General features: G+C 40.9%; 5 protein-coding genes across 21 annotated transcripts in view; 2 read left to right on the top strand and 3 right to left on the bottom strand.

The window, feature by feature from the left end:
- The window catches only part of uckl1b (uridine-cytidine kinase 1-like 1b), a 16,663-nt gene extending 1,788 nt beyond the window's left edge, over positions 1 to 14,875 (bottom strand). Inside the window, exons 1-14 of one of the 6 annotated variants that reach the window (XM_026332029.1) lie at positions 14,736 to 14,875; positions 8,505 to 8,698; positions 7,789 to 7,895; positions 6,067 to 6,237; positions 5,732 to 5,803; positions 4,794 to 4,983; positions 4,476 to 4,537; positions 3,537 to 3,553; positions 1,597 to 1,695; positions 1,392 to 1,485; positions 863 to 925; positions 617 to 739; positions 147 to 254; positions 1 to 53 (exon numbers count right to left, since the gene is read on the bottom strand). The exon at positions 1 to 53 is cut by the window's left edge and continues 104 nt beyond it. In XM_026332029.1, the coding sequence (XP_026187814.1) occupies positions 1 to 53; positions 147 to 254; positions 617 to 739; positions 863 to 925; positions 1,392 to 1,485; positions 1,597 to 1,695; positions 3,537 to 3,553; positions 4,476 to 4,537; positions 4,794 to 4,983; positions 5,732 to 5,803; positions 6,067 to 6,237; positions 7,789 to 7,895; positions 8,505 to 8,698; positions 14,736 to 14,809 (1,427 nt within the window). In that variant the 5' untranslated portion in view covers positions 14,810 to 14,875. The other 5 variants (XM_026332028.1, XM_026332033.2, XM_026332030.2 and 2 more) reach the window with 5 other exon arrangements.
- Positions 14,876 to 18,279: 3,404 nt separating this feature from the next.
- Positions 18,280 to 38,507, bottom strand: znf512b (zinc finger protein 512B). Of its 11 annotated transcripts, none has more exons than XM_026331514.2 (18): positions 37,758 to 38,507; positions 37,570 to 37,655; positions 35,959 to 36,093; positions 28,333 to 28,412; positions 28,042 to 28,170; positions 27,544 to 27,719; positions 27,149 to 27,432; positions 26,972 to 27,043; positions 26,088 to 26,216; positions 25,741 to 25,868; positions 24,573 to 24,665; positions 22,658 to 22,756; positions 21,834 to 22,085; positions 21,348 to 21,689; positions 20,934 to 21,035; positions 20,691 to 20,753; positions 20,285 to 20,383; positions 18,280 to 19,872 (listed from the first exon to the last, which is right to left on the bottom strand). In XM_026331514.2, the coding sequence occupies exons 3-18, from the start codon at positions 36,089 to 36,091 to the stop codon at positions 19,528 to 19,530; spliced, it is 2,526 nt and encodes an 841-aa protein (XP_026187299.1). In that variant the 5' UTR covers positions 36,092 to 36,093; positions 37,570 to 37,655; positions 37,758 to 38,507; the 3' UTR covers positions 18,280 to 19,527. The 11 variants fall into 11 exon arrangements, with proteins under 11 accessions (XP_026187299.1, XP_026187300.1, XP_026187297.1 ...); XM_026331515.2 differs by having other exon boundaries at positions 38,161 to 38,507; XM_026331512.2 differs by having other exon boundaries at positions 37,429 to 37,655; positions 37,758 to 38,505.
- A 3,429-nt stretch (positions 38,508 to 41,936) lies between these two features.
- On the bottom strand, positions 41,937 to 81,323 carry LOC113145894 (sterile alpha motif domain-containing protein 10-like). The gene is made up of 5 exons (XM_026333038.1): positions 81,242 to 81,323; positions 63,831 to 64,015; positions 56,016 to 56,184; positions 50,288 to 50,428; positions 41,937 to 43,432 (listed from the first exon to the last, which is right to left on the bottom strand). The coding sequence occupies exons 1-5, from the start codon at positions 81,252 to 81,254 to the stop codon at positions 43,410 to 43,412; spliced, it is 531 nt and encodes a 176-aa protein (XP_026188823.1). The 5' UTR covers positions 81,255 to 81,323; the 3' UTR covers positions 41,937 to 43,409.
- An 8,365-nt stretch (positions 81,324 to 89,688) lies between these two features.
- prpf6 (PRP6 pre-mRNA processing factor 6 homolog (S. cerevisiae)) lies at positions 89,689 to 101,240 on the top strand. Of its 2 annotated transcripts, XM_026332853.1 has the most exons (22): positions 89,689 to 89,903; positions 90,724 to 90,886; positions 91,063 to 91,181; positions 91,337 to 91,415; positions 91,679 to 91,855; positions 92,255 to 92,272; positions 92,383 to 92,511; positions 92,629 to 92,723; positions 92,826 to 92,982; positions 93,176 to 93,338; positions 94,190 to 94,308; positions 94,425 to 94,643; positions 96,656 to 96,778; positions 96,898 to 97,019; positions 97,217 to 97,355; positions 97,467 to 97,586; positions 98,496 to 98,672; positions 98,830 to 98,963; positions 99,152 to 99,243; positions 99,424 to 99,538; positions 99,714 to 99,840; positions 100,143 to 101,240. In XM_026332853.1, exons 1-22 carry the CDS (start codon positions 89,716 to 89,718, stop codon positions 100,293 to 100,295), a joined length of 2,928 nt encoding a protein of 975 aa, XP_026188638.1. In that variant the 5' UTR covers positions 89,689 to 89,715; the 3' UTR covers positions 100,296 to 101,240. The 2 variants fall into 2 exon arrangements, with proteins under 2 accessions (XP_026188638.1, XP_026188639.1); XM_026332854.1 differs by lacking the exon at positions 92,255 to 92,272 and having other exon boundaries at positions 89,716 to 89,903; positions 100,143 to 100,295.
- A 3,034-nt stretch (positions 101,241 to 104,274) lies between these two features.
- Positions 104,275 to 107,523, top strand: aar2 (AAR2 splicing factor). Its single transcript, XM_026331406.2, has 3 exons — positions 104,275 to 105,404; positions 106,150 to 106,379; positions 106,692 to 107,523. The coding sequence occupies exons 1-3, from the start codon at positions 104,642 to 104,644 to the stop codon at positions 106,857 to 106,859; spliced, it is 1,161 nt and encodes a 386-aa protein (XP_026187191.1). The 5' UTR covers positions 104,275 to 104,641; the 3' UTR covers positions 106,860 to 107,523.
- The last annotated feature ends 31,546 nt before the right edge of the window (positions 107,524 to 139,069 follow it).

The following is a 139,069-nucleotide window of genomic DNA, read 5'->3' as shown; positions in this document are numbered from 1 at the left end:
TCAGCCATCAGCAAAGACACCAGCAGGATCTTGTCCTCCTGAACATCGTGGTCCTGAAAATAAAAACATGTCCATGAAAGCATGGTATATCAGGAATATAAGACACAGCAGGTGTAATGAAAAAGTGAACCATCAGGCACACCCACCAACAGGACTCGTACTGCCATCATGGCAGCAGCTCCAGTGGACACAGTACAGTCCATTAGAATCACATGATCTTCACTGATGTCTTTCGGTAGGCGCAGGTAATGAAGCTGACAATGTTTAGAGAAAAAATGTGATTAATACCAAAATATAATATACATGACCAGTACCTATATTCTGGTATTACATCATAGGTGACATCATGCAGAAGTAACCTAATTGTCAAATGTCCTTGAAAGGACATGTAAATGAGCAAGTATGATGAAAAAAGAAGACCATACTAAACCACAAAAAAAAAAAAAAAAAAAAAATCACATTTAGGAATGCATTAATATGTCAGTAAGCAAAAACTGGTTGGAAACTTTGGGACACTGGTGTTATGTACATTGTAATGACAGCAAAATCCTTGATACAGTTCCACTGAAGAACTGCTACAGTTCTCTAACCTATCAGCCACAATTAAAATCAGCACCTCAGGTTCTCCTGTATCCTGGTTGGTCTGGATAAGGATTTTGCCAATGCGCACATCTTTGCAGACAGCCCTCAGCGCTGGCTCCATGGTCTCCCCAGCTCGCAGGATGGACACGCCTGTTATCTAAAGAGAAAGAAAAGACAAGAACTGGAGAGGTTAATTGCATCAACAAAACTTTTTTCTGATTGGTCTTTAAAAATCAAAAAGAGTTGAGAAGACCGCAGGAAGCAAATGGAGTTCACTCACCCTCTTCCCGTGGAAAGTCCTGCCTTCATAATCCTCTCCTTGGGGGGTCTGGACTACGTGGATCTGAGATAATATTAAAAAAATCATAGCAGTGTGAGCAAAGTGCTGATCACAGCACTATACTGCACTACAGAAGCCAGGAAAATATTTTGTGACCAGACGCAGCAAATTACAAATTGTCAGCTGTGCCTGTATAATATAAAGCATTTTATGGTTAAGGTAGAGAAACTTTCCATTGTGGTAAACTTGATAAGTTTCCTTGCTCATGCCACAGGCTGCTACGTGTTTGGCTGATTTTCTTTTCAGCAAATACAAGCACTTAGTCTTTTTCCATTAATATTTTCCCCATACTGTGCTGAATCTCACTCTACCTGTCAGCATCTGTCAATCCATCAGCTGTGTCACACTTTCCTTTTCCTACACATCTGCATCATCTACACTCATGTAACAGTTCAAAGTGCTACTTAATATAAAGAACTACAGAACCTCTAGGCAGTGCTATGCATGAACGCATCTCAGTGTTAGGCACCTGTGATGGGAGGAAGGAGAGGGCTCGCTCGATTAACAGACGCATCAACCTCTTGGAGTAGAAGATGAACTCATCACGGCTTGTTTCCTTGTTTCTAAATGTGGTAATTAGGAAAAGAAAGGTACAAAATTTATACAAGGGGCAGGTGCTCCACACTGCAGTTTGCTCCAAGATGGAAACAGATTATGTCCAGATCAGCTTTTACCTGATGATTGTGTGCATGCCCCTGACCTGGGGCGTGCTCTCGAGAACGCTGAGGGTCTGGGGGAGGGGTTGAGCCTGGTGTGCAGAAGCCAGGGCTGCCCTGTAACCACAGCAACAAACAGCAGAGCGGGGGTGGTGCACGGTGAGAAGAGTGGAAAGAGGGAAGGAGGACAGATACATAAATACAAGACACACAAATACTTGGCAAACAACACTTCTGCAAGTTCACACACAAACGTGCACATAAGAACTGTATGCACATTCAGAAAACACACACACGATACATGCTCAAATCATTTTTCAGTAGAAATTAGAGCAAAGTTGATAATGATAGGGTGCAACCACTTCAACAGGGTTGGTTGAAAAAATGGAAATGCACAAAACTGCAAAACACACAGTGCCAGTGTTAAATATTTAAAAAAAAAAAAACAAGAGCACAGAGACTATGATAATGGAAAAGAACATCAAAAACAAAACTAATATATTTAAAATTAACATAAAACATAAAGATTAAGGAAGAAAAGTACTGCGACATTAATAAAATGCATGAATGTGATTTTCCATGACATGTCTCCATGTACTTGTATTAACACAGCAATATTCCACACACAGTGTAAACATTAGGTTTCAATATCTAGTTAAGCATAGCTCTACCCTGGGCTCTAGAAGAACACACTGCTAAAAATACTCAGTGATACAGTTATGGTGATACTACAGTATTTATAATGTCACTGAGTTAAATTTGCCAGATGCAATGAAAAGAGAAATCATAGCAAATCTGCTCACATATCCCAGCGAAGTTTCCTCTAAGGGGAGAGTTTTTTGACGAAACACAACAAACACAACAGAGGAGACACAGAAAGACAACAACAGATAAGAGGAGGAAAAAAATGAGAAGAGACGCAACATCAGGTGGATGAAAGGATGAAGGGATCACACAGTGAAAAGGGTGACAGCAGAGCTGAAAATGTCAAATGTCACAGAAATGTACTTAAACACTTAAGGGTCATTTTAAGTCAAATAATAATTCCTGGTCATGATAATGAGAAAAACATATGCTGAGCACCATGCTTTTAAATCCTTTACAGATGTTAGGGTTGAAGCGCGAAGAAGCAAGTTTTGGATCAGATTTTCATTATCTATACACGTGCATCCATTGTGTGTACGCGTGGGAGGTGCACAAGTTATCGTGCGCTGCTGTCACTCTTTCACTGTGTAGAACAGTAGAGGTTGGTATTTCAGCTCATAGGCCCCAGCACATCCTGTGTCTAAAGACAGACACCAAGCTCACTTCCTCTCGCTCTTTGTCTCAGATACTGTGGCCGACATTCAATGGAAAAACTCAGCGCTTTGTAGTAGGGTATTGGAAACTTTCTCTGTGGCTGAGGTATGTGATAGTCAACAATAGCTGTAGCAAGAGCTTCCTCTCGCTCGCTTTCTGTTATAGTCACTCTCTCTTATTCCTGTTGCCGCTCAAAGGAGGGGTCAGTGACTTGACTCACTGGTATATTTTTAGACACAGAAGGCAGGAAGAAAGTAAGTTGTCATTTCTGTAAAAGGCCGAAAGAGGGAAAACCAACATCTTTACATTAAATGCTGGCTGCACCACATCACTTCCAAACTTTTCATCTAAGCTCTACTTTCAAATTACTGACAGCTGTTTTCATGTGTTTTATACATTTATTTCATACTGATCTGGGTTAAGTCTTTAAAATATTTTGGCACGGCGTTCTACTCTTAAGACTAACCGCGAATTACCTATATTTGGTTCACAGACACAGTACTAGAGTGCCGCCTGGTGATGTGCCATGGCAGCCAGCAGAACAGTGGAAGGTTGGTTTTGCTGTCCTCTTTTTCTTTCCCTCAGTAAGAAGCTGGAGCGGAGAGAAAACTGGGCAGATGGTGAGAAGAGAATGACAGACAGGATAAAGGCCACTCTACCTGACGCTGAGCTCGCGCTGTGAGCCATGGAGCGATTTGGGGGAGGAGGGGGAGAGAGTGTGAGACTCGTCCATGACCAACATGTATGTATGTTTGTTTGTGTTTGTGTGTGTGTGTGTGTGTGTGTGTGTGTGTGTGTATGTGTGTAGTGGTAAGGAAATATAACATGCTATGAATCGACATTCACCACTGACTCCTTTCTTTCTGTCTTCTTAGGCTATCTTAATTAGACCAATAAAAGCTACAAATGTTAAGTTTTTTCAAATCATTACAACAGTTCTATGATTCATCTCATTATTTATTATTCAATTATTTGATTTTCTTCTAACAAAGAAACTTTTGTGAGACCTTAGAAAATCAGTAAATTGTTATTGAAGAAAAAAAACCAAAACAAAACATTTCCAACCATTAGGAACCTGAAAACTTTAGAATATGTGTATAAGATTGTGTGTCTCGCTGTACTTGTACACAGCAGTAACTAATCTGTGGTATTTTGACTTAAAAAACAGAAAATATAAAAATATGTGTTTCGCTAAAAATGCAATAGTGCACAGTATTTAATTTAAAGAACAGGAAACGTGCACACACACACATACTGAAAAAGCCTCCCAAAAAAAGACTGTGTGTATTTATCAAGTAATAGTTTACCTGATAACTCATTCGTTTCATGTGTACTGAATGAGCCAGGAGCAAACATCCACATTCATCCGTCTTCAAAATCAAAGTCTGTGCAGTGAATTTTCTATCCACTAGATGGAGCTTGCAATTACTTACACACCAATGAAGGGTTGCTTACAACTACACAGTGCAGATGCCAGATGATGCGTCAGAAACCAAATTAAATTAAATTACAAAAAAAGAGGAAGAATGAAGGGCCATAATAATAAAAACACAAGTGTTGTGGTGTGTGTGTTGGTTTGTAAGTGTGACCTGTCTCACCTTCTCCAGCTGACTGTGGACATGCTGCACAATCAAATCAATGGCCACCATGTTGCCGCCACCTGAAAGGATGACAAAGTCACATGATTATAATGTGGAATCATGGGAGTTTGAAAACATACAGTGACTTATTTAGCTTAATGTTGTAAAGTGCAAGAAAGTTTCACTGAACTCCAAACACAACATACCTGTGTACAGTAAATGTTGCACTGTATAGTGAAATTAAATATTTCAATCCTGTTTCATGTCACTAGCATCACAGTAGTAGTTATGTTAAACTGAATCTATATAAATATGTGTGCATGTAGATTTACACACCACGTGGCACCACAATATCAGCCAGGCGCATGGTGGGTTCAATGTACTGCTCAAACGCCGGCTTGACAAACTTGTTGTACTGTTTGATGACTCCCACAATGTCTCGGCCCCTTTCTGAAATGTCTCTCCTAAGCCGACGCACGAGCCGGATGTCAGAGTCTGTGTCCACAAAAATCTTCATGTCCAGCAACTAACAGGGGACATGTAACAGAAACAATATGGTCAGCTGAACATAAAGCTTTACAACACTGATTCACACGAAGAAGATATGAGGAAAATGGCAGCTAAATATCCAGTGCTGCTTCAGTTTTTGGCTTGTGCTTAGTTCAAACTGCACCATCAAATCTCTGCTCATATCTGTGCCATATTCTTTGAAGAGCTTGTGGTTTACTGTCATTGAAATTGATACTTTCTTTTGCATGACAACCACCGAGAAATGCTCAGGAAAGAAATGTGTCCATAAAGGATGATAAGGATGAATGGATGGATGGAAAAAAAAAAAATCAAACCCTGAAATGGGTTTTCTTTTAAAACTATGTAAAATGTAATAGAGATACATAGAAATGAGTGAAAGTTATACATGAGGATAAGGATAAATTAAATCAATTAAATTAGTGAATTTTGTTTTACAAACTATTTGATGCACCAACAGTTTATAGGTGTATTTTTTCACATTTGTGTTTCTGGGCACCTACCAGCTGACGTATACACAGATTTCAATATATTTGTGATATTGGCTGATATGTTAAGTCCAATCCTGAGTTTTGAATATGTCTACTTTTAAATTTGTTGACAACCAGGGATCATTCATTTAAAAGGCCTTTGTACTTGCAGAAAAAAAAAAAAAAAAACAAACAAAAAAAAAAACACAAGCATAAGTGACAAAAAATCTGACACCAACCAGCTGAAAATGATTGATGTCAATAGTCCTCCCCTACCTTTAAGAGTTCCTTGTCCACGAAAGACATGATTCCCTCAAAGATGATAACACTGGCTCCATATACGGTTTTCTGTGGTGGACATGTGAATGTAGCATTGCAGTGAAAAGTGTCTGGACATATGTCTAACTGTAGTTAATAGACATTAAAATATAAATAGTAGAAGACAAAAATTACAAGAGCATTTGTTCTCGGCCATCTGGAGTAACAGATTTGATATAAGACTAAAATATCTAGCAAAGATTAAAAAGCTCCTGGGTAATTGAGAAACTGAGATTACATACTACTCATTAACTTAGATATTGCATTATCACAGGGTGTACAATCAACCTTACCCACTCTTTCTGTCTCCCATGAGTTGTAAAGTCATACACAGGGATTTTCACACTCTTGCCCTGTTTGAGTTTGCGCAAGATGTGTGTCAGCAAATCAAAGTCAAAGGCATCAGGGTGGTCAAAGTTATAGTCGTTGCTGGCAGCCAGAGTCTGCTGTTCTGGAGACAACACCTGAGGACAACCATCACAATAATGTTGGAGTGACTTTAAAGAAACCTTGCTACAACAACAAGGCTTTGCAAGTTCAATTCAATATTACTCCTGAGTTCAATACTTCCTCTGTCTCAGTCTCTGGCTTCTGCTTAGACACAAGTATTGATATATAAACATATCAGGAATAAAATAGTAATAAAACACTACTAAAATGTGTCGCAGCAAAAAATATTCATGCTTAAATAATGGTTTGGTGCTGAATTTGCACAAACTTACACTAGAGAAGAGAGGGAGTTGAAGTCAAGGGACCTAAATTTAGGAGAACATCATGTGCCGCTATGACGTCCATACCAGCTGGTGTGTGTGTGTGTGTGTGTGCCCTTAGGGTGGTTGAGCATTATAACCCCAGACCTGGTATTTGGCAGTTTCAGAACAGCAACACCCCCTTCTCAAGTGAACAGCTTTTACAGTTAATATGATAAACCAAGTTTCTCACGAAGCAACCCTTCTGCTTTCCAAAGCAAAAAGAGGACGCAGAATTTCAAAAAAAAAAACAAAAAACAAAAAAACAAACAAAAAAAAAAAACCACACTGATTTCAGAATACATGCTTTTGACACCAAGCTCTGGAAATGCAATGTGCACACTGGCACTTGCTGGGGGTTATAGTACCACTGGTTACTGGTAAATCCCTCCTACAGTCTGAAATGCTGCTGTCAGGTTGTGACAGGATTGCATAACTAGAGAGTGGGTGGAGGCACAGTATAGAGTGGCATGAATGACCCTTGCGTGAATACTCTCCAGCACTCTTTTTCTCCTCAGTGCACTTGCCACTGTGCTTCTCTTTTTGACTCACCCACGTTCCAATATTTTATCCTTTTGACACTCAACATATTTACATTTAATAACAGGTTTGCAACAGCTTAAAGTCACACCACCACATTCAGAAACAAGGGCATTCAAATGGACATGTTCAGTATTTTCCAGACTACAAGTTTTTTTTTTTACTCCTGTGGCTTGTCATGTGACTTATACAGGAAAAGTGACTTATATGTGTTAATTTACTGTCACTATGTCAAGTAGTCACTAGTGTTAGATGGCACTCTTGACTCAACTGGTGGTAATACTGTACCACCGGAAAACATAAAAACACTTATGTTCACCCTAAACTATTACTGAGTGTAACGCAAGTGAAAATGCTGTCCAAAAGAAAGAGTTGACTGCAGACTTTAAACTGCGGTGATTAAGTATGCAGCGAAAAGTTTTGTAGAAACAGAGTTTGGAGTGAGTGTCGGCATTTAGGGAACCTGAGAGAGAAGGTGGACACGCCGCTTCACCTTCTCCCTGACGTTGGCAGAGTTGTTAAACTTGGATGAATGATTCCATAATACACTTCTGCTTGTTGTTGTGCCTAGCCTATGCCTCTTCATAGGCTAATTTAGACTATAATTAGTATAATTAAAAATGTGACTTGTACACCGAACAGCTTAGATTTTTCCTGTTCAACTAAGCGACTAATATTCCAGAATATGGTACACACATAAAACACACACTGCACACATACACACACCTTGTAAAAAGAGTCCATAGAGAGCAATACAACCCATGGAACATCTAGAGCTTCAATGATCTTCCTGGCTACGGTTGTTTTTCCTGAAGCGCTCCCACCACACAGACCTGTGACAAAATATTTACATACAGACTTCAAACAATATTTGCAAAATGTTGATCTGTATAACTTTAAAACGCTTGGGAGGAAAAAAAAAAAATCTACAGCTCGGCAGGACACCAAGTTACAATACATGCATACTGAGGTTCTTTGGGGTTTCTTTTTGCATATAGGGAGGCAGGTAGAAACACCCTGAGGCACCACGGGCTAACAGGTGAAGGCATTTTCAGAAATTCCTTTCACTAAACACACTTTAACCGATACGTCTCGTAGCAAAACAGAACCACCTCAATTAAAATGTCAATAATGACACGGAATGAGTATGTCAATACCCATTAGCAGTAAACATGGTAAGTGCTTATTTCTGCGAGAGACACTTGTTATCAGCTTATTCCTGTGTGCTAAAGACTGACAAGACTCAAACGTGTAATAGAAAAATACATTTCAGATTTGGTGCTTGATTTAGTCTGGAGCTGCTTCTTTCTCCTTTGGAGTTTAGAGAAATCGCTCTGAAAAAAGGTATTGGTGCTATTTTTTTGTATTAAGGTACTCTTAAAAAAAACAAACAAAAAACAACAAAAAGAAAACTACAAGAAAAGAAAAAGCTAGCGTCCTACCAATAACAAAGGCCTCTTTGGACTGCGTGCCGTGCTCGTTGTACCAGGGGGGGCGTCCAGCCGTGTAGATGGTTCGTTTGGAGGTGCGTAGGAGAGGAGGTTCAGACTTACACTGGCTGGTGGTCCTTTTTCTAGGTGACAGACCTGTGCTTACAGAGGGGAGAAGCCTGTCCAATGATCCCTCACCACATCCACTGTAATGCAACAAACACAATATAGCACATCATTAGTATTTAGTGTTATTGAATGCATTTTTTTGGCTTTTATTTGTGCATATTTTATAAAACTGGAAAAAATGCTGGTCTTGCATACAACTTGGTACACCTTTAAAATGTTTTTTGTTCAACCTAAACTATTATTATAAACAATTCCATCCCATCATGTAGTATATAATAAAATGATTGTTTACAGTATGACAGGGGTTTTTAATTTTACTAGAGCAGCACAACACCATGGAACAAGAACTGCTCATTATTAGTGAGTTCTATTTTAACAATTGTGTTAACAGCGTTGCAAAAACAAGACAGTAATGATGGCACTACAAAATGTGGTCAACAAGATCGTCTTAGAGATAGGACAGGTCCTTCCTGTTAAAGCTTCCTGTTAGAGTGCATCACTAGAATAGAAGCACAGATGGACATTGAAGAAAGTTGACCCAGTTAACAGGAAATACATCTAAGTTAGTTTTGTGTTACCCTGTCATGGGTTAATGTTTAGTTGTTACATCTCCAACAGGTTAGCTTTGTCCAGGCTTGCAGAGTATGACTGCTGCAGGCATACCACCTTCAGTGCATAGCTCAGACTGTAAAGGCTGTTGCGACTACATGCATTTAGTCCTGTGGTCAGTTTTGCAGCTGAACCATGTGTGTGAGCCATACAGTGAGAGTGCCACCAATGATCCTCAAACAAATTACAACAAGCTCATTCAAAACAGGTATGAGGCTCTTAAAGGAGCCAGGCACAGAATTTGCATAGTCTGTTTCAACAAAACACAATAGTCACTAACACATGGTTCATGGCACAGTAATAATAATAACAGGATTTCCACTTTTTTATCTAATACCTAGTGCAATTGTCTTGCATTTCAAAAAACCTGCAGACTTCTGTGATTGATTTTCCACTTTTGTAACATTATATGAGAATATAGTTAAAAACCTGACCCAGAGAATAAGAGTTTGGCTTATTAACATTGCAAGTGAAGTGAAAAATGGGCATTACCATTCACTTAACGCATGGGGCTAATTAGGATTCAGAGCAGCGAACAACGGCTCAAAGCACGGGCCTGTCACAGTGCTGAGCAAAACATCTAAAACTCAACTTCCCATGGGAAACTTTCTTCACCTCTCTTGCAAAAGTCTAGTCAGACAAAGGCCAAATTATCTCTGCAGCACTGACAACACAAAGTATTGTAGTGAAAAACAGCAACTACACAATCACGAGCTTTCTTTCAATTCACTGATGTCAAATATTTAGCAGCTCTGGGACAATCGCAAAGATATTACGAAAAACAAATGCTGCCTTAGTTGTTTTACAAACATTTTGTTGAGTAACCAAGTGTAACTAGGTACTGGTTGCTAGCAACACTTACTGCAATATCCGAGACATCCACACTTCACCCAGTGAGGACTGTAAAAAGCCACATGCCATAACTAGAGTAAGCTGTGTAAGAGAGCAGTCCTAGGAGTGCCTCTATTTCTCTGTTATCCAGTCAACTCTTGACTTCCACACCTTTATATAGGTCGTACACCTCCGCAGGTGGCATGTCAAGAGGTCTCAGGTGAAGCAAACAAGATCTTATCATACCAGGGTTTCTTGAGCCTGGATGATCCCAAGGAACGGGCTGAGACTGAGAGAAAACACAGAGCATGAATGCGGCACAGTTCAGCTGGGTTATCTGTTAAAACCAAACCAGGGTGCCATAAAAGATTAGCCTAGTTCATTATGCTGAATCATACCCTTGTTCAGTGGTTACAGCCACAGTACTCAGTGCTCCTGAACATAACATATACTGATCTGAGGCCTGGGCTATCTAGGCCATGTAGTCAGCCGTGGTCCAGGCACAGGGTAATACAGTATCTGTTTCAACCATAGAAAACTTTAAAACTCCATGGTTTTGAGGAGCGTGACACAAATACAGCTCACACAAACTGTACTTTCACTGGACCCCACCCAATCCTAAATCTACAGGGCATGAAGCGCAACTTTGAAGTTCAGTTTGCGTTACGGCTGGTCAATACAGTTCACATTAAATAATTAAACTACTTTACAATATCAGTATTGGTATGCACTCAGTTGTCAGTTTAGTGATTACACCTGGATAAAACGAACAGTCTAATGCAACAGTCTTACAGTAAGGCCTTGGTCTAAAGGGGACAATGATCAGTTTTTCTTTAAATTGTAGATTTGTGTTGAGTGGACTCTATCATTATTTTAGAGGCAGAGCTATACCGCATTACACACAGATGTTTCTGTCATACAGCCTACCCTTGTTGAGGTGGGCAAAATAATAGGAACACGTGTTAATATAACCAGGTACAATTCAACAGCACCACAAACTACAGCCTCCAAAATAAATGTGTGTCTCTGAATCCATACCTACCTGAGTCTGAACAAAAACTGAACATTATCACTGCTGCATTAGACTAAGTTTCATCTAGGTGTTCCTAATAAACTGACAACTCATAGTATGTGACAGCATGGCATACTGTAAAAACATTCAATATAACATAACCGTCTGACCAAACTCCTCAAATACCTAAGACAAAACAACCTTTTCCAAAGTTTCATTTCCCTTCGTGCTGTATGAAGAACCTGTTACAGAATTGTGTAAAATAATAACAAAACAATAATCACTGTATGATTGCACTTAAACCTTCTAAAGTCAGCACAAAAACACTATCAAAGTAAGTTGCACAAATTGGTGTCACTAAGCCAACTTTGCTTAAACATGTCAACGAAATGCCACAGGCCACATTACAAAAGGAGCTGTCATTCCTGTTGATCCAGATATGAAGAGAAGAAAAGAAAAATAAAAGTGACCCAAAATTTTGTAGTGTACATGATACACATGGTACTAGAATTAGAGGAAATAAATCGAAATAAATAAATAAATAAAAGGCACTTACCTGCCATCATCTCTCAGAGTCCAACAGCCAGATATTCTAGCTCCTGAGTAAGCCGGGAGTGAGTTCATAGCTGGAGACAATATAATTATGGCTTCCACTTTGTGTACTCCACAAGTTCAGTCTTAATTTTATATTTCTGCCTCAGTATATACATACAGTCAAGCACAATACAGCACTTAACCACATTGTGCTCTGGAACAACACATCCACAATGAGACAGACGGAGGGTAGGCAATACAGAGGGTAATCAGCATGGACGAGAAACGAAACTTTAAACAGCTGTTTAGCTTTCAGTTTCTTCCATTCAGTGCAGCTACAGAGAGAGAGAGAAGGCACTGCAGCTTGGAAGAGGGAACTCGACTGAGTCAAACTACAGCACAGCTTTTCCCTCCTCTTTCACTCAGTCTCCACTCCTCCCCTGATTCGTCCAACCAACAAATGTAAGAGGATAACCTACCCTCCAGATTATGTTCATTAGGTGGTATTAATAGCATCAGGTTAGAGCCAGACCTTCCCACTCCTGGCACACACACACACATAGAGAAACACAGACACACACACACACACACACACACAAACAAACACATACAAATTCCAAGCCTGGGTCATCTGTCCCTGACGGTCAGTGTTGCAATATGTGGCTGGAGGTGAAAGAGGAACCAGAAAGGAGCGACAGAGACACCAAGAAACAAACCAGGGAAAAAGTGGGAACAGGCAAACAGGCAGCTATTATTCCCCTCTGATGTTGACGCAGCTGACTGAATTCACAAGAGAGATGGCTCAGGCTGCGCTGGGGAAGTGAAAAGAGGGAGCAATGGAGAGAAGCGAGATGGAGAAAACATGACGGAGGGAAGGCGATGTGCTTTGCCCTGCAGGGACTCGCGATGTCTCGGTGTGCCTTACAGCAGACTCTGGAGACGTTGGCACGGCAGCAAACGCGACCATGCACACGCATACATAAAGGGCTGTTCCCTCCCTAACTTCCCTCACACGGAATAAACAGCATGATGAAACCCAACACTACCTCTACTGCTCTCTCAGCTGACAGTCTGAAGAACAGCCCTGGGTACCCATGCCCACACTGACACTCCTCCCTGTTCACAACTTGTACAGACAATCTGTTGTACTCACAGATCAGATCAAAGACTGTTTTTTGCCATTGCAGGAAAAACCCAAACTGCCACTTCTTAAAACCGCAGCGCTTAGTGAAGTTACTACTAGATACGATTTGAAACATTTAAAGTGTCTGAAAATATTTGGGGTAAGGACTCGAGCAACTCATTTCTGTTTATTTCTTTGTTAAAACCACAGGTGAGGCACAAGGAAAGTCTGTGTTTTTCCTCTAAACCTCACTGTAGTTTTGAGACAGTGGCTGTTGTTTTACACTACAGTCAGAAGACAGCTGTAAAGTAAAAAAGCTACGTCAAAATAAAGACGCCTGAACTGGTTGTTACACCAACAGTGAGCCATCTCTCTATGGCTAGAAGGGAGTACAACGGGGTTGTAGGTAGTACAAGTAAAATTTCAATAAAACAAATATTTTAAGTACAGTAAGAGAAGAGTTACACTATTTAGTAAACTGAATGTGCTAAATGGAAAACAGAAGTCACATTTTACAAAGGTCAGAAAGGTGTAATATATTTCAGCATGACTCAACGTCTAAATGCATCACCTTGTCTATTTCTAAAGGCAGAGCAGATTCATGAAACCACATTTATATGCAAAGATTAGACAAACAATAAAACTTGGCAGGCGGGTTTTGTAGCTGTGGAACCTGTGTGACACTGGCCATTGTGTCAGCCAAGCTGCCTTTCTACCAGACCTCACAGGATGTTACCAAACGAGGGCGTAATTAACTTTTAGAAGAATGAAAAGAAGAATGTTGTAGGAGAAGACAGCAGGCATTAAATTCTTATTTGCCACAGCCCTATATGTTGAATTAATTAGAAACAAAATGTAAATAAATGCAAATAGCCTCAGGCTACTTTGCAACTGTAACATTAATGACAGGGAGCCTTCAACCAGCCATATCTTACAGGTAAGAAAAGCTACCAAAACCCAGTGAATGAAAATCAGGCCTGACATATTGCCAAAACAAACAAACAAAAACATCTGCATAGCTGTATTGGCCATCGGCTGCCCTAGTTTGTAAAGATCAGTATCATCATCTACCATATGAAGAACCACATCAGTCGACCTCTAGTTTGTGGTGCTTTTTGCTTTGGATTACACTGTATTGTGTTCATATATTCCTTCCAATTTACCAACATGTGCTCAGCAAAATCACCCAATACTCTCTTCTTCCACTCTTACATTAGACTGCCTACATGACTATATATACTTATGTTGACCATCAACCATGTTAAAGTATGACATGAACACTGGTGATAGGGATTCAGGGAGTCTACTAACAGCATCGAACCCTCGGTGGACTGATCAGGTCAGCACCACCCTCTTGTGGCAAAGGAAAGTATTGCACCAAGTTGCATGCTGGATTTTGCTGTAGGGGTACAGAGCTGACTGATCGGGGTCAAAGTGACCGTGTGTGTAATTCATGTACGTTCGATATTAGTCACATAAACCAGATGTAACGTTAATCGGGAATTTCCCTAAAGAAAAGGAAAGAATGACTTCCCACCATGTGCCAACTCCCTCTGCTAGCTAAATAAAACGGTCTCTTACTCCACGCCGTTTGATTCAGGCCATTACTTTCTCTGTAGCTAAAGTGACGCCGTGTTAACATATTTCAGGAAACCATGTGTCCTAAAATATTCCTGTCGTGTTTCTCTTTGAGGAGATGACAGTGAAGTCGCGTTAGCAGGCGCCGCGTGTAAAACACGGGACGAGTCTCAGCGTGAAGCGGACAAAAGCCACTGTCCTCTTCCTTTGACACCTACAGTGAGCCAATATTACTATGGCAGCACATTACTGTTATATGAGGTAACGCTACACTGACTGACTCTGTCTGTACAGTGTGACAGGACGTGTTTCCGTAAAGATGCTTAGCTAACCCAGTAAAATTACTGCCCGTATGTTTTTTAGAAAGTTGCCCAAATGTTGTCGTGTGGCTCCACCGGTTAAAAGCCAACACCTCGAACAGATTTACCTGTTTGAAACACACGAGCTTTTCTCTTCGTTCTCCATCTTTGCGAGCCTTTCCTCCCTGCTAGCGGCAGACATTGCTAGTCTGTTGACAATCAGGTGTTGAGAGGACAGTTAGCGTTGATGCATCATGGGACTTGTAGGCCTATCCCATCTGACTGGGTGAAGGCCTCTCCGGCAGCGTGGTCTGTGAGGGACTTCAAACCCGACATGCACGGTACCGTTTGGCCGTGCCAGCCCGCAGCATGCTCGGTGTCACGATCACACCGGGCCTTTCCCAAAGCGGACTGTGGGTGAGGCTCAGCACGTGGGAGCCCTGAACCCTCAACGTTTATTATTTTGTCATTTCATCGCAAGCAGACACAGCTTATTTAGATTTTTGCTGTGATTTTATTGCATGTAAAACATTTTCTCTGAATTGCAACAAGTAAATATTTCAATGATAGTAGCCTGAAGTAAAATGTAAAATACTTAATTTTTTACTGTACTAGGGAAGACTTTAGTTTTATAAGCTAAACTAAATAGAAAAAATGTATTTTTAAAAATAATTTTATTTTACAAACATGGAGTGACAGTGTTTACAAGTGCAACAAACACAAGACCAGAGTGACCAAATGACATAACAGTTAAATAATGTAGCAAATGATTAGGTTGAATTAATTGTGGGTGTGTGATGCCTGAGGGTGTGATTGATGTGTGTGTCTGTCAGAGTGGATGGGTATGGATGTAGAGAGAAGAAATATACACCAACAACAACAAAAATAATAGTAATAATAATTATAATAATTATAATGCATTATTATTTATAGTAGCATAGATAATGGAAATATCCAGTACATGGTAAATATATGATATGCAAAATAAACAATGATAAAATGCATAAAAATAATAACATGAGTAAGCCTAATAATAATATTGATGATAAGGTCGGCCCCTGCCTAAGGCACATCACAACGGTGAAGGACACAAGGGCCCACGTTTATAAAATGTGATTTTAATAATATGTTCTTTTCATATCCAACATTTTGACATGACATTTCACAGCAGGAAGATCACAGATTTAAGAATTTGATGGTGATTGCATTTTGTTTACTATGAAAAATGCTTTGGCTCCTTAGGTTCGTCATCACACAGCACCATCAGGGAGTCAACTGAGCAGCATTAAATTATTAGTGACCCCAAACGTACAACCAGAGTCATAAAGATCAACTTACAGCAATAAAAGTAAAAAAATAAATAAATACGATGGATAATAAATGTCAACAAAAGTGACTCAAGTTTAGTCAACAAACTTTTATTAATTAGTTGAGGGATACTAATGCACAGGTAATACAACAAGTTCAGGAGAAAAATTGTAACAGTTCAGACTCAAAGGAGGTGCTGATGCCTCTTATGTTAGGTTCTATACAGCTTAATTTCACATATGGAAATCTTTAATACATCATTAGTCTCATTTCACCTGTTACCTATGTATCATAACCAGTTATCAGCTACGATATCATCTCTTAAAATTCAATGTCACAATGGCCCCGACAAGAGGCAGATGCCATCTCCTGCTTTTAATGTAGGTAGCATACAAAATGAACCACTGTTGTCCAAATAATAGGGTAAAATCCTCAGGCTGTCAAAGGGGATTTGTAAGGATTAACCTTGGTTTTGTAAATAACATTGCTGACAAAGGGAAGACGCTTGAGCTTGCTGTTTCCCCAGGTACAAAAGTCACACCACACAGTCCAGGTAACTAGAAAGCTCCAACAACACTCCTATTTCAAGCCTATTTCATGGTATAGTAAGTGCACTAAATACAGAAACAAACACACACACATATGCCTTTTGTCCCATATTGAATAGATAATAATAAATGACTCTCTCAATGTGTTTGTCATTGGGTACTGAAAAAAGCTCAATTTATGTGCATCATCAAAATGGATAAAATAACAGTGTATGCCGACACACAGGCCTACAATGCTCTTTGTGGTCTACAAATTTTTTTTTTTTCGATTTAATAGTAGGTAAAAAGCATAACAATTTTCAAAGCAAACAAACAGTAGGGGAGTGAAAAAAGCCATACAAGTTCGAGAAGACACATCAATATCAAAATATCAGCAAGCCAACAAAACCAGCTAAATATGGTGTATTGCTGTACTCTCTAAACATGTTGCAGTTAGCTCACACTGCGGGATAGATATGTGTTTTCCACATTATAGGAAGACAGATAGTAAAGGGTGTGATAAAATAGAAAATACCCACTGTTAAAAGCAGTGCTAAACTATCATATTGCAACACCAAAACTTGTCAGGTAAACACAGTCAATGTGACGTTAATGAAACAAGTAACAAGCAGCTGATGAACTGATTCTGTGCCACAGCATGACATCCAACAAAAAGTGTTACCATTTCTGACATCCAGTCATTACAAAGGTGCTAACTGTTTAACCCACACACACACACACCCACACCCACACCCACACCCACACCCACACCCACACACACACACACACGCTCTGGACAACTCATATTGAAAAGGTCCAAGGACCAATCAGTGCTTGTCTTACTTATCCTCTAAGTCAGTTGAACCTGGATAGAAGATAAAGGTCCATCTCACTAACAGAGACAGACACTGGCACAATCATCCCCACCTGAATAAACTCCATCAGCTGATTAATAATGGAGGAATTCAGTTCAGATCTTTGCTTTACAATATAAAAGGTAACAGCATAGGGACGGCACCACCTGGGACACAGAAAAATTTCTAATTCAATATTTTTTAAAAGTGTTCTGCTGACATCAGTGATTTGTTTAGATGGTGACATTGAAATCTGTTGGTGCAAAATTTAGAGGACTTGCCAGTAAGGAGGAAATGTGAGGATGGAGCAGTGGATTTATTTTGAGTTGTATCAGGGCGTTAAGGTAGAGTGGCTAGAAAAGCACCCTTATTATCTCACCAGGATAAACTCACATTACAACTTTATCCAAAGCTATAAGATTGCTATCTAAGTAACACACACAATATAAAATAGATTTATGATCTGTCTTTTTAAAGTAAGCAAGTCATTATGTTTATAGACATAGCCTGCAAATATAAATGAAATATTTATGGAGTTTTAATCTGCTCAAATTGTAAATAAAACTGTGAATTCAAGTATTTACTTTAATTGTGTTAAAGTGAAAATATTCTCTGATTGCACACATTTTAGATTTGAAAAGTAATTTATAATATTGGATTTTTAAATCTGAAGCTTAACTAGCAGTAAGTGGTAGAGCAGCCTTAAAATTCAACAGGCCAGTTATGGCTTTGTGTGGTGAGTCATAATTAAACGGCCATGTTGGGTTACAGATACTATCTATAAAGAGTTAACCATGTTGCTCATTACCCAAAACAAATTTCTTTTTTCTCTAGTTTAATTTTTCACCAGAGTAAAATATTCTCCTGCAGCTGACAGCCACTTAGGTTGGTTGAATACTCCTGGAGTGCAAAAATACAAGAGGGGAGCAAGAAGGTTTACGGGTTAAAGTGCAAGGCAATAACTTTGAATGTCCAGGAATTAATTCATATACATTATTATATGTGAAGCTTTATTTGCAAATTTTCTGTTTAATAAAACATTTTTTCCTCAACCTCTATATAAAAGATAGTTTTTTTTCTCCTCTGCGCTTTGATTTAAGCTAAAGCGGTAGCCAAAATATGGCCCCCTCAAAATGGTGTCACATCATTTGATTGTGCCGCAATGGTGCAACATGCTTCACTGAAAAGTCGTCCTTCTGTCCAACATTTAGCTGTGGCAGTCCTATTTTAGATAGAATACTTCAAGTTTCTGTTTAAAATCAATTAAACAATGCCATATTAAGTATTATTATAACTAACTCATACTTTATACATGGAAAACACAAACAATTACTTTTGAGGGTATTCTGCTTATTAACTTTGGTGGAAAATAACTGTGGAAATCCTCTGACACCTAAATGTCTAAGCAGATATCTTTCATTATCATGTGATATCATGTGAATGTAAAAATAAATGTCACTGAATTGACAGCCACATAGCTGTAGGCAAAAGTGTGGAACATGATTAACAACTGATCAACATTTTAGCTTATATGACAGTTGCTTACTTGAAACATGAAAAGTAAAAACATTAAGAGTTAAGCTATAAAGAAATAAAAAAGTCAAGTTCAAAACAACATTGCACTATAGCACACACTGCTGAAATTCGGATTGCTCATGATCCAATTGGACGTGTCAGGCTTGGAAATGACAGATGGCATCATTGCTTTGAGTATATAGATATATAGATATAGATATTGTATATGTACACAGTACAGTATATCTGTGAAAAAATGTGAAAACACTAGCTATCATTAAATGACTTCACCATGCTAATAGAATATCCTTTTTAAAACCTCTCAAACACAACATGAATCTCATAGAGAGAATTACTTTGTTTGGAATACTACCTCTCTTTACAAAATGCTAGAAGTCAGAGCTGTATATTTGATTCCTACTGACACCTGTGCTGTGACTACAGAAACTGAAATGTGTGCCTTAAAAATGAGACAAAAGTGGAATGGACAAATAAAACATTACTGTTACATTAGAATTGGTTATAACAGTAGACACATTAACTATGGGGTTTCAAAGCCAAGATTTGAAGTCTGTACTAAATGTTTTACTTCTTAATGGTTGATTTAACTTTCTTCTCAGTGCCAAGTCCTCGTGGAGTTAGAAAGGTCTTTTAGGTTCTTGGCGTAGCATGTACAGTAAGCATCCTCTCTGGCTCCTGGGTTGACCAAAGCAGAGCTACTCTGAGAATGACAACCTCTTGGGTTTGCTTCGTCTGGCAGCGGAGGGGATAAGCTGTCTATTTTGGCCAGACTTAGCACTGTCCGTTGGTTCAGGGATCAGTGTGGGAAATTGTGTTGGGCCCAAAGATGGAGTCACAGCGGTTGTTGAGTTTTGAGTTGCGACAGGCGCTTCAGTTTTTGTTTGAAAAGGCGCGACCACAGGGGGGCGCTCTTTAGGCTTACGGCCCCTTTTTTTACCCGTGGTGGCACCATTTTTCACAACAGCTTTGAGCCCATTGTTCTCTGGTGCTTTACCTTTGCTATTGGAGACCACTTGACTTGCTGCAGCACGAAACCAGTTCTAAGGCAACAAAAGACAGATTTAGTGATTGCTTCAAACTCTGATGAAGGAACAGGAGCATGCAGCTTTAAAACCAACCTATTGTAAATATTAGGACAATTAATGTTTGAATACTCTGGAGACCACAACGTCACACAAGATGGTAATTGTTGAGGATGTTAACCTTGTGGAAAAGTTTATGGAAACAAATCTTTACATTTAACAAGGTACTGTGTAAACATGCTGTTTTTGACAGAAAGGATTATTAAAAAATATTAGTATAAATTTGTTCCAAGAGGCTAATGGAAGACATCTGTAAATATACCATCTCCTGTGGCTCAGCAGGTTGTTACTACACATTAAAGTGTAGTGATAATAAAGAACGAAGGAATTTGTTTAATGGTTTGTGAAATTTACATTGAGACCGACCCACCTGTGAGTGTGTCTTGCTGATGTGGTACTTGACACCGCTCTCTGAGCTGAACTCCTTCTGACAGATCAGACAGGTGTACTTCCCCAGTTCTCCACCACCCTGAAACAAACACAGACACACACAAATGCAATACATTTCTATTCAGTTCAGCTCTAAATAATTTCTGCATGTACATTTCAGCTTTTTCCTGTTTCAGTGGAATGTTGTGTTGTATTGTATTGAGTTGTTTTCTGTTGTCATGATACATGCTGGTTGCAGAGGCAAAACACCTCAGACAGAAAGCCTAATTACAAAAATAGTTGTTATGATGAAGGCGTAAACAGTTCTGACCTGGCTGTGAACTGCAGCATGAAACTGTGCTTTAAAATTCTGTGGAAATTTCATGTGTTTTCTTGTTTGTTTGTACCTGGCTGCAGTTGGCAAGATGAGCTTTTAGTCCTGAAACACTGGAATAGACAGCTTCACAGTTCTGGGACAAAAACAGAAATAAACACCGAGTGAACAAACTCTACCAATCCATGTTCCAGTGAAATCGATAGCTTTAGTGTTATAAATATGTATTGCTTGTTTTTATGAACCAAGTGCACATCTCTCTAAATCCATGTTTAATTCCCTACAAATTACACATCAAGCCAGTCAATATTATTACTTCATTGGTGCAGCAGATGAAGCCCTTTTCCTTGACTTGGTTCTTCCAAGTTTCAAGTAGCTCTGGGCTGAAGTTGGGGAGGCCAGGACGGGTGTAGTTTAACTATACCAAAGAGAACATTTATATCAGTATTCATGTTAACTTCATTGTTGTGGTGTGTGACCAGAAAACAGCAGGCTGGGAGACATATTTGTTTGTTAGTTTCAGTGGTGCCTTTTCAAAGAAACGTTGGCTTTATTGCATATCAGTGTGTAGTCCTGTTTGAGTGTGTGTTAATACTTTTTTAATTGAGATGTCTCGCAGTGTTGATGTAAGTCTGTACTTGTGCCTGTATGTGAGCTGAATATGCATGTGTCTGTGTGTGTGTCTACTGTGTATCATGTGTGTATAATGCATCCAATGCTTTGTCCTCACCCTCTTGCTGTCAGGCACTAGGTCATCCTTGATGCGGCGCTTGGTGCCCCAGTCTTTTGCCAGCTCATCCTCTGCTATTTCCTGTAGGTGGAACACTGCCACCTGAGCTGAGCGGCGCCTCACTCTGCCACTGGGGGTCCGTTCAAAGTCCTCCCCCAAGCTCTCATTTTGTGCTACTTTGTCTTTGTCTCGCTCCCTCTCCTTTTGTCTTTCTATGTCTTTCTCCCTGGCTTCCCTTTCCTTCTCCTTAGGCTGGCTGATGGGCACTTTCTCCTGCCAGTCCTTCTTCTCAGACTGGCTTTGCTCCTTCTTGCCTACCAATGGAGACTCCTCAGGAACGATCTGGAAAAGCAGTCAGACATGTATTTGACTGGAAAATATGAAGAAACCTGGGCTACTAAATGAAAGTAATTTATGGTTCTAAACAGCAGAAAACAGCTGTCTCATATAATAACTACTCTTTCCACACCCCTACTGTTTTCTTACCCTCTCTTTGCCAGTGTTGTTGTTGGTGTCAGTGATATTGTCCTTGTTGTTGGGGGTGGTGGCTGCCATGGTGGTGGTGATAATAGGGGAGTGTTCAGTACGCACGTGGTAGTCTTTGCCAGCCTTGGAGCGGTAGGATTTTCCACAGTGCTGGCATAGAAACACAGGCTTCTCATCATCAGAAAACTCCCCTCCACAACGCTTCTGGTGATACTGGTAGCCCATCAGACTGGAAAAGTGGGCTGAACAGCCCTGAACATGTGTGTGGGTTTGCACATGTAATGTTTATGTGATTGTGCGAGGCCAGTGACAGAAATGAAACAGAATTAAAACACACATTAAGCAGGAGACTGGGTAAGTGGAGCAATGGTTTAATGGAACAATATTTCTGCCTTTGGTTAAGATTTTAAAATTGGTATTATAAAGACAGAGAACACAGGAAGAAAATGCAAATTTTTCAGTGTGAAGAAATGTCACTTTAGAGAGTCTATTTTTTGCAGCACTTTCTCTTCCTCTCTGCCTTTTGCACTCTAGTGTGAGTAATGGGAAGCAGAGTGTTGATGTGGTTTTGGGCAACATGTCAAGAACAAGGCATACAGTAAAGGAAAAAGGAGGGAAAGAGGTAAAAGGAAGCAGACACAAAAAGAGGAGCCTGAGGAAAATGGAAAAACACAATCGAAACTGGAAGATGAGGAGAGAGGAAAATGTGATATGAAAGACAGATAAGTTGTAGGAATGGAAATGAAAGACAAAGGAAAACAAGAGTAGTAAAGAATGAGAGAAAGCAAAAGAGAAAGGGACAGCAAGAAAGAAGGAGTGCATACCTCACTAGGACACTTGATTCGTCCCATCTGTTTCAGCACTCGGCGCAGCCTTTCTCTATCCTCATGCTCGTCACCCGTCTGGCCTTCACTTCCCGAGGGCTTAGAGGGAACAAACACAATGTCAAATAAGCATGTCCCACCACATCACCTCCCCATCCCTCCTGACTTTAAAAAAGTGGTGATGAAAATGTGCGTTCCATCTTGTGTTCACACTGCACCAGGATCATTAAATGGTTTCATGGTGAGGCTGTTACTCAAGGCATGTTTATGACAACTGTCAAACTGGTGTTTTCATTCAAGTGTTGGCTGGTGCCAAACTCCAGCCAAGACCAGAACAACAGATGGCAGGGCTGCCAGAGAGGAGTAAAGACTGGAGAGAGCCTGGACTGAGGAATCCCAGTGGTGTGAAATTCATGTGTTTTCTCATGTGTTAACACACACAGCTGAGATGGCTGAGAATCAACTCTAGTTTTCTGTAAAGGTAAGGAGTAGATAAGATACCGCTACAATACTTCACTAATTCAAATGAATCGTATTCAAGCATGCAAGCAAGAGAGCAGACACCAGTTCAGCCTTTAATTTACACTGGCAGGGGAAAAACATGAAACCACATCAGCCTGTATTCTTAACAGCTTTATCAGAAACAAAGAGCAAACGAGCAAGCACCCGAGTGACAGAATAGGTGTCAGTATCAGAGTAGCAACACCAGCATCAAAGTCAAATTCAGCGCGGTGACCTCTGTACTTCTGTCAGTACACGATGCACAGGGGCTGGGCAATGTGACTGCATTATAACACTGGTCCCAGGATCAGTGCAAATGCCAAAATCATGTGAAACTCAAACTTCATAGTACTGCATATACAAAAGGGAAATACAAACTGTTTGATTGAAAACACGTTCACACAAACGGTAACAAATTAATACAATTAACACAATGGTGGCTTTCAACTTGCGACAGGTTTTTGTTACCTAATACATCTGAACATATGAGCATGTTATTGTAAACACTGAGCGGTGTCTTTTGCTCGGCTGGACAGGACTGTCACCATCAGGGTCAGGCCATAGCAGGTCCAGACTCGACAAATGATGGTATCAAACAATTTTAAGATTGGTCTGGTCATCTATCATCACTATCGAAATGCCAAGTACTACCCACCTAAAACGCCTCATATACACGCTGTATACATCCATGTGAACATACAGACTGCACACGTACTGTACAGCATGCCAGGTTTGCTGCAGGTACAGTCATTAGTTTTTTATGACTTTACTTTATGAAACAGGCAGTGCTGAATTATTCAGCCAACTTCATAGCAGCAACATTGCTCTAATGCAGGGGTGTCAAGATAACATCTTAATGAAGCTCTCTGCTGTCAGGCATAAGACAGCTGCAGCAAGAAATGTGAGCACTCCAAGGACAAGAATACGATCAGCAGTTCAAATGTATCATCGTTTAAAAGAGTCAAGATTTTTTTTTAAAGGCCATAGCAGCTGACAATGAATATGGAACAGAAAAAATGTGGTATAACTTATCAGAAAGAAATGATTTTCTTTGACTGGATGTGTGTCTACATGCAGTACACCCCTCACCAACACCCAATGAAATTTGACACTAGCATGAGCATATGGTGGCATTTCCATACATAAAGTCACAAGTGAAAGTCTGCCTACCTCCTGAATGGGGGTAGTGCTTTGGTGTGGTGTCTAATAACTAACTATCCTGTTCAGTGGGTCAACGTAACAGTGGTGATACATTAGCTCTGTGAACAAATAAAGCGTCCCCATATGACTACTCAGCGATGGATTCAGGGGCAAAGATCAATCAAAAAGAAGCTGCACAGTCAAGGGGTGACATTACTTCTTTGAAAAGTTAAGGCAAACCTTAGGAACTACAATATCTGCATACAGTACGTACCTTGGTGGTATGTTCAGCCATGGTGTGGTAGTTGAGGCCGGCTTTGGACCTGAACTGTTTTTGGCACTGCTGGCACTTCAGGGCATCCTGGAGCTGCAGGGGTTAAAGGCCAAACAGAGGATAAAGTAACATTTCTAGGAAAGGAACCGTACAAGTATCTCACTCTTGCTGACTTTATTAGAACCATCAATATAGCAATATTTCATCTATAACTTCATAGAATTTGTTATTAGTGAACAGTTCTGGTCAAAATACAGGCTGAAGAACATATCAAGAAACTTTGGGAACTGGAAAAAGCCAATTTAACGCACACTGTTCCCTTTCATAGTCGTTTCCTATCGTTGCAGTATTGATTTGGAGACAGAGGTGCTTTGATGGCGAGTGACCCAGTAGTAATGTAGTGATTCTGTCATTGCTTAATGGCAGACTGTCACTTTAATAGAGTCGCACGGGCCACTGGGCCAAAGAGCCATTGGAATGGCTGTGGGAACACACGTCTCAGAGGGCAACTCAAGCTGGCTTGTCCTCAGAAAAATGTTCACTATAATTCAGATGGATTAACTGTTTCTGTGCTTCACCTCACTTTTTTTTATTACCACTATTAACCACAATTAAGAGCAATGCAAATTAACCACAGAAGTGTATGGTGTCCTTCCTTTATCCATTACAACTAATAATAACTTTCATATCTGAGCAAACGGTCAAAGGATATTACAAGAAAACTGGTTGAAATTACTGTACTAAGATACTGCCTGATATTATTTCTACAGCCTTCCAATCAATATCTTTACTGTAAAGACTCCCTAGACTCTGCACAATTGGGTCCTCAGGGAGAGGTATCTAATGACATTGCAGTGAAAGTTATAATCCAAAGTGGGAATTACAGCTCTGGGTTGAACGATCTTTATTTCATTCTCAGATCTCAGATCTCAGACAGCAAAAAGTTTAATAACAGTTGTGGTTCAGAAAAGTTTGGTCAATACGTAAACTGTTTTTGTTGATATGATGTATGTATTACACTAAGGCTTTGTGCTGTCAAATTGACCGCCAGTGCTCTCAAGTCTGATTAATACCCCATTTTATCAGCTTTAAATCAAGCTCTACCAGAGGTTGAGAGAGCACAACCACTCCCTTTCCATTCTGCCGAATGGCTGTATTGCCCACTGACCTTCTGGCAAATCTCCATGTGTTTCTTGAGGCCATGGATTGTTTTCCTGGTGACAATGGAGCAGGTGGGACACACGACCTCACCTCGCTCTGAGATTGCTCGTTGCCATTGGGTGTCAGTGATAGCGCCTTGGAAATATGAGCATACAACATTAGGGCATTACCTGGTCATATATTACTGATATAATGTACTCATTGGCATCCCATTTCCCTTCATATAATGAGCATTCCTGTTTCTTGTTTGCAGTATAAAGACAATTAGGCCTGCCTGTCTTAGAGAGTCAGCCTTTTAACAATAAACTCAAACTGCGTAATTAATAATTAACATTTTCAGAGTGAATTGTTCACCAGAGCTGGTTGTGGCTGGGTCCTTCTTGGAGGACTGACTTGGAGCAGGTCTTCTCTGGGGCTCCTCTCCACTTCCCTCTGGTCTCTTCGCACGGCCTGCTTTCAGCTTCTCCTCCACCTTAGTCATACCTGCAAAACACGAGCAAGCACACACACACACACACACACACACACACAGACACACACACACACACGGCAGTAATTAATACTCCCATTTAGCTCCTCATTTACCTCTTCAAGGTAAAGTGACAGACACATGCAGAGTGTGGCAGATGGAGGACAGTGCTGAACGAGAGAAATGCTAAAACAGGGAAAGCTGACACTGAACATAAAAAGGAAAAAACAATCTAAAATGAGCTAAGGTAAGCTATGATCCCTGCATATTCTGGATGAACTGTCTGATAAGTGAAAAATAGTTTACAACCCTGTGACTCAGAGAAGACTTTCAGCATATGAATGAGACAGAACGCAGACGAGAGACTAGAAAAGCTGTGCGTATGTGATGTATGCTTGGTGCATGAGTCACTGATTCCTTTAGCTGTATAACACCTCTACAGATGCCACATTAGTACTGTTAAAACACCAGCACCATTGATCAGTAGCAGTAGGGAGCATTCACAGTTACTTAAATAGCCACTCATAGAATACAGCAAAGTTCTTCTGAATAGCCTACAATCCCTGTCCCTTCTTTTCCAGCAGTGGTATTTTATCAAGCCTGTCAGCAATCAATGATTAATCAGTCAGCATGTGTTCACAAACTCTTCTTCCCAAATTCTTTTCTTCACTTATTAATCTTTTAGCCACATGAGATTACAAGTTGTCTGATATTAAAACATGGCTTATGCTCATCACTAGAGTGAAGTGTGAGAAACTTCAGCATCTACCTTTCAATCCAAATGTTCCAGATATAGACGGCTGCTCGCCAGTGAATTTCTTAGGTGTTTTCTGCTTCCGTCCTGGCTCGAGAAAAACATAGCATGGAAGAGTCAAACACATGCAGGTCAAGAATATAATGTAATCATAATATAGAGTCCATTACAAAAGATATGCTGAAATCTTACTGTGCTTCATTCGCTCTGGGTCTTCGTCAGGGAAAGAAGGGGGAAGGCTACCACCCTCGCTTTCACTGCCCCCCGCATCAGATGACGTGCTCTGGGACTGCGACTGCTGGGACTGACGCTGCGCTAGCTGGGATTGGTGAATCTGTTGTGAAGGCTGGCTGTGGCTGTGCTGTTTCCTCTCACTCTTCTGGTGGGCCAGCTCCCCGTTCTGAGAGGGTGTGGACACCTCATGGGTCTTTTTCACTTTGAAGAAGACCGGAGAGGGTGGACTGTTCTCCATGGGCCTGAATTTACAGGCCGAGGGAGGACAGTTTTGGGCAATCAGCATTATAATGTTACTAAAACCAATACATGGGTCAGTGTGGATGGGAATCTAAGCTCTAAATTCCAGTCACCTTTTCTTGGTGTTGGACTTGACAGGAGACTTCTGAAGTTTAGACTGCTGAACCTTTGGCTCCATATTAACTCTGTCTGGGTGGTTCCATAACTTGTGCTTCTGCAAGCGCACCTTCGTGGCAAACACTGCCTCACAGTAGGGACAGCCATGACTCAATTTCTCAGATACGGTGGCCTGGAAGACACATAGACAAATAGAGGGGATGTAGACTGAGCTTCCTCCCTATGCAAAATCAGTAGACAGTTGGTAGAGGTTACTGGAAGACCTCAGTTGACTAATGACAGCTTCTTTCTAAAGCCAGACTAACTGTTAAAGTATGGAGATTAATTGCTAAATATTTGGTGCAAAAATTCTGATTTGAACTAATTTCACCATTTGTCACTGACTGTTATGGCCTTTTATTTGAGCATTTCTCTAATACTTTACTGTGATCCACTGTTAAAGGATAAGGTAGAGATAGCCGCATAGCAGGAAAGAGCAGAGGTTAGTGACTCACCCCCTGGCAGCGCTGATAGTGGTACTTGACGCCATAGATGCTGGGAAACTCTAACCAGCAGCCTGAACACGGACATTTAACTCTGGAACGGCGTTTAAACTCTTCCTTCCATTGTACTATCATATGGGCCTGCTCGGGGGTGAGGAAGAGATAGTAGAATACATGCAAGGATTATTAATCTACTGTACTATACATTGTCCTGTAGTCCATAGTCATGGGGAGCTGCCTACTCGGTGCAGTAAAAATGAAGCCCACTTCAAACACCCACTCAGTTCAAAGAGAGAAACTCACAGGGATGCTTCTCAGTTCTTGCACTTCTGCCTTAGGACGACCTTTCTTCTTCCCCTCTGCTGGCTCATCACACACTGGACCTGGCAAAATGAGACAGAAAGCCATTTCATACAGAGTATGTCCAGTGCTTGATATAGAAACATAGGTTATGAGTGGAATATTTGTTTCTCGATATTTGACTGAGCTTCACACATACCCAACTTCAATAACATAGATTTTCAAGGCTTTAAAAATGTCAAAATCCGGTGACTTATTCAGACTAAATGCATGTGAACACATAGAGAGCATATGTGAATGAATGTGTGCCTGTGGGAGGGAGAGAGGGCAGTGTGGCTCTGTTGAGCCAAACAGATCAGCTATAAATCGCTAATGCCAGTGTGAACCTCTGACACAGCACGCAGCACACCGAGTGCCTCAGCCCTCTCTATACTCTCAGTTTTGCTCTCTCCAGTTCTCATACTGCTGCTTTCTGCTTTTCCCACCCTTTGCCAAGCTTTCTCACTTTCCTTCACTTTCCATCCCAGCACCCTTCCCCATCTTTCTCTGTGTGAACTTCAGAGGACATGCACTGGCTCATTACTGCTCTCTTTTCTGCTACAATCAGACCTCTCCTGCATTATCCCTGCACTCTATTTTCTCTATACACTGCTACTGGAGGAGGAGGAGGAAGAGGAGGAGGGGGTGACAAGGGGAGGAAAGGAGAGCAGTAGATGCTGAGGGAGAGAGGAAAGAATTGCAGAGGCACAAGACTTCTTCCACTGACCAAGCAGAATACTGAATGACAATGCTGCAGGTACAGTAGAAGCTGAGGCTGTAATCTGCTTTTCAGAATGATATGTCTTTACATGTGCTCTTATCTCCCCTGCATTGATATGGCAAGGCCAGATAGTGGCAGCGGAAACAAAGCAGGAAACAGAGATGCTGCTAGAGCCTATTCAGTCATATCAGATCTAGGAAATGTCAAAGGGAAACTATTTGAAGCAGAGATGATAGACCTTTCTTGTGAAGTGGAATGCAGCAGTGGTCTTGCACAGACTCCTCATTTGAATCTATCTCACTTCACCATGTCATTGTGTCTGCCAACTGCTTCCTTCTCCTGGAAACTCACTGACAAGCAGTGACAGGATGTACACATGCCCAGCACAGCCCATTTGTGGCAGGTCCCAAAGTAGATCACAGCAGCCTAAGTGGCTACCAGGATTATAAAAATGATTGGAGAATTTCTACTCTAATAAATGTCCATTGTGGCTCAGACAAAAACAGCCTATATTGGAAAAAGAATAGCCTTAAACCACAAAGTATATCTCCATATCTTAACCTGTCATGGCCTTCCCTTCTCATTCCCCTCCAACTTGTATTACACAACATCAGCTTTCCCTCTTTTCTCATTTGTCTTCTTTTTGTTTCTTACTCACGAGACACAAAACACAGGCTGACAGATTATATGTAATATTTCGCTTCAGATTTATAATAATAACATAGAGAAGAAATAAGGCAAGACTGAATAAGATTGAATGATAAATAGCACAGTGTTGCTGGCTGTGTTTGCGAATAGTTCATGACATAAGGTGTAAACACACACATAAAAATTCACACTGATACACACAGATAAGTACACAAAACCATTACCAGTGTGTGTGAGTGTGATTTGTGTGCATGGATATGAGTTAATATTCTCCGGGCGACAGAACATTTCTCTATTAGCTGTCTGGGTAGCAGCTGGAGAGGTGATGCAGTCGGCAGCGCAGCTCTTGTGCTGAGGAGGAAATTGAGCATGCATTCTAATTCCTGTCTTAGAAAATAAAGGTCTTGTAAAAGAAAAGCATAATTAATGAATTCTGCTCTTGGGAAAGATATGTTCTTGTTGCTATGGGAATAAGATCCACTCGTCTAGTTACCGCTATCAAAGGCCTCATCCCAGCATGCAGAACAATTAGACCCACATACAGTAGTATACAATGCAAATAGACATGTACACATACGAGCCAAGGCAGAAGAGGTGTGGGTGCAAACGTACCGTAAAGAGACATACGCAACAGCAGCCTTTCCTGGGGTGATTTACAAACACAGTGAAAAAAATCTTCTTTTACTTTGCTTCATCTGCTTGGATATGGGAAGCAAACTCTGGTGGTGAAACGTTCTAGCAATCACAACCATTGTCTTGGTATGAAACAAAGCAGGCCCATTGTGTCAAACCTAAACCCCATGGCCTATTCTCAGGCACAGGCCAAGGGGATAAAACAGCTGTTCAATGAATGTCAGAGTATGACTCGCTCCCAGCTGTCTGCAACTGCTGTTTCACACTGGTTAACCCTGACAGAAGAGAAGAGAAGAGAAGAGAAGAGAAGAGAAGAGAAGAGAAGAGAAGAGAAGAGAAGAGAAGAGAAGAGAAGAGAAGAGAAGAGAAGAGAAGAGAAGAGAAGAGAAGAGAAGAGAAGAGAAGAGTCAGGACCCAGGAGTGCTGGCAGCTGCCTAATGATCTCAAATAACCTCTGAGTTCTCCTAGCTACGCCTGCAACTGCTCCCCCTGAGTGCAAGGGTGCACACATTACCCACAAACACACACAGAGGCGTGCACACAAAGAACAGTCATTTGTTTTCCTCGACAAACACTGACACAGGAGTCTTTGTCTGAGTCTGCACAGTAGGGTTTAGACATACTGTAGTTTAGAAAAACACACACAAATACAAACACCACTTACCACTGACACAACTCCATGGAAAGAAAACATAATATCACTACTTCCTCAATCTCAACAGACAATAGATGGAGAAACTGATATACCTGGACACGGTGCAGAGTAAACACACTGTGTAACGCTTTCCTGTTTGTGTATTCTGGTTTACGCTGAAGGGACTGTCTTTTTCTCTGCTTTTTTGCTTGAAAGTTTCTAATCTGTGATTTTACGTTTTCTTCTTCATAACTTTCCCTCTCTTACACATTTGCCATTTAGTGGCAAATCAACATTTTGCCCCTTTCTCACACACTTCCTCCTAGTACTTCCTCAATATGGAAATGTTGGATCTGCACTTGGAGACAAGAGAAGTATTTCCTAGTCCAACATGTTATTATCTTGCACTTTAATTTCCCCCCTTCACTTCACACACACACACACACACACACACACACATAGCCACACACACATAGGGACACACATATACACACACACACAAGCACACAAATGGAATAAATGATATACGCACCTCTCTTTGAAGACATCCCCATAATTCCCTCCCAGTCAGGCCTGATTCCAGACAGTGAGTAAGAAGAAGAAGAGAGGTGGAGCAGCAACAGAACAGTCTTGCTACCCAGACACTGACTAACACTGAAAACCAGACTCTCAGTAAGTCCAGCTCTCACTCTCTGTCTTTGTTTTTTCCTTTCGTTCTTTCTGCTCTCTCTCTCTCTTGCTCTCTTTGTCTGCAGCATTGCATCTAAGCTAGTCTCTTGTTGACACACACACATATTTTATCTAATTGTTATATTTAGTTTAAATTTCGGCAAAAAAAACACAACTTGAAAAACACAAAATTATTAGTCTTTCACCATTAAACCTCCTCTGGAAAAGAATTAAATTAAACACCTGAGAGGAGAAAAACATTCTTTGAAATGTCTGACTCCTTCTGTGTGTGTGTGTGTATGTGTAACAATTTTCACTTTCTTGGTCTGAACTACTGTATAGGGAATCACTATGTATGAGGTCAGGACTCACCACACAGGCCTGTCGTACACAATCAGTTTACTTGCAGCACTAACTCACCGCTAAATGTAAAGAAAAGAGCTTGGTCTTGAGATTCCTGATACTTAATTGGGTGACTCACAGTAGCTTGACAGCCTCCTCAGCTTTGCATTGATTTTACAGCCTTCCACACCAGCTGCATGCTTCATATTATTGGAAACCTAATCTGTTGCCTGTTGCCCATTTTGCCCATGGCCAATAGTGTGTTTAGTAACATCCAATCACAGCAGTTTTGGATGAATGGCCACATATGTAGCTGGTGAATTCCAGGGGGATGTTGCTGACAGGTGCACTGACAGCAAAGCAAATAAAATAATTTTAAATGTAAGACTGACTGGAAAGAAAATTAGAAAAATGTCATGGCAGATCATGGCATAGTTGTTGCATTAAGGCATTCTGTGACACACAGCATACACAGGCAACCATGACGAAGGCATGTGTTTACGCAACAACATATACAGTACTGTATTTGTGAGCCAGAAAGACAATGCTTGCTCCAGACTGTTTGCAGTGCCCTCCTTATGGACAATGACTCACCAACTCAATCTCTCTCCTCTTCCATTTCCCTGTACTCCCTCTCATCTGCCATCCTCAAGCCTGCCAAATAAAGGTGTGAAAAGATGACAAAGGACTCTCCTCAAAACGAGATGCAGCATCAGGCTGCGAAAAGCAGCAGAATTCAATTTCATCCCAAAACAAACATCTATGGCTCTTTATCGATTTTATCTTTTGGTATTTCACCAATTTGGGAGACTCAAAGCACCAGCAGGCGAGAACTACCAAATATAAGAAATATGAGATGTGAGAGGAGTATGGATGGGTAGTGGAGGTAGTGGGTGGGAGTAGGGTGAACGGGTTGCAGGAATGGAATGGGAAGTGGCAGAAGCAGTGAGGCTGGAGGCCCAATGATTTACTGGTGCTGACAATAGTGCCTAATAAGTGAGACAAGAGAGAAATGAAGAGTGTAAGGGAAAGTAAAATGAAAAGGAATTACAGTTTTGTGTGAAGAATTGAACAACAAATGAGCAAGAGAAAGCATGAGAAAGCAAAAGATACAGAGGACAAGTGAGAGATTGCTGCTGAGGCAACTATGCAGGGTCAGCAGACAGCAACTATGGGCCTAAAATGAAGGACTTGCAATAAGAATAGTGAACTGTGTGAGCGCACACAGGTCTGTGTGCACGCATACATATACAAGCACACAGACAAAATAACCCAAACAAAAAGAACCATCACAAACTAGTACATTTAAACTTCACACACAGCCACAAACATACAAACCTATGCAGTTGTAAACACCCTACCCACTTATACTCCACCCTTCCCAATACTGATAGAAACCACACCAAAAATCTAAGAGTGAGAAAGAAAGAGAGAAACAAAGAGAGAAACAAAGAGAGCGTAAGTCACCCTCAAGGACCACATCCTTTCCTTCGAGTTCTCTGGTGTGGCAAGGTGACAGCTCAACCACAACACTAGGAGAGCACACAAACTCACTTTGCAGCCATTGTTTCTATGTATAAAAACACAGACAGATTTCAGAACACTAGTAGAAAACAGTCCAACCACACGGTATGTCTTCTTGATTACATCATGCAAAGTTTCTGACAGGGGTGTATCAATCGGGATGAGAACTGATAATACAACAAAGCACAACAGTCCAAATGTTCCATGGACTTGGAATGAAAAATGAAAAGCAGCCAACAAGAAGAGGCCAGATAAGGTACTACCTGGTTATCTGAAGACCACACTGTGTACAACTGGCATAGATTGAGCACTGAAACACCTCCACAGGCAGCCTCAGATATTGATGCCTTTGTTTCCCCAAACCGAGGCTCACAGCCCCCCAGGGATAGACAAGCTAGTGCCAGGCTCATTATGATTAGCACTGTAGCAGTTCTCCTCATCATTAGCTGTAGAAAGATTAAGCCCATCACTGATGAGTAATAAGCTGAAGCTAAATTTGAAAAGATGGCTTGTTGTATGACAAGTATTTTGATGTAGCTGGAGTTGGTGTTCTGTTGAGGAAGTCTTGCTTTTTACTGTAGCCGCAACTATGTCTAAGTAAGTCATAATCCACTCTAGGTGCGGTGTGGTGTGGTGATCTAGGAATACAAATGGCACTGCCGTACTGAAATGTAAATGTTCTCATGCTTCTGCTCTGCTTTGTTTCTAAATACTGTTATACTTGGTTCTATGTGTTCCAGCAGCCTTGTGTTTCCCCTTAACGTTGCTGGATGTTCATAGAAAATTCTCAACCCATAATCACATAAAACTCAGCCCACTGGCAATGTTACCAACTAGGCCTCTCTAAAGGCCAGGGAAACCCCTGGTAATGTTCCAGAGAAGAACAACTTTCAGCCAAATAAGACAATTCTTCAGCTACAACATAGTGGAATGTAGATTCTTATCTGGTGCAAAGAATTTATGCTGGAAGCTGTTCTTAAAACAGATTTTTAACAAAAAGAGTCTCCTTGACACAGACATATAATATCAAAAACACTGAACAAAATACTGCACCAGTATTTCTGAGAAGCTTCGCTTTAATGAAAAGGAAAACAAAACGGACATGCAGAAACAGAAGAGTCAAATTACCAGAGAAAGTCCCTTAAAAACCAGAACCAAGCCATCACCTGTGATAGCTTTACCTGAACACACACACTGACACTCACAGTGATTATCATTACTCATCAGTGAAGCGAGGTCAGGTGTGTTGCTCTCAAAACAACCAAGCCAGAGTCCACCATCAATTTTACACTTCTTGATTTATATTTGTGTAATAAACTCCATAAATAAAAGTCTGAGAGGATGCACAGAGGACGATGTCATCCAAATACGCTGCCTCTTGCTCAAATAAATTCTTAATGAGTAAAAACAGGCAGGATGTATGCGATGAGGAGTGCATACTGTGAGCCCGTGCTGTAGCATTGCTCTTAACCTGACATAAACTTAAAGAATTTTAATAAACAACTTTAATGCTTTGTGGTTCATATGTTTCCAATAAGTTTTGTATTACTATTCACAGCAAGTGAACACACACACACACACACACACACACACACACACACATAGATACACATAGATGCATGCAAATCCAACCTACAGGGCTGAATATTAAAACAGAAGGGAAAGAAATCACCTAGTCTAGTATTAGTCCTCTGTGTATCTGGGAATGAGAGGCTATTTTGTAGCAACCAAAACAACTGGGTCATATTAGAGCAGCCCCAGTTTTCCAAGTCTGCCTGACTCTATTAACAAAGTCATGATGATCAGCTGGTTATTGGATTGAAACATAATTCCCAGGACTGACTCTCAAAATCTTCCATTTCTATCCAGATGGCTTGGGGTTTCAGTCATGTCAGTGCTTGGCAATACTTGTTTGTTTTGGTTTTCTCACTGTAAGGCACTCTAAGGCAGTGATGTTGTAGTTTCCAGACCCTTCTGTGGTAAGAAGAGTAGAATTACATTAAGGCTAGGGAACCAGTTACTCTTATTAAAATATAACCCATTCAGAAAAGCAGCAGGGACAGTTATATGTATGGTTGGTTGATCAAAATGGGGAACAAGAGTCAAGTCCCCGACAGCTAACCTACAACTACAAAACTCCAGCCAACAGAACATCAGTGGAATATCGAGACAAATGTGGACAAATAAAACACAATCATCATCACATGTTAGTATGTGATACTGTATGTAAGCTAAGAACTATTCTTATCACTGGATTACCTCATCGCTCACCCTGGAATCAGTCCAGGAGCAAACATGTGTCATAAAAACAAAAGCTCTGCCAGTTTCCCACATTCAAAACAATCTGTGAAAAAAGACTGCATAGCTCCAGAGTCATATACTGTTTTCACTCAACAAAGTGCAGCGGGTCTTCACTCACTGTGTTTGTTGTTGTTTTCAGGGCCTGGTGTGGATCGGACAGGCTCCTGGGGATGTCCGTGCTTGGGGTTCCGGCTCCTTGGCAGCCCTGATGAGGACAGTTTCCCAAGCCTGGGGCCACTTGGGCTCTCCATGCCTGCAATGGTACATGACGGGGTACAAACACACAGGAGAGATAAATAGCTAGAGGCAGTGTTCGGATGCTTTCTGTCGCTCATTTATCCTGTTCCATTGCTTGTCAAAACATTATTAGCAATGTGAACTGCATAAATAGCTTATGATGATGCTGTCTCCTTGTTCTAAAATGCACTTTCTTCATGTTGGCCATCGATGCTATTGGACTGAAGGTTATTCGACTGGAGGCGCACACATCATCTGCAGTGGTAATGAGGGTGTGACCTTCCATGTTTCATTTAAAAATCAATACTCTCACTTACACACTAACTCCATGCTCTACCCATTAAACAAAAGGTGAGTCAAAGAGAGGTGGGAGATGAAGTTTTTTTCCCGCTGTAAGCCATATGTCAGTTTTGGGTGCTCTGTGCTAAACTGTCATTCTCTGTCAGCATGGGACAATCTAATGAATGAAGGCTGACAATCGCTAATTATGTTAAGTGGGTCTGATTACGATCCAATATGCTTTCTCTTCACACACATTCATGTCACTCTCCTAATGAATTACAGCAGCACACAAAGGGTCAGTCAGTGGGGGGCTGTGGTGGTGGGGGTAACTCTGTGTCTGTTTACAAACCATGCTATTCACTGTGCATTGAATGATAATGGATCATATGTCACACCAGCAATAATCTGCTCACAGTTTGTTGTAAATTGTTAATAAATTTGACATTAACTGGCATGGTGAGCTTGCTGCACAATGCACGTTGCAGAAATATTGTGCACACACTAACACCAGACACCTTCCTGTTCCTGTATGTGTTGAAGTGTGAAGAGAAAGAGCATTTAACTACTTAAAATAAACAGATGTAGTGAGAAGCTGAATTATCACTGGTGAAGAGCAGTAGATGACTTTAACGTGTTTGTAATATTTTACAGTGAGCTTCAACACTGACCTCTACACTTTTTGTTACCAATGCATTTTTATCCGTGTGAGCTACAATACTAATCCTAGAGAATGACACTTTTAGGTTCGCTGACATTGGGCCAGCATCCCCCAGTTTAACACAGTGCAGCCGGTGTTTTCATGAAAGATTAATTGTACAAGTAAACCGGCACCCCGACGTTACCATACATTTAGCTAGACACAACAAAACCTGGTGACGCCCACTCACATCTCCTCACACAATCTGCTGACAACCCACCCTGGAAATAAGTATTTTAGCTCCGCACGTGGAACAGTGCCATGCTGTGTGTCAACTACAACAAGGTTACAGAGTTGCCTGTTTGTGCGGTTGAGAAAAAAAAACAAAAAAAAGAGTGCTCCACTTTCTTCCTCCTTCTCGGCCACACCTACCTGGACTGTCGGGCAGTCACCCAGCACTGGGGGCCGGGTGGCCCCGGGTCACCCACGTGAGGGTGGAGGAGGGTCAGGAGACAGGCACCTAAGTGGGCGTTTTTTCCCCCCCACCAATATTATGTTACATGGCAATCACACCTGCTGTGCGTCAATGACCGGTCAGACTGGGGCTGGGGGGCCTGAAAGGAAGCGGACAGTCGTCACCGTCGTCCTGTCCCCCCACTCTGCAGACAACGACGAGATGGAAGAGAAAAAAAAAACAGCAGGGCAGGAGAAGATATTACAATGTCGTCTGTACATGAAAAGATAATCCTGGATAGTTTCACCTTATTCCCAGTTTCCGATTGCCTTTGCCCCCCCTCCTCCTCCTTTCCTGCATTAATATGTATACCACGAGGCACTTCTTCAACCTCTGTCTTCTCGTTAAACACTCCAGAAATATTAGAAATAAGCAGGAAATATAGGTAGGTCCCCGACTCCTTGAGGAAAAATATTAGAATACGGGATGGTTTATATAGGCAGTGAAGCAAAATGGCGACTTTATTACGAAGGAGGAGTAAAAAAAAATCCTTGCGCTGGCTGGAGCTAAAGGGAGGCACAAAAATATGTTTAGTGCAGTAATTTCGACGGCAGCGAGACAGTTGGTTAGAGTAAAAGAAAACGAAGCGAAGGAAAATCAGCAGAAACGCCAAACCTCGGTCGGTTTCGGTTCACTCCTCGGTTCCTTACCTCGGGATTATTTCGCTTTTTTATACGGATATTATCTCGGCGGCCGTGTACAGTATTACAGTAATGTGTGTTGGGTCATGCGCGTATCCACTCCACCTTTGACAGTTGCAACTACAGTCTTGAGGCAACTTGCAAACTCTCGCGTTATTATTATCGATATCGAGCAGATTAATATTGGGGATTCTGCCTAATAAACTCGCTGCAATACCGGGTCGTGCTGCTCTTCCGACGTAACGGCGCTCGTTCCTGACGAAAAACGGGTCAGGGCTTAAATTCCTTAAATCGACCATCGCCAAGTATTTTAATCTTGTTGCTGCTAGATGTTATATGCTTGCATCCTGCAGTTTAGCGCACCTCCAGGGCTCCAGACAGGGAAATCTGTTATAGTGCAGCCTGTGGTAGGCTATTCTGGCTGTCATTGCCTGACTGTAGGCCGGTGCTAAGCTTTTCCCAAAAACCACTAGAATAACAAATATTTTTAAAATGACCTTAATGTGCTGAGTTGAAATCAGTCTCTACTTAACAGCTGTAAATAAAAACAAGCAAAATCAAGCTTCTGTTGTAAAATACTATCCAATGCCGAAATTCAAGGTCAATATAAAAGTATAAGCTTTTTTCATTTTATAGTTTAGCCTCAGCTGAACAACCCATTGGCCTGTGATCAATACACGGTTGGATATTCAATTACTGTAGCTGATCATTGGCTACAGGAAAAGATATGCACACTACTGGTGTTTCCCCATTTAACTCAGTTATTAATAAATGTTTCACATACAGTGTGAAGCCAAATCTTTCTTGTATCACAGCTCACTAAATGAATCATTCATGGCATCAGTGCCACCTCACTGGGTTTCAGTAAAACAACAGAGGATCTCTGTCTCGGTCTTTTGATTGGTGCCAGTCATCATGACCTAATATTTTCTCTTAGTGGAGATCATTTGAAGCCATGGTGTAATGTATGTGTAGAAAGCAGGGGTTTTCTGCAGCATTGCCGGTAGAGGTCAGGAGAGCACCAACCTCACTGTGATGTATCAGCTCACAGTATCATTGGTGTTTAAATAAATTGAGATTTGTTTTATACATATTACTTTAAAAACAAGAAAAGGGACCATACGAGGTTCATTGACATGTCAAGACGTAACGAGCTGCATGAACGTAAAATGTTTTCTTTTATTATTCAAGTAATTAAGTTAGAGAAGTTTTTTTAAAGGCATATGGTGCTGTAGACCCCTGTGCTATATCTTAGCTTACTGTTTAATAAAAACTATTGATATTTTCATAATTTGATAGCAATTCTAGGTTATATATCCATAAGTCTATTCCTAATTATGTTTTATTTTATTTTATGTTCAGTTATCGTTTGTCTGCATTATTCTTCCACTAGGGGGCAGTGCTGTTTTGTGATTCATCAAGAGCAGCCCTTACGCCACATGGAAACGTGGCCTTCTGCAGCATCATTAAATATGTGCTTTGGTTTTATGGTGGTGTCATGTATTGGTCAAAACACATTACTTGACTTGAGGGGATGCTCAGCTGGTTCCTGACACGCTGAGCCTGAGTGACGTTTCTCCCTCGACTAAGTGGCACCTGCCATTGTCCTGACCAGTATGCCTGACTGATACATTCACTGTAAATCTATTTCTTGCTGTTTTTAATGGCTGCTGACGAATAGTTCACAGAGGGTCTTGTTTGATCCATGATTAATTATTTTACCATGTCAGTGATTTATGTTGCCTCTCGTCCTCTGCTGAGTGTGCAATGGGCTTCATAAGGGTTTTAGGAACTGGTCCGATGGAGTAGTCTGTTCTTAAAAGCTCCTGGAAGAGTCCATTCATCCATCAGTAGTTTGTATTATTTATACTTTGACCTTTCCAGTGAAAGTTGAGTGACCACATGTTTTTTCCCCTACTGTCCTTCTTTGTGGTGGTATAGCCTACTAAATATTAAACCATGTGAAGGCCAGGAAAATAACACCATTCATCTGTTACGCCACTGAACAGCTCCACTGGAGTGGCTACTAAACGGCTTCTCAGCGATAGCTGATGGGAGAAGACAGAGTGTTTCTGATTCAATTTCTGTGCTGTCACAGGATTGAGATCCAGCTGATTAAAGCCATAAGTAGATAATGATAAATGAGTGGAGAGTGGAGAGTCTCAGCATTTGGGTTTTTTTTTTTTTTAAATAGAATAACAAATGACAAGCTTTAAAAAATGAATTGCACATTTCAAACTGTCGTGAGGAAAAAGAAAAGTAACAGAACAGTAAACAGTACCCAATTAACTGCACCAGCCAACCATCTGCTCCACGAATTTTTTCTGTCAGGGCTGAGAAGACCACTGTTCACTGAATCTGTTTATCATACATGTGCCTTGTTATTAACAGGTGAGATGCTTCATGTCTCTCAGTAATTGGATCCTAGTGTGTGTCTGTGTGTGTATGAGCAGGCAACAGAGACCAAATATGTGTGTCTCTTTTGGCAGGCACTTCATTTGCATTCATGAAGTTAGAAGAAACATGACTTATGAACCTTGAATGACAGGTCAGAGTGCGGGTGCAAGTTTAAGGCATTCTCCTTTAATTTTCATTTTGCTTTGCTCAGGATATTCTTATACTGTAGGAACCTGCATCTAATTACACACTTTTAATGTAATAATTGATTATAATTACTATATATAATAAATAATATATATTGGATGAGTTGATGAAGTAAAAGAAGAAGGAAATTAGAAATTAGATGAAAGCAAGGAGAAAACAGCAGAGGATGGTGGTAAAGAAGGAAATACACATGAGAGGCTGAGAAAGCATCCACAGGAGCTGTGTAGCGTTTCTTGGTTATGGCCAGAATAGTCTATCTGGGAGCACTTCTGAGATTTGAGAAGAGGATCACTGAGGCGAACCACCGAGGCAAAGCACTTAAATCAAAGCAGTTGGGTTTCTGTGTGTGTACTGTAATAGAGAAATAAAAACACGTGGGGGACGACGCTTTGATGTTTGTATGTGCTCACAAAACACATTATATCAAGTAGAAGGACTTCACACATGTTCTGTAAACACCAGGGACAGCCCAATGTGGTTTAAACTTACATATAGCTGCCATTATTCAAAAATCTTATCAGCCAAACTGGATCTTTAGTGTCTCAAAAGAAGGAAGACTGTTATATTTATTTTAGTGGTGCTCAATGGCAGAATCATTTTGATCTCACTTTGAATTTCCAGTGTACATAAACAAACTAACCTTCCCCACAGAGACTTGGCTATTTTTCGGTGGTTCTGAGGAAACGTAATGATGGGAACACTGCTGGCCAAAAACTGATTCTGAGACTGGAAAACAACAGATGGTTACAAGAACAGGATTTTTGTCATACATTTGGAAAAAAAAACGTTCTACTGACAACTATGTATGGAAAAAATCTTGAAGAAACTCTGGGCAAACTTTTTTTTTAAAGATTTGTCATAAGTTGAGTGACTGGTTCTTTTTTGTATGCGTGTTATCCTTTTCTTAATTTATACTTATTTTCTGAAACAAAAAGTATTGTATCAATGTGTCGAGTCAGTATTACTTTTCTATCAAATATGGCCCTCTGTTTTAGTGTCAGCTGACCAGATGAGCTATTAAAAACTCAAGAACCAAACAAAACAGAACACGACATAGTAACACAACAACATGAAAAGCAGGACCAAGTCTTCATCTCAATTAGTTTATTCTAAAAAGACAGCTTTAATCATGGTCCATACCATATGTTTTCATATTTTAAAGCAGATAAATATTACCCCTCTTTTCTATTTTTGCAATTAAAACTCTTCATTAATCATCTGACAAAGTAAACCAAAAATGTCAATATTTACAGTCATCAGGTTATCCAAAAATAATACAGCATGTTGTGTTTTCTCCCTCCGACAGTCAATTCCTTATGCTGCCCAAATATTCCATGTCAAATGACAGATGGAAAGATGTGAGAAGTAGTTTTGTTTGTTGCAAGATTGTTTATTTATGTATGTACGTATTTATTTATTGTATGTGATTTGAATATTGCCATCATACACAGCTGTCTGCTGCCGTCTACAGTGACATCAAAGTTGCTCACTTCAATCTTGCATCTGGGTAGCCGTCATTGTGTCTTGATTTCTGAGCATTTGAAATCACAGTGTCACATCAGGGACAGAAAGTGGGTAGAATACAACAGAGGCTTGTTCGTCTTCTTCATATCTGTGTCTGACAGTTGGCATACACTATACAGTATAGCACACAGAAGAGATAGAAGCTTTGAAGATGGCAAATACTGCCACTATAACAGGCAACTGTGTGTATTTCCCTCAAGAGACACTCATATTGTGCATCCCAACTGTGTAAAAAAACAACTTTCCTTTAATGTTTATCCCAGACAGTGCTAATGCAGCTATTACAATTATTGCTTTATCAAGCATACACATCACATTAACTCTGTGTACTCTGGAACCACTCCATTAATAAAAGACTAAGGTACTATTACACACATTAAATTGTATGTTATTCTACAATGCTCATACTGTATATATATTTTTTTTTCTAATTTCTCACTGACATACTGCAGATCAGTCACAATACAAAAGATCAGTTGTGGGTATGACATTCAGCTTAAAGTGTTATTGTTGATCCTCCATACCTTCAATTCCAAAACAGATGTCCTGAGAGGAAAATGCACTGTGACCTATAGGTGAGGAATGGATAGTATTGGCATCACTCAAATGCATTTAAGACCAGCTCTAGTTCCTTCTTGAAAGGCTTGGTGAGATGAAGCTTGACTTTGAATCCATTGGCCAAATGGAGGGCTGCGTGTAAATCTGTGTTTACAACATAATTCAGGCAATCATCCAAATAAACCTGTGTTTTTCCACCAAGCTTCTATTGAAATCAGTCCAGTCTGAATGAGGTAAAAACCTAAATGAAATTTGCTGTGATCAAGCATATACCAATGACAGGCCTATATCATCACTAGTGTTGTAGATCTTACATTTTATCACTATGTTACAGTGGGTACCTCTTCCTTGAGTGGTGCTTTGTTTCTGTTTTGGTGTCTGTAAACCTGATTGGCCTTAGTAAATGAGAATCCTCCAGACTGGCTGGCATGTACTCTATAGGCGTGGCCTTTCCCCTTTCACTCATTGATTCTTCGCTCACATATCTGAAGACAGCAGCTCTTCCATGGCTCTTAGAGACATACTGTGACAGGGGATGAGGAAAAGGGCTGCCAAATGTATCCAGGGATGAGCTAGGAGAAGTTTCCAAAGGAGGCTGCAGGGAGAGAGGGGAGAAGGAATTAGAGGATTCACATTCATTAAAAAAACAAAAAACAAAAAAAAAACAGCAATAGCAGAGGGTAAGGTCTGGCAGTAGTTTGCATGATCAAATAACATTTCTCTCCTTTGGTCTGTCTCTGTTAATGTTCCATGAAGTTGCTTGTCCTCTGTGCTTAATACTCTCTTGCCTTAAAAACACACAAGTGTCATAAGAGTCCTTTCAAAGCTCAAGTGTTGCTCTCATAATCTCCCCTAATCTGTTTGTTACACCTTACTCCACCAGACTCCATTAAATTATCAAGTAACTGGTGTGACTGATCTCTCTTCATGTAACATGGTGCATGCAGTTGCAGCCAATAATGTAGTATGAAACACGGGCTGAAAGAATAAGTAGTAAAATATACGTATGAAAACTGCTGTAAAAAGTTGGGTAAGGTAGAAAAAGGTACTAAGATAATAATATACAGATTAACAAAAATCTATTCAAAATAAAGATGTTGAATGTGTGTGTATGTTTCTACCACATTATTTGTCTGTGCTGCTTTGGTGCACACTGTGGTGAAAGCATACATATAATACATGTTTTCAAAATTATGACATTAAGTGAATTAGTCTGTAATATCAAGTATTTTTTCCCAGTGTCATTATCTGTGACTCTTTGAAACAACAGATGCAACCAGGTGGTTTCCCTGACAACTAACCAGTTTGTTCCATCCTGAAATGACACCATGTGTCAATGGTAAAGCAGGCTTTCCTTTCCCAGACTGTTCACATTTCAGCTCTCAATCCATCCCCTCTGGATAGTCAAGAGAGATGTGCCACATGTCTCCAGGCAGAGACAGATGTAACATGGCACTAGAGTGAACCTGAACCAGGAAATGATAAAGAGCAATAGAAGAATGGAGAGACTTGTACAGACACAGAGAGGACAACTTCTCCGAGAGAAAACGTTTTAAATGAGCTCCCTGTGGAATAGTCAGAGCCTAGGTGCGGCACAGGAGGAGCTTGACGCCAGAAAAGGAGAAAAGAACAGCAACTGGGCAGAATTTGTGTAAAGAAATTACATTATCCTCCTTTTTCTCTGTCTGTCACGCTCAGAGTTTCATTCATATTCTAATTCAGAGCTATAGTTCAGCTAGCAGGCACCATATGGAGCCCTGAATGAAGCTTTGCAAGGATGGGCAACATCACAGGACAGTTTCAGAGCTACAAGGTTATCAAGACAGTCTCCCATAGCAACCAAAGTGCTGCAACAGATCTTGTTGCAGCCAGTTAGGGTCAAGGGTTGTTTTGAGGTTATTTGCAACGTACCTCAGTTCAGCTAATTACCTCTGAGAGTCTTAAGCCTGGCAGATGGCTGCACACAAACCGACTCTGATGAAAATTGGATGTGTTGAGAAGGAAGGAGGGACTGACAGTTTATTATAAAGATATACCAACAGCTAGAGGCTGAGAAGAAGATGGAGAGCAGATCCCCCACTGGGCTCTGAATTCTTCTTCCCAAAGCTTCCCAGATGTTACAGCAGGTTCACAGTACCCTGAAAGAGCTATAGCTCTGGGCTGTGGAAGACTTCATCCCTCACCTTTCCTTGACTCACTGATATAACACAGCCTAGCCTGTTGAAAAGGCATGAAACGCTATAAATAATGTGCCTAAAAATACAAATACAAGATTCATATAAAATGAAGAGGCAATAGCGTTTCCAACCATGAAAGGTTTATGTATAAGACATGAACAACAGAACAGACTGAAATGATGTGATGGGAGGTAAAGCAGTTAAAGCTGAAGGGGCTTATATACAGTACACTGTACTGTATATTTGCATTTAACTCTGAATTTCCACAGTTCATGAATTTCTCAACTTTTAGTAGCTTTAAAGGTAGAATAAGTTGTTTTTTACCATGACCTTAAACTTTGCCCAAAAAGTTCTAAAGTGAGAATACAGCAATAGGTCCCAGCACTCTGTATGGTTGCTGTAAACTGTTTGTAGATTCCAAAGGTGCCTTCAGTAGGCAAATAAAAAAATCTTTGCGCATGTCATTTACATTGTGTATTGAACCATGCTTTGGCAGATATCTAACAATTTGGAACAAGCTGAGCATACATATGGAGGATAGTGAGGTGGATTATACTGCAGTAGTTGTTGGAGAACATGTTTATGCTTTTATTCTATTTTGAAACTATCTGTAACATTTTACTGGACAAGAGCCCAACCTGTGATGTTACACAAAATGAAGGATACGTTTTCATATTGAAAAGATTTGGTGTAGATAATAACTTTCTTCTTAACTGCTCTGTTTAATGACAGTCAGGTTTTTCTTTGCCTACTCTTTGCTCACCATTTCATATAAGAAATATGGAAGTGTCATGTCCAATTTGTGATAATTATTCTAAGGTTGTGGGAGAACTGAATTTTCTCCTGTGGTGCCTGAAATAAATAACCCATGATTCAGAGTTTTGTTCTCAGTTCTGTTTTTCTATGCTCAATTTATTCCTCCACTGTCTGCTGTCTACAGCTAAAATCTGATTCACATTCTTCTAACCCACAAACTATTAGATGATGTGCTGTGTGTTGTGTAAACAATCTATATGTACTCATGTGTCCAACTCTGCAATCTATGGTAGCAGTAAAAAAGTAAAAAATGATGTATGAAATGCTTCATTTCAATCTGGAAGGAAAGAAGTGTTGTCTTAAAGGTTCCAAACAGTGAAGCTACAGTCCAGAAAACCAAAAGAAAAGGGGAGAAAAAGCTCTACAGAGTTGAGACGATCCGTGACAGCTCACTGTGACATAAAATCTTTGCTTATAACCACTTTAAAACATTGGTAAACATGGGGATCTTCAAATAATCATGTTTTCTATGGACTCCATGAACCAAAAATATAATCTCTTTCAGTCATGAACATATGCTCTTTTTTCCAAATAATTTTCTCAGATTCTTTCCTTTATTGTTGTTTGGACAATTTTCAACAAAAGTAATGTGACTCCATGTTGAGCATGAAATGTTATTATGGTGCTTGGAGCAAGTGAGCTGCACACAGACAGGCTATCATGGAGCACAAGGCAGGGCCCACAGCCAGGGAATAAAAGTGCTAACAGACCAAGCTTTCTTTCACTCTCCATGTCCCTTCATTAACCTCTACCCTTCTCATTTTTTTGGCTGTGATCTGTCGATTTTATCCAGTAGTATTTTTCTCTCTCTGTTAAACATATCAGCTGTAGTTGCAGCTCTGTGTCCTCCTCTTTAATCCGTGCTATTCACTCCTATTGATGTCCTTTTAATTCTGTAATACAACTCTGTATTTTATGTTATTTTCTGAAAGTTTAAGAAATGACAGAGTAGTTTACATTGCCAATGTGAATAATGAGAGAGATTTGTAATGGCTGTGTTAAATTGTACTATCTTGCTCATATCAGAGATGCAGTCACGTCAGATTCAAGCTTATTCTTATTTTCATTGTCTTTTCACAAGTTATTGTGGGATCAATATTTAATTTTTGGTAAATCCATTGGATATGAATCAGACCTGACACACAGTGTGACACAAGGCTTCACTAAATCACACATGAATTGTAAAATGTATTGGGGGAATCATTGTGAGAAAGTATTTGGAAGTGTGTGTGTAGCACTGTGAGCAAAGAAAAGAATGAGAGCAAATTCCAAATGTGCATTAGCTACTGTGTGAAAAGGCTTTTTCTTTTTCTCCTCTGGTCCTCATCTTTTCATTTAGCCATCGCCATCCTCCACATGCTTCACCTGCCATTCACTGGTCCAAACAGCAGCATCTTTCCTCCCTCCCCATATCAGCAACTTTCTTTCTTCTCTACCAAGTCCCACAAAGTGTCTATAGTCAGGCTAGTGGCCCTGTGAGGCTGTGCTCAGGCACAATAGTGATTTGACTGAAGTGCAAACATCAGCATCCTAACATGAATAAGGACAATGTTATGTTGATGTTTTATACCTTCATAGTGTAGTATGTCACTGCTGTACACTGACATTTTGTAATTAGCACTAAAATGCAAATAACAGCTTTGAACCTCAAGTTGGCATGAGAGGAAACATTAGGACCCTGTACAAAATTTCAATGTAATCCATCTAATTCTAGAGCCACATGAGCCTGCATGACCAGTCATTCAGTTCTGAAAGAAGGCTGGGATGCAGTGACATGGGTTAGCCTGGTTGCATGAACTTTAATTAACATGAAGTGAAGGTTTTTATTCTAGATAATGACAAAACTGGTGAACTGTTGGTAAATTATGGTAAACTGTTTTTTTAATGTTCCAGTTCACGCTTATCAACTTATTGCAATCACACTTATTGTCATTTTCTGCACTGCCATTATGTCTCATTAGAAACTTTCCATTCTGTCCTACCTTTATCACTTCTGAATACCCTCCAACCCTGTGAACCTCAGGTGTTTTATGAGGCCACTAAATTAGCTTGCCCTTACAGCTCAGAGTCAGAGCCTGCTGGACTGGCAAATTACATTAGCATTGCTCTATTAATAGAAGTGTCCAACAGCAATTCAGTTATTTCTCTTTAGCAGTCAACTGCTTTCCTTCTTGCATTTCAAATCAGCATAATTCAATTCACCATGCTTGATTGGCATGAATGTCATAAACAATTTTCAAACCATGTAGGAGAGGAATGAGGAAACAATAAATGATCAGACAACGCAGAGTTTGGGTGTCCCAGTGATCTGGCTCTCATATTTAGGAAATCCTTTCTCTTATAATTAACAGTACAGGGGTTCGAACTCTACAGAACTTATCAGAATGATCAGGTTGTATTTATTTGTTTAGTCTCAAAGTAATTCAGTAATAGGCATCAGTACATCCTGTGTTGTGTGTGTGTTTAGTCGTTCAGTTGTCTCTGACTCTTTGTGACAGCAGTGGGGTTTTCTTGGCAAGGGATACTGGAGTGGGCTGCCATTTCCTTCTCCAGTGGACCACACAATGGGCAATTTAGAGTCACCAATCAACCTGACATACATGTTTTTGGACTGTGGGAGGAAACTGGAGTACCTGGAGAAAACTCACGCAAGCACAGGGAGAACATGCAAACTCCACACAGAAAGGTCCCTGTCAGGTTTTGAACCAGGAACTTTCTTGCTGTGAGGCAACAGTGCTAACCACCAAGCCACCATGCTGCCACCTCCAGCTGCTATTATACAGAAAAATCTAACTGCTAACAGGTAATGCAATGTGCTTAATTGTTCCAAAACATAACCAAATATAAGCTTAAATATATTAATATAAGCTTAAATACAGGGCTGGCTACATTTAAGTTACTCATCAATTATGACATGAGGCTCCCATTTTTTGCTTTGGTTAATAAAATGTGCTTCTGTAATTCTATGACTTTAGGTGATTAGCAATTAGACTAGATGACAGATTAGATTTTTAAATGTAATATTTCAGTAAGGAGCATATTTATATCCTCGCTTAGTCTGTATGAAGTACCAGGTTTGAGTACTCTATTTCTTATTGTTATTATACTGTGTATCTCCATCTGTCTTGCAGAGCTCTCATACAATCTGTGGTTTCAGTTTATGCGTCTGGAAAAACACTTTCAGATCCCAAGGGTGGGTCATGAAAAGATTAAAATGGACATCTAAACCTGAGTTATTTATATAATTGCTGTCAAGCACTTACCTCAAAGCAGACTGCGGTGAGTAGAAATAAGCAGAAAAAACACCAGCACCATCAGCAGCATGAATGATCAGAAAGCGAGAGCTTGTCAGATTGCTCTTCATTTGCTTATTTTAAAGTAATTGGTGTAAGAGTCCTTGCATCATCAATTCATAAAGATCAGATGATGGAAAAACAGGCAAGCAATCAGTGCTTGGCCTGAGCTAACACATTATTCTATTTTGGACTGAGGCTCTTATATCACAGAAGATTAGACCATTTAGAGCAAATGGTTAGTGTTCTTATATTATCATCGAAGGCTCTGCTCTTCAGGATGCTCCGTGAACATCAAAAGCAGAACAAAATAACCAGACATTTTTACCTCTTGCTCCTGAATTACTAGGGAGCACACTGGAAGCAAAAAGCATGTTGCAATTCCCCTTAAATAGTCAAGATCCACTTGTATTTGGAGCATGAGCTCTACCAGGATGCTGCTGCTGCTGAATGTAGGTCATGATCTTGAAGATTATGGTGCCCAAAGGAAAACCTGAGTGAAATAGCTGGAAGGTACTCAGTTCATTTGGCTCTGACTACAAACTCATAAAAAAAAAAAAAAATAGGGCACTTTAAATGTACCTATATTAATACCACTGATAGGTACTTCTGTTGTATAGTAAAGTACCTGGAAGGAACATTTTGTTGTAAAACCTGAAGACTTAAAAAGTCTCCAGGGAACATCTGTAGTCCAGTTCTATACAAAGAAATGAAACAGTGTGGACATTTCACTTTGGTGAGTCATAGCCATTGGTGAACACAGAGAACAACCACCCACAACAATCACCACAACAGACAAAACATCAATTGCTGAATTCAGGTCAGCAGTAATTGACTCAGTTTATTGACGGCTGGATAATAAAAGTGTTTACCAAAGCCATCATTCAGAGAAAATCAAGCACTCCTATCAATAAAACCACACACAGCCACAAACATTGCACTTGGATCTTCAGCTTCACGTATGTCACAGCAGGCACGCGTGGTCTCAGACTGCCTCCTCTCAATTTAGCCAAGCCGAGCTGCCGTCCCCCTGCTTGATGGTTTCTAAACTTTCTTGCTATCACATAAATTTGCACAGAAACTCCAAACATGATTATACATAGATTACCAGAAAGATGGTCACACACACACACACACACACACACACACAATCTTGTTACTTACTTCTACTAAGGAGCTGTAGGTTGCGGACCTCTTCTCTGACCTGCAACTGGAGGACTTGTTGGAGGACCTCCTGCCTCAGCGTCTCCTGAATGATTCCCATCCTCTCTAGCTTCTCCCCATTTAAACGCAACAGTGCCCGTCCTGCCAGGAGGAGGTATAGTATGAATGACTAGGGCATTCCACTAAAAGAAAACCTCAGACTAATTTAATTTTAGCTTGTAATAAGAAATATGCAGGTCAGTGTAAATATGTGGCAAATGGTGTACATGAGTGGGCAAACTACCTTTAATTGGCTTTGTACACTGTATACAGGTATTGTATGTTTTGAAAACATGTTTGCTAATTGGTTGCATTTCTGTTTTAGCTGGTACATATTAATTTAAAGGCCAAGGTATTAAGTTTCTACACTGCAGCCTTCCAGTTAGCAGCAGTAAAGACACTAGCATGATGAGGATTTCCCAGGCTGGCTGTTTTACTACAGAGTTTGGCAGTTAACCCTGGGGACACACACATTTAACATACCATTACCCACAGTAAACAGCTTTTACAACTAAGCTGCACTCACACAAGAACAAAGGCAACGCGAAAAACTGACATGCACGTGCGGTAACACAGGCACAAACACACACACTGTGGTCACTATAGGTGGGGGGAGCTATGTCCTTCACCAACAGAAGTGGAATCCATCATACCTGCAGCAGCTCTGTACAATGTCCAAATAATAATTAGACTCATTACTCATGCAGCTCACTATCATTCCTTTAATTCCCATTTCCTTCCTTGGTCATCAGTACATCTTCTGTATCTCACACTTTGGTTTCTGTAGCTGTGCAATATGTACGTGGTGCAGGACCAACGTCTCCGAAATTATGTCACTTCACTTTAGGAAACAGTCACCTGTCTTTCTTATTGTAAACACACACGCACTGAGTCATGTTTACTGTTCCTTTATTTATCTGTAGCTGCTAATTAGTATGTCTTGGGAAGAGTGCACTATGAAGGGTGCATGCTGCACTCTTCCCACAGAAACGAATGAAGGGAAAAGAACAGAACAAAAGAGAAGATGGGCAGAAAAAAGGTAAATTAAAGGAGAATTTAAGTTCTATGTCCTCTGTCCCTTTTCTGAGCCCATGAAATATAAATGCCCCTAATAGGCAGTCATATTTTATAAGACAGTCTTTAGGGTGGAACAGATTACTGTGTGTAATAGTGTGGTAGACTGAGGTTGGACTGTTGTGACCCTCAGTGGGTGCAGGCCTGAGCCAAGTGCCTCTAAAACTATCTTTTGGGAGAAATGTAACACACCCCAACCCATATTGCTTATGATGGTAATAACCTTCATGTCCCCTAAAACTGATATAATGCTTGGATACTTGGACATCCAGTGCTTGGAAAAAAATCTTTGGGGTTCTGAAATGACAGTTTTCCATATGAGCCTTTCAAAATCATTTGCTGCTACTGGAATTGCTTTTCCCATCAATTTGTGTGGTTGGACTTCTTGACAGTGCACTAATGTTTTCAAATGTATGACTCAGTTGACTCATCTGCTGACCGATGCACTCTCACAAATCAAACTGCAGCTCCGTCTGTTCCACATGCAACTGCTGTGCATGTGCTGCATGAACCGTCTAGAGGTAAACTGAAATAGGATTTCAGCTTAAAAAATACAATAAATAAACCACTTTGAACCACTTTCTTCTATTTACAGGGACATTAGGGATTTTTTTGCTGTGTTTGAGCTGAGTAATACTTTGTTGGCAGTACTCAGATTAGTTAAAAAATATATTAGGAATGCAGCAAAAATAATTAATTGTTTTTATAACCTTGTTATTTAATATATGCTATATAGCTCTAACCATAACTAGCCAAACCTAACAAGGACAGAACTGTCAGCCAGTTCTTGCCTTACAATACAGACAATAGTCACTTATACTATGGGCAAAGCTCCACTCACAGCCATTTTACGTGAGCACAAGTACCTAAGGGATACAACAATAGTTTTCCATTTATTTTGTGCACAGTTACAGTAATTCTTTAAACACACACTTCTGACTGCACATATACACTCATCAACCACTTCACCCCATGTTCCCTACAGTCCTCTAGTATGTGCTTGCCAACAGCAGTATCAGTATGCCCTAGAACAACCACTGCCCTTGGTCTCTGTGTGTTTGTGCATGTGTGTGTGTACAATGAGACAAAGCAGATGAATGGAGCTCAAATCAATTCCCCTCAGACAGACTTAATACATCTCCTAATAATTGCCCACAGATAGGGAAAGTAGTGCTGTCAAAGGGAGAGAAGAGACACAAAAACAAAAGCTGTTTCAATAGAGATCTCTCCTCTCAATTTGGCCTCAAAATAAATTGCTTATTAACAATGTCTTGGGGTAAATGGAAGAGCAGAAAGCAGTTTTGGCTCAGCTAGGACAATAATGGCTCTTAAAACAGTCTGAAAAGAATCCAAATGGGAGGAAGAAAGACTTCCTTATTAAAAAACCTTTGTATTAAACTGTACTAGACCAATGCAAGCCATGCTTTCCCTGCAGGGCTACATACTGTATTACACTTCTGTCAGCTTGTACTATATATACAGTAGCATCAAAGTTAAGGGCTAGACCCTATAACCACTTTCAATGTACTGTATTTCCATTTCAGCATATGTTCAACATCTCCATCCTATTTGCCCTATCTGTTATTCACAGCTAGTATAAAACTGTGACCTGCAGTGGGAATGTATTACCTTGAAGGAAAATAGAATATTAATGCAATGTGTAAATTCATGCAGCTGCTGCTGCAGCTCAGTCTGTAAGTCCACATCTGGAGGTAGTCTTGCTTTGTGATCAGATCTCAGTCTGCCAGTACAATCCATACAGCTTGTAATCATGAGAAACTATCTGCACACAATCTGAGGGCAGCATGTGACAGTTTATTGACACCTGGAATCTTGGAACCTCCTGACCTACTGTGCATTTGCTATTTCTTATCACAATGCAGACTGGATGAAAAATATTTTTGGTGAATGTTACAGTATTCCATCTAAATACAGGACTTCCACTTTTGCCAGTGTTAAAACTGCTGCAACTACAACAAAATGTTTGACTTTTGTTTAGAAGATTTCATCTGAAATCTTATATTTTTGCACCAATTATTGAAATCATTTTAAAATACCTGTCTGTTTATTTAAATGAACAACAAAGAAAGAAAAACACAGAGACACACTCCTTCCTTGTTTCTGTCTTTGGAAGTTAGCTGTCCAAGGCAATGATAGTAATGCTATAAACAATAACAGTAATGCTAGCAAACATTTGATATATTATGACTATTGTGTCAGCGTTACATACTGGAGCTGGACCCCAAATGCAGCACAACCCAGAGAGAAACAGGCCAGAAAACCTAGTGCAACAAACTGTTACACTAACTGTTGTATTGAAGTGAATAATTTGGGGGACTGAGGAGTGGTGGACAGTGCAGGCGTTTGGAACTAGAGAGAACTGGGACGAATGGGAGCTGAGACAGGCAGAGGAGACACCCGTTTACATAAGCTGAAGGCAAAGATTGTGATGGAATCAGGGACTGAGACTGTACAGACAAGACTAGATGAAGGATACACTACTGAGAACTGATGACAGGGAACATGGGAAAGGTCACGGGAGGTAGCAGGAACAGAGCTGAGGCATGTTACAGGACACTGACAGGTTGCAAGGATAAGGCTGACTACAGGAACCTATCGGGTGACAGTGATCGAAGCAGACTGAAGACAAATAAGAGATTATGGGGACAGGGACAGGCTATAGGAAGCTGATACGTTATTAGGGCAGAGGCAGAGAAAAAGAGGTGAGCTGAATAGTTAGCTAGGAGTGAACTGGGAAAAACCTGACAAGAGGTTGGAACATGCAGGTTTTAAAATGCTAAGTGGAAATCTTGAGTGAGTACCCCGACTCCAGACAGGGAAAGTGAATAGGACCTAGAGACAGAATATCCACCTGACAAAGCTCAGGGAAAAACACAGGTTGAGACATGTTACAATCTGTCACTGCGGAGAGAGTGACTGGAGTTTATGTGAGTGAGCTGAGGACGATAACAAGACACAGTTAAAGTCACTATGAGTGCCAGTGAACCAAATCAAGCTGCTGAGGTTAAGAGAAGAAGAAGAAGACCATGTAGGATACTAGTGTTGTATGTGTAAAGATGCTGAGTTAGTTCTCTAACTGTATGAGTTCTCTTTATATATGTGTTACTGTCATACCACATTTTAGCTTTTACAGTAAGTGGGGTAGTGTAGTCCATCAGAACTGATGATTAACCCTTTATGGGGCACTGTAATGGGTTAACCCACAGATTGGTTATTCATAAACAATAGAACCAATAGAAACAGTAATATACATTTAAAAAAACATTAGAACAATGAAAACTAGTTATAAACTGAATAACAGATAACATGGAAATACAGACAAGTGAAATGTAAAAGCAAAAGCAGCTACACTGATTTCCTCAGGCACCTTGTTCCACTGTAATGGTTCCCTTACTGAGCGACTGAGAAAGATAGATTTACTTTTGGGTCACTGAACTAAGATGATACAGACACAGAATCTATTTCTCTGTTGCTGGTGAGATTCAACATCTTTCTGTGAATAAAAAAGCAGAACATTTCTATGTAGAACATTTTATTGATGTGATCCTTTGATACTGACCATATGCATCAACAACAAAAACACATATTCATCCAATATTTGCATAAAAAAACACAGACAATAATAACTCAGACAAAATGAAATCCAGCTGGACACAAGTGAATACATAAGGATAATTGGATGTAAGCCTCTCCCTTTCTCTGAGAATACATAAATAGCAATGATCAGATCTGTGTTGCTGTAGCTATGATGGTTACAGCATATTTTAACCCTGAAGCCAGTGTGTATGTGTGTGTCCTGGATGTGCATCTGTGTGTGTGTGTGCACGCAATTGTAAGTGGTGGCTCCCCCTAAGGCATAGAACAGCAATCTGTTCTCTGAGAGATACTAAAAAGGAAGCTACTCTGAAGTCTGGTCTGTCAAGGCTGCGGGTGTGCGGGTGTGTGTGTGTGTGTGTGAGAATAAATGTGTCTGTGTGTGCGTACATATTTGTATGCACCTGTGCGTCTACTTGTTTATGTGTATGTGCACCTGCATGCATTTGTGTGGGCTCAACAACAAATAAAAGTGTGTGTGTGTGTGTGTGTGTGTGTATGTGTGTGTGAGGGAGGGAGGGAGGGAGGGAGAGAGAGAGAGCTTGTTTGAACTCCAAACATGATAACCCACCGTTTTTTCCATAGCTTTCCCTTTCTTGTCCAAAAATAGGCTGCACTCCTTTCGTTACCTCACATGAATGCCTCTTAAATCTCCTTTGGAGAGATTTGGGTGTAAACCTGTTTCCAGTTGAAAAAGCTAAGCTGTGGAACCACGAACCTTAAAATAAAACTTTTGTGAGATTTGGTAAGCCTTTTATGGCATTGGTTTGCAATGTCTTACTCCACAGGAGCATCACTGCTGTGTTTATTAAAACGAGCAGAGGTCAGTGAATAAGGTGCAAGGGTATCATTTTTAAACATTTAAATGACCATTTTTGGTCATTTTTATTATTTCTGCATTGTTAAGAGTTGTAGAAATGACAATGAGCATTGATTACTGGTGAGAAATGACGCTGGACGATACCTTTTGCACTGTCCCTTCATGTGTTTTGTACCATACCTGTGATAGCGTGATGAGAGAAGGCCTCTACATAGGTCAGGTAGTTGTGAGGACAGTGTTTCTTAAGCCACTTGCAGACGTCCTGCTGAGTCCACAGCACCACAGGTTTGGACAGACTAGACAGTGTAGGACTGGTGTGATACACAGTGAAGGCTTCACCCGGACGCAACTGAAAGACAGGAAGCAGAGAACTTAGGCAATGTGTGTGTAGGTAGAGTACTACAAAATCAGTAAGACAAAATAAGTGAGCAAATGTGTATGTGTGCATTTGAATTTTAATTTCCTGAGGTACTATATGATGCAAGTTGGTATATTGCTTTTTATTGCTTTTTCAGATAATTATATTGCAACTGTGCTGGTTTCCTTAAATATACAAAACACAGCTTTTTCTCATTAATGTGAAATTAGCTGAGATGATGCGCGCTACACTATGCAACAAAATCCCTTCTACTAGCCAAGTGAATAGTAAATGTGCAGAGTGCAAATAAAGTCAAGTAATGGAAAGCAGCTTATTAAAGGTCTGTATAATAGTGTTTAACTTGCAGTGTTATATAGCTTTCTTTTATCACCTCCTTCCCCATCAAGCCACAGGTGTACTGTACAGTACCACCTTAATAATTTGACAAAGTTGCTCTGTTCTCCTGTGTGAAACAAACCAAAACTTCACATAATGAGTAACCTAAATTATCAGTGCACATAAGGTTTAAAAGCTCGTAAGCATAGAAGGAACAGATGTAATTTTGAATGAAAGCAGCACCTTTTTCACCTTAAAACCATAGAGATAGAGACAATGATAGAAATGTTTCTCACATGTTCAGTTATTCTGTACAATATGGCCACGAGATTCCATCTATTATTTCTACAAACACAGGCACTGCAGTTGTGTCGTAACGTGGCTGGTGTGGTCTTTTTCTGGAGGTAATTTTTCCCGACAGCAGTACCTTCATTATAGAGTCAGCACAGCATTAGAGTGATTCTGTCATCATATCTTTCAACGACACGCCTTTCTTCCTCTCATTCTCAGTTACTCTCTCTCTCTCTCTCGCCTTTTTCACACACTTTCTCCTGACCCCTGAACTTTTTCAGATAGCAGGCCTTTTTTCTGCATCATGGCCATGTGCGGGGAATTATTATGGACATTAATAAAGTCACAACCAGTTCACATGGGCAGAAAAGGCAACCACCTCCTTGTCCCCTCAGCGCTCACTCTCTCTTGTCTGACTTACTCTCATATCTAATCAATTCATTCATGCTTTGACAGAGCCAACTCTGCAACAAAGGCTTTGGCTGATTTTCAACAGAAAAACACAGAACTGTAGCCAAATTCCAGTCCATAACTGACTGCATTTAATGGGATTATGTATGCCGAAATGTCATACACACAAATGCAAGATGCACACACTCTTGAAGCCTCACATCCAATGTTCTCACTAGCACTTTCTTGTTAAATGACACCAGCTCCCAGAGAATCTCAATATGTGATAGACACAGGTTCATAACTATTTAAATCTTTGCCAGCTGCTGTAATGAGATCTCCTCCTGTCAATTTAAGCACCAATCAGTCCTATCAAGTCCTGGCTGGTCCACTAGCTAAGTGTGTTCTGCTTTTAGGCCTTAATTGAAAACAGCCCTATTTCTCCGCTCCAGTGTGTTTTCTCGTTTTCTAATTACACACACACTTCTACTTTGAGCATTGAAGCCATTTTAATAGTCAAAATTTACTGCCTGCCCCACCATCATTAATTGAGATTGAGTTGGAAAAGGTGTGAAAATGTTTGCGGACAATTGAGGGTAAAATGCTTCCTCATCTTAGGGTGCCTGCAGCGAGGCTCCAAGCCTGCTAAATCCCTATCAGCTTTACAGTACCCATATTGACATTGAGTAAATATTGGTGTGAGTAGGTGTTCCAAGTGCCTGGAAAAATCACTGCATTTAACAAAACAAATAGATCTTTGTCTACAGCAAGTCAAAGGCAAAAAGATTTTTCCTTTTCACGCTTTGGCTTTTAAACAAATGAGAAATAATTCGGTTTTGTTTCCCTAGGACAAAGCCAGACTAGATCTTTTAATTTGTTTCCAGTCTTATCCAAAGCTAAGTTAAAAAGAGCTCCTAAAAATGTCTAACTGTTCCTTTAAAATATGATTTTATAGCCCAAAAGATGAGTTGGAATATGGGTTGGAATAGAGATATTAAATGGAATAACTGTGTGTTTGTTGGTAATACATGTAAGGGTGCTTTAACTCTAAAGGGAAGATAAGCAAAGTTATACTGAATACACAAATAATTCATATGTCAAAGGAAATATATACAGTAATAGGCAACATATTTGAAGTACTTTGACATGCACCATCTAGAGCTAATGCCTGCTCCCTGATCAGGATACACATTTCCCAACATGAATGGGCTTAAACTCTCGCAAATCACTTTTATCGTAGTCACTATATGACTACTTACTGTGAATGTGCAGTTTATTTGATAACGCTCATGTGTGGTGGACATGAACGGAGAGGACAACAAGAATTCCTACACAGTCTGCTCAACCAAAACATTAAAACATAAATCAAAACTACAGATTCAGCAGGCAGATTCATAAGAATCTGGGGACCTATTTTGAATAAGAAAATAATTGCGTATGAGTGTCTGTAAGTCTGTACGAGCTCCCAAAAGCAATCTGTAATAACTTAGTGGCTACAGGGGCATTTCACCATTACAGAAGAAATAAAATGTACTTTAGAGCCACTGAGGGATCATGTGGTACCATAACAAATATTGGAAACAGATACAGATCATTGTGCATAAATGAGTTGTAAGGATTAGGATCATTATTGAATATTTCATGATTCACATTTGTTGACATGCAGTTCACTGTATAGTATATGTGAGGACAGAGTGAATGAATTACTTGGAAGAATAGGAAGATGACGGACAGACAAAGACAAAGAACAGCAAAAAGAAAGATGAGACAGCATGGGGGGGGGGTGTATGCTTTGTGTGAGTAATGGCCTTCATCATCAAGAAGCCAGACAGAAGGAAAATGGAACGATAGCTCCCCATCATCCCTCCTTCTCTCCTCTTCCTCGCTTGCTTTTCTCACGCTGTTCTTCAACCATCCATCAAAGTGTATTTCCTCTGGTCGGTTCTCTATCATCCCGTTTCACCCTTTACTGCCTCCCCCACTCCTCCTGAGACCTACTTCTGTCCAGCGGGAGGAGCTCCTTCATTCATTATGTACAGGAGAGCAGGGGGAGGTGGGGAGAGGGGAGTGGTGGCATTGGCAAAGTGGACGCTGTATATAGAGTGGAAATCTAATGTGAGATGGAGGACAGAGAGAAGGGAGGCACGAAAATACTGTAGCTGGGGCAGAGTCAGTGATTCCATAATACTTGGCTTTAAAATCAAATGAATGAATTAATAGATGTGATGTGTTATTAAAATTTGAGTGATCTTACGGTCTCCCATGTTTAATTATGTAGCAAACTACATACAATTGACTTAAAAACTGATTTTAGGAATTTTTTATGAAAACTGACTCCATATTACACTGAACAGCAACACAGTTTTCAGGTGTCTCTACAGTATATTCAACAAAACAATATTTAAAGTCTTATGTCCTCACATATTGTCTACTCTTACTCTACATCCTTTTGTTACTCTGTACTTGTCTATTGATCGTTCTGTTTATACTCTCAAACAGCTTATTTGTCCTTCCTTATTTTACTTTATTCAGTCATGTCTCTCAGACCCCCCCACCCCCACCTCACCCTGTACAGCTCCTCATAAATTGTATCCTCAGCCTGCTTAACACCCTCCCTGTCCTCCATTTCTCTTGCTTCCTCTGTTCGATCTTTCTTCTGCCTTGACTTTTCTGCACTGAGCTCCTTTTTTGTCCATTTAAGAGCCTGTGTTGCTGTGTGAGGATGTGTGAGTATGTGTAGCTAAATCAGGGATTAGACGAAGTCAGGGGAGCGTGGGGAATCCTTAAAATTCACTCTTTGTGACCGATAACACCTCTCTTCCGAATCCTGCCTCTGTCTCTGCACATCCAGACCCTGCCTGAGATTGATCAATGATGGTATGTCAATAGGGAATAAAAATCTGAATCTGTGAGCATCTGCTTATTTGAGTGAATCTGTCTTTTATAGCATGCACATCATGTACAGTAGCTCCCACCTTTTTGCCATCACTTTATTTCCTGACAGGATACTAACCACTCCTCTATCATGCTCTGCTGTGTAACCTCACAACTTTCTCTTCGTATGTCAGCATCTACTGTATATATCTATCACTTTCTTTGCTGAGAATCAGATCTTCAGTATGACAGACTCTGATGGATCCTGAGACATGATCCTCCATATCACCTTCACACATCTCTCCCCGACTTCTCATTTCATTGTATCCCTTATTCCTCTCCCTTCAGTGACACTGAATCCCCTCCTTGTCCCTAGCAGTCTCTGTTACATCATTTATCACCTTTGTGCCTCGTACTGCTGAGCCCATCCATGTGCATATGTGTGTTCGAGTGTGCCACTGTGATCCAGAAAATGTTTGTGTGTTCACTTTGTAAGTGTCTGTAAGTGACTGTTCCTGTGCAAGTGTGTGAACTGTCGACCTCTGTTAGCTTCGTACCACTCAGCATTTGGTTGTCCTCACCACTCTGAGTGTGTAAACGCCTTGCACTCGTGCAAATGTGAGCTGGCTCTCAGTGAGTGGACAAAGGGCCAGATGGGATTTTCACAAAGCTCTTTCTTTAGTATGAGTCAAACATGTGTCTTGGACAGAGCAACACATCCCGAGTGACAGGACAAGGACAATACAGACTAAAGCACTTCTGCCTCACTGCCCAGCAGCTCTTTTTATGTTTCTCTGTCTCTTTACTGTATTTGATTGTAGGCTCCATTTGCTGCCTACACTGCATCATGACTACACCAACACAGGTGATGCTTCCAAACAAGTCTTTTTACTGAACACACAAAGTACATTACTTGTCAGCAAAATAAAAATATAATGGGGTGTTGGTTTGATGCCTCTCAATTAAAATGACTACATACGGTTACATAAAGCATTTCCATAAAGGTCGTCTGTTTTGTGGTTAAAGTCAGTTGTGCTGGCATTTGGTCATAAATTAAAACACAGGACAAAATAAAGAATCTGATCTGATGTTGGGTTTAGATCAAAATGTAGGGAACTGTAGTGATGACAGTTTACCCTGAGGGGGACATGAATGTCTGTACCAAATTTCATGTCAATCCATCCAACAATCGCTGAGACATTTTACTCAAAACCACAAATGTGAACCTTGTGGTGGATCTACAGGAAGGTGTTAGCATGAATAAAAATGTTTTTAAAACGTGATGATACATTTTATAGTTTTAGATATTTCAGTCGAAGCCACTGGGCCATAAGATGAACATAAATCAGGATAAAGGCTCTATTTAACAAACCACCAAATCATCAACTGCCAAGGCTGATTGATATTAATTCACCTATTGTGAGTGTAAAAGAACTTTTCCCACACCCTCTGGTACAGCAAACAGCCTAATTCTGTCTTCAGACACTTTCATTTCCAGAAAATTGTAAAAAATTGGATACATCCAATCTTGTTGGTGTTTTTCTTTCCAGTAAAGTCAGAAGTGACAAATCCTGAATATTATATTGTGAATGAGAACAAAACATCAATTTTGCAGTGTCTCTGTGATTTTGCAAGGATATACACTATATCTAATCTTTCTGCTCTTCCTTGCTCCCCTTTCTTGTCTGTGCTGACTGTCTGGTCTACATCAGCTTCCCAGGTGTTTGCATATAACTGCATAATGTGTTATATTAGTTTTGCTAAAGAGATAAGTAAGATTCCCCAGGTGCCATCTTATATACAGAAGCTGAGCTGTGTTTCACTTAACTGGCTCGCTCATTAAAGCTGATGTGTGCACAACCAGTGTAATGGAGAATAATCTAATCATCACTCCAGAGAGAAATGGTCACGCAACCACTCCAGACACACACACATGCACGTCCTTACACACAAATACTTAAAATTACAGAAGCAAAAATGGACACTGGAATATTTTTGAATGCACACACAAACACACTTAACAAAGAGAGCTGGACTGCGCCTCCATTTGTTGAATAATGCATAGAGGCTTGTTGCCACAAGGAAATGATAAGCCTTACTTCTCATGGTATAGAGGAGGTTTAATTATCCAGTCTCTGTGTAATCACGGGGAAACAGCTTCCCACTCGTCTTTTATTAAGCCTTTTATAGCTGTTACAGCTGAGGGGGCACTCTTTTATGAATTATTGAACAACCTTGCAGTGCATATGTACATCTTACTGCCTCACAGTAGCAAACTTTTCTAAGGGCAGTTGGGAGACTCAACAAATGACCTCCACTGGGCTATCTGCTTGCTTTCATGTGAGGCGAAGGCGCCAGAAAAGAGGCTGTTGTGTCATATGCTGTTTTAGGTCAAACACAGGCGGAAAGCCTTAAAATAGATTCTTTTCCCTCCTTGTTTTGCCTCTCTCTGGTGGTGCACAGATGGGATACCAAATTGCACCAGTGATGTGTGGATGTAAATGATGCTTGGCTGTTATGCTTATATTATACTGTTGAGACATCGTACCATCAAGCAGGCATTCTGCACTAACCAATCAGCTTGGACATTACTTCCATACCTGGAGTTAAAGCTGTTGCAGAGCTTTGGGGGAAAGCATGCATCTGTGGAACTGCATATTTCTCAGTCTAGTTTCTGTGCAGTATGTTGCCCCTTGGACTGTACAAGCACCATTACATCACAAGCTATGAGGTAACAGTTCTTGTACCATCATTCTGTTGCATAAGCAGTTTCTTTCTGGTGGTACAGGTAAGACCTTCATGTACAAGATTAGACAGTTAGACCTTCCGTAGTTTTGACACCCTGAGCTGCTGGTGCACCAATGTTTTCTCTTGTTACTGATTATCTTCCATCAGATTATCTTCCATAGTTCACGTATGGCTTTCCCCCCACCCAACTCGGCTTCACAGCACGACTCATTTCCTCATGTAGTTAGAGATGCTGCTTTGAAAATAAGCAGCTTTTATGAGCTACCAGTTAATTTAAAGTGGACAAAATTAAATTACAGGAAAGCTCCCCCCAAGGGAAATAAGTCTCTTAACCAAGCTACTCAAAAAAAGTTTAAACAACTTCAATAAAATATTTCAACTAGAAGTGAGGTAATTTAAAGCTAAGTCAAACAAGTTAACATTAATTTAATTATGACTCATGTCACAGCATAAAAAGTTATATTTGTTCATTTTCTTCAAATAATGAGCCACAGATGGCCTCTATATTTATGCTGCTGTTAAATCTTAGTCTTTCTATTGTCTCTCATCTTTCATATAATTTCATATAAATGTCATATTTTTATTAGACGTCTATCTAGCTATCTATATTTATATACACACACCTTGGCAGGGTCGCGCCCCCCCCCCCCATTCCCAAATTGATTAGCTCAAAAAAAAAAAGAAATGCAAAACGTTTAAAACGTCATTTGTTCATATTCAAAAATGCCTTAAAAAACAAATGAGTGAATGTGGAATTAGCTAAATTGAATCAGCTGAGGCTACTGTAAATGTGATTAGACTGGAAACTCTTTTTTGATTTTGGCAAAAAACATGACATGCTTTCTTTTCCAAGGTTGCTATGATATCACAAATTTTTACAGACCAACCTGCTCAATTCTGGGCTGAGTTTTTTGTGTGTGAAAACACATTTGAAAGTCATTTACATACAGTGGAAACACTCCTCCACACTGCTTCTGTTTGCAGAGACAACTTTATACCTGGATGCCCTCGGTGCCAGGCTGCTGCAGCAGTTTGACAGTGCGTGTGTGTGCTGTCTTCTGGCTGCGGCCGTCGTGCCAGGTCAGGTTGCTGCCTCCGGCCCGACGTGGCAGCTGGTAGCTCAGCTCCTCAGCAGACACCGTGTGCTCCAGGGAGGCACGACAAAAACTGAAGCTGGACGCCGCTAGAGAGGAGAGAAAAGAAGAAGATGAGAGAAAAACAGACACATGCAGGTGGAAGAACAATGACTGACTGACTTTGTCTGTGTTTCAGGACGTTGTGTACATTGTCTATGAACTGAGCAACAGGGACACCAAAAGAAGAGAAAAAACAGAATAAATGATTGATAATCCTCTAAGAGCTTAACAGGCTGCATTCACTCCAGATTACACGCTTTGTGTACTGACTCTCATACAGCTGCAAACAGATGGCTGTTTTGGTGACAGTGGTGGACAGCAGTGCTAGTCCACTGTGATCTCCAATTATGCTGAGTGCATATTCACTGAGGCAGCACATGATTTTTGGAATTGTGTCTCCCTTGGCAGATTAGTCCTTGATTATTTAAATCCTACATCATAAATATTTGATTTTTTTCTCTCTCTTTACAACAGAATGTCAGGACAGTCTTTGAAAAAAAGCCTCATTTCATCTCCCATGAATGACTTCTTAATTTCTTTTCCTCCTCCATCCTCCTTGGGGACCAACATTTAATATGGAGAGAGAGAGACTGGATTTATTTGAACTCCCTCCCCTTATACAACGTCTTTCCAATTGGGTTTGTCCATCCATCCATTAGCTACACTATAGTGATTATCCTGTTTGTGGTGTGCCATCCATTGGTCTTATTATTTTGCTTTCTTCAGGTGATTTTGGACATATGGCCACAGCCTATATTGTCATACCTCTTGACTGCTTTCTAAACAAGAGGTGATGTAAAGACAGAAGACTGGCTGTGAAAATGGCAACAGATAAAACTGTCAGAATCTGCCAATCCTCCTACCAACAAGGGAAAAACAAGACTACCTGGACTGTTTCCAGTTTAGATTTGCACAGCAGACCACTAAGACCTCCTGTATAACAGCTGAGGCTTGTGGGAAACACTCGGTAACAGATGAGCGGGGGGAATAAACACTTTTTCTCAACCCAGAAATCTGTTCAAGTGAGTCATGGTGCACATGGAGTTCACATAGCCATGATGGGGGAATGAAAAAGTGGGTGGAAATGAAACAGAAGAAAGAACTGTCAGGAATCGCTGATGTGTAACCTTTACTGCCTCTTTCCCATCATATAGCTCTTCCTCTCTATGCTCTCTTGCCTTAAAATTCACTCCTGATTTCTGTGTTGCTGCTTTTGTATCATCTTAGTCAGCTGCTTCCTTCTTCTTTCCCCCTCTTTTTCTCACTCTCAGTCCTTCTCTTCCTGGTTGTCAGGACTTTGGGGTTGTCAGGACAAACCAGGCCCACCCCTGATGTAATTACTGCCAGTCAGACTGAGGGGAGGAGACAGGAGGAAGGGACGTGGGAAGCTAAGCGCCTTGCAATCCTAAAGACCTGCCAATCATGAGTGAAAGCGCAAGAGCAAGAGCAAGACAGACAAGAAAAAGAGAAGGCGAGCTGTGCTGTAAATGAGCTCTAGATGCATGCAAACAGAAAGTAAACTGATCAAACTGCATTGAGGTAAAAGAACTCGGGAAAGAGGTGGGGAGACATTGATAGACCACAGAACAAGTTAATTTCACAAGCTGTTAAAGCCAGAGAGTTCCAATTATTAGTCAGAGACCATCTAACACTTTATAGACATCACTTCTGTGGAGCATGATGACTTCCCAGTTCCACTGAAATCTCAATCTCTGCCACATTGCCAGACCTCACCACCTCCAGCAGTCATAAAATGAAGACAAAGCGCTCATTCTGCAAGCTTTAATGGACTTGGTCGGCTTAACCTTCTGGCTCAGGATAATGTTGAGAATTTAGAATCAGCCAAAAGCAATTAAATACCCATAGCCTCAATGCTGATATCTCTTGAAATGACATTGCAACATATGTCTCTACCGATTGCTTTTAAAGTCACAAAGCTTTAATAAAATGCAAATGCTGTATATATAACTAAAGTAGTTGAGGATTTAGCTGTGAAACTATGGTGCCAGTGATTTTTGAGATCTTGGGTGCTTACCATCCTTACCATTCAGGAGGGGGAGTTTTCTGTCACCTTTCTTTCTCTGGCTCAACATACGTTTGATCAGCCTGGCCGACTGCCAAATCTCCCCTGTCCGATTTATCACTAAACGGTGTTGTATTATCTCTCGCAGGCGACTTTTATCACCTCAAGTCGAGGTAAGGGAGACAAGACAACGTTTGATGGAGGGTGGGTGGAAGGTGGAGAGATGAAAAGCAAAAACTGTGATATGTGTCCTGTGAGTTACAGGCAGTGAATGAAGAAGAAATAAGATACCCAGTGTGATGGAGTGCAATGTAGAGGCTCGGGAAGCTTCTGCAGCACATACACAGAAAAAAGGGGAAAGAGGAAGAACTATCGGTGTTAGAGGTGCCAAAATCAAGGGCAAAATGTCAGACAGGTGTTTGTGTGTATGTCAGTGTGTGTGCAGAGGGTAGGTAGGCCAAAACGACTCAGCCCAGTCAGGTGTAACCTCATATCACCTCCTCTTGACTGAGCAGCATATCTGCTGTGCTGAGTGGCTGCTAAATCTCTGAGGTATTCCCTTTTGAAAAGGTAATTAAGCTGTTAGGTACGGCACCCTGGAAGGTCGTTCCAAGTCAAATCCCACAGTAGATTAACATGGCATCACTGGATATTACTCATTTGACTCCAAAAGAGAGTGTCTAAATTAATCCTTGTGGACTGTTTTGCTGTGTAGGCCTTTTCTCGAAGTTTGATTTTTGCATAACCTTGGCATTAACTTCAGGGGTGCATGCGTGTGAGAAGAGGAGGCAAGTCTGGCGAATCTACTTGATTTCAGGCATCACAGAAAGAGTGTCATGCTGTATTTCAGTAGCATGATATTGGCATCAGCATCCTCCCCACAGAGCTCCTCTTATTCAAGATAAAATTTCTATTTGCAGTCCAAGTTCTATATGAAAGACGAAAGGGGAAAAAAATCACAGTCATCCTCATTCCTCTGTAATCTGCAAGAGGATGAAACTTCATCATGCAGTGATTTTGTGTCTGTGTAATGTACGTTAAACCTACAGTACTAAATATAGCATCAAACAGACCAGTGCTGCCATCCCCCACTATGTCTAGCACAGCTTCCAATGATCCAGATTTGTTGGTGCTATAGTATGTTGGTGGTAAAGTGAGGGGCTGTTTGCAACTCTTTCACTGTACCAGACCAGGTCTTAACCCCAAGAATGAGCCATGAAATTACTCCTTTCTGAAAAAGCAGGAGAGAAAAAAGAATAATCTGGCTGCAACTTTAAAAATAAATATAAAGGCCGGGACCCCAGGGGTGTTTCCCATGATGCATTGCAGTCTATTATCCACACTGACATGAGACATTGTCGCAGAGGGCTGGGCTGTGGTTTACCTTTCACAAACTATCAGTATCATGGGAACACACACATAAAGGGAAATAGAGGTAAACAATGGACATTCACAACACAGGCTGATTGAAGATAACAACACATCAGAAGACAAACAAGAGGAATGACTGTGTGTGTTAGTGAATGCCAGCATGCATACATGAATGTGACACAGGATGCCAGCACGAAGACTTGCATATCCACACATCTGTATAATCCCTGTCTGTTTTCACTGATGTCAGTGGATCTAAATAAAGCTGCAGTCTGTATATGCAAGCATTTGTATGAAGGATGAATTCTGGACTCAATCTGCAGGGTTATTATGGCTCGCAATGCACACAGTAGCAAAAAACACAGGTGGAGTTGATGTTTCTGTTATGATTCTGCTGGTTGCTGTAGAAGTCTATTTGTGCCCTGAGAGTGTAAAGTAAATATCAAATGCCAGTATGCGAAAAAACAGTCCAACCTTCCTCTTCAGCCAGTGCTCTGAAAATAAGCTGGAAGCTGCTGCATTGAGGACAGAATGACTTTTATCCTCCAAGTCTCAACTCTGGACCCCACTGCATTTCCACACGAAGACAGAACTATCGATTATCCATTGCCGTGTCGGAGAACATGCAATTACCGATTACTTTTGATAAACACACAGGCACAATCCACTCAAGGCCACTGGCTGTCATATCCACTGCTGCTCATAGGAACTCACTACATGTTTCAGACAAGAGGAGGGAAAGGAAGAATGACACAGAAGAAGAGATGGGATACAGGGGTCCGACAGGGTCATGACCTTTTAAAAGCATGAAGGAATGAAGAAAAGGGTACATGTAAGAAGAAAGGGAAATAAGCAAGATGACATGTCACAAAAGGGATAGATGGAGAAATGTGCTTGAGAATAGAACATTAATATTAATTGCATCAGGGAATGAAGCTGGAGAAACGGGGAGTAACATGGTGAGGAGACGGTGTTATTTTCTAGCTTTCACAGCCTAGACCCTATGTGATGACACATGAGGACAGATTAGATTTCAGAACAGATAATTCAGAGTGAATGTCAGAGGAGAAGGGAGAAGGAGGGAGGAGAGGGACGCAGCCAAGTAATAGGATGTGAGGTGTGATCAGGATAGATCAAGATAGGGAATGACAAGATAAATGAGTGTGTGCAGTAGTAACTTGATTATCTAGTGTCCCGGTTTATGTGTAAATTCCATGGAATTGAGAATCTTTTATATATACTTATAAATACAAGTTAGTTAGTCAAATAAAAAAAATATAATGTTCAACTACACGCTGAAATAAAATTGGAATATAGGATACAAATATTCACATGCTCATAAACATACTCATTGATATATCTATTAGAAAAATTGGAGACAATTGTTTCTATTCCTAAAGTGAGTATAATCTATTTTTCTTATCATAACAGTGAATCAAAACACAGCATGAAAACGTTGTGAATATGGGAAAGGTTGCTCATGGTGATTCACCGACAGAGACTTAACTTAAATATGTTTCCACACAATTTTTCAGTAAAATCATTTGCACAAAACTGTTTTGGTTCACTCTTGTAGCCATCTGTTTTCAGCTAAAAACCAAGTGCAGAAAGTCACATTCTGCAATAGCTAGTGAACGGTGGTCCCAGTAATAGTTAAATAGCCAGGTATTTCCAGATTTACCTCAGTTGGTACAGACCAAGCAAAGATCTAAAATTTGCCCCACTGTCAGAAATTATATATATATATATATATGCTCAGAACAACATTTACATGTGTATATATATATATATATATATATATATATGTGTGTGTGTGTGTGTATATGTAACTGTTGGATATGTAAATAAGCAACTAACTATAACTATAAACTGTTTGCTAACAAGATTATCATATCAGCATAAAACACCTAAATGAATGTATTTTGAATGAAGCCTGAGATCTTCAAGGGTACACAAGGTAAGCAGATGATCAATCCATCCACACACATGCCACTTTACTGTTAACATTCACATCATAAAAACCTTTGATGAATCCATGTAAATTAGCCTAGTTAGGACTTTCAAATGGCTGAAGGCATCAGATGGGCTAGAGCACAAAATGGGGAAAAGTACATTCAAAGGTCAGGCAGGCAGAGCATAATGCATGTTTAAATAGTTTTAAATTCACATAGCTGTGGGATCCACAGGCAGACATTATAAAGGTTAGGCTAAATTCGATCCCACCTGATTGGTTAAATAATTTAATATTGTGAAAGGTCAAATGCAAGAAGTGATCGAACTCATCATCCCATCCAATATTTTACACTTTAACAAATTCACAATTCAAGATTTCAGATGTTTGAGTTCAACACAAAGTGTGCCTTCTGGTTCTTTTGTGTTTACTGAATCACAGACATTTTAGCTGTCAAATAAAAATTATTTAAAACATTATTAAATTAACAAAAGGACGTAAGCTTAGACCAGACTGGCTTTTTAAATATTTAGTGTTTGTTTACAGCTGTTCCCCTGGGTGTCAAACGTTCTCTGTGACTTAACAGATGTTTGGGTACAAAATATTAAAACTCTGAAATGCTCCATTTACATCCTAACTCAGCACCATGTCCTTGACAAAGGCACAAGCTCAATTAACATGGAGTAAATGAGTAATTTAGCAAATTACCACAAAAATATTGTCTGCATGCATTTCAAAATCAAAATATAAGCTTTTGATTTCAAGAGCAATTTAAGCTGATCATTTGGAACCAAGTGCCACAAGCCAGACGGTTTGCTAACGAACTCTAATGTGATTCAAGCAATCAGACAAATAGGTTTTACAAGTATCTTTTTTCCTTTAACGTAAATCAAAGTAGCAATTTACAAATGTGGAAAATGTGGCATGGCAGTTTCAAGTTTAGCACACAAATACCTTCAGCGATAGCCTGCAAGACCAGCCGGCAGGGATCCACCACACTCTGCCTGCTGACCATAGAGAAACCTGCTCCTACACTCTCAAGTTAGAACCTTATGCTCAGAAGGAGCTGGCTGCCCTCTGCATAGGTTAATGAGGAGTCGAAGTACAAGCTAGCACTCACACACGCACAACTAGTCTACAGTGATCAGAATGGACTACAGGTCACTGTGATTGTCACATGTTGTTTGTAAATCAATGTGTTGCACTCACACTGTGGCCTGATGGGACAATGGGATGTGGAGGGATTCAATACTCAATACTTTATTGAGTGTCCTTAAGCCGAGATCATCACACAAGCACGCTGCTTTAGTTGTGCATGTATGTCAGTGCTCACATCACTGATATTAGAATAGAAGAGTCTGAGCAATGCAGCATGACAACAACAATCATTCAAAAGCACAAAATGTACACACACACACACACACACACACACACACACTCGCGCAAACAAACAGAAAGGTTAGTGAGCGCAGAGGGGTTTGCAAACAATAAAGTGAATAAATGACCGCTGTGTGAGAGTTAGTTGATAATCTGCTCGACACCATCCCTGTATCCACACAAAGAGGCCAGGATGAGGGGATAAAAGAAGATAGAGGAGTGAAAAGAGGAGAAAATGGGCTTATAGAATGGGTGGAGAGCTGGTGGGAAAAACAAGATAAAAGTTAATACTCCACAGAAGCTGAGAGGTAAACAGAGAGGGCAGAAAAGAGAAGGGAAATGTGCCATTGAATTTGAAGCTGAGACAGACAGGGAGAGAATGAAAATTGCAGACAGGGGGTTAGTTTGTAGATTCATAAGCAGCATAGCAACTTGGCACCATTGCTGCAGAGTTGCTGTAAAGTTTTTAAAGTTTGTTGTGCTCTTGTATGAGGTGATCCAGGAGGCTACCTCTAACCTTTCCTTAGGGGAGGGAGACGGGATAAAGAAAAAAGAAGAAAGGCAAGAAGATGCAACGGTTGTGGCAGGGGGCCACACAAAGAGGCTTAGGCAATACTACTGAGGCAGGTGAGAAATGCAGCACTGCCACTGGAAAAACAAGACATAAACTACCTCTGCTCTATTTCCTTTACACATTCCAAAGATCTAAATGTGAAACTTTACCGGCAATCTACTTAATGTAGAGCTTCAAAAAGATGCAACAAAAATGCTTCAGCAGCAGGTGTTTGCTGTGGGAGAATGAATGTCTTGTGTGCAGCCACGTTTGGTACAAGCCCTTCAGGAACTTTTTTGTTTTCAGTGTAACAGTGAGATAAATTAGCTCACACGTTCTCCCTGTCGCTGTATTTACTCCCTACAATCTCACCTGTCTCTGTGGGTCTCTGTAGCATGCTGCGCTGAATGGGGGTCTGTCTCTTCCAGCCTAATTGCCATGTTATCAGCTCCACTCCTGCACTGCCACTTCGCCCAGTCCTTTCAGTCAGATGGACATGCCAATTACTTCTCTTTCACACACACATACACACACAATTGTTCTTGCACTGGGTTTCCTGTAACTGTGCTCTCAGGTAACATAGCAAACAGCAGCTGGCGCAAAGCAGGCAGTTTGTGATGAAACAGGGAATCAAAGTTCTTTGTAGCCGCTATGTGACGATGCAGCCAAAAACACTCGCGAGTACACATAAAGTCCCAGCAGGAGCTTCTTGTCCAGGCCAAAATATCCCAAGGGAAGATTCCCTCTTCTTTTTGCCTCCTATTGCTTTAATCTAATTATACACTAACTGTCTGGAATTCATCTCTTTTCTTCTACTTACATGTTTTTCTTACTTTTCCTTGCCCCACACAAATCAGCATCCATCCATCCATTATCTATACATGCTTATTCCTGTTTAGGTTCACGGGGATCTGCTGGAGCCTATCCCAGGTCTCTTTGGGTGAAAGGCAGGGGTCCACCCTGGACAGGTCACCAGTCCATCACAGGGCCACATAGAGACAAACAACCTCACACACTCACACTCACTCCTATGGGCAATTTAGAGTCACCAATCAACCTGACATACATGTTTTTGGACTGTGGGAGGAAACCAGAGTACCCGGAGAAAACCCACACAAGCACAGGGAGAACATGCAAACTCCACACAGAAAGGCCCCTCAATCATAACTCTACTAGCATATACCTTATATTTCATATTTTGTAGGTATTAAACATGGTGGATTTATTTTACCTTCAGTAGATCCAGATGAATTCCTTTTCTAGTCTTTAAACTAAGTTCCACTAATGGTCCTCTGCTTGTAGCTCTATGTGGTATCAACCTTCTAAAATAGCTGCTTCTTCTGTACTGCCACTCCTTCGTACGCATTTACTAAAATGCTGAAATTTTCTTAAATGCTTCTGTAAGTTGTATGTCACCTAAAAATTGAATGTTGAATGTACAGTATTCAGGAAAAAAAACGATCATAAAACCAACCCTTTGTTGCAGAAAAATAACATTCAGTCTTATCATATACAGAACTACCATCTAATTCATGTGTCTGTGCCTGTTCCTCTGTGAATCTGATTTACCTTAGATAGCTACAGTATTAGGTCTCTTGAAAACAATGACTACAGTAACACTGAAGGGTGATTTAGAAACAACTTACTTTTTTCATTTTCTGTGGCAAACAAACCACAGCACCCCATCAGTGATAGACTTTTAAACACTATTAACTCTCTATTGATAACTACCCTAATGCTGACATCTAATGACGACAGCTGTTTCATGGATATCACTGTGAAGAAAGAGCTTTGGGCTCCTCGCCGAGATCCACCAATTAATCAACCTCCCTGTGCATGCGTTGCGTGTGTACATGCCAGTGTCTGTGTGTGTACTGGCTTGTTAACACTGAAACCGCCACTTCTCATGGTGTGTGTCACAGCAATTTCAGTAATTCTGTTCCAGCATAGCTGTCCCAAACCAGCTCTCATTCCTACTCTTATTTCCACTCCACTGAACCTTTTCCTTATTATTATTATCAAACTACTCAGACATCATAGACAATCACACACATGCAAAACCACACACACATACACGAACTTAAACAGACTCTAATTATCCCACAGACACATCACGTTAACAATGAGGCAGTAATAGCAAATGTGAGCAACCCCGTTCACTTGCATTTTCTCTTCTCACTCTTTTTCTCTCTCCCACACAGACACACAAACACACTTACTCACACACCCATGTCTGTGCCATGCATTACATCTACTCATATTTATGTACTGGGTGATTGTGGGCCATTGTCATATGAGAAAGTGTTTTATTATCCGGTCTTTGATTATTTCACTTTCTTCAAACCCATCCCACCCGATATCACTCAGTACACTGACGGTGCTTTTCTTTGCTGTCACTCATTAGGGAGGTCTCTAAACCAGTTTTAAAAGTTTCCTGAGATCTGTCTAATCTCTAGTGATCCATTTTGAAAAGCTTTTATTCCATCTATTGAAGACACAAGAGTTTTTTTTGCAAACTTAATACATGACTTGTACCAGTTTTTATTCCCAGCTGACAGTCTCTTTCATTGTGACACAGTGACTCAGCCCGCCAGCGCAAATGTGTGCACACATGCACACATAACTGCATGAATTATATGTATGTATCTTGAGCTATGTGCATAGATGTGTGTGCGTCTGCATGTGTGTTCGCTACTGTCAAGACACAAAGCTTGCACTGAACCAGTGACCTGATCTGCAGGGTGAGACCGAAACGCTGGGATGACAGCTTTTAGAGCCTGCCCCCACTAATTCTGACTGACAGCCCTGTAACCTCGGCTGCCTCACGCGACAATAGTTTGGTTTTTCTTCCACTTTAACGTCTGTCATTCCTAGCTCAATATAACAACTATTTCTAGGGCAAGGTTCTATAAAAGCATCGTAACAGGACTGGAGGACAAGACGAAACCAGATGATGTGGAATAAAAAGAAAAAGTGCTTTTATGTGATATACTTGGACTCTGACTACACTGATAGTTGTTTATTTCTTAAAGCAACTGTCAAGATCTGCAAAAGTCTTAATATGCCTCAGGTGCTTGCAGAGAGTCAAAAACGTCATGGGTGTATCACTGCAGGACTCTTCTGTCTCTCAGTCCTACAGCCTTTGTGACCAGTGCAGCACTTAGTCAACTAAATCCCACTGCCTCTGTCGCCCACTTTTACGGCACAAATCCTTCCTAATCTATGGATAAGGTACAACAGCCGCATGTCTCAGTGGATTTCAACAAAATCAGGTCAAAAGGGTGCAGACACTCAAAATACTATTGTTGTAGACAAAGAATGTACAGGGTAACAATTGGTCTTCCCACCATTTGACATAAATGCAGATGAATACCAAAGTAAAAGATTAAAACAACCACAAATCCAAAGAAAACTAGGAAAACAACAGGTAGTCCAAGACGAATTTTCGGTTTCAGCTACACTTACACTCATCAACCATGGTGAAGAACTCGAGGATTTCAAATCCTGATTATAATAAAATCTTTAAATTCTCTTGTAAAATATGACCTGTAGATGTTATGTTATGTTATACAAGACTGACTCTGGCCTCATTGCCTCAATCTCTTTCTGAGAATGAATGATTTAATAGGAAGTCAGGAGAGGGCGGATGAGGTAGTGGGTTTCATTTAGGCTAAAAGGAATATCTTCTGTTCAGCCTTCAGGGCATTTTCTGGGCTGTGACATTAAGAAAATCAGAGTCAGTTCTTATTTGTGGCTGAAAGGAAGAAAACAAGATTTGTACACGCAAACAGAAACCTGTATGTCATATTAAACTAGTCACAAATATCCACGAAGTCTGAAGACATTGTATGTCTCTGCAATATGTATATGCCATGATGTAAGGCATTTTCTTGATCGTGCCATGTGGGCTCTCTCTCCTGGGCTCTGAGTGTGAGGGGGAAAGGGGAAAGGTTTGTGATATGAAAATCTCATTTGTTCAATGAGCATCTAAAGGGTTGTGGAATTGACTTGACTGTTTAAAGTGTAACTTCACAGACACCATTCCGACAAGAGAGACCAGAGAGAGGAATGGCACAGAAATATTAAGGGGATTGAGATGGAAGATGGATGTAAGTGCATTTCAGAGGAAACATGGAAAACAGATGACTGTGGAAAATATGTGAGAATATGCAGTAAAGCAGGGAGAATATTAGTTCCAGGGGCTAAAGAGAGTCACAGAGAGTTGAGCTACACTTAAACAACTCTTCCTCCCCTCCTCAACTGTGGAGCTGACACGCTGACACTTGGCTGCCTATTGACATGGTAAATTGAGGGCCCATTCGAGCTGCACTGTGACAGCCAGTGGAGGCCACACACTTTTGAAGCTGTATATTCACAGGACACTACTACAACACACATCAGGAAACAGAGCAGGAGAGGAGAGAGAAAAGGAGTGAAGTATGGACAGAGAAGTAGAATTGCAACAGAAGGGGGGCTGTATGGAGGTAGCACAATTAAAAAGCAAAAGTGTGAAATAAAGGCTGGAGCACCAACAGGAGGAGCAGAGAGAACAAGCACAACTAAAAGGCTGATAAGAGGGGAGGACAGAAAGCAAAATTGATTTCTATTTTTGGAAAAGGTATGACCGATGGATGGATTGAGTCTAAAACATGTTCAATTTCAAAGTCTCATACCACATGCACACACACACACACACACACACACACACACACTCAGACTTAGTTCTATGTGCGCATTTAACCAATCTCACATGCAGATCAAACCTGCTTCAGACCATGCTATTAGATTGCAATGTAATTGCTTTTCGAGTGGACAAACGTGACTTGCGCTCCTGAATGTGCACGGATGTATGTCTTGGGTAGCTGCAGCCATTAGCCGTTTGGTTTAATGGCCAATCTGTACCACAGACTCCACTGACCCCTGGCACTTGGTAGGTGGAGCAGACAACCTATTAACAAAGAGTGAAAAGCTCCAAGCTTAGCCTATCACACAAGGCCACACTTAATTAGACTGTTTGTTTAGCAGACTCTAATGGGAGCGATAGAGAGTGGGAGGAGAGGGTGACTGCTCTCCTTGAAGCCGCAGGCTGAAAGACATCTGGTCAAGGATGAGACTGAGGACACAGGGATATTAAGGGAACATGGCCTCATCGCGTTTGGTGCTATCTCATTTTCTCAGGACAGATGGTGAGGGGAGCAACAATGGACAATATTCATAAATGCTAAATTGAGTCATTACAATTCCTCTAACATAATTATAATCTGAAATAAAAGTACACAAATGCTTTATTTGAAAGGCCTAAACACAATGATTAAATTGATTAAGCATGTGCGAGAAGAAAACAACACAGTGAGGAGGGGAGGGAGGGAAAAACAGTTATTGAGTTTATGTGTATTAAGTCTGTGAGTATCAACAGTGTAGTACATGAGGGATACAACCCCTGTATGAAATTATACCTAATTAGTGAAATCCTTCAGAAAAATTACATCTCTCTTTTTTCATTTATCCCTATAGACCCTTTCAGCCCCTCTCCCCCTTGATCCCGCTCCCTATGCTGAAGGCTAATTAAAGGAGAGAAATTGGATATGGGCCTGTGCGCACTCTAATTCAGGGAGAGGGAAGGAGTCGGACCGGGAACAAGGGCACTGGATCTGAACGGTGAGGCCTTGTCATTTCTGGAAGTACAGTATTAGAGGGAGGGCAAGGTTAGGAGCGAGTACAGACAGGATGAGACAGCTGAAGTGTGACGATTCAAACCAGAATCCAAAATCCACCCCACTTTGCTCCTGTTAATTCACTGCTGATTTATATTGAGGTGGACTCTTTTACCACTTCATCAATCTCTGGAAGACCTATAGGACCGGAGTGTAAATGTTTATCTACTGAATAATCCTCTGTCTTCCTCAGTGCTATGCAGTGGGTCAGAGGTCAAAGAGGTTGGCAGGTGGTCTGAGAGGACCACTTGACAAATCCATTAGGTCAATAACTCATTTAAATGTTCTCCATAAATGTCTACTCTAATTGATGTCTGAGTTTGAATTAGCTTGATTATTAGTGCCCTCATGCCAAAACACGTGTTCTGTGTTACTTCAAACATAATTCCTTTTATTGAAAATCAGTTCTCTTATTTCTTTGGCTAAAACAACCTTGTTCTCAACAGTGTAATTGAAAAAAAATTGTAATCTGAAAAAGTAGCAACATTGCTTATAACAAATCAAAAAGGGCAAGAAACTCCGGCAATTTTACAAAAGAAAGTATGTTTAGAAGTCTTATTTAGGAAGTATTAAGGCATATAAAAATATATAAAGCCTGTTGTGGCAACAAAGAGGAACCGCATGAAATGTAATAAACTGTGCTGCTTACAGTATTTTCCTGTCCAGTGAGAGATTATTACTAACATGATTTGAATGATGTAATTGTTGAAATCTGATTATCTAAATTATAAAACTGTTGACCTGTTCAGGATGTGTGAGTGTCTAAACATGAATTTATTGATGTCACAATAAAATCTGTTCCCAAATCTCAGCAATTACTTTGGTGAGGACAAATGTCATAACCAGAAGAAAACCTTGAAATAAAAACAAGTCTTTAATAACATACCCTCAGATGTTGCTGAATGGACAAAGGCGTTTTTGAGCACTTTTTAAAGGCCTTTGTTAATGCTTTGCCAGATTTTCCGATGCTGTTCCATATTATGAACGTGTCCCTCCATGTCTCACTTTGTCTCCAAGTCTAAAATCCACAGACTCAGGCCAGGTGCAGCTCAAGAGCTGCGGTGGATCAGAGAGGTGATGATGGATGGTAGGGGTGAGCGTGTGTGTGTGTGTGTGTGTGTGTGTGTGTGTGTGCGCACGTGCGTGTCTGTGTGTGTGTTCAAAAGGTTTCTCATGCATTATACGGAGTGACAAACTCCCTGTTGATGACTGCCAGGGGAAAGAGGTTAATGGCTTGCAGACTCACTTAAATGCACACACACCCACACCCACACAACAAACTGCTGTAAGCCTACCATGCCACTGTAACTGAGAGGGTTAACATAGTCTTGCCATATTACTTTACTACAGAGACCAGAAGCACATTTGGCTCCAACACCAAATGCACCAAATGGACGCTGTCTCCAGCAGGCAAAATAACACACGCCAGAAAAATAACAAAGGGTGTATTTGTCTGTGCAAAGCAAACACTCCACACCCCTGCCTCCCCCCCATCGCCCCACTGACTGGAGTGCTGGCTCCCCTTCTACTTCATCTGCATGTTCACACACACACACACACATACATAAACATACACAAGGACCAAAACACACGCACACGTACGTGCACGACTGGGTGCCCCGATCAGACAGTGTGTTTGAGTGCTGTGGAGGTTTGGAGCAAAGGGTTAACCCTGGTCTGAGGGTTAAAAGTGCTTGGGCTTAACACGACAGATAAAAGTTGCAAATTTGATCAACTGTGTTAAAAAAGATGGTTTCTAAGATGACTACAAGCAACAAATTAATCATTTACAGTATTCTCCTCTAGTGCTACAAGAGGCATAATTACCTATTGTTAAAATCTATCATTAAATTTCCAAAATGTCCATCAAAAAAGCTGCAAATAGATAAACCTCCTACAGCAGAGTGTCGGCCCACATGTTCAGACAGACATTGGTGTTGAGATAAATAAATGGGCTGTGTTTGGACTGAGAATCCACCATGTACTCGTCTCCAAGTGGGCCTATCAGGTTGATAGTGAGCACAGCTTGTTGCTCTCTTTTGTGTTGTGTGTGCATATGTGTAACACTGTACAGATGGACAAACGCCACCCTGGCATCCTCTGCGTCAGCCCAAATCTTTGGATATCCTGCATGCTGAGCTTAGCCAGACCTACCTCTTGGAGTGGACACACACACAAAAACACACACTGACAGACTGGGCTGCCCTCATACCTGTTCCTGATGTGAATAGGTCGATGAACCATGCTGCTCTGTCTCTTGCTCCCCCCTCTCAAAAAGGAGTGCAGTGGACAATACATTGGCCCAGTAGCATAATTTGTATGGCTGCTTATCTCAGATATGACAATACAGCCAGATGTCCTGGGTGATTTAAGCAAACGTTTGATGAATTTCATCCACGCTGAATAGCCAAACATGGAGGGGAGCATAATTGCATAGCGTGACTCACTGTGCAGCAGGCAGCAAGGAGGAAAATGTAATTCTCCCAGCAATTTAAATGATGATGAGACAAAAATGACTATTACACCATTTAAAACGCAGATCACCTCTTGTAATTGATAGTGTCACAGGCCTGTAGCTGACAACCCAACTAGCAACAGAACTGCAACCTCCCTAATAATTCAGTGTGGATATTAGCCAATCAATTCAGCTATTATAGTGTGGATGCCCAATCTTAAACAGTCACAGATTGGGGTCCAGGAACTCCCAGAGTAACACATTTTAAACACATTCATGGATTTCTCATAACTGATCTAATGGTTTTAATGGTTATATTACTCTACCCGGTTACTTCAAGTCTTCATCAAACAGCAAATAACATTTTGAAAAGTTCAAAATCAGAGACATTTGTGAAATATGCACCCACGCCCTGACGAGTCGGGGGAACATAAATAAATCTTAGCGGTCACTAGTCCAAGTCATTGCCACAGGTTTTAAAACCAGCTCTGTGCATGTCTTCAAACAGTGCTAGTCTTTATTGAACAACACCCATAAAGTTTAAGTGGCAGAGTACACTGTCAGGGTGGCTTCAGCACCCGTGCCACTGAGTAGGTTAATGATGCTTAAATAAACTATGGATTAATTATAGATAGCCGAATGTGTCACTGGGCAAATATGCATATGTGAGTGAGTGTCCTACCTGCAGCCATGCTAATTAAGAGCTAACCTGTTTCCGGAGACAGAGGACAGATGGGAAAGACACTTGGCACTACATTAGCATGCTCACACACATTTTTGCCCTTGAGTAGAGAGAGGCTCTGATTAGGCTCCACTTAAGTTAGTTAGCCTGGAGCAAACACCAGCCAGCCAAGCAGAGGGAAGAGAAAGGGGCAGGACAACAACCACAACAACAACAACTGCAGTGCAAACAATCCAAAAATGTTGAGGAGCTTTTCGTGCACTGTATATTAATTGATAACTGGATTTTGGAAAGCAGACTTTCATTTATAACTGAGGCTGCATACAATAAGAACTTCTCTCAAAATCTACTCAGATTTTTATAATTAACCAACTAACCAACTATTTCATTTTGACAAGCAAAATAGTTTAAATTGTTTTTCAAGCAGAGCTACCGAATGTATTCTAATGATAAAAATAATTGTTAGTTGCAGCCCTAATCCAAAAACATCAAAGAGATTATAGAAATAGATTTTCCTAGTCTGCAATGGTTGGTTTTAGTACCATAAGGAAAGAAGTCCTGAGGAGTCACACTCCTCATAACTGTCAGATTTATTTATTCATTTTTGCATAAAGGAAAGCATTTCCTCACACCATTTCCCCTCTATTATCAGCACATGAATGACACAAACAATTCTGCCTTATTGTTGTTCAGCTGAATACTGGCTGTAATTTATCCAGGTGAGCCAGGTGCTTGAACATCAAGAACAAACAACGTGGGAAACAACGTCCTTCCAATATCTGCCTCTTTCCACTGAAGCAAAAAATGTGTAGGCTAATGAACTGAAATAAAACAGTCAATATTTCAAGACATTGCATCAATGAAACACTGCCTTCTTCTGTGGATCTGTCCAGCTCCTCTTTATTCATAAGTTTCAGAGTGGAATGAGTCAAGTTGAAGCTGATCTTACAGAAGAGTGCATTTAATCCTGACAGCATCTGAGATTTATTCAGAAACAAGAACATGCCACCGTGGAACTGGAGGAACATACTGCTGTGGTCTAGCATGAGATTTTAAAATCCCAAAGTAGAGATTAAGGGCATATAAACTCATTATGCCACATTAAGACTGAGCATGAATAGACTACTGCGAGGCACAGAGCTCTTACCGTCCACAGCCATAGTCGGTCTCAGCGTGTATCTCTCCGTGGTGTCAACAGGACTCTCCCATTCTTCTGCGAGACGGATAAAATGTTCTCAGCGTGACAATAAAGAGCGCGTCTTGCCCTCTCTAACCTACTATGTGAGCATGGAGGCAGATCTCACTGTTGTCGCGCTGACAGAATTAATAAAACAACCACAACAACAACCTAGATCACACTCTGTTCCCTCTCAGGCGGTTCACGGCCATTTGTTGTCCGGGACGCCGGCACCGGTCCGATATGAAGCGGCTCCTTCTCTATCTCCGCCCCCCTCCGTACCTGACCGCCGGGAGACAAAAGGTCATTACGCCCCGACACCAGCTGTTAGTGGATTCAGACTAGGAACTGCTGTCTCTTCTCTTTCTCTCACGCACAAATACACACGCCCCATTTTATTATTATGATGACTATAGGCTACAATAGAGGCTTTGCTTACAGGGAATCTGCTGTTGTAATGCAAACATCCCAGGAAACTATACTATTGTGATATATATATATGATCATTTGAATGAAAACATATAGTCATTTCATAACGCTGAACCATACAATTCCAATTATGCATTTAGATATCACATGTCATTAGATGTTTGCTGCCCATTAGTTATTATCATCAGGGTTATTTTCTCAGAATGTAGATAACTCCAGAATTACAGAAGACAACGCGCAGCACTTTTAACACTGAATAAAAGGCTCTACTCTCCTTAATGAATAAACTGTTTTTTTGTGTAAAACAAGTGGAGAGTAAAGTGGTGAGCTTTATTGATGGAGTAGAAATGTGAAGAGCATGTGTGTGCTACCACCTATGCTAACACATGGTCTTTGCACAAACTATACAGATATAAGAAAGAGATCCAGTGATGCCTGCAGAAAAGCCTAAAAACAGCCATCCCCCCGCAGACACCCACACCAGCTGCTATTTGCCCATCAAAATGCCAAGCTTCACTTTAAAGCAGAGAATTTGGGAGCAAGTTGTGAACGTGTCTTTGTCAATGTAATCCTGCAACATACCCAATTAATTGATTCTGCTGGCTTTCAGATGCATGGAGACTGCACGGTGCAGGTGTTGTTTTTTTCTTGTAGAACACTGCAAAAGATATGTTCCTGGAAGACTGAAAAACAGTCCATCCGTCTGTGTTGGAAGATGAGGGCTCTCTCTGAAGCACAAAGCTCTGGATCATCAAAGGCTGAACAGCGAGTAGCAAAGAACTACCTTGTACACCAGTACTTTACCAGAACTCATGCTGACTGGGACTAAAAACGCTACATGCTCAACCCTATACACACAAACACACTCAGATTATTATAAACTATTGTTCTTAAACATATACACATGGACACTGGCACACACACACACACACACACACACACACATAGAAATGCACCCACAACTCACTCCTAATCTCAGAGACAACTTAATTTAGAAATGTGCTTCTGTGTGTGTGTAAGGACATTTTGTCCTGTAAAAACACTGAGCAGTCAAATCCTGTAGATTTAATTCAAGGGAGGGTCAGTACAGTGAATAATGAAAAGAGATCAGGGGGTAAGACTTGCCCCTTGTCCAGAGGGTGTCAGGTGGCAGAAACACAGCAACTAAAAAATGAGCAACTCTTGTGGAAATAAATGTTTATACAGTCTTTGTGTGTCAGTTCAGATAAACACGAGGGACTAGCGGCTCAGGGGAATGGAAAATATTATTGTTGATGTTCATTCTTTACTCTGTAGATATTAATTCTTTACTCTGTCAGCTGGGCTAAAGCGACTTTTCTTTGTGAGAAAGGAAGCGTGATGTGGAGTCGCAGTGTTGTAGTGTCTCTACAACACCTTGTGTAACTAATAGATGATTACATTAAACTTTTATTGTCTGTGTTATACCGTCACATACGGAATGTCTCCTTCTCCTTATGCCAAGTGTCTTTGTTCATCTGCTGTGACAGTGTAACACGTGCATAGCATAAATGCACACACACACACATACACACACACACTTTGGAAAAAGACCATAACACAAAAACAGTATGTTTGTACTGCAAACAACCAGATTGTGAGTGATACCATGAAAAAAGAGGAATGTTTTGGGCTTGTGCTAGAGCTCTCTTCCAAGAGAGAAAGAGAGAGTGAGAGCACTTCCTCAAGAGACATAGAGAAGCTATTGATACTGGAGGGTGCATCAGCCCTGCCAAAGCTGGTGACATGGTGAATGGCTGTCCCTAGGTTGGCAGTGAGAAATAATGGTGCCAAATAGAACAGATAAATGAAAAGAGCAGCTGAGAAAAGAGTGGACCAACCTTGGGTGCATCTAAATGCCTGGAATCAGAAAAGACACAAAGAAGGTTGTATTTCAATAGAACATAAGAGTTCTCTTGTGCCTGTACTTAATCTGATCTGAAAAAGCGGTCTATTTCAGGTGGAAGTGAAAGCAATGTAATGAATTCCCACAGGAAGCTATTTATTTGAGAGAGATGAGTGCAGATGATAGAGAAGAATCCACTTCATAGTGTTAAGTTCTGGCCCTGAGCTGTTTCCTAATCAGAGACCTGGGGGCAGGGGGGTCTGTAATTGTCTGCACATACTGTAGAGAACCCTCCTTTGAAAAAAACTATTTTTTTCAGGACGTGGAGCAAAAGATGACAGAACCTATTTGAGAGATATATTTTGTTCGCCACTCCCTGTTCATCACATCACATCTCCTGCACCCTGTGTGTATGTATGACTTTGTTTGTGTGTGTGTGTGTGTGTGTGTGTGTGTGTGTATGTGTGTGTGTGTGTGAACTATATTTGTGCTCCTGTGTTTTTTTAAGTGTGTGTAACCACATATGTGCAGGGAGAGAGACCTGGGAAAGGAAAGCAATTGTGATTCCCCTCACTCTCTGATGGTAACCTCAGTCTTGCAAATGACCACAGTCTGACAGACAACGTGAACCTGTGAAGCTGTGCAAAAGCAAAGTCATACTCATAGCGTAATTCTATCTTTGTAAGGTCTCTGATTGAAATTGCCCCTTACTCTTATCGTAACCATCACAGCTAAATGCCCAAACCTAACCCTAATTGTAATGTTAACCCTAAAACCGCAACCAAGGATTTTCACTTGATAAAGTCTGATTTTCTGTAGATTGTTTTCTTGCTCACTGACACTTTGCATAATTTCAGATGAACTTCTTTTAAAGCCTTTAAACAGTAGAACACTTTAAAAAGAATAACACAAGAATAATATGTGCTAAACTTTGGCATCCAAAAACACCTAAAATACACAAGCAGTGTTGTTTTAATCACTTCAGCACACAAGTACATGATTATTAAACAAAACACAGAACATAAGAAGTTTCTCTGCTCTTAACACATTCTTTACTACGCTTTATATAACTTTTATTTTTATACAAAATACAGTTTATATCAGACTTTAACTAAAACATAAATGTGATTTAATCCTTCCTGCTGTTATCCACATCCACTAATGAGGGTTGATATCAGAGCAACACATTAAAGTAACTGACTCCCAGTCTTATTGTGTTATAATTTATCTTTATCACAGTGACTTGTAGTAGCTTTACAACTGAACCATTTCTCTGAACGCAGAGAAATAAAATTTAAAAAACTTATCAGCCCAACTGATTTAAGGCAATACAAAGACAGATGAAATGACAGATAAGAAGACGGTGATATTCACATCATCTTTACATATTAAAGTCATTTTTTGTTGGGTCTCTTGGGATGACTCTGATTGGAAAGAATCCAAGTTTATTCAGTCATCATGCAGGATGCTCAGTCCATTTCTGTCTCTGTCACTCCCTCCCTGTCTTTTTTTCAAACCTTGTCATGTCATCGTCGTTTGTCATTCCTGTCGCTTCCACTGCCTGTATCTGTGTTTTGCTGTCCATATCTGTTGAAACTTGGAGAATGTAGTGTTAGCTCCTCTCCTTTCCTCTCCTCTCCTCTCCTCTCCTCTCCTTTCTCTCTCCTCTCCTCTCCTCTCCTCTCTTCTCTCCTCTCCTCTCCCCTCTCCTCTCCCCCCCCCGCCCCTCCTCTCCCTCCTCTCCTCTCCGCTCCCCTCCCCTACCCTCCACTCCTCTCCTCTCCCTCCCCCTCCTCTCCTCTCCTCTCCTCTCCTCCCTCTCCTCTCCCCTCCCTCGCCTCTCCCCTCCCCTATACCCTTGACCCTCCACTCCTCTCCTCTCCCCTCCTCTCCGCTCCGCTCCTCTCCTCTCCTCTCCTCCGCCCTCTCCCCTCCCCTCCACTCCTCTCCCCCTCCTCTCCTCGTCCTCTCCACGCCCCTCCTCTCCTCTCCTCTCCTCTCCTCTCCTCTCCTCTCCACTCCTCTCTCTCCCTCCTCTCCTCGCCTCTTCACCCTCTCCTCTCTCTCCTCTCCCCTCACTCCCCTCTCTCCTTCCTCTCGCTCCCCTCCTACCCTCCACTCATATCCTCTCCCCTCCCTACTCTCCTCTCCTCTCCTCTCCTCTCTTTTTTCTTTTCCTCTCTCTCCTTCTCCCCTCCTCTCCTCTCCCTCCTCTCCTCTCCTCTCCACTCCTACCCTCCCCTAATCTCCCCTCCCTCCTCTATCTCCTCTCCCCTCCCCTCCACTCCTCTCCTCTCCCCTCCCTCTCTCTCTCTCCCCCTCCCCTCCCCTCCCCTCCCCTCCTCTTCCTCTCCCTCCTCTCCTCCCCTCCGCTCCCTCCTCTCCTCTCCCCTCCCCTCCCTCCTCTCCACTCCTCTCCTCTCCTCTCCTCTCCTCTCCTCTCCTGTCTGAATCGACAGAGACAGCGAAAACTGACTGCATCATGGCGTGATTCATTGTGTCTAAATAAACCAGCCAAATACCATTTGCAGACAAACAGTAGGTCAGCTTCAGTCAATAATCTCACTTATCTGCTCAGCCATCAGGGAAACTTATTAATTCTACATTGGATCATGTTAGCTGTCAAACCTTGAATGTGAACAATATGAAAAGCTCTTACTAAACCAGTATTCATATCATTCATTTGCTTGCCTATCTTGTTGCTCAAGAATAACTGAATGCTTATAAGGAGAAATGCATAAAAGCCCAGTGTGTAGCTGGACACTTTCCTCATCACTCTGAATTTAGTGTTATTACATTATGTGTTCTCTAAGTCTCTTCCATACAAGTCTTTAGACTCAAGGTGACCCTAAGAGGGAGCAGAAAGCATCTTTTTCCTTATACTGCAATTACCGTAATGAATCATTCTCAATATGATTGACCCACAATGCATACATGTCATGTTTGTCAATGCATTAGTATTCACAGCACAAAATCAGCTTTTTCCTTTGTACAGTTTCTCAGATCCTGCCCTGGACTAATTACCAAACTGTCCTTATTCAAAGCTTTGTCACTGCACTAAGCTCAGAGGATCAATGAAATTCTATTTGAGTATCTGTTGCACAAAATGACACTGGTTGGCCAATCTAAAAGGAAGCCCTAATAGCAATTTGCTGTTGTCCTTTCACAAGGACACTTCCCTTTGTTTCAGAACAATACCCAGTCAGTAATCAGTGCTAAATAAATCATTAATCCTCTCAGGACTTTTTCTATATATGAAGTCAAGCTTTGTGCACGTACACTGCTTTCAACTAAGCGATGGTAATTGAGTTAGGCATGTGTATGTAATAGTGAAAAATGATGGTCCTGGTCCTATTTTGCCATTTTTTTCCTTCACTCATATTGTATTGTTGAAAATAATGAACTAAAATTAACTCACAATGCAGCTCAGACTATATGAATCATGTGTTTCTTTGTATGTCTAGGTGTGTTTTTTTATGTGATGCATCAAAGTATATCGACCTATCATCTCTACATAGCTCCTGTGTTTCCTCCTTGCAAACAGGAGCTTCCTCTCAAGTAGCAGACCAGAAATGGGATGATGATGTTGTTTGCTGGAATATTTCATCTTTTAATTCTTGATGTCTTCCTATAGAATACTTTGATGCATACATGTAGCTCTGCCTATTCTAAACCTATGTGTATTGTTATTATATAGACATTTGTTGTAACAGATAAGAAAGATATTTCAGCGGTCCTCCCCTCCTCCCTGTGTCACATGCACTGAAAAACACAGCTTAGATGGAGTCATACAACCATGCAAGTTATCATGACAGCACTGCTTTAATTTGACTTGCTTGTAGCACATTTTATTTCACCAGTTACAAATATTCTTACACATCAGTTTATTACTGTATGACCAATAAAGTATTAGTATTAAAGTATTAGTCATTAAAAACTGGGGATATGGTTTTGTGGATCCCCCCTATCCAACATGCAATTCTATGCAAATGAATTGAATAGTTTTTGCAAAAAATAGTCATTATAGTCGTGTAATTGTCTTTAGGCTTTATTCACACTTACAAGGAAATTATCTTTTTTGTGCCTTCAGTGTAATAAAAAATAGTATTGGACTTTACTATTTTGATAAAACAAAAATTTAAAGTAATTTCAGTGCGTCCCAAGTGGAACACACTATATCAATGACATTTTCAACAATCACAACAGTCCCTTCTTCTGTACCATAATACCAAGCCATCTATTATGAGGATACATCCGAAAAACACATTTTTAAGTGCCTTCATTCGAGACACTGTTTTCAGCTCACAGCTGCATTTACGGTAAGCATTGCCAAACTTTTTATGGCAGCAAGTCAAAGGGAATGAGCATAGTAAGATCTTCATGGTTGGTGGTGTTGTACGGTGCAGGGTAGTGCCAAAATTCAGGCTGAAATCTGTCACTTTCCCTGCATCATAGTTGTGATCCTCAACATAAATTCAAATTCTTACTTTAACAATTTAACATTCTATTCTTTTATTAGTCAAAACTAAGACTAATGGATCCATTTAACACAAATTTAGTTAGGGACTACACGTATGCCTAGACCAGGATCAGAAAGATTTTCTCATTGTTAATATTAGCCAGCATTATTGTGGTGTTTTTCTATTTAATGATTTATCACTAATGCGACTGACCTGGAGAACACATTCTGGGTTTGACACTATGATGAGCATTCAGTTATGTAATCCTTGGTGTTGTTTTAGCTTACTGTACAAAGCATGTGATGTGGCTGGATATTATCCTAGTTTCTCTAAATGATTATAAAGATCAGTCAACTAAAATTAAGTGGTGAGTTAAATAATCACAGGAAACTAAAAGCTGCATTGCAATAGCTGGATGAAATCATGTGTAAATTGGTGGCTGGCTGTGTAAAGCTATACATCTTCTAAATTGTCTGACAGGCCATTTTCATCATAACATCTTCTCCCAGGAGTGAAATAATGTCTACCCTGCAGTCAGTGTAAATGAAGTAAAATGTAAAGGCCTGGGCAGAGGATCAGACTGTGGATGGGTGAAGTTAAATGTGACTGAAACTAATTGATGTATGGCTCATGTCATCTAATAGGCTGAAACCCAGAAATGTTAGAATGTAATTATGTTTATCACAATCTTCTGACTCATGTTTGAATATAGATTATTTGACATAATGTAAGATACGGTTATTATCTCGTCATTATCTCGGTAACACACTAACCCGTGTCTGTCACAACTGAATCACTTAAAATGTACAGCTCTATCAGCTCTACACATGGAAACATCCTCTGTAAGAAAATGGCCTTAGGTCCACTATAGATTGTCATTAACTACTCTTGCAGAGCACCAGTGTGTGCTTCAGTTAGGGCCAATTAAAATGGTTTTACTGTGGAGTACACACTCATCCTTTTAAATGTAGGCTTGTTAAAGCTCTGAGATTATATGAACATTAGAAGGTTCACATGAAATGGGCAGCTGGCAACCTTAGGGCCTGACTATTTCCTAACAAATTTTTAGCTTTGTCATATATGACATGATAGGAGTCACAGGTCCATGAAGGAAATGCTGCAGCTGCCTAAATGCACAAATAGCATATTATGTTGATTACTAATTTATGTTGATTACTAAATTACCAAGCCTATAATATATGTCTTTTGTTTGGATTAATGCCCTGTAGAAAGGCATTATGAGAATATTACAGTAAAGTAGAATAATGCACAAAGTTCAGGGATTAAAGGTTATACATAAACATATTATGATTAATAACATCATGCAAAACACTGACATATTGAGAGTCCTACTAAATTTAATTGCAAGCTTTTAATATTATTTGCGAGGATGTAGCGCCATCCGGTGGCTCTTACAGAAAAAAACTGGTGTCGGCATGAAACATGATAAATATTCTAAAGAAATAACTCCAACCGCACAGCCTGACTGAAAGAAGTGAAAATAAACATGTTATGTTACTCGGACGAACAATTTTGAGCTAAAGAGAGAACCTAAGGGAGGTGAAGATAAGTAGTAAGCAGCCCCTCCAGCGGGGGCGCTGTGACAAAAACCAACAGACATCCTTTTTTCCGGTAGCGGAAGTGACACTATTGTTTATCCGCCATTGAGCCTCCACGGCGTGAGAGCAACGATGGCTAGCGCTGCAGCAAAACAAGCGCCGAAAAATGCTTCCAAAACAACCACGGGGGCCACTGGGGCGGCGGGGGTTAGCGGTGGACCTCCGATAATGCCCCTCGCCTCTCCACTTATGGGGAAAAAGAAGAAGCCGTTTCTGGGGATGCCTGCCCCGCTTGGCTACGTCCCGGGTCTCGGCAGAGGGTGAGCTAGCTTAGCCACCTAGCTTAGAAAGTGGAGTCCTGTATGCGGATGAAGTTAGTTTAGCAAACTGTGGGTTGTTGTAATATAGAGGCAACTGAGCCGAAGTGAAAATGTGTGAGAATAACCATTTCTAATGTTTTTGTTATATTAAAATAAATTATAGTAACTGCGTTAACTAGTTAGCTTTTGAGCAATGAACTATAATATGACCAAGTTGACTCTAGCTGTGGTCACTGGTGGAAGAATTGCTCAATTATTCATTAATTTATTGTAGCTATACTGCATTATAAGTAAAAGCCCAGCATTCATAATACGGCTCAAGTTAAACCACATACATTTTAATTAGTAACAGTAGCAGCATTAAAACTCTGATATCTGATTCTGAACTCTGAGCTGGTCTGAACTCTTTTATATAATGTTACATTTGGCTGGTTTAGGTTAATTGTTTCTGAAGTGTGAGGGAATGCATATTCTTCAGTTTTCTCTGATCACTAACCTCCCATGCTGGTTAGATAGTACTGGTAGTAGTAGTTTGTAATGTAAGAAGGCCATATGGGTGTGTAAGACATCAAAAAATACTGGTGATTTGAAGTTATTTTTATGTATATAATTGACATTATGTATATAATTGACATTACACTGTTTTCTGTTTGAGGTTTTAGTGTTAAGACCTGATAAGTCAAGCAGCAAAAATAATCTAATGGTCTCACTGCTGAAAAGTATAGATAAAGGTGTTAAAATGTATATTGAATTTCCCTCTTGGTGCTCATCGTGCTTCGTGTTTATATGGGTAGCATCTTACATTATTGCTCCTTTTCAGTGCAACTGGTTTTACCACCCGGTCTGATATTGGCCCTGCTCGTGATGCCAACGACCCAGTGGATGACCGACATGCACCCCCAGGGAAGAGAACAGTCGGGGATCAAATGAAGAAGAACCAGGATGATGATGATGAAGATCTGAACGACACCAACTATGATGAGGTGCCAATGATTGGATTGTCTCTGTTATTTGATGCTTATCTGTTGTAGAGCTATTTGCAAAGTCTCCATTCATCTACTCAAACTTCAGTGTTGACCAGAGAGTAATCTGTGCATTTTGGTGATTAAGTTAAGTTGTTCCTCATGCAAATAACAATATGTTGCCTTTTTTGTTGTAGTTTAATGGATATGCAGGTAGCTTGTTCTCCAGTGGGCCCTATGAGAAAGATGATGAAGAAGCAGATGCTATATATGCAGCACTAGACAAGAGGATGGATGAAAGACGCAAAGAAAGAAGGTTACCTAAAAAATTCAGTTGGCCTTTTCACTATTGAGTTTTTAGTGTTGAAGAATGCCACTTCCAAATTTCACACAGTGTTTTCACATTTGAGACTCTGTGACTATGATGCTGCATTTTAGTGTAATATCTAATGCTGCCTTGTGTTATTTCAGGGAGCTGAGAGAAAAGGAAGAAATTGAGAAATACCGTATGGAGCGACCCAAAATCCAACAGCAATTTTCAGATCTAAAGGTAAGTAATTGGTGATGATGTTCATGTTCTTCTTCACTTATGATCACCTCACATTCTTCTGCTGTCTCTGAACACTGATTGGATCAATTAGGATTGCTTCAGCTCAAGGTAGAGATTTAACTCTCAGAGGATATGTATTCTGAAGTTGTAGTGTAACTGTAAAAATGACAATAGGTGGATCTAGAAATTTCACAAGACAATAGCAGTATGGAGTAGTACTAAGTTTGTTACAAACAAACCACATTGCTGACATCTCATCATAGAGAAAGTTGGCAGAGGTGTCAGAGGAGGAGTGGCTAAGTATCCCTGAAGTGGGCGATGCAAGAAACAAGCGCCAGAGGAATCCCCGGTATGAGAAACTCACCCCTGTTCCAGACAGCTTCTTCTCTAAACACCTGCAGAGTGGAGAGAACCACACCACTGTTGACCCCTTGCAAGGGGTGAGTATGCACATACCTTTACTGTAGACATCCACATTATAACACACATCAGTGAATGATCTGGTGTATTTTCATCATGCACCAGCAGGAGTCAGGATATCTCACTGGAACCAAGCATGTCTCTTCAGCCATACAGTTACTGCAGATCAAAACAGACACCCGTTTCTGCTGATCTGATAAGATGTCCTCTTTTGGCACTTAAAATACTCTATACAACTATGACTACTTCATTGGCCAGATTGACTGCACATGCCAGCTGTATGCATCACCATATAAAACAAACATGGCCTGTTGGTTAAAAAGTTGTTTGCTTTTTCCATGTGCATAATACAGTCCTAAAATTATTCTAAAACTATTTCCATTATTACCATGAATACACTATACTGTGTTGTTTTGTAGGAAAACCACTTCTCCATGGTAAGAAAAGCATCATATGATCTAGACCTGTTTCATTTTTTTAAAGTACTGAAACTGAATTCTTGCAGACTGTAACACTCCACTCCATTACCACTGTTTCTCACCACTAGCTGGGAGGTCTGAACACACCATACCCAGGAAGCATGACTCCTGGCTTGATGACACCAGGAACAGGAGAGCTGGACATGAGGAAAATTGGGCAAGCCAGGAACACACTCATGGATATGAGGCTGAGTCAGGTAACTAATACATTATCCTCCGTTCCCATGCTCATGTCATGTTTATTATTCTGCAGATGTTACATAGAATTTATTCACGCTCTTGCTTGCCTGACTCTGCCTTTTTTCTATTTCAAGGTTTCGGACTCAGTGAGTGGACAGACAGTGGTGGATCCTAAGGGTTACCTGACAGATCTTAACTCCATGATCCCCACACATGGAGGGGACATTAGGTAGAGACACGTTAGGGACACTAGAAGCACCTATGCATGTGTGTATGCATGTGAGATCAGTTGTGTGTGTCTGATGTGGGCTGTCTGGCTCTGTGTGTCCAGTGACATCAAGAAGGCTCGTCTGCTGCTGAAATCTGTGAGAGAGACCAATCCCCATCACCCACCTGCCTGGATTGCCTCTGCCAGGCTGGAGGAGGTGACTGGCAAACTGCAAGTGGCCAGGAACTTGATCATGAAAGGCACAGAAATGTGTCCTAAGGTAAAATGATGCACAGTATATATCTGTTAAGAGCCAAAGCCCATGAATAGAGATTTATATCATTAACTCATCCAGAAGTTATGCTGTCATGGAGTTTGTCGGTTGTTAAATTTATGATGTCTAATATATATACTTAAAGATATTTCAGGACTTTGTCCTCCTGTTGAAATGAGCATTTCTCTCTGCTTTCCAGAGTGAGGATGTATGGCTGGAGGCTGCGCGGCTCCAGCCTGGTGACACAGCTAAAGCTGTTGTAGCCCAGGCTGTCCGTCACTTGCCACAGTCAGTCCGTATTTACATCAGAGCTGCAGAGCTGGAGACAGACATCAGGGCAAAGAAACGAGTCTTAAGGAAAGGTAAGGCTGTCAAATAGTATCATCTGTAATGATAGTTTTAAATTTGACTGAAGTGGTTTTAATTTGTTTTAGTGTCTGTGTGTATCCATCATCAAATTGTGAGTAAGCAGTAAGCTGAGGTTTTGAAAAGACATGTTACTGTTACGCTATGAGGAGAGAATTCTGTCCTTTCCCAGCAGTGTAGGCGTCAACAACAGCATACTGATTCCCTGCCAAAAGGAAGACACCAATTTCTGCATGCTGAAAATTCAAAACCAGTTTCAATTTGTTCATTGTCTCATAAAAGCACCCATACAGAATTACTCTCTGTACACACAAGATTGCATGAAAGATTTCATAAGGGTTATATTTGGCAGCTGTGACTCTGGCTTTTCACCAAGGCCAGGCACCCTATTTGAACCATAGTGTCAATGCTCTCACATGCACACAGACACACACCAATATTTCCCAGCAGCATACCCCACTGACAGAGATGGATGTGGAGCTTCCTCTGTGAAAGTGCTCTCTAAGCCTCTACATGTTCAGTTCCCGCTAGTCTACTTCTTTTACATACACAACACGCCACCTTCCTAACTAGACAATGCTAAAATTCACTGAAATTTGTAATGTCTCACTTTCTATTTGTGTACAAAAAGTGTTGCTGGTGTAAATATAGTTAAGTTTTTGTGTTACCAATATTAAAAAGGTTGCTGGCATTGAGCCAGAGTGGCCAGTTGGTTGAAAAGTCAGCCTATTACAGCAAGTTCTAAAACTCTAAGCAGTTAGTTTTTTGTCTTGAGCACACACAGACCTGCACACAATTATTGTGTCAATAAAATCACATAGCAGTTGTATAATTGTAACCCACGTAGCCCTGGAAAATGTGTCCAAGTCTGTTCGACTATGGAAAACAGCTGTTGAGCTGGAGGAGCCAGAGGATGCCAGGATCATGCTTAGCAGAGCTGTTGAGTGTTGCCCTACTAGTGTGGAGGTAAGATAAGTACATGCAGTCATTTCATATTTCTGAAACATCAGATATAGAACTATCAGGACACCGCAAGCTACAATTGCCTAAACATTTGCACCTACCTCTGTTTCTAACTCTAGCTGTGGCTGGCACTGGCCCGGTTAGAGACGTATGAGAATGCACGTCGTGTCCTGAACAAAGCTCGAGAGAATATCCCCACTGATCGTCACATCTGGATCACGGCTGCCAAGTTGGAAGAGGCCAACGGCAACACTCAAATGGTAGACAAGATTATTGACAGAGCCATCACTTCTCTACGTGCCAATGGTGTGGAGATCAACAGAGAGCAGTGGATACAGGTGTGTTCCTGTGGCTTTGTGGTTTCTGTGACATCATAGAGAGAGAGAGAGCGGGGTTTCCTGCAGCTGTTTATGGAAGAGGGAAACCTCTTTCACTGAATAAGTAATTGCATTCCCTAAGGTCAGAAGAAGTAAAACACGTTCACATGCAGTGTCAAAACACTGTGTGTGATGATTAAGAGCTTTTTGAGTGTGCCATACCTGATCCAAATTGTCATTATCACTCTCAAATTGAGAGAAGACTTTTAATAAGTACGCTACTACTGCAGTAATTCTAAGTTAATGATATAATTTAAACTGTAACTAATATATCAGTGATGCTTATGAACACTGGATAACTACGGGGCTCCAGAGTGTGACTAATGTTGTTGAAAAGGCAAAAATTTGTTGAGTGCTACTAAATGTTTTTCTTGGTTTCAGTTGGTAAATCTGACATTTTGTATGTCTATGTATGATTGTAACATTAGTCCCCCCGCACCCCAGTGAAGGTCAGAGCAAATCAAAAACAGTAGGGGCAGGGCTTCACCTCTGCCTCTGACTTTTATGTTCTGTACACTGATGTGAGTTTAAAGACCTGGCTGAACAACAGAACCGTGGTAACTTAGGTCAGAAGGAAGCGAAGTATGGCTATAAGTATTTTTTTTTTTTTCCTTCATCAAAAATGCTGTGCTTAAGACCAGTACAGATATGCTCGACCCCTGGCACATCCAACCTAGATCTGTGGAAACTTAAATTAATGAAGCTTAACTGTACAGTCAATGGTTTCTCTGGCTGACAATACCGCTTTTGCTGTCGGCATATTGACTTTCTGTACTGACACATTAAAAAAAAACTAAATATGTCATGGTAAGTGTGTGGCCATCACAGTTCCCCTCCCATCAGCATTTCAGCACCACGTAGTGGCAAACTACAGCAGTGAGAGAAGATGATAATTAAAATTGCATTGCATACAATATTGTAAAAGAACTGCCTTTCACTAAATCATAATGAAAAAGAGCTGAACATTATCCTCAGCTACAGTAACTGTACAGTCCTTGTCAAGTTTGTTGGGGTGAATGCAGACACAAAACAGAAATCACCAATAACATGTACAAGGCATTTATGATGACTGATGAAACTTTAAATGTTTTGTTTTAAAATAATGTAGATTTTTTTCAATTTCATGTTTATGCTGTTGTTGAAATATGAACCAGCAATTATTTGCACCAAAAAAGTAACATAGTAATGCTAAAGGTGCTGAAAAAAAAATATGTGCACCTAAATTTTATGCTGGTGCACCAGTGTAACCAATTCACAAAGTTAGCCTGGAGCGATATCTGTCAGGCGCTTTGATTGAATAAACTAGTGAACCACATGATTTAAAAAATGAATGACTAAAGCAATTTAAACTTGATGTTGATGAAGTAGTGAGTGCGTCATGTGTTTATAAGCTTTGATGGCATGCCAGCATATTTTGGCAAACCTGCCCTCAGCTCTCTTGTCTCAGGGCAATAAAATACAAGCCAGCACTGCCACTGACATTTTGTTTAGTGCTGTTCACAGTTGTTTTGCAATCGTAGTTCTTCACAGTAATCCCTTTTCACGTTGTTTTTTTTCTTTGTCTTGACTACTTCACCTCTGGCAAAGTGTGCGGTTATTCCAGTAGGTTTATCAAGGCCATTTGCCAGACTCATAACACCAAGAACAGATAAATCTTGAAATGACAGGATAAATCTTGAAATGACAGGATTTGGCAACTTTTAAAAGAACTTGTTTGTGTCTTAACAAACCTGGGCTGGTCAGTTGCTCTTGCCACAAAAACATGTAGAAATTATCTCTTAAAAAAGACAAATTGTTTATAAACTGTAAGTCATTTTTATGGGTATCAAATTCCCAGGTTCATTTAGAGATTTCTGGTCTCAGTGCTGGAAGATGTTTGCTCAGCATTTGCTGACCTACTGTTGAGAATTCTGTGTTGCCCTGTCTGATACCCACCGTCTCGTTCTTCCTAAATGTTTCTTCTTATCCTGTAGGATGCAGAGGAGTGTGACAAAGCGGGCAGTGTGGCTACCTGTCAGGCGGTGATACGAGCTGTCATAGGGATTGGCATTGAGGAGGAGGACCGCAAGCACACCTGGATGGAGGATGCAGACAGTGTAAGTACTGGTGTATTTGTTTTACACAGGTCATACTGAGACCCTGACATCCAGATGAATCATTCACGTACTCTTTCACTGTCAGAGCTGAAGGTAACTGAGAAGCTTGTCTGTTTCAGTGTGTGGCCCATGGAGCATTGGAGTGTGCCAGGGCTATCTATGCCCATGCTCTTCAGGTGTTCCCCAGTAAAAAAAGCGTTTGGCTTAGAGCTGCATACTTTGAGAAAAACCATGGCACCAGGTGACCAGATTTGCCTTTTAAATGCAATGATTCAGTGAACTGTTAAAAACATGAGTAAAAAGCTCACGTTTATTTTATTACCTCATATGTTAATGGTTTAATTAATCACTGTTTAATACTGTGGTTTTCTCTCCTGTGCCACTCATCTGCCTCTGTGCTCCTCCCATCCATTATTCATGGCTCACTGCACCTCTCAGGGAGTCTTTGGAGGCCCTGCTGCAGAGGGCTGTGGCTCACTGTCCCAAAGCAGAGGTCCTGTGGCTGATGGGGGCCAAGTCCAAATGGCTGGCCGATGATGTGCCTGCTGCCAGAAGTATCCTCGCCCTGGCCTTCCAGGTGATGATGCAAACTCTGACATGTTCACTTGGAAGCCATTTGAGCCTGCGTCTAACTTGTTCCTTTCACATTACCCACACGTCTCCCTTCTGCTTCTATGTATTTTGCTAGGCTAACCCTAACAGTGAAGAGATCTGGCTTGCTGCTGTGAAACTGGAGTCTGAGAATAATGAGTATGAAAGAGCCCGTCGACTACTGGCCAAGGCCCGCAGCAGTGCCCCAACAGCTAGGGTGAGTTTGTTTGTGTGTGTGTAAGAAAGAGAGACAGACACAAAGATCTGTATTTCTCAGTTGCTGGAAATAAAGTTTAAAAAAATCTCTCGGCATTTAGATTTGAATACATCTCAAACCTCAGCCTTCACTAAGTTGTGAGATGGTATTTTCTGGATTACAAAACAGCCTGAAATGAGAAGTTGAATGAACAGATTTCTCTAGCTTTTTTTGGATGATAGTGTGTACATGGGAAGTGTATTTAAACTGCTTTTCCCTGACCCTCTGTACCAGCACATGAAGTTTGTTTTTCTTTAAGTAATGCTGGTATAAATACAGATCTGACACATGTTTAAGGGGTGGTTTGACAATCACATGTATGTCTTTTCTGCTTTAATGCCTGCGCTTAATAGCAAGTTAATTGTGTATTGCACTTGAGGTAGTTTCTACAAACATGCAGTTTGTCTCAGGTTCAGGCTTGCCAGGTTTCTACACCTTGAAGCAGTCAGCTCCACTCAGGTTAACCGATGCTGTCAGTAGTGCTCTCAAACATCAATCTGTCTACCCGGTGATCTGGCTGCACTCTTTCTAGATATTTGTATTCTATTTGCTGACAGATAGGACTGTGAGTTCCTCCTTTAATGCTGGCTGTACCGATTGTTCTGTCAGATAAGCCAGCTGTGGGGTGGTAATGGAGCACTTACTGTAAGTGTTTTTAGGCTGCTTCTTAAGAAGCTGGTATTTGATCCTTCTGAAAGCAGGTAAGGTATTTATGTTGCATAAACTGGGCCACACTACAGGTATTTCAAATGATTTTTCACACTGTTTAATGTGAACTGTATTACAAGCCGAGGGCAATTCATGCGTTGTGTTTATACATATTTCCTGGCAAAACAGCTTGTGGGTTTGTTTGTATCTCTACCTCTACAGGTATTTATGAAGTCAGTAAAATTAGAGTGGGTTTTGGGAAACATAGAAGCTGCTCAGGAGTTGTGCACTGAGGCTTTGAAACACTATGAGGACTTCCCCAAACTTTGGATGATGAGAGGCCAGATAGAGGAGCAGTGTGAAAGCATGGACAAGGCCAGAGAGGCCTACAACCAAGGGGTAAGCTGGGGGAAGTGTTTGAGATGATGGGTTTGTGTCAGTATTATAATAAGGGAAATAAAGCAAATTGAGCTTTTTCAAAATGTATGTTTTTGGTGAAAACTGCTGTTTCCCAAATAACTCTAAAAAGCAGTTGATGTCTTGTTCATTGCTGTAGCTGAAGAAGTGTCCCCACTCTGTGCCCCTGTGGCTGCTGTTGTCTCATCTTGAAGAGAGTGTGGGACAGCTGACAAGAGCCAGAGCCATCCTGGAGAAAGCACGACTCAAGAACCCTCAGAGCCCTGAACTATGGTGAGAAAACACTACAGCGTTGTAAGCCACTTGATGAAGGCATGATGCTAGATATCATATTAAGCATGTCAATATCAATCTTAAAGGCAAGTCTGTACCTTTTCAATGCGCACATACTGTGGATAATAGAAGTATGTTAACAAACATATGTGCCTCTAGACTGACATGTATGTTGTTATATTTACCAGGTTGGAGTCGGTGAGACTGGAGTTCAGAGCTGGACTGAAGAACATTGCCAACACACTGATGGCCAAAGCCTTGCAGGAGTGCCCTAATTCAGGTGAGGCTTTTGGGTGGACTTCTTCTCAAAAATATAGATGCAGGATGCAGAATGTTTAGAGGTTTTCTAGTATTCTTAAATGAGTGTTCAGAGGGCTTCTGTTGCTGTTATGGATTGGGCCTTCATACTCAAAAATTCATTCAGTTTCAGCTCAGTCCTCTCTCTTTTCCTTCTACAAAGGTATCCTGTGGGCTGAGGCAGTGTTTTTAGAGGGCAGGCCGCAAAGGAAGACTAAGAGTGTGGACGCTTTGAAGAAGTGTGAACATGATCCCCACGTCCTGCTCGCTGTAGCCAAGTATGACAGCATCTTTTCCACCGCTCTTCTTCTCTGTAATGAGCTCTGTTCTTTGTGCAAAACTTTTTATATAAAGTGTCTCTTTCTATTCAGTTCTTCTTTTATCTTGCTTTCAACAGACATTTTGGTATGAAGCTTGTTTATTTTTACATAAACTCTTGTGGACACATTTCAGATTGTTTTGGAGTGAGCGTAAGATCACCAAGGCCAGAGAGTGGTTCCTCAGGACTGTAAAGATTGAGCCAGACCTGGGAGATGCTTGGGCTCTCTTCTACAAATTTGAGCTACAACATGGCACAGAGGTAAGAATGGTCAAGTATGATCTGGGTATGAGACGTTTGTCAATTTGTGTATCAGTAGTCATGTTAATGTTGCGCCTAAATATCCTTCCACACAAGAATGACTAAATCCTGTACGATTGACATGTCTGATGTAAGCCCAATTGAGCAGTACATGCTATTACTGCATTGGACAGCTTATGTTGCTCTTTTACCATTTACTACTAAAATGTTCATACTCTTTTTCGTTAAGGTACATGTTAGCTACTACCAAAGACTTTGTGAGTGTGCATTTAAGTCTAACGTTTATGTCCTGCATCCATCAGGAACAGCAGGAAGAGGTGCGAAAGCGCTGTGAGAATGCAGAGCCCCGACATGGTGAGCTGTGGTGTGCCGAGTCCAAACACGTCCTGAACTGGCAGAAAAAGACAGGAGAGATCTTAGCACAGGTAGCCAGCAAGATTAAGAATACATTCTGAGATAGTCGAAATTTGGACTGAAAACACTTGGAAGACTCTGGCAGTCACCAATCTAACAAAGAACAGCGATGGACACACCCAGCTGTCGTTTTCTACCAAGATACTAAGTATTGATACATGCCCACACACCTTTTTCATGTTTTATTGTTTTATAACTTTGACTTGTTGGACATTATCAACAAAAAAAACATTAGAATGAAAACCAATCTCTATACAGTTTCAAGCAATTACAAATATAAAAGTCAAAATCATTGATTATCCACTTGAAGTGAATAAGTGCGGTGCTATTTTCGCAGCAACTCCAGTGTTCGGACTTAACCACAGTGGGACATTAAGACTGTTAGTCATAAACCATTTCTGTGTAGCTTGGCTTTGCCCTTGGAGGTTGTGTCTTGCTGGGAAGTAAATGCGTAGGCCGCTGCAGGTATGCTGTAGATGATGTTTCCTTTATTTGAAGCATGTGTCAGTGGTGTGTACAAAATTCAAATGAAGTCAAAACCAGCCAACCAATAGCAGATCTCCATCCAACTTAGGTGAATTCTAATAATAGCTGACTGCACTGGTTGATTTAGGTGTGGCATATATGAATTAGTTTGGTTTTTACTTTGAGAGTCTGTTTTTCCTGGTAATTCATGTCATTCAAATTTTTTCGTTATTGTTGCTGTTGTGAAAAAAAGAAACACACCAAGCAGAGAGGTTGATTTCATCTTTAACAACCTTTGGACTGAACCCTTTTAATGTCACATGCCAGGTGGTTATGTCTGGTCCATGTAGATATGCCATAGGGTCAGATTTAGCTCTGTATGTTCACCAAGTGTATATAAACTATTTGGGACTATTCCAAGGTTACTCTTGTAGTGAGTAGCGTTTTATGTTACATATCTTGCTTAAAATGTGTTTAAACCTCCTTTGCAGACATCCAATAAACAAATGATTGTTGCAACATTCCGTTTCTACCAAACAAGTTGTACAAAAAAGTGTGTTGTGATTCAAATGTCAGATCCAATTTGAGGCGTGTTTTCCCAGACCTTTCTGTCTAGGAGTTATATCGGCACAAATCCTCCCCCGTGTGTTTCCCATGCACGGTCAGCATATAGGTCCCGTGTGGGATTTCATTGTTAACTTGGCACCTTATGGTTTGTCTGGGACGAGTTTGGATCGCTGCCTGTTGGCATCGTAAACAATGAGCACCGTTTCATAACACCGGTGGTTTCCTGTGGCTCACTCTGTATACCTTAGAGAGCCCGTGATTAAACCACCCACTGTGGGAATGTGTCCCCTACACGTTTTCAGTTGTCCTTTTGAGAAACGCTCCACCAAATTACAGTCGCTCTTCACACCACCCCTCCTCGGCGCGTCTTTCTAACGAAACCGAAAGGATAAAGGCAAGTGATTGATTGCAGAAGTTCTCGCGACTTGATCGGACTGGAGTGAAATCCTAAGCCCAGCGTCAGCAATCCATGACAGGGGAAGAAATTGGAGCAGCAGTGACTTTGGTGATGTTGGAAGCCACGGAGCACCTCGTCCGCCGTCTGTCCACCATCGTGTTATTCCATCCACCAGAGGAAGTGTAAAAAGTTTAGAAAAAAGTGGGGGCTTGGATACAATGAACGCAGCCGAATCGAGAGTGATTCCTTGGCTCTCTTCGCTGCTGATAGAGATGGGTTTGCTCGTCTGAGGATCCTGCAGTAGAACATGATAAATGGTAAGTGCGGCTTTGGAGTCTGACGCGTATTGACGCAGCAAATTAGCTGATATGGGCAATAATAGAAAATGATAAAGTCAGGGAACATGGCATCGTAAAGAATGAGCACCGTTTTAAACATTTGTTTATACAGCTGAAACCCGACGGACGTTTTAACGCACGTCAAGCCGGAACGCGCTGTGCGTCCGGGCAGAAGCCAAGTAAAAAACGATTCAGAGTCTTATAATCGGTGTGGATGATTTATTCTGTAACAAGACCCACTTTTTTCTTTCATAGTGTCTGCCCGGAACTCGTCTCCGTGGTGTCCTGTTGGTTCTCTTGGTGGTCAACTCATATGCTAAACGTAGGTGTAACTATAAAGAAATACTGGGCTCCTACAGAGAAGTAATCTTCGTTGAGCTGCAGAATCTGGTATGACAACACTTTTGTAGATAAGACTGTTTGCCTTTGATAGGGGCATTTATTCTGCATTTGCTTTGCATTCTATTAACCGGCATAGTCTGAATGTCTGTTTACTTCAATCACTTGCAGCTGTAATTAAACATGTGGAAATGATGTTTGGATATCTGGGGATAGGGTGCCCCCCAGTGTTTGCCACTGTGCTCACTGTGTTACCAAAGCTCATGGCTTTTCCTCCTTTGAATGAGAGGCAATTTCAGTTTATTTTACTAAAGCTATGTTTTATTATTCTTTTGCAGAATTTGACTGGTTCAGTTAATACATCTAAAGACAGAGATCCTTGTCCCTCAGGAAAGGTAAATTGCATTGCAGCTTGAGCATTTTCAGCACCATGGACAGGGTAATAACTCATAACAGTCTTGATGCTGTGGGTTTCAACAGAACCTGTCACATAATTTGCCTGTGTGACTGCCTAACATTTAAAATTCAAGATAAGTGCAGACGCTAGCCCCAAGAGGGTAACAAAATGTAATGCAAACGTGTTGTATAGCAGCAGTACTGGGCTTCATGGCCTGTTTCAAATGTTTCATTTTCTTCACTTTCTGGACTGTTGTCCCTTTGGCAGCCACATCGCATCCTGTTTTCCATCTATGGTATGACACAGCAGATGCGGTGTCAGGGGAGAGGCAAGCAGGAGTCTGAGCTCAAAAAGCCTCTGGAAAGCATGGAGCAGCTCATCATTCACAACTGCAGTCCAGATTACCTGGTGAGGAGAGGACCTTTACAGAACTCTAGGCTTCTGTTTGTGTTGGTTGAAAACATCTACGGATTTCCCATTCCTTACTTGGCACCCCCCACATGCATAGAAACGGCTTTTAAATTAAACGTCAGGCTCAGATCATGGTAGAAAAAGATCCTTAATAACATTACTCAAAACAATATTTTACTGCATAACAAAACTTTTGTTCTGGTTGTATGCTTTCAGGGGAGAAGACAGTCTTGTTCTGCTTTCCAGAAAATACAAGGAAAGAAGAGAAAGAGAATCAGGTTAATCAAAGTGATCAAGTCAGTGATCACCTGTTGGCAGAAACTTCAGAGTGTCCTGTAAACCTGTGCTATTCTCTCATGAAGATTTCAGGTGAATTTCCAGAAAGTTCCCTGCATCCAACAGGATATTGACAAATGACCCACTATATTTAGACAGCTGCTTTTCAAATGCAGTATCATGAATGTTTACTGTTGTCAAGTTCTCAGTGTTTTGTGTGTTAAACCTATACCAGACTCTCTATGATAGCAGTGCTCCTTGTTTTATGGAATAGTTTTCTAGTAACCACAGATAAGCTAAAAATATCTACAATGCATTCAAATACTTTCAGAATATGCACAGTTTCTAGGGTTTCAACTGTTGTAACGACCATTATTTTTGTTTATGTTACCACACTCATGAAATGTTCTTATGCCAGTTATATTGGAGTAGTTCTGTATACCATATAATAAAAAACTGTATCTGATTCATACTAATCTCAGGTCTTGGTAGTGTGATTATTATTATTGGTATATCAAAATGTGAAGCCAACAGCAGACTATTTTTGACAGTACATTACAGTATAGTGTGCAATTAGACAGCTTACATGGTGTGACAATAAGAAATAACTGAACAGAGAGAAAAACAAACACTAGATACATGATGCATTATTTATTTATTTTTTTTACTGGATAAGCTTTCAGTGACTCCCTAACATTTTTAAATTGGGGAAGATTTTGATTTATCGAAATAATTTAATAGTGCAGTCAAGTTAAATATATCATTTAGATTAATAATGCTCCTCAGTAAAGACATTTCTGATAAACGCGGAACTCTTCTAATACAGCACTGTTTCTGTCCGGAACGGAGCATATGTCGCACGGGCTCGGCTAAACGAGATTCCAACGTCAACAAGTGTGCATTGTTGCGGTAAAAACGTGTCGTTGCTGACATCTTTACACAAAACAGGCGTATGGAAGTGATTTCTTTCTTTTATATTGTCTCGTTTATGTTTTTCAGCGACAGGTAAACTACATACATCCAACATTAAAACACAAAAAAGCAGCGTTACGAATGTGACGTTACCGGCGTTACACGTTTTGAGGAAATCCTGCTGAATAATCGGAGCATGACAAACGCCCTCAACGGATTTTAGTTCTTGTGTTTGGATTGGTTGAGTCAGTCGGATTAAGTCCAGTAGTCTTTCGCGGAGCTGATATGGCCAGCACCAGCGCAGACATGGATCCAGATGTTGCTCGGAGGCTGTTTGAGGAGGGGGCCACCCTGGTGCTGCTGGGTGTTCCTCAGGGTACGGAGCTGGGGATTGACTGCAAGAGCTGGCAGGTGGGTCCTCGCTTCCGCGGCGTGAAGATGATCCCTCCAGGCTTGCACTTCCTCCACTACTGCTCTGTTAACCCGCCAAGCTGCGGAGGAGAGACTGGCCCGAAGACAGGCCTCTTCCTCACTCTTAAACCCAGAGAGATCCTGCTGGCCAGCTGGGATCCCAAAGAAGAAGATCTGGACTTCTCAGCGTCCAAGAACGAAGACGAGGTGAACCGGACCCGGGCAAACTTGAGAGATCTGGATCCTTACCTGGGTCCTTATCCATACGAGGTGATGAGGAAATGGGTGTCCCTCACTGACCGTGTGACTGAGGAGGTGGCCACCAAGTTGCAGCCACTGTCCGGTCGAGTATGCGCCTTCAGTGATGTCGTTCCCGAGAGTCAGTTCAGACACTCCAGAGACAGGGCTGAGCATCCGAGGAACGACACGGCCTGCCAGAGCATGAGAGAGGGACTCGAGAGGCTCCCCAGGATGAAGCAGAGGGAGGGGACGGAGTTGCGTTTTTCTGATATTCCCCAGAAGACCTACCCACCTGGGGCAACCCCAGCCGAGATCACACAGTGCAGTATGGACCTGAGCTATGCCCTGGAGACTGTGCTGGAGAAGAACCATAAGTTACAGCCTCTCAACCTGCTAGGTAAGTGTTAGATGTACTTATGTCCACCCACACATCCATCCATCTATATGTCCATGTATCCATACATTCTTCCATCCATCCATCCATCCATCCATCCATCCATAAATCCATAAACCTACTACTCATCCTGGAACATATAGGGTCACACGATCCCAGCTGACAGTGGGGAAGAAGCGGGTGCATCAAATAAGAAGCACCCCAACCCCATGATACTTAAGCTGGAGCTGGTCATTGAAAAATTCTTCTTTATTCCAAAAGCATTAAAAAGCCCAACATTTCGTCTACTGCCTTCATCAGGGGCTAAACAAGAAACAAGTGCATTAAAAACACCCTGAATACATTTTAACACAAGGCATCCTGTTGGATAATGACATAGCTTAGCATTTAAACACTAATTTGTATCACCTGCATGGAACATCTCTGCTGGTTACTTTTCATAGCACCCTCTTGTGGTTGAAACAAATATGAAAGAAAAATGTTTTTTTTGCTACAGAAGTGACATCCTTTCTTTAATAGCACTGTTATGTTCAGAAATGTGGCTCTTAAACTGACATTTTGTTTTCCCCACATATAATAATATAATAATCCACATGACAAAGGTGAAAAACTGGATGTACAAGCACAAGAAAAGTTTATTTTATTTGATTTCTTAGTTGTTTTCAATAAAAATTCTGGAACCTTCCTCCTGTGTTGCCCATATGTACTAACATTAGATCATCCTTACTTTTCCTCTCTTCCCTTACAGGTGAGCTACAGTTTGCTTTTGTGTGTTTCCTGATTGGAGATGTGTATGAGGGCTTTGAGCACTGGAAGCAACTCCTGGCTCTGCTGTGTCACTCAGAGGACGCCATACAGAAACATAAGGAACTCTACCTGGGGCTCATCACTGTGCTCTACCACCAGCTTGGTGAAATCCCACCTGACTTCTTTGTTGACATTGTGTCACAGAACAACTTCCTCACTTCCACACTGCAGGTAGATGCCTAAATTGAAAATCCCAAAAATGCTGGATGCACATAATGGAATAAAGTATATTCTGGAAAACACCTACTTACTAAAAAACATGTACTAAGGATTTTGAGCTTCTTGTTTTCTAAATAACACTCTTTTTACAACATTCATGATCATGCATGGTGTGCGCCTAGGGATGTGTCACATGAACATGCCAAGACATGACAGTCAATCATAACAGCAATGCCAAAGCCTTCCCAAAAGTATTATTGTTGTTAAAGGATGTTAACATTTACGTTAACCACTCATTACACTGGTTTAATTATTTTCTCACAGGACTTTTTCCAGTTTGCCTGTGGACCTGGTGTAGACGGCACACTCCGTAAGAGAGCAGAGAAGTTCAAAGCCCACCTGACCAAGAAGTTTCGCTGGGACTTTGATGTAGACTTGGATGATTGTGCCCCTGTGGTGGTGGAGCTGCCGGAAGGTGTCACAGTGGACTGAAACTGCTCTGGTGTGGAATTCATTCTGGGACTATAAGTAGGGATCAGGAATGAAACTGTCTGGGTTTAAGTTAGCAGTGAGGCCTGGTGTTCAGTACCAGATCTGAAGGTTCCCTAAAGGCTTGAGAAAACAGCATTTCAGTAACTTTGGTGGTTCTCTAGCAGCATCTGTTAAGGATTTCATAGCTCTGTTGTACATGTACACAGTTAGTACACATTAAAGTTGGGGCAGAATGTGGTAAGGGCAGCCACTGGACTAAAGATCAGCGATGCCCCTTTTTGTTGGTTTTGCTTAGTAGCATCACATTTATTACTAAATTTGATCCCCGGTTCATTTAATATAGTTTAATATCGACTGATGGTAAGAATAATGAAATATACATAATATCATCAGTAAATGTTTGCTAAAAGTGCAATTAATAACTGTTTGGATGAAAAACCTCTAACTGTGAGCAATGAACTTAACATTATAAAAATTAAACAGAAGATATACAGGGTTTGTTAGAGAAAAATAAAAATGTTGTATTGAATGAGAATAGTGGTTCTGCACGGCATACATGATAAATGATATATCTCTTTTATGTTGCCACACTGGAAAATGACAGTCATGTTTTGTAATGGTAGTCAAATATAAAGATGACATCTAAGCATTTTCCAACCAAAACTCCCTTTAATAAAAATAATTTTGACATGAAATAGCTGTGTCATTAGTACTGTCTGCACGTTTCTAATACTCCACTAGATGGCGTTCATAGACCTTTTGTTAGGGTTTACAGCTTGTACTTTCCAAATATCTTGTTTTTGGATTTGCATTGTAAATATACAAATGTGCAATGTGCACTCACAGAGAGTGAAGAGCTGCTGGGGTCTGGTTGGATCTGGCAGTGGGTAATAGCTGTATCACAACTGTCAGGGCGGAAATTATCTTTAAGCTTTTTTCTGATCTCAGTGAAGATGATTTGTGAGAAATAACAGGTGGAAAAATACGTAGGTGGTGTACTGGATCAACTGGGTAATGTAATTACATGCATTTATTAGCTCTGTGTATGTGTGTATTTGTTGGCTGTGATGAATGGCACAGGCCTTGCATTATCCTGTTGGCCCACTAATCCATTCATTCGTTCATTTTTCCTCTGTCCCTCCTAAAGCTACTTTCCCGCCAGCTGGATGTCTCTGGTTGTCTGACTCCATGAACTCATCTGTAACCATAAAGCTGCTGCTAAAGGGACTAAATCCATCTAATGTAATTGTCGGAATCAATGGAGTCTGGGTCCACTGATGGAAATCCAAATGCCAATACAAGAAATCCATTCTCTTCACAGAAGACAGACTGTATTATGAAGTTAATGGTAATACTAAGCTCCATGATGACCCCCCCCCCTCCCTTTTTAAAAAAAAATTAAGCACATCTTAAAAGAAGATCAATCCTTTATTTTCAGTCCTCTGTGAGAGGCTTTGCCCTGGTTGTTATTTTCCTTTTGAATGCAATTACATAGAGAGAAAGGCCTGGAACACATGGTGGAAACATATCAGCACAACATGAAGGAAAATGAACTCCAATTATTTGTAGATTCATTTAGGTCTCTGGGGATGTAATGCTGTACATTGTCAATGAATACACTCTCAGAAATGACACTACAGGGACACCTTTGGCATTCCAACCCCTCCATTAGTGCTGGAAATGTACTGGGCAGCAAGTCAGCGAACAACTCAAGTATCCAACTTTTTTGTACCCTCACACACCCTCAATGAACACAGTCCTGCCATGTTTCTAATATGATAACCATTTTCTTTTTTGATCTGGTGTTTGGCTTGGTGCGTTAGCCCTGCAGAGCACAGCATGCTGGGAAATGTTCTGCATAGATTGTGCAGAACCATAAAGCCTATAGCCAGCCCTGTCAGTCCTGGTGGTGCTTTTTCTCCAGTAGATATGATCTGACCATTTCCGTGGGGCTCACACTGCCAGTATAAACACAGGCCCCTCTGTTTCTTTCTCAGCCAGGCAGCAAGGCAGATGGATGTAAGTGTGTGTGTGTATGTACGATGTCTTGACTGAGCTCATGTTTTAATATTAATTATTGGTGATTGTAAAAAAAACCATCAGGTGATTGGGAGCATTTGTAGGGAAGTACTCAAATATGAATGAACTGTGGTTTCTGATAACCTGAGCATCTAAAATTAACAGGATAAATAGGAAAACTGTGTTGGCGATCTTGCAGGAAATTCAGATGTATACTAGATAAGAGGTACAGTGCCACTTGACACGTTTCTGTCACTGCACTTATTCACATGCATTATTTTTTGTTTAAGTTTTAATTTCAGTTTCTTGTGTTTTCTCTCCCTCTGCACAGATTCATCTCTCAGGCTGCTGTCTGTCTTTCACCCATCCAGCTGAAGTATGTTTCTTTCTCTGATGTGGAGCTTTGATGTATGATTGTAATATATAGCTTGTTGAAAAGCAGGCTTTTCAGTAATTGCCTATGTTGTAAAATTACATGTGGGGAAAGATTTTGGTTTAAAGATGGAAAGAGTGTTTACTTTGTCTTGATTGCATATGCAGAGATATATATTTACCAACCATTAGCAGTGTGGTTTTGCTGTAGGACAAGTTAACAGCTTAACTTACTTTTCAGGTGTAAGAATGAAAACAAATAGTTCTAGATAACTGTGAAATGACTTGCTCTCATAAACTATATAACTGTGGCTGGAGAAGATTTTACGTGGAGGCTGCTCACACACACACACACACACACACACACACACACACACACACACACACACACACACACACACACACACACACACACACACATCAGTTTCCAGCTGCTACTTTCTCTCATCTTTTTGTCTTGGAGTTTTCTTTCTTTCTTTCTTTCTTTCTTTCTTTCTTTCTTTCTTTCTTTCTTTCTTTCTTTCTTTCTTTCTCTCTCTCTCTCTCTCTCTCTCTCTCTCTCTCTCTCTCTCTCTCTCTCTCTCTCTCTCTCTCTCTCTCTCTCTCTCTCTCTCTCTCTCTCTCCACCTTCAATACCGCGACAGAGGTGAGACCCTTGAGCAAGGCACCGAACCCCCAACTGCTCCCCGGGTGCCGCAACAATGGCTGTGGGTGTGTGTTCACAGTGTGTGTGTTCACTGCTGTGTGTGCACTTAGGGTGGGTTAAATGCAGTTGGGAATTCCAAGTATGGGTCACCATACTTGACAATATTAGTCACTTTCACTTTTTTCACTTCAATTTCTTTCTGTATCTTCTTCATAAGTTTTCTATGGGTGTTGGTGACCCAGCTGTGATTCCTCTGTATGCACTCTGTGCTGCAGTACCAGAGGGGCTTTACATGTCTGACTCACATCATCAAAATGTGAAGCAGGCACGTGTACATTTTCCCAGGTGGTGCATGGGAGCGTGTGAGGTTTGTGTGCGTGTGTGAGGTGGGTTGGGGTGGGGTGGTGTGGTGGTCGTGTGCACATTTTGAGTTCTGGTGCCCTGGTGGTACGTGGACAAGGGTGGGTGGGGGTACTAAAAGCGGGGATAGATGAGGTTAAAAATCCCTCCTGGAAATTTCATACACACCAGGGGAGGCTGTGTGTGTGTGTGTGTGTGTGTGTGTGTGTGTGTGTGTGTGTGTGTGTGTGTGTGTGTGTGTGTGTGTGTGTGTGAGAGAGCAATATGTTCTGTTATAGTGATCTGCTAAAGTGATTAAAGGCAGTAGCTAAAAACACGCGGTAGACCTTTTGAGGTCTGGTCAGCAGGCATGTGTGTCGGCCAGTGTCTCTGTGTCTGCAGTTCTGATCATGTACAGCATAAGGACATGACAGCTGGCCAATAAATTTCTCAGGCTGACTAACCAAAGTTGTAGAGGTGAAACAAGTTCAGACTGTGATTAGTGCAGACACAGATGCAGCAACACTACAGAGACGGTGATAACGTCCACTGTCATGTCTCACTGGTGTCACAGCACTCCTAAGTGAGCATCGTGCTGTGCTGTATGTCATCCTTGAGATCTTAACTAAACACTGGAGGAGTCATTTGCACAGTTCAGACAAACTGCAGTAAAAATCCTTTCCTGGTCCATATTTCCAGTCTACAGTTCAGCAGATATCCTTCACTCTCCCACACCTGCCTATCAGATGACTGATCTCTAACTTCCATTTTTAGTGTGTGTTGTCTTTGGATGTGGCACTCAGAGCATGAACTCTGGCAGACCTTGTCACAGCAGAAATGGTTTGAATACCCCTGCACCACAAATACACACACAACAGCCCTCTTGCTCACTTTCTCGGCCTATGCCAGTTTTCCTGTCTGTGTGAGGGTTTGAAGTGAAAGAAGAGCCTTCTTGGTAGCCCCCCCCCCTCCACACACACACACACACACACACACACCCTGGGGACAACCCTCTGAGTGGTTACAGGGTGGAGAGGAAGGGCACCAGGGAAACCCTGGACTGGGCCTTTTAGATGACGCTCTGAAGAGGATGAAAGCATTCATTGCTTGCTCTTTTATGCTGGGTATTAAATTCATTCCTGTTTTCTTGCTTCCTTTTTTCTAATGCTTTCTGTCAAATCTCTGTTCTTTCTCATCGCCTAGTTTCACCCTCTGTCTCCTGCACTGATACCCTATGCCTTGTGAATAATTCATAGATTTTTGATGTATTATTCAGACTTTTCTCAGAAACACATTGCTACTGTCTGGTTTGGTTTTGTTTCCCTTCATGCTAAAAAAACAGCAACCACTCCTTCGTCTATGCCCCCTGTGAAATTCTCCCTTTACTTACACACATCTGGTATAAAAAATAGTGTCTGCAGGTTTTTCCACCATGGAACAAAAAATTCAAACATTTAATATACAGTGTTATTTCCTTATAAGTAAAACAGCATTTTAATTTTTAGGTCTGCTGTTGTTCAGGCGGTAGAATGAGGGAAAGTTAGTGGACACATGTTGAAGTGTCCTAGAGCAAAACATTAAGCCCTTAATTGCCCCTGATGACTAAAAATCCAGCTCTTATTTGTTTTACTCTTTTTCCTGTTTTTCTTGTTACTTCTTCAGCACTCTGAGAGGCCAGTGCAGGTGTGCAAAGTCCTACATCATTAATCATGCTTCAGCTTGTTCTGAAAGGCGCAGGATTCGTTTTGTGACACAGGGAGTATTTTTTTTTTTTTTTTAACCGCCAGAAAAATCCCCACCATCCTTGTTATATTCCCAAGTCTCTTTAATACAACAGTAAATCGTCCTCTTCCTGCATCCACGATGTACTTTTTTTCCATCCCAGTCATTCCAACTGTGTTCTACTTCCTACATCTCTCTCCTTCTAACAGTCCAGGCTCAATTTAAATTATGGGTCTATCATCCAAAGTAGCAGAGCAGGGAATGTGGGGTCTGATCTGTTATCAGTATTTTTCTTTACTCTTAATCATTATCAGACCTGCAAGAAGTATCAATTATCACCAGGGTAAGTTTTATTAGGGATGTTAACTAAGTAACTCCTAATTATCCTTCCCTCCAGCTCTAGCTCCCTTTCAGTGTTTTCTGGCCAGAATTTCAGACTCGTCTTAGCTGATTGTCGCTAATCTTAGCCCTCGCTGTCTCCTGGCCTGTCCTACTGCTGTCACCACTGCAATTAAGTAAGTTTAATTGGAAAAGCTTCTGTCAGTGTGTGTGACTGCATATGTGTATGTGTCCATGCTGTGGCCAGGCTGACTGGAGCCAGGTGGCCACGTGTTTGGCTCACAGGAGGACGTTTTCTTTTATCACATTAAACCACAGGCAGTAAACACAGCCATATGATGCACAGAGCGCAAGATTTGACACAGTGCCAAGGGCTTGGCAACAAATGTGTGGGAACACATTAGATATTACCAAGAATGGGACATTTGGCAATAAGTTACAAATTTGGCTCAAGCTCGTATGCAGATATGGCTGAAGTGGTTTGAGTTTTTTCCATAATGTTAATGGACCTGTGGAAAAGAGATAATAACCCTGAATCAGAGATATATGGCCTAATGGTTAAGCATGGATCAGTTGTAGCTGAGAATTCAATGGGTCTCTGATGAGTAGGTTGGGTCTCAAAGCTGACATGGGAGAGGCTTGAAAAGGCTGGAGTCACAGAGCACATTATTACAAAACCTAGAGACAACTGAACATAAAATCATCTTGATATAAAAAAAAAACATCTTCTGGCTTCAGCAACAATCCAATAACATGTTAGGTGTGGTATAACTGTGGTATGTCAAGTTAAATTTAATTAAAAGGCTTAAGTCACTCAACACTAACAACTTGCAGAAGCTACCATCTGCCACTAAAAGCTGCAACAGAGCGTTTTTCCACCACAAAGATTTTGGCAAAATCTCTTGCTCTCTAGCAAACCCAGAAGGAGTATCACTCACATGTTTCCACAAACACTCTGCCCTCATCTTTCTTTGCCCCATGTCACCTTCTTTCTGTTATATGGCTTTGTCTAGTACTGGTCATTGTTTACCTCTCTAAACTATGGTGTCTGGACTGTAAACAGACTTTGGCCCTGGTCCTGGTCTGGACTAGCTCCATGTTCTCCACATTACCACTGAACCACAGCTGCCTAATGAATGTCAGGCCCTGACTACCCACAGAATGCCTGCACACACACTACTGAAGTGTCCTGAGAGGAGTGGAAGGACTACTGTGGACATGCCTGTGATTTTGGAGATCATGTTGTACACCTCAGTGGCATCAGGACAGGCTCAGAATGTCAAAAGATTTTCTTGTGTTTCATTAGTAGTCAACCCATTCACTAACTAATTGCATTCATGCAGCAACAGCATCAGTATTTCAGTATTGTGTGTCGTGCCTCCGCGGTTTCAAACTCACCTTTGTTCTGCAGGTGGCATTTAACTACTGTTCTTTTAAGCCTTGTGTCCCACAGCAGGTATTATAGTGCAGCCACAAACGTGCATGCATGTGTGTGTGTTGTGGGACTCTGTATGTATATGCATGTTTGGAAACCCTCACACATACACTCACTAAAACTTATTCCTCTGTTTTACCAGGTGGAGAATCCTGACATGAGTATCCACTTCTCTGCTCAGCGTTGAGGTGACTTGTTCTTGTAGTTTTCATGGGGGAAGATGTCTGGTCCAAAATAAACATTTGGTCTGAGAGCTCACTCAGTAACATGCAGCTGGCTCCACAGAAAAGACAGCCCTGGCCATATGTTGAGTTTATATACAGGGATGCAGGATGAAACGCTGCTGTATAGCTTATAATATTCTACTCTCATAGCTTCCCGTCTGCATCCCTTCCTGGACCCCCAACACCAGGGCTGCCAGGATTCATGGGTAGACAAAGAAAGACCCTGGCTAAGACGGAAATATGTGCAGTGATCTTGTCAGAGACAGGAAATGATGGGGTGTTTTTATACAGAAGATTGGTGCTGGCTGTCACTTGAAGGGTTGAGGGGCGCACACAGATATCCAACCTGGGCTGTGCTTTCCTCATTGTAAAGGTGATGCTAGTCTTATAGTGACATCCCTACATGGGCTTAAAAGTCATAAGACTATATATTGTGAAAGAAAGAATACCACATTCATCTTCCTATATATGCAAAGTTGAATCCATAAATAATCAAACATACCTTTAAAGTTCAGAACACACAGGGTCAGCTGCAACACTATCACTTGTTCCGGTAGGATAAGTAAACCTGAGAGTAACAAATATGACCTACAAAAGTTACAACAACTTAAAAAAAGCTTTGGAGATTCATTTACTACACTTTTGTAAAACATGATTTTTTCCCCTCTTTCTTGTGAATGAATGAAATACAAGCACATATTTTCACACAGCTGTTGGCACTTGGAGAATTTGGGATAATGTGCACGGTAATAAATAATGGCCATTTCACTGAAAAAAAGAGACAACTGAAACCATTTTTTAAATGAGGGTTTTCTGTTTGTGTGCTTGTATTTGTTTTTTTTCCTATGTCTTATTTCATCTGAATGGCAGTGTTTCGTTCTCCTCTTCTTTTGGCAGCCCCGTCAGTCTCATTAAAGCAATGGAATGATTGGCAAATCTGTGACTGTCACACCCAACCAATTTGGAGTCCAGCTTTTCACAGAATTATTTCACATGCCTGAGAAAGACCTCAGTCCTCAGAGGGATTATGACAGGGTATTGCAAATGTGTTTAGTTTACTTTAGCTTCTTTCAATGTTAAGGATAGAAGATTCCCAACTTTTGGAAAATCAGCAGGTGACAGCAACATGAGTACTGGATAAAATGTAAATTGACAAAGAAATGAAACCTCTTGGGGGTATTCCAGACAGCTCTAGCTTTAGTTGTTGTCATGCCTCTGTTACAGCTGCAGTGGTGCAGGTACATTACTGCTTTAATTTAGAGTTAAAGCAGTAATTTCTTACCTAACCTTAATAACCAAAAGTCTGTGAAAACACAAAACTGTCTGTAGATCAGCACGCTGAGGTTTCTAATCCAAACCACACTAATATACTTACATGTGCATGCATGCACTCCCTGTCTGTTTCCCACATGCACGTGTTTCACTGGCACATGTTTTGTGATTGTTGTGGCACATATCCTTCATATCCTGTTCAATGGTGTGGAGTGGAGGTTTGTTAGTATTTGAGATTCCTGGATGAGGGGTAAATCCTTATTGCCACTGTTGTGGGAAAATTATGGGGGTTTTTTTTGTCATTAAACAAACATATCTCTAGGGCAAAGTACCCCTCTTCAAACCCACCATGGACCGGGCCAAACCTAAATACCAAAAACATCATTACTAACATCTGTGTATCAGAGCAGATGGATATAATATTACTTTGCGATAATTAATAATTTATTCATGGGCACAAATTATCAAAGATTTTACTCCTGATACCTGCCAGTCCTTGTAGTTAAAAGCTGAGAGGAGGACTATGAGAAACAATGGATTGGAATTAACTGAGAGAGAAGTTCATTAGTACTGCATGCCACTAGTGAAAAGCTCACGAGCACATATAATAGGCATGAAGGTATTTTGTATGATTAATGGACTCAGGAGAGGGGGGAGGCTTTGGGTCATGGGATCTGGGTTAGGGTCAAGGGCAAGGTCATGGGGATCACTGAGTTACCACATTCACACTGGAACAATAATAATGATAAGTTTGCCACCCAACCATATCCCCCGTTTTTCACCAGATCAACATCTTTAATCCACTTCAGTAACAAGCTAGCCACCATGTCCCCATTTCCTTTGGTTGTAGAATCTGCTGTTGTTGTCCAGAATGGGTTGTAATGTCCTCCATAATACATTTCCTTGACCTCTTGGAAACTGCAGATGTTGTGAGAATGATATTTACCACATTTTTTCATTAATATGGCAAAAAACTAATCAGACTGTTTCTTAATTACACATCCAGACTCATCCAGCATTAGCAGTATTCATTTTCAGTTGTGTGTCTCTCTATACCAGCTCCAGAAAATGTGCCATGAGCTCAAACTCACTGTAAAGCCCTTTAAAACCAAGTAAAGCTGCATATTCAGGTCAATTCTAGGGATTTCTGGAGGTCTATTGGTTGGGAAGCAAACCATTTCCTACAAGGGATCCACAGCGTACCTCACAGTCAAACCAAATATATTAAATGTGTCAACTGTAAAGACCAGCTGTTGAGACATATGTCCGTGTTATGTAGTTGAGCCTTCAAAATTAGCCTCAACTATGTCAAGACATCACCTTCCATCAGGGTGATGGCTTGAAACTGTTTCAGTTTTCCATATTTGCAATCATGTGAAACCCTTTATCCCAAACAATTAGAATCATGATTTTTTTATACAAAAATTATACAAGAATCAATCCAAAATTATTTAAAAAACTGTCCATCCAAAAATCTGACATTGCAATCTTCACTTTGCTGTATTCTCTAACAAATAGTTATAGTGGGGGATTAATTATCCATGACTTACTTTGCAATTCAAAAAAAAAGCATAGAGCCTCTTTGCAAAAACCTCTGTTTGGCATCTTCACTCACTTACTTCATCTCAGAAACTAAAACTAAAACGAAACTAAACTAAAATGTTCATTTATTTCTGCAGGAAGTGAGGGAATCTTTGATGAAGCTGCACACACAGGCGCTGCATGGCCAGGCAGGAGGGGAACGACATGAAATGGGGACGACTGTGGCCCTTCATGAACCAGGTCAAACTCACTCATTAGTCATTCATACTTTGAAGCAATACATTCGCAATATGTGCTCCCTCTGGCATCATGCCCAATCCAGGCTCGGTCCTCTCTCAGTCTGGAGAAGAATTCCTGTCTTTATTAAAATGTTGTTTTGTGAGTACTGTGTCATATGAGGGATTACCTGCCAGTCAAAAGAATCTGTGTAATCCTCAGAGGGCCTGTTCTCTACTTCTCCTTTAAATCAACATGCACTTGCTCTCATGCTTAAGCCATGCACCAGTTGATTTATCAAAACGTATCAATCTAACGAGTATGATTACATGTCAAACTGTGTTAAGGCAACGGTACTTCTGCATGTTGTAAAAGCCAAATGTGAGACTCGGAGGCTGTCCTGAGTGCACATGCATACTTAGGATTTTTCAAGTGGTGCATATACAGTAAGGTATGTAGAGTAGAGGCCCTGTCAGCAGCTGTTGTGTGTTTGGTATGTGATCTGTGCATTATCATGGCATGTCTAACCTTCATCAGGTCATAAAAACTGGATACAGGCATGGCAGCAGAACATTCAGTACAGAAGCGAGGCTAGAGATTACTATATTGGTGATTTGTACAATTTCATATCCACCCAGATGAATGCAGCCACAGTCACAACTGTTAATCAGGTTTTGCTATCCAACCTCAAAGTGACCATGTGATCTGGGGTAAAGGTGAATTTACTATATGGTCCTGCTGAGGGAGCCTTTGGTGTAGGATTTACATTACACTGGTCAACACAATGACATATTTAAGTTCTCATGAGCTAAAGAAGGGCATTATTTTCTATACTGGTATTGTATCCTGGCAGTTGACATAAATGAAAGTATGACCAATATGGTTATTCTTTGGTGTACTGAGCTACACATACTCACTGAGTGGCAGCCTAAATTGTACTACAAGGAAACTCATTTATCCCTGTGCCTTAACAGACAGGAGTTCCCTCACACTCACTCACACACATACACAGTACCATGTGATTGGATCTCTAGCTTTAAGAACTCTCTGAGCTTCTCCGCTGTTCTGACCCTGTGCCAGAGCCTGTGAAATGAGATTATTATGTGTGAAATGAGGAGCCCTTTCCCTTCTTCTTTTGAATCATGCAAGACAAATCAGGGTTAGAGAGAGACGATAGACGTGCTGAGAGATAACTGCAGGCTGATGCTGCTCCACAGGGAGGGGGAGGTGTGAGGGATAATATACCTGACTAAATTCTTCCACATCATTACATACAACCTTCTTCATATCCTGTTGCCTAAGGAGAAAAGATTATCCAGTCAGAGATAGAGCCTATGGCTGTTTACCCATCTCCTCCAGCTTTAGCTCCTTTTGTGATTGATCCCAGGTTAAACAAATATTCATCTGGGTGTGAAGTGTGGTCATCACCTCCTAACCTGTGATTCCTCTTGCTCGGAGCACTCTACAGCATCTGTCTGGCTCCTGCATACCTGTGCTCTCAACTGATGGTGGGTGCATGCACGGGTCACAACAATGAGCCGGTGTATGTATATTAACTCCAATCTCCAGTGACAACACCATTTTCCCATTATTGCAGATTCATTTCTGCCAGGCTGTGATAGTATGGGGAATATGGGTCAAGCTGCTGAATGAAGAGAAGAGGATGATGGGGTAGAGTGGGGGTGGAGTGGGTATTTGAGCAAGAGATTTCCACCCTGGTTGTCTGTGATCTCTGACTTCCTGATGTGAACCTGAGGCAAGCCGAGTAGAGGTCGACCTCCTCTGACGGACTAATTAGCGTGAACAATAACGCACAATTGGTTACAGTTGGATTAGCTTGAACCCATTTAATAAGTCATGCAATGCACCAAGTCGCTCAGTGAAGCGCTCAGGTTGGGGAATGATACACACTCTTTGATGTTTTAATGAAAGGCATCTCTCTTCTCAGCCCAACGGCTGTCTGATCACCATATGCACTAGAGATAATGATAGAGGTATGATGTTTCTAAAACAAAAGCAACGAATAAATACCAAAACACTTTTCATGATGTATTTGCATTGGTGTGTATTTCCATACTTAATTAATTTGAGTCCTTGCCGTCTTGCAGCAGATTCTTCGAAAATTCTCCTCTGCTTCGCCTTGAGCGCACATTGTGCTTACACAAGCATCTCCATCTGTAAGTCCTTTATTTTTAATTACTTTGAGGTTGAGCCCTCTTTTAGATGATGCAATACAATCAATGGTGCCCATTGTAGACCTACAACGTATTTCATTTGAATGTGTCAAGAGCACCCATGGGAAAACACAATATTCCACAGATTCTCATGTGATGAAGTGTAATTCCTAGGACCCCCCACCTCAAAAGAATTCTGTGTCATATTTGATTCTATTTGTATTATATATTAGTACAGTCCATTTAATCTGTCACTAAAAGACTTGCAGAGCAGTTAGGTTGCTCTTACTAGACAAATGCACAGATATCTAAACCAAAAATACATGATTTTCTATGGAACCAACAAGTTGGGAATAACTTTGAAAAGGTAGGAATAACCAATGTTTTAAATAATCAAGTTTAAAGTCCATATGTAAAAGGTTATCTTGATGCATTTGGGTGCACTCAATTACAGTCTTAGGCGAATACTTTGCATTTTGATGTCTGTTTTGTGTTGACCACAGTCTTTCCATCTGAATGTGATAATCCAAAGTATCATCTGTTGTCTGTCTGCTGATCTGCACTGCCAAATACACCATCCCCTTCTTATCATACAGTGTGATTGGCCAGCACATTCTCAATCTCAGGACGTCAAATACTGACCCTATGTCAAATACTTTTGGTGCTTAGCAGCCATATGAGCTACACAGGGTTTTCATGCTAGAATAGTATAAACCATTCACATCAGTACACGGCGCAAAGATAGTTGACTAAAGGTCTTATCTGCTTGGCTTTATGCTGAAAAACTATGTTTTGACACTAAAAGTACTTAAATTTAAGAAAAAATACACCTCTCTCCTGTGAGAAAGTCTGATGTTCAGATCCCTCTCGGTCTCCTCCTAACATGGACCCATTCCTTTCATATACTCTGGTTCTGTAAATTCATGGCTGGAGCTGTTGCTCTTAGCCTCTGATGCTCCAGATGGGTGAGCAACAAAACACAGAACCTTGAAGCAAGAACTTTTACATTTTTTTCTACATCATTGCAAACCCCCACTATTGTCTTGGGGAGAATGTATATCTCCCTTAATACACATGATGACACCACCCACTTCTCAGGAGGAGGGCATATAGCATGCAAGGATGTTGATGATACCCCCTCCCACCCTGATCCTGCACCCACAGGCGCCTTATAGTGTAGTAAACAGTTGTGATTGATTAGACCCTAAAACAAAAGCAGTACTGCCCACCAATGAACCTGGTGCTCTTCACTGAGTGTCTTTCTTATTTTACGACTGTTATACAGAATAATTTGATATTCTCTGCTATTATACACCACCATGCCATTCCCTGGCAAAGGATTATATTGTGGCCTAGACATAAATGATCACGGTAACTGTACATACATTCACAATGAACTTCACAACCTCTCCGGTGGCAATTTGGTCTGTTTACTGCCTGGAATGCTGATTGATTGCAGCTCTTCCACTGTTTACTGTTGTGGAGCTGATTCCAGCTTTATTAACAGAACCAAGCGGACGCCAGACCTCTGCAAACCAGCCTCTGGTGAGCATTCATTTTGTTGCTGTCTTCAACCTCTGAATAGCATCCAAAGGCTGAATCTTCCTTCCCTTCTCCCTCCTCCGCAGGCAAAATGAATGCCTGAACAGAATGCACATGATTCATTTCAAATGTTTTGCATTTCCAAATTTTCCTCACTGTATTGTATTAGCACGTAAAGCAGCAAATACCCAGTGACTCTTAGTGACTCAGTGACTTTTATACTGCATGGGATCAAAAAAGTGCACAGCAATGGAAATATGACACTGAAAAGTAAGCATCCTTTCGTAAATGTGCAGAGATTATATCAACTGCAGTGGGGGAATGTCAAAGGCTAAAGCATGCCAACTTGGTCTATGCAGGCTATTTCCTTAGGAAGTGACTCTGTCCAGTCCTTCAGGCTTGTGGCCTGTGTGGCTCAGGGTTGTATCACCAGCAACACATGCTGCCCTCGTTCTTTCATGCTACCTCAGGTTCATATTTGTACCTGTAGATTCACATACAGGTTAAAGATGAATCACTGTTGGATTGAGAACCTTCATTTGTAGGTTTTACAGATATCTTACAAGTTATAAAGTGAGACAGCGATATTGCAGATATGCAGAAAGCAGCTACTTATCCTGATTACTTTACCCTACTAGAAAAAGCACATAATAATTAAATGTATAATTACAGTATAATTATAGGGTCAGGTTATGTGGTAAAATGCAGAGGCAGGTCAAAGTCAAAAAGTCTCAACTCACAGCAGAGTTATCCAACCAAGGATTTATAACACACATATGCCAGTACAATTTAATTAGATCAGGGGTGTCAGGGGAAGGCTAGCCTCTATTACCTCTGATTGGTGAGGCTGAAATTATTTCCATTCCTCCATCAATTAAGTTCAGTGGTAGAGGACCCATCTGTTTGCGGTTACAGTGCCTGGGGCTGAGATATATTCAGCCCTCTGCTATTGTTTTATTGTAATGCTGAATGGACTTTGTTACAATCAGAGAACTTTGCAATTCATGCTTTGGGTTATAAAACACCAGTCAGTACAGCAAGCATATCTGTGTATGCGTGTTTGCTCATAACACAGAGTAGACACCCAAAAATTTGGCATTGTGAAGGGGAATTTATCCAACAGCTCTGCATGAGATTTCTTCATGGTTATGTTGTTTACCATGCTTTCATTTCACCCAATGAATTCAACGGTTTGCTTTTTGTAAGAGGAATGTCAAAGATATCTTGTAAAGAAATTTTTTTAAAGCAGGATTATAATAATGAGACCATCCCCAACTATGAAGTGAAGTCATGGTTTTACTGTGGGAAAGAAAATGATAGTGTTGCTGTTTTAATGTCGGTGCGCTTGTCTGATAAAACAGACACAGAGCACCTTCATTTCATTTGCATCTAAAAGAAAAATACCCTTCAACACGGGAGATTGCTGTGCGTTTTTCCTCTTAACCATGACCACGATGATTCTATTAACCACGTGTTTATTATTGTGACCATAATTACGAACATCTTCTAATCCTAACCCAAACCAGGATCATGCCCTAAACATAAACAAGTTGTTTTTGTGCGTAAGGTCTAACCAAACATTTACTATAGCATTGTCACATCATTAAAGGGTTGGGTATTTTCTGCCACAGGGGCACAAATACAGGAAACATTTTTTTGTGTTGTATCAGGAATTAAGGACCTACATGGTCAGCATGGAGGACTTGTTGAGATATTATTCCCATCAACTCTTGACCCCTTTTTTTCAACAGCTCAGAAACACTTAAGCTGTTGTCTTAGCATTTGGACTCATCAGCAGTGAGTTGAAGCATCTGTCTCTTTCATCTGAAACTCTCTGGGGATCCCATTAGACTGTTAAGTTTACATTTTGCTTGGAAAGTAGAAACTCACTTGTCCTTCTTCCTAACATTTGCACTGATGGCTACTACTATCCAACAACCAGTGATCATGCATCATGCACACTCCTGTAAAAAGGATGTGGTCTAGCTTAGTGTAAGACTTTGTTTCTTTCAAAGGTTGTGATAGAAAATGACCACACTGTCAAAACTCACAGCAACAGGTAGATTTGTGACCTTTTTGTGTTACTCTGTAACCACGTACATGGTTGACTATCTGTTAGGCTGCTATTGGAAGTCAAACAACCAGTTTTAGCTTTTCCCATGCAGATATTGCTAATCATGCTCTTTGGGTTTGAGTGTCCCAGTAAGCTGTGTAAAGTTTTTGTAGAGACAGTGAGTTGAATGAGTGCATGGCGATGAGTACTCTGACTCACTGGATTCAATATGTTTGGAATTCTTGGCTGTTCTCCAGGAGAGATGGCTTTCATTTTTATGAGCACAGTCATATAACTTATTGTTGTGTGTTATCAACTTGGCCCACAGGGGCACTGTCTTTGAAATTGGGAGTTATTTGTTGTTTTCATTGCAGAACACTTGACAATTCAGGGAGAACTTCAACATAACAAATTTTATAGTCTCATTATTGTGTATTTCATTGTATGGTAATGACTTCTCTTTGTGTATTTTTGAAGTAGAGTAAGAAATACATAACATACAATAAGCTTATGGGCATTTAAGAAGCTCTGAACCTTCACAACACTTTAAATGTGGCAACTGTCACATATTAATATTAACAATTTGAACACAAACACATCCCTCAGCTGATGATTTGTGGTTCCTCCATCTGGCAGTCATATTGAGTGAGAGGGAGTCGTGCAAAGCTGTTATGATGTGCTTGGCCAGTAGCCTGTGTTGTGAAGAAGTTGTGTGTTTCTGTAGAAGTGACCAGAGAGATTTTCAGTGATTTTCATTTCCAATTTGGATTTTTCATGTGGTTCCAGAGCTTATGTAACAGCCTGGACAGCGGCTGCTGTTACATCAGCAGCAACGGGACAGCAATTTCCTTGGAGTTGCAGGCAGAGCTGAAGTTACCCTAAACAGCACAAGTTAGTGCATTGCAGACGCTAAAAAGGCATTTCACTGTTTCCTAGAACAATAACAATGATAGGTGGGATTTATTTCAATGGGCTGATCTCCATCACATAGGCCTAGAGGTTGAAAACCATGAAATCACAGGCTAGCTAGGGTGGCGTCTGGCTGTTGATGAAGAGTATACAACACACTGGTGGAAAGTAACATTTCTGGAAATCCGTGGCATGGACCATGAGTGAGGTTAATAAATAATATGGGAAATAATATGGGAAGCCAGGATAACATCTGGATTCTCTTTGACCAGCAGGCCACAGAGCCAGCCTCTACCTCAGGCCTCGAGTGACTTTGTTTGTTCAGTTTAACTGTCTGTTGCCCACATAAATAGCCAGCTGTGTCAATAGATGTGTAGATGTGACTTCATATGTTTGGCTATCACTGGCAGTGGGTCACTCAGTCTTGAGTGAAATGCAATGAACCTAAGGTAAAGCTAACTAATGCAGGGGTCAGGCTGGATTAAAATCTTGGTAAAACGTTCATCTATTAATAATCTTTCATCACATCTTCAGTATATTCTAGTTTTCATGTGTTTCATGCACACTCCCTGCTGTCATCCTGACAGGGGAAACAATGAACAAAGGTAAGCTGTAGCAGCAGTTTCTGATTACTGAATAAGTTAATCAGTCAATTTGCATATTTTACCAACGTTAATGTTTGTCTCTGAGCTACATCAGCTCTTATACATAAAATATTTAGGATGATCAGATTTCCTTGTGCTTCAGAGTGATGAACTGATCCATAACATGTATGAGGTGATGCCCTGCCCTGTGTTCAATTCTACGTTTGCTTTTGTCTTTTGCTTTAACATGGCAAAATGTTTTTTCTTAGCCCTGATGTCATCATCGACAAAGGTCCATTTTATAAAATATAGACTGCCAGAAAGAGATTACTTTGTGTCAGCAATGGCCACCTGCTCTTTTAAGAACACACTTGTCCAGCTGATCCTTTTATTAGACAAGTGTCAGCCAATATATCATATTAACCATCAAATAACAGGGTCAACCAAGAGAAAATGTCCCAGTGACAGTTATTTGTTGCTCTTGTACCTGGATCCATGTCACTGTTGCCCCAAAACAAAGCACAACAATGAAACACACCCTCACCTAATTACAGAGGTTGCCAGATGTATGACCAGTATTTTTCATGTAACCTTTCCAATATGCACTCACTCACTTTTTTGCAACACAGGATTTACAACGTGTGTGTACTGTGTGAGACCTCTATTATGCTACTCTAGTGACTATGGCCCTGCAGCCCCTCCATCTATTCACATGGATACATATGGGCTCACAGACTGAAGCTGCTCAGTTTTTGGGAACATCTGCGTAAATAGGTGTTCTGAGGCTTAACTGAGGCCATGTCGAGGCAGGAGTTCAATAGATCCTTATTTCATCATGTTAGTGAACCCACCTTGACGATCAGACTAACCTCAGACCTTAGAAAGAGATGGCAGAGAGCTGTGTTGAACCAGGCAGTCACTGTTATACATAGCAACTTCAGGAGTGGCACCCAACTGTCCATCAATAAGGCTGTTACAAAAGGCTACGTCTTAAAGAAAAAGAGATGAGGAAAATGAAAGAGAAGCTCCAAAAGCTTGGTCAAAGGAAGAAATAGGAATGAAAGATAACAGAAATGTGACACAACACTGAAGGTGAAGGAAGTAACAAAAGATAAAGGATAATTGGATGAAGTGAGTCAGAGTAAGAAGGACATAATGCAAAGAGAAACTCAAGACAGAGGAAGAGATATAGAGAGAGAGAGAGAGCGAGAGAGAGAGAGAACAGTGGCTAAACTAACAGTCAACAATCAGGTCAGAGGTCAAATTGGTAACAGGACCATGGTGGTCCTAAACACAGACTGGGGGGCTATTGTGTCTTCAGAGGTCAAATCTATTTGTAGAGGAATCAAAATTTGCTTTGGAAAAAATATTAGAAATATCAGCTTTGCATGTGTATAGTTTCTCTGAATAAGAAAGCAACATCTGGCAGGTGAAGAAAAAATAGCATAATAGGTCACGAGGTGTTTGTGAGTCAGTGAGCTATGTGACAGTGAGTCTAACAGCCCCTCTGCAGGACAGGGCTCCACCTGACTTTGATATTGGAGCGGTGTTGAAATGCACAGTTTCAAAAAGTCTCCTGTGATCTATTAGGTACAGTACAAAGGGGTAAGTGGAAAAACACCAGCATCTTGTTATTATCTCTTTGGAACTGAAATGATACAACTAATTACATTTACTGCACAGTAGCAGCAGTACACAATGAATTTCTGCTTTTTTACAGTACAGTTCCAAGCAAACACCAGGCATATGTTGATTAGTTGGCAAATTTTAATGTTATTCAAACTTAAACTACTTTAACCCTTTGTTTCGGGTCACTGGAAACAGCTGTCTGTTAAGGCTCTTTCAGACGTTCACAGTAGTGTTGACATTGTGTTAGGGTGGTCCTTATATGACACTTATGCATACTATGGAGATTGCATTGCACTCTGAAAACAATGAGTCACTGTGTTGGACAGCATCTTCACTGAATGAGTTTTGATTATTTGGAAAACTGAAATTTGAGGATGACATAATACATTAATATACTGCAACTGGGGGAAAACTAGAAAACTGGAAGATGTGTCGAAGCACAAAGTAGTCTGGGAACCATACGGCATTACAGAGCAACACAGGGTCATCCAAAAAGACGCAAGCACAACTCTTTCCTCATTTATCTGTGGGAAATCAGTACTGCGGCATTTTTCTGGTCCTGTGCTCTCACTCACTACATGCTATTAATCAAGAAACAGCTGCATGAGCAGCCATTAAGAAATTTAATGTTACTGATTTTCTCTTATACAATGCTGCACATTAGGCACTGTAAGTACTGGCCTGCAGAGCAAACAGTACCTGTATGGTTGATTTGAGCCCTTATTACTAATTGCTCAGGTCACTTACTGAGCATATGGAAGCAGGATGTGAATAAAAGGCTTTTGGTGTGTTGGCCAGACATGAGAGAAAATACAGTGGGTGAGATGAAATTTGAAATACTAATCTAGCTGTAGAGTGTGTGTGTGGATCAGTGGTCATGAAAAGTTACATAGTTGGGGTGGACACCTTGGAATTCCTGTGTCATGTTTCACACATGGGCACCAAGAAGGATTTTCACAGTGGAGATTTGTGAGAACATATTACATTTCATACGGCAGCAAAGAAAGAGCTATCAAATGCCATGACGCTGGGTTCTACTTTGTTTTCATGTGTGAACTGGAAAAGAGGAAGGGCTGTCTCTGTAAATATGTGTTTCAGTGTGTGTGTAGCTGACTGTGTTTACGGGAATCATTTTGTTTTGCTCCATTATCTCTGGGTGGATCCTAAATTCTGGCTAAGATAAAAATTGTTCTCTTAAAAAAAAAATTGAAAGCAACACCAAAATCTCTGACTGCCTACAGCTCAAAACAAAGAATAGCACTGTCCATATGAATTCTAGCCTTTTACAGTGGGACATGCTGGCTCTGAATTTTTCATGTCTGAGCAAAAAGAAATTGTCTGCACGTGAAAAACACTTTAATAGTAAATGACATGTTTTACCAGTGACCTCATCCACTTTGTTGTTAGTTTGATGTCACATGTCAGGTGCCATAAGTGCCACGGTGCAGGTGTGTTTAGAGTTTCACAGCAGAGCGCTACCAGAGGTCAGATATTTCAAAATGCCAGGTGATTTTCTGACCCATTTTTCACTTCCCATCTGAAAAGGCCAAGCATAAAGGGATTACAGTGTAGAGACATGTCCAAATATCCCCATCATCATTGTAGGCTCCAGGTGTCAGGTCACATTAGTATCAACTCTCCAGCCCCCCACAAAACACATCTGTCCCCCTGCATTAAGCCCTAAATCAAACTCCAAGATTCCTAGGCCCAGGACAGGCCACACCTGGTTAAACCTGTCCACAGATGTTGGCTCTGGGTGAGAAAGGAGAGCAGAGCTGCTAAAAAATGTGCTAGCACTGAGGTTTGTTTCCGTAATTGCGTATCGTTGAGCTACTGTATGAAGAAGCTGAAGTGCTCAGTGGCTGCATAAACCAATACATTTTTGTTAAATGGCTTTAATTATACATTTAGAATTCGGTAGTCATCCACAATATACAAAAAGGAACAAACGCCTAACCAAAATGAATATGATGTCTGACAAATGCTTTTTTTTTCATTCATTTTTCATTCAACAGAGGCTCGAACCTGTAATATCCCAAACAGATGTACAACTCATATCTTCATCCAGTATTTACAAAACAACCCCTGCTATTCAAAAAAAACCTACAGCTCAGGACAGGTCGGAGCCTATATACACACTAGACCTGCTGATCTCCTGGGCTCTCATACATTTCTGCAGCCCCCTCCCCATCTCCTCTCTCACGGGTCCAATGCATCCCAGATGTCTCACACTGACTGGCTGGACAGGCTCACAGCTGGACGACAATGTAAGAGAGAGGGAAAAGGAGAAGATGGAGAACTGAAGGTACCTGCCAAACCTAGATAGCTCTGCTGGTCTGTGACATTGTAGACTTTCAGCCTTATCTGTTTCAGCTCGGTGCAAATGATTAAGCAGCAACACTATTGTTTATACCCTTTCATGCCAAATACTTCTATGAACAAAGAATATAGTGTGCATGTAATGTTTATTTCCCTATGCTGTACTCTCAGATAATGATCTGTCATAGATATTACCACACGGGCACACATGTTCAAGCAAAACACCAACTAGATTTTGCCTCTTGTCCTGTCCATCACACATGCTTTTCCAAGCCTATAATTAACTTTATATTGCTTTTGTGTTTTGCATTGGCTCTTTCTAAACACAACACACAGGTAATGGTGTGTTAGGAATGGCTAATCATTGTAGTTGGAAAAAACATTTCATTAGCTGTTGCTGCCACAGTGTCTCCAGCCGGCAGAACTGACAGACCTGCTTCCAGAGCCCCTTCACACTGGCAGTCCCTCCTTAACCGAGCTCTGGCTCTCCTCTGTGCCACATAAAACTCCTGCTGCATGCTGATACACATGCACATAGACACACATACAAACTGGTCAGTCCCAAGTGCATTTGTCAGGAAGAAGCTATTAAATTGTGGAACACACCTTTAAATTGGTCTCTTGGGGACGACACATAATGCACAGTTCATTAAATGTTTTGACATGTTGTTGTTTTTATTTATTGCGGCAGTTATATTAATGTGATTGTTGGACAACTTTTCCATGAGAGAAGGTGTGTATGTGTGTGCAATCAGCATGCATATGTCAAAAGTAATGAATATAGCCCTAAAAAGCATATGTTTTCCTATTCATTGTTTACCTTCAAGCAAATACCTGCTCATAGATGCTCACTTCCATGTTTTTATAAGCCTTTCACACAGGAAAGGAAGAATTCAGTAAATTATGATGGTGTTTGGAAAATTTGCCCATCGGCTGCAGAAGGAAGTCATAAAAAGAAAATACAAGATGTTCCATCTATCCTGACATTTTTTTCCTGATTATAATCTAAAAGCCAAAGTATTTCATGAGACTGAGAAGAGATGAGCAGGGAACTTAGGGGACTTGTTCTAACTTTGATCCAGTGCCGGTGAAGTAAGCCTAAAATGAATAACAGCTATTTACACTAAAGGTTTTAAGGTTCCACTGTGGTTTTTCTGATCACCACTGTTTTACAACAATGCATACTTCCCTCACTGAGTCATGTGTTCAGGCATCAGCTAGACAACGATACTCACGTGAGTTTGGCCATGTCAGTCCTCCATGGGATAATTTGTGGTCTTTTAACATAAGACATTTTGATGTCAGAGGCCCTGTCAAACCAGATGGCCCTTCCATTACATTTCCCAAATCAGCTGCAGGACCAGAGATGGCAACACATGGGAGCTGCTAATGACATGTTGACATAGAAGTAACAAGGAGGAATGCATTTCTGCTGCCTGGAGTTCATATTTGAAACAGATTTGTTTATAGCCACATTCTAAAACATTTTGGGAACGGTTTGGTGGCTGAAGACATACATTTGTAGGAATCTGAGCAAGTAAAGCAAATCAGTTTTCTCATAGTGCCAGAATATGACTTTTAAGAAACAGCAATTTCATTTCAGCAAAGATGAGACCAAAATCACCATATTTCACATATTTAAGTCAAATTACTAACTTCTGATACCAATCAGTAGATGTTTTTGCTGCCTTATTAATCCATGTGCCAAACAATGTGCATTTAGCAGCACTCCACTGATTGGAGAAAGCTAATGGTAATGTAGCAGTACATCCAGGAGCAAGGAACATGTGACATGGCATAGAATTGGGAAAGATTCTCATCAGAGCTAATGTCAATGTTAAATCAATATTTTTCAGTGAAGATGTAACACCATATCCATCACATGTGGAAACGATGGACCCTCCCACTGCTGATAACCTGCATCACGTGTGTTTAGCCAATCAGAAGCTGGAAGGGAAGGAACAGGAGTTACTAAGACTTGGGTGTTGAACTAGCGATGTGATGGCAGCATTACAGGTAAGCGTCCAAATAACCTGTCTGATCACACTTTTTTGTTATTCTGTACTGTATTACTAGGCTAATGCAGAAATGCAATAGCAATGCTTATATTTAGTCCAATATCTTCAACTTGGATCATCAACCCCAGGTTGTATCTTTAGCCTCAGTCTTTTTACATAATGTCCTGTGCTCAATGTGGCAAAGGAATTACATATTCCAGATGCTCTTGCTCACTGTCTATATTAATAATTGTGGTAAATGGTTTTTGTTGGGTTTAATGTTTTACATTTTAATTTGATTCTCTTATATTCTCCACCAGTCAGTTTCACAAGTCCTTCCTGTATTTGCAGGGGAACGGGTAATGACTTAGCTGAGAACTAAAAGAAAAATTTTCATCAGACTTAAAATCTTTAAAGTGGAGGGAAAGAAAAACATGATCTGACACTGATACATCAGATCACGTCGGAAACACTTCAGTTCCTGTTAAGGCAGGAAAAAGAAATGCAAACAGCAAAGGAGGACATGAGGGAGGTGGAAGAATGTTTTGTGATGTACAGATTTCTGAGATCACATGTAGCTTTAAGCAGTGGCTGCATGTGTGAAAGAGTTCTTTGTCTGCAGTCCGGGATCTTGGGTTCAGCAAATCAAATGGATTAGCGACGGCTTTGAAAGTCCACTCATCAGAATTGGCCATCTACTCAAAAACAAACACACTGTAGCGGCTGCAACCGTCCACTTTCACTAACGGGCCTGTTTGTGCTACTGTGTGTGTGTGTGTGTGTGTGTGTGTGCGTGTGTGTGTGCATGTTCTGCATACCAGTGCACTGGACTGTATGGGACCATCGATGCTGTGGACTGTGTGTGTGAACTTTAAATGGGGTCTATTTGTACACACGTGCAAATACAGCACCTGTCTTTGATTAACACTTGTAAGAGTAAGAAGACAGGGCCGACTGATAATTGCATTGTGTTGTCTCTTTCCTGACACATCAGTGCTATAGTCCATTGTGTTATTGGTTCCTGGTATTTTAATAAAATCCAGATCTCGTTATTCTCTGTCCCTTCTGATGCTTTTAAGTGCAGCATCTGTGTGTAATGTGATGTCAAACCTAATCAGTGGGTGTTACTCACAGATAAATGTTGTAGATTTAAATGTTTCTTGATATTTAGGCAAAGCCACTTAATCACAATTAATTTCATATTTGAAACAAAATACTTGTAGCTGGTGTACCATCTCCAACCCAATCAGTAATTAAACAGATTTAGTACAGGCTTAATCTCAGAGCTTATTGTTTTAGGCAAGATTTTGGTTGTTCTAGAAAAGCTGTAAAAATCCAGGAGGATTTCTGACACTTTTATGAACCGATAGGTCAGAGCGGAGGAGGGCTCTGACTTATCAGTGAGGATGCAGACTTGTTACACTGCTCCTGATCAAACCAAATAGGAAACTCTTTTCCACCCGATCTACTCCACAAGCATGTGTGCTTGTGTGTCACTGTGTTGAGAAGTTTCCACCGAGTGTTTGCTTAAGAAAAGAAAAGGTCAAAATGTGCAGGACTCAACTTACTGGGGTGTTTAAGTCATGGAATTGCAGATGCCTTTGTCTCCTTGCCCACAATAAACTCTGGTGTGTTTTTACATGCCAGACACCCACAAAATGTGCATGAATGCGAGCACACAGACACACACATACCACTCAACACCCTGCGCTCTCAGGTGGCCAGCTAACTGCCTGAAGGTGGTGAAGTTGGGAGGCCTTTTGAAACACTGAGAAGAGATGGACTGATAGGGCACTACACAATCGATGGCTCAGTGGACACCTCACACACAGACAGGTCGGCCCAGTGCGAGGTGAGCTGTAGGTCAGTGTTTACTAGCACAGCCCTCACACGGCTTCACAGTGGATAAAGACTAACACGTTGAAGTGACGGTGTGTTTGTCAGTGTGAGTTGAAGAAAATAAGCTAAAAGCAAAATATTCACTTCTCACTTCTGTCATTTTCACCAATGAGAGTTACAAAGTCCTGTATTTACATTATGTTTAGGAACATCAAAAAAAGTAACTGACTACTGTGTCTGTGTCTAATCAACCACAGTGTTGATGCTTTCTGAGCTTTGCGCAATGGGATAATTTATGGTTGGTTGCAATTGACTGTTTTTTTCCATGTTTATTTCCATTATATGATGTAAGATTGCCATAATGAAATCCTGCAGGCATCACAAGATAGTTTTCACATGTTCTCAGTTTCACTTTCTCTCTCTCTCTCGCTCTCTTTATTATTGCATTAGGAAATGTAAATGGGTTATCCTGCCTTTGTTGATTTTTGTTCGCTTGTATGAATCTCTGGTCTGCAGCTGTGAATATTTGTTGTGAAGGATTTATCTACACAGCTGATATATGACAGTGCTACAGAATGTATGGAGCCAATGCGTAGCTAACCAGATAAATGGATACAAAACTATTGTCTTAGTTTGGTGCCCTTTGACCATGCCTGTCTTTTTGGAGACCGTGTAGACCCTCTGAAGCAATACTGCGGTGGGTTATGTTTATGGAGAGGAAAGAAGAGAGGAGCGCTTTAAATATGATAAAAAAAAAAGAAAGAATAAATGTGAACATGTTTCCCGTGATCTACTAACTTACTCCCCACAGATTTTTGTAATGACAAACAAAATCTTAAATGGAAGATGGGCTCTCTTGGTTTGCTCTGTGTGATATGTGCTGGCCTAAGCTCCTTTCAACATTTGCAGAGATACTGTCCGGTTATTCTAATAGACATACGTTATGTGTGGACTGGATCACACATGTTGAGAACAAATAAGGAGGAGAAAGACTGGAACACCCGCACCTCTCTCATTAGATATGAATACCCTGACAAACACACAATAGTATGGATGAGCAAGATACTGACTCATGCGCTCACACTGTGCACACACAAGCATGGACTCAGTGACAGAGCGTCAGTAGTGGGCTTTGGGGCCCTTTGGAGGCACCAGATGGGATAATGTGCTGTAACCAAGGAAATCTGTAGGGGCATTCTGTGACTGTGATGCAGTGATGCATGGTAGACATCAATGTGAGAGCGATGCACATGAAGGTGGCCGATTCTGCCTCTATTCTCCATGGATTCCTCTGAACTTCACATCTTTTTCTCACTCATCTCACTGCATCATCTCTCTTTGTTTTTGTTCCACACAACCAAATGGTGCCAAAGTCTTCGGTTACCACTGGCTTTGTCTTTGAAGGCTGCTGTCAAAAGATGTCACTAATCTTGTGGATGTTCTGAACTCTGCCTGGCTATGCCACTAATTCTACCAATTATACCACAAAATCTATTTCCCATCTCTCTCTCTCTCTCTAGCTACTGTCCCTGTGATTTCAGTGGCTCCCAGGATCTTTCTGACTCCAGCTGGCAAGGCTGAGGGAACTACGACAGCTGGGATCCTTGACCACTGGGATTACAGCAACCATCTCCCCATCATCATCAGCCCATCAAGACAAAGCACTATTCCCTTCAAACCTCACAGAAATCTCTCCAAGTTCTCAGCTGTCCCTCCTATTGTTTGTTCATACTTAAATAAAGAAACAGAGCTTTGCTTGAATCTTCTCTATAACTACTTGCTGTCCTCCAAACTCTAAGTAAGTGGTTAGGATATAATCACTGAACACTGATCGTGACACTTCAGACCTGGCCATTCAAGGCCCAGAGTAGTGTCCCTTCTTCCTACCCAGGATGATAATGTTTAGACTGAGAGCAGGCTTTGGCATGCAGACTATGAGTCCTCTGTGAAAATGGTTTCTTCAAGCGTGAGCGCGAACAGCTTGCTCACACACTCAAAGGTTTGACCTAGTACGTAGCACTCCCCCAGTTAAGCGTCTGTATGAGTTTAGATGGTGTAAAGTTTTTTAATCAGAATGTGGAATTAAAAATATGTACAGCCTTTTGTAAGAGCAGGTCTTTAAGGGACTTGTTTTAGTGTGGCTTCTTAACATGAAAAACAGAGATACACATAGAATCAAATACATCATCAGATGGAAATGTTCCCTTCATGTATGTTGTTTATCTATAATTGTTGCCCAACCAACACAAACAATAATTCCATACATACTATTCAATCATGTTTACATAGAGACATTAAGTTTACATATTTGACTTGGTTTGTCCTTGGTGGTCACATGTGGGTAGAGGGCATAGACAAACTGACCCTGGGCCCCTGTTTGGCATGGCTAGAAGTTTGCCTGTCCAGACTAGCAGACTCCTGCCTTTGTTGCGTGCTGCCCTGTGAGAAAGCCAAACAGCCACGGTCTGAATGTTGACCCTAATGGCAAACGCCAGCCAAGTGGCAAACAAACAAAGACAAACAAGATCCTGTACTATCTCTGTAATGAGCCTTGTTCTTTCAGTCTCTGTGTTTCTCTCTCACTACATCTCATCTTGTCCCCTGGAAAACCTCAGTGGCCAGTGTGCTAATTTAACATCAGAACATGTAGAGAGAGACCAGCTACCAGAATTTATTCAGTGTCTGACAGAAATCCAACTTAGCTTTGTTTAAATGTTCATTCAGGATCATTTGGCCTCAAACCATTTGATTTTCTTGTTCATGTAGGTTTTTTTGCCCTTTCACCTCCATTTACTGTTCACTCTGAGAGCTTTGGGAAATATTTGAACTTGGAACCTATGTCTTTCCCTTTTGCGTGTTTAAACCCTGTCCCAAACACACACATGCAGAGAAACAGAATTTAGCACAGTCACATGGTAATGAATGTGAGGTTCTATGAGCACCAGCACAGCTGCTATGGTGGTTAATAGTCCATGGCTGTGTCTTGTATTCTTGATCTCTTTCACTCTGTCCCTCTCACACACACACACAACTAATCCAGTGCCAACGTAACCAAGCCAAATCCTGGTTATGAGGTAGTCTGTGGCAGGACTCCATTAGTTTTGGCCCAGATGGAACGAATTTCTTCCAGACTTTACCAGCATCAGTGGCTCCCTAACCTCTGGATTTGTAAATGGACTAAGGCCTTGTGGTATTGCATGACTGCCAAATGTTCTTCAAAACTAAAGCAATGTGTTCTAACAGGTATTAACAAATCTTTGTGTGTTAATTATTTCTATTATGGTGTAGCTAATTATTATGAAGGACAAATCTACAGATGTTATCCAGGTAATATTTGACTTGATGATGATGATAACGATGATAACTGAACAACATTGTGCAATGTTCTCTCTTTCTGGAGCTCTGTTTCTCTATTTGTCCATTCCGAACTAGCAGGCTCTTGTCTTTCTTCTTCCCAGTATTTTCCTTTAGATGACTGTTCCTGCTGTTTTAGAGCTCTACTTTTCATTGGCTTTATGAGACCAACTGTAAATTCCTGACTATGTTGTGTTTCACGGTGGCCTCTGTCCAGGTTTTCTTTCACTTCACCGAATTCTGCCTCCCCCAACGTAACTGCCTGGCGAGGTCTTTTTCTGACACACCTCTTAACACTTTCTGTTTGGCTTGTGCAAACTTGAGGCTCTAATTATGAGGTGATAATTATTGAGTACAGCCGGTGATGGGTGTACTGGTTGTGGTGAATGAAGCAAGGCTATCTGGCTGTCCAATTCCCTTGGAAGGTCAGTGGCTTGGTGAGCTCGTAGAGGCTCATTGTGTTTTATGGATACAATGGAAAGACAATAGAAGAAATATTCTCTTGCCTGACAATATGTTTTTAATGCTCCAAAATGTTTCATGCATTGACAAGATAGGGGTAGGAGCAGAAGGAGTAGCAAAAAGTCCATGCTTTACAAACAGGTTTTCTGCTTCAGCATATAATGCAGATTTAAAGGTTTGCTGCAAGAAAGTGTGTGTTGTTTCCAAAAAAAAGACAGCAAACATGACAAGGGTATCATGTTTCTGGTGATCACAATTTTATTTAAATGGAAAAGCTTTGGCATAAAAGGAGGAAGACCGTGACAATAAATAAATAACTAAATAAAATACATCTTTGCATGGGTTTGTGTGTTGGCACGGAACTGAATGAAGAAGCAAAGGATCCAAAGCCAGACATGGTGCCTGAGAAACGAGAATAATATTGCGAGGTAGAGTGTGTGTTTGCAATACATTGGCTAAAGGAGACACTTCAGACATCTGTTAATGATTTTACAGATGTGTGTTGGGGACAGAGAGGGGCGAGTTTCACTGCAACAACAGAAGCTGCATTGTGCTTTGTCTAATTTCAGTGCATTATGTTCTTTTTTTGTGACCCAGGAGCTCTACGTGTTGGCTTGCAGTACTTACGCAATGGTTACCATCATTCAGAGTGAAATGACAGTGCAAGTCATCATGCAAGGGAGTAGTTTACAGGTACATTTACATGCACACACAAACAAAACATAATCCTTCAGATAGCAGTAATTCCAGTAATGCCTCAAGTATGTCCTGTCACTCTTTGAACTTGCCGCTACAGCTTCTGTGTGACAGAAGGAAACCAAAGGTCAGTGCTCAGGTCTCTTAACAAGTGGATATGACATTGGAACTTTGAGGTTTGGTGATAAGTAACCACAGTCTGAAGCTTACATGGGACATATTTGAGATGTAAAAGGTCATAGACCTCTGTCTGTGTAGTAGTTTTGAGTGAAAGCTATACATGCTGTACTATATTAAGTTTGGTTTGTACTATCAGAAAGATGCTACACTAACCATGGTTAGCACTGTACCCTCCCTTTGAAACCTTGGGATCTTTCTGTCTGGTGTTTGCATGTTTACCCTGTGTATGTGTGGATTTTCTCTGGGTACTCCAAGTTCTTCCCACAGTCCAAAGACATGCAGTTTGGGGTTAGGTTAATTGCTGACTCTAAATTGGCCATAGGTGTGAATGTGAGTATGGGTGTTTTTTCCATCTCTGTGTGACAGACTGGTGATCTGTCCAGGGTGCACCCCCCCCTCTTGCCGAGTGTCAGCTGTGATTGGCTCCAGCCCACCACGACATTGAACTGGACAAAGCAGTATAGAGAAAGGATGGATGGATACACAACCATTAAATTAGAGGAAGGGGCTGTAAATGGCATTCCATTATCAATGAACTGAAATCTGCCCCTCTCTTTACCACATGTTCTAGAGAGGAGGAGAATGGGAAAGCATGAATGAAAGGCGTATAGAAAGAGAGGCAAAGAGTGGGGTGGAAGGTGAAAGAATGTCATAAAGAGGGGAGGGGAGGAGAGGCTTTGGAGAAGGATGGAAGCGAGCAGTTGAAGGGTTCAGGGGTTTAGGTCTGATCGCTTGATGTGCATCACTGATTCCAGTCCGCTCTCACTCCATACACACTCATCCCCCTATTCTGGCTCTGGCATTCAGAAACACTTTCCCACTGGGAAGGTCAAAACCCCATTAAGAGTGCATTTTGTTGCTATTTTGTTTTTGTTGTGAGGATAGTGAGTGGAAAGGGCAGCCTGGCAATAGAAAGGCTACTTCTGCAACCCTTCTCACCACCAATTCAATTTTCAGTACTTCCTACTTGGGTTGTCATTACTCACACATTCAGGCTTTCATACTTGTCTAAACAGAGATTGTTTGTGTGTCCAAACATAAAATTATCTCTACTATTTTTGGCATATTTTGAATTATCAGGCTAAATATTGACAAATAATCCAAAAAATTTATGGTTAAAAAAAAAAAACAAAAGCCCACTGCTTCCTAAGTGTTTTTGTATGAGTGTGAGTGTGCATGGATATGTGCTGGCATGCTCTTGCATATGTCTTCTATGCTTTTATGTTTATTGGCACAGGTGCACGCTGCAGCATAGTGCATAGCTTTGAAGATGCCAGATCAGGAAGCATGGAGAAATAGGACGGGCTCTGATGAAAGAAAAGTCAAGGACCAGTGAAGGGTGGAGGTGGATGCTTCAACCAGATGGGTTCTATTATATATTATGGTTGGTTATATTATGCATGTTTGAATTTTAGTATCAATATAGTATCAATTTTAACATAAGTGTATGATTGCACTGCGATAGACTGGTGACCCCTGCCTTTCACCCAAAGAGAGCTGGGATAGGCTCCAGCAGATCCCTGTGACCCTAATTAGGACTAAACGGGTCTCTATCCTGACGGCATGAAAAGCCCCATCAGAATGTGCAGCAATTTAACAGATCCAATTTTCATTCTAGTATGTCAGCATTTATAGCATATACATTTATTTGAGTGTGCAGATCTAAGGTTAAGATTCTCAGATTATGAGAGCTAGGAACTTTGACATTTATGTTCAACTTGAAATGCTTGTTAGTCTGTGGTGGATGTAAACAGAATGCTGTAACGTAAGCCACATCATTCAGTGGAAAACTCTGATGTAATTTCCCAGACCCAAAACTTTATTTTTTAAGGCATTTTTTTCTTTCCCTCATATCCAACTGGAGTCTTTAGATCATGGTCTCTTTGTGGTGAAGTTTAACATAGCAATGGCTGCTGGCACCAGCCAGCGCGGCCTCTGCTGGGTTTCCTGGTTTTCTTTTTTACCTAATTGCTCACCACATGTGTGACAAATGACACCGCATGCCTCAATGCAGAGAAATCCAGATCTGTCAGATTTATGAGCTTTAGAAAAACAGTTGGCCTCATTTATAGAAGCCTTTTTACTAGTTCTGGCCCTCAGGAAGTGGAGAGTGACTGGGCCAAAAGCCAATGCAGAATGTGGCACGTGTGAACTATTAGGTACACTGAGATAATTGAGTCAGGTGTGGAGAGTAGCAGGTTGTCCTACAGTGTGTGACTGTGTATCCCTGACTCAGAATAAAGAGAAGAGGAAACAAGCCAACAAACAAAACCACAACATTTAAAATGTGAACTTTGTTAACTCATAGTGTTACAGTTACAGGTACAGAGAAACTGGTATGGCATG

Source organism: Mastacembelus armatus, chromosome 7, assembly GCF_900324485.2.
Source record: "Mastacembelus armatus chromosome 7, fMasArm1.2, whole genome shotgun sequence".
NCBI classification, from domain to species: domain Eukaryota; kingdom Metazoa; phylum Chordata; class Actinopteri; order Synbranchiformes; family Mastacembelidae; genus Mastacembelus; species Mastacembelus armatus.
This window is presented reverse-complemented; position numbering and strand designations above follow the sequence as displayed.

Excerpts from the sequence above, each read along its gene's own strand:
- znf512b (XM_026331509.1), bottom strand. The coding sequence starts at position 31,762 with ATGCTGCAGACAAAGAGAGCAAGAGAGAGAGAGAGCAGAAAGAACGAA. Across the intron at positions 28,413-31,536 it reads GGGGATGTCTTCAAAGAGAG|GTCCAGTGTGTGATGAGCCA; the intron begins GTGCGTATATCA and ends TCATTTTGCCAG. Across the intron at positions 25,869-26,087 it reads CCCAGCCACAACCAGCTCTG|GCGCTATCACTGACACCCAA; the intron begins GTGAACAATTCA and ends CATATTTCCAAG.
- LOC113145894 (XM_026333038.1), bottom strand. Across the intron at positions 56,185-63,830 it reads CTGGCACCGAGGGCATCCAG|TTGCGTCCGGGTGAAGCCTT; the intron begins GTATAAAGTTGT and ends CCTGTCTTTCAG. Across the intron at positions 43,433-50,287 it reads CCTACAGCTCCTTAGTAGAA|CCTCCTTTGGAAACTTCTCC; the intron begins GTAAGTAACAAG and ends CTCTCCCTGCAG.
- prpf6 (XM_026332853.1), top strand. The coding sequence starts at position 89,716 with ATGGCTAGCGCTGCAGCAAAACAAGCGCCGAAAAATGCTTCCAAAACA. Across the intron at positions 94,309-94,424 it reads GTTGCCCTACTAGTGTGGAG|CTGTGGCTGGCACTGGCCCG; the intron begins GTAAGATAAGTA and ends TTCTAACTCTAG. Across the intron at positions 97,587-98,495 it reads GCAGTGCCCCAACAGCTAGG|GTATTTATGAAGTCAGTAAA; the intron begins GTGAGTTTGTTT and ends CTACCTCTACAG.
- aar2 (XM_026331406.2), top strand. The coding sequence starts at position 104,642 with ATGGCCAGCACCAGCGCAGACATGGATCCAGATGTTGCTCGGAGGCTG. Across the intron at positions 105,405-106,149 it reads ACAGCCTCTCAACCTGCTAG|GTGAGCTACAGTTTGCTTTT; the intron begins GTAAGTGTTAGA and ends CTTCCCTTACAG. Across the intron at positions 106,380-106,691 it reads TCCTCACTTCCACACTGCAG|GACTTTTTCCAGTTTGCCTG; the intron begins GTAGATGCCTAA and ends ATTTTCTCACAG.